This window comes from Durio zibethinus, chromosome 2 (genome assembly GCF_047325235.1).
Source record: "Durio zibethinus cultivar Kanyao isolate XHJ-2024 chromosome 2, ASM4732523v1, whole genome shotgun sequence".
Lineage (NCBI taxonomy): Eukaryota > Viridiplantae > Streptophyta > Magnoliopsida > Malvales > Malvaceae > Durio > Durio zibethinus.
In genome coordinates this window covers 5710713-5837415 of record NC_143163.1, presented here as the reverse complement: position 1 = coordinate 5837415, position 126703 = coordinate 5710713, and the positions used below count along the sequence as shown (strand labels likewise).

At 30.0% G+C, this 126703-nt stretch overlaps 11 protein-coding genes and 1 pseudogene across 22 annotated transcripts; 6 read left to right on the top strand and 6 right to left on the bottom strand.

The window, feature by feature from the left end:
• The first annotated feature begins 35964 nt into the window (after nt 1-35964).
• LOC111309060 (heat shock protein) lies at nt 35965-38503 on the top strand. Its single transcript, XM_022907882.2, has 8 exons — nt 35965-36288; nt 36366-36467; nt 36558-36711; nt 36833-37012; nt 37346-37480; nt 37773-37855; nt 38000-38093; nt 38201-38503. The coding sequence occupies exons 1-8, from the start codon at nt 36038-36040 to the stop codon at nt 38285-38287; spliced, it is 1086 nt and encodes a 361-aa protein (XP_022763617.2). The 5' UTR covers nt 35965-36037; the 3' UTR covers nt 38288-38503.
• LOC111309059 (oligopeptide transporter 4) lies at nt 38473-45913 on the bottom strand. 3 transcript variants are annotated; one of them, XM_089747871.1, is made up of 7 exons: nt 45336-45913; nt 43817-43914; nt 41965-42140; nt 41577-41853; nt 41102-41354; nt 40784-40966; nt 38473-39373 (listed from the first exon to the last, which is right to left on the bottom strand). In XM_089747871.1, the coding sequence occupies exons 1-7, from the start codon at nt 45870-45872 to the stop codon at nt 38759-38761; spliced, it is 2139 nt and encodes a 712-aa protein (XP_089603997.1). In that variant the 5' UTR covers nt 45873-45913; the 3' UTR covers nt 38473-38758. The 3 variants fall into 3 exon arrangements, with proteins under 3 accessions (XP_089603997.1, XP_022763614.2, XP_022763616.2); XM_022907879.2 differs by having other exon boundaries at nt 41577-42140; XM_022907881.2 differs by lacking the exon at nt 45336-45913 and adding an exon at nt 44293-45075 and having other exon boundaries at nt 41577-42140.
• Nucleotides 45914-55660: 9747 nt separating this feature from the next.
• Nucleotides 55661-59163, top strand: LOC149519933 (uncharacterized). 2 transcript variants are annotated; one of them, XM_089747863.1, is made up of 6 exons: nt 55711-55937; nt 56046-56096; nt 56228-57131; nt 57700-57779; nt 58228-58492; nt 58600-59163. In XM_089747863.1, the coding sequence occupies exons 3-6, from the start codon at nt 56375-56377 to the stop codon at nt 58857-58859; spliced, it is 1362 nt and encodes a 453-aa protein (XP_089603989.1). In that variant the 5' UTR covers nt 55711-55937; nt 56046-56096; nt 56228-56374; the 3' UTR covers nt 58860-59163. The 2 variants fall into 2 exon arrangements, with proteins under 2 accessions (XP_089603982.1, XP_089603989.1); XM_089747856.1 differs by having other exon boundaries at nt 55661-55937; nt 56029-57131.
• A 4071-nt stretch (nt 59164-63234) lies between these two features.
• Nucleotides 63235-66876, top strand: LOC111309057 (heat shock 70 kDa protein, mitochondrial). The gene is made up of 6 exons (XM_022907877.2): nt 63235-63418; nt 64222-64283; nt 64366-64444; nt 64551-65117; nt 65196-65816; nt 66030-66876. The coding sequence occupies exons 1-6, from the start codon at nt 63344-63346 to the stop codon at nt 66666-66668; spliced, it is 2043 nt and encodes a 680-aa protein (XP_022763612.1). The 5' UTR covers nt 63235-63343; the 3' UTR covers nt 66669-66876.
• A 4277-nt stretch (nt 66877-71153) lies between these two features.
• LOC149519932 (uncharacterized) lies at nt 71154-72371 on the top strand (annotated as a pseudogene).
• Nucleotides 72372-73916: 1545 nt separating this feature from the next.
• On the top strand, nt 73917-79709 carry LOC111309054 (rRNA processing protein pol5-like). 4 transcript variants are annotated; one of them, XM_022907874.2, is made up of 9 exons: nt 73917-74048; nt 74186-74700; nt 74877-75002; nt 75095-75292; nt 75678-75905; nt 76001-77092; nt 77423-77710; nt 78175-78607; nt 78733-79709. In XM_022907874.2, exons 2-9 carry the CDS (start codon nt 74218-74220, stop codon nt 79569-79571), a joined length of 3687 nt encoding a protein of 1228 aa, XP_022763609.1. In that variant the 5' UTR covers nt 73917-74048; nt 74186-74217; the 3' UTR covers nt 79572-79709. The 4 variants fall into 4 exon arrangements, with proteins under 4 accessions (XP_022763609.1, XP_022763608.1, XP_089603977.1 ...); XM_022907873.2 differs by having other exon boundaries at nt 73937-74048; nt 74156-74700; XM_089747851.1 differs by lacking the exon at nt 74877-75002 and having other exon boundaries at nt 73937-74048; nt 74156-74700.
• A 2762-nt stretch (nt 79710-82471) lies between these two features.
• On the top strand, nt 82472-89195 carry LOC111309052 (uncharacterized). 2 transcript variants are annotated; one of them, XM_022907868.2, is made up of 9 exons: nt 82472-82734; nt 82940-83546; nt 83913-84038; nt 84116-84313; nt 84882-85109; nt 85209-86333; nt 86718-87005; nt 87354-87795; nt 88026-89195. In XM_022907868.2, the coding sequence occupies exons 2-9, from the start codon at nt 82965-82967 to the stop codon at nt 88880-88882; spliced, it is 3846 nt and encodes a 1281-aa protein (XP_022763603.2). In that variant the 5' UTR covers nt 82472-82734; nt 82940-82964; the 3' UTR covers nt 88883-89195. The 2 variants fall into 2 exon arrangements, with proteins under 2 accessions (XP_022763603.2, XP_022763604.2); XM_022907869.2 differs by lacking the exons at nt 83913-84038; nt 84116-84313 and having other exon boundaries at nt 82595-82734.
• Nucleotides 89196-90434: 1239 nt separating this feature from the next.
• On the bottom strand, nt 90435-93037 carry LOC111309053 (transcription factor GTE7-like). Of its 2 annotated transcripts, XR_002692329.2 has the most exons (4): nt 91384-93037; nt 91075-91279; nt 90758-90979; nt 90435-90674 (listed from the first exon to the last, which is right to left on the bottom strand). XR_002692329.2 is itself a non-coding variant. In XM_022907870.2 (3 exons), the coding sequence occupies exons 1-3, from the start codon at nt 92812-92814 to the stop codon at nt 90921-90923; spliced, it is 1695 nt and encodes a 564-aa protein (XP_022763605.2). In that variant the 5' UTR covers nt 92815-93037; the 3' UTR covers nt 90435-90920. The 2 variants fall into 2 exon arrangements, 1 of the variants encoding a protein (XP_022763605.2); XM_022907870.2 differs by having other exon boundaries at nt 90435-90979.
• An 8243-nt stretch (nt 93038-101280) lies between these two features.
• On the bottom strand, nt 101281-102314 carry LOC149519931 (uncharacterized). Its single transcript, XM_089742595.1, has 3 exons — nt 102035-102314; nt 101764-101857; nt 101281-101557 (listed from the first exon to the last, which is right to left on the bottom strand). Exons 1-3 carry the CDS (start codon nt 102288-102290, stop codon nt 101455-101457), a joined length of 453 nt encoding a protein of 150 aa, XP_089598721.1. The 5' UTR covers nt 102291-102314; the 3' UTR covers nt 101281-101454.
• Nucleotides 102315-106669: 4355 nt separating this feature from the next.
• Nucleotides 106670-108856, bottom strand: LOC111309051 (uncharacterized). The gene has a single exon (XM_022907866.2). It carries the CDS (start codon nt 108227-108229, stop codon nt 106802-106804), a length of 1428 nt encoding a protein of 475 aa, XP_022763601.1. The 5' UTR covers nt 108230-108856; the 3' UTR covers nt 106670-106801.
• A 7707-nt stretch (nt 108857-116563) lies between these two features.
• LOC111309050 (phosphoglycerate mutase-like protein 1) lies at nt 116564-121622 on the bottom strand. Of its 3 annotated transcripts, XM_022907865.2 has the most exons (10): nt 121156-121619; nt 120127-120188; nt 119865-119972; nt 119661-119740; nt 118948-119110; nt 118616-118690; nt 118397-118485; nt 117717-117836; nt 116917-116961; nt 116564-116809 (listed from the first exon to the last, which is right to left on the bottom strand). In XM_022907865.2, the coding sequence occupies exons 1-10, from the start codon at nt 121457-121459 to the stop codon at nt 116701-116703; spliced, it is 1155 nt and encodes a 384-aa protein (XP_022763600.2). In that variant the 5' UTR covers nt 121460-121619; the 3' UTR covers nt 116564-116700. The 3 variants fall into 3 exon arrangements, 1 of the variants encoding a protein (XP_022763600.2); XR_016329965.1 differs by lacking the exons at nt 116564-116809; nt 116917-116961 and having other exon boundaries at nt 117700-117836; nt 118335-118690; nt 121156-121622; XR_016329964.1 differs by lacking the exons at nt 116564-116809; nt 116917-116961 and having other exon boundaries at nt 117701-117836; nt 118284-118690; nt 121156-121622.
• A 1383-nt stretch (nt 121623-123005) lies between these two features.
• Nucleotides 123006-125611, bottom strand: LOC111309049 (APO protein 3, mitochondrial-like). 2 transcript variants are annotated; one of them, XM_089747813.1, is made up of 4 exons: nt 125480-125611; nt 124937-125333; nt 123966-124396; nt 123006-123581 (listed from the first exon to the last, which is right to left on the bottom strand). In XM_089747813.1, the coding sequence occupies exons 2-4, from the start codon at nt 125314-125316 to the stop codon at nt 123172-123174; spliced, it is 1221 nt and encodes a 406-aa protein (XP_089603939.1). In that variant the 5' UTR covers nt 125317-125333; nt 125480-125611; the 3' UTR covers nt 123006-123171. The 2 variants fall into 2 exon arrangements, with proteins under 2 accessions (XP_089603939.1, XP_089603934.1); XM_089747808.1 differs by lacking the exon at nt 125480-125611 and having other exon boundaries at nt 124937-125459.
• Between the last annotated feature and the right edge of the window lie 1092 nt (nt 125612-126703).

Here is a 126703-nt window from a genome sequence, read left to right as displayed (position 1 = left end):
AAAAGTAAATTGAAAAAATATTAATTTTTATAAGAATAAACTTACAAAAGTAATAGAATATACCTTGAAAAAAGAAAGATGCAAACTAAAAAAATAAATTGTAATAGTAATAGAATTTTAAAAAACTGCAAATCAAAAAATACAAAAATGATTTAACACATTACATTTATAGTTTTTAATTTTTAGAATAATTTTTGAATGACATTTAGGATTGAATAGATAATTTTCAAATTGATATTTAAAAAAAATTAAAAATATAATAAGTGATAAAAATTAAATCAAATTTCTTACTTATTTTTTAAATATAATTGATAGTCAGAGTTGAGATGGATATAGGTCATATTATTTAGGGATTTAATATAAAAAACTATTTGAATTTTAATATTTCAATATTTTACATAAATTTTTAATAATTTGATTTAATGGGTGCATATCATTTGTCATAATTATAGTACAATTAACTAATCACAATTAAAAATTGTATGGAGATCATCAAAATTTTATATAGAACCTCTACTTATAAGTAGTGGATCTCTGCATAATTTTTCGTTATAATTTGACAATTGTAGTATTATGATAAAAAGAATTATAGGTGAAATACTTTTAAATTTAAATATATGTTGAATTCTTATTAATAATTATGTCAAAATAATAATAATAACATAGACAAAATATACACCATAAATCATATAAAAGAATTCATTTCATATGAAATATTTTTATTCCAAAATGAAGTAAGCAAGTTATATTGTTAGGGGCATTTAGTGATTAAAATGGTATAGTAGTCTTTTTCCCATGTTTGAAACCTTCAACAAACAATTAGGGGTAATTATATCATTTATGTCAACCTAATATGGCACATTCAGTGCCACATCAACTCAGCGCTGTCTTTTTTGTCTCCTAATGGTCTGTGTTGCTTATTTATAAATATGAAGGTCCAAACACCATTAAGGTAAGTCCATACTATTCTTGTTTCTACTTATTACTCTTATTCCAACCTCATTTATTCTGATTTGTGTGTTAAAATGTAAACGAAGAGAACAATCCCTACCTTTACCTCTAACCATTCTTCTTTTCTATCTTTTTAAAAATACCCTAAGATTGGAGCTCGACACAAACATTTGGTACACCAAGTAAGGGACTATTTTCATTTATTAGCTGAACACAAAACAATGCTACTAAGGAAGAGAACTTTAGAGGAAGGAAATATAGTTGTCCCAGTTGAAACAAAAACTTATCATAGCCAACATTTCATTCGACTTGCCCAATCATAGGCGGGACTGACCATCAAACAATTCTAAGCTTTAATTGAATAAATACAGACCCTCAAGTAGATATTACAAACTATAATCTCACCACAAGTTTCAAAAGTGCCTAACGTAATCACCCTTGGTTGAGGAACCACTGTTAGCAACTAAGCTATAAAGATGTAGAAGCCTCCTCGACTTTCAGAGAAAATGAGCATGACACCCTAGCCTACCATTACCTCTGCCACAATTCAACACATGCTACGACTTAAAAATTTAAACAAACAAACTCTGAACCTTAACTGAACAAAGATCTGAAAGCTCAAATGCAGGTTATGGAAAAGAAGTTGAAAATAAATGTGGTAACATTTGAGGACGAGTTGAAATTCCTAGAAACCTTACCCTTCACTAAAGAAATTAATAAAGCTATGCCATCGAAAGGATTTAAAATAGTGACCTTGAAAACCTACGACAAAACTTTTGATCTCTTCGATCATCTAAAACTTTATAGGACTAACATGATGATGTAGGATGCAGATGAAGCTCTAATGTGCAAATGCTTGGCTACCACTCTAAATGGTGCAGCTTGGTCATGGTATAGCAGTTTAGAGCCGAGGTTAATTACAACATTTAAAAAGCTCAACCACTATTTTTTATCTAGATTTACAGGTAGTCGAAGAGTGAAGAAGACAACTCTGAGCTTGATGTCGATCCACCAAGGTCGTAGTGAATTTCAAAAGAGCTATGTCATGCATTTTAACGTGAAAGCTTTACAAGTTAAAGACCTAAAATAGATGGTCATTATAGTCGCCTTGACAAATGGGCTCAACGACAAAGAGTACCACTTGAAGTTAACCTTATCTTTAGAACTACCTCAAACCCTAGTCAATGTCCTACTGATTGCTAAAAAATACATAAATACTGAAGCTACAATGAGAAACAATAAGATAAGAGAGGCTCATCCCTCTTTCTCAGTGAACGAGATGAGAGAGGCTCATTCTTCCTTTTCAATTGTAATAAAAGCAATGATTTCTACTATACTCCCCTAAAAAAAAGACAATATTGGGCTAGAATTCCTAGTGGAGAAAGGAACTACATTGCACTGAATACCTCTTAAAAGAGAATTTTGATATAAATTGAAAGAAATCACGACCTTAAATGGTCGAAGTTACTAAGACAGAATATGAGAAAAAACTCAACCAAAATATATGCTTTTCATAAGGACAAAGGCCATAACACCGAAAATTATGTTGACCTGAAAAATGATATTGAAGCCCTAATTAAAAGAGGTCAACTAAAAAGGTTTGTAGAACAGCAAAGAAAAGGCCAACGTAGAACAAACTATAAACAAGAATGAAAAAAGCCTATCGGGATATAGAAGAAAGGCTAAAAATTGAAAGAATAAAAGTTTGAGGTAACGAACTGATATAAGAATAAGGTCAAAATAATAGCAACAAGTCTATCACCCAAGTAATTAATGTAATCACTTGATGGTAGCTCTAGCTTAGCCAAAAAAAAGTTCAACTTGGGCATAATCATAGTCGTAGGTACCTTAACTAAGAAAAAAAAATTAGAAAGATGAATCAATCTCTGTTTACCTAAAAGACTTATAAAAAATCCAACACCCACATGACAATGCCATGTGATCACAGCCGTGGTATACAACTATTTAGTTAAAAAAGTCTTGTTTGATAATGAGAACTCAACCAACATCATGTACTACAACATTATGAAAAAGATGAGAATTAGTGAAGATCAGTTATAGTCAATCACGACAACACTGATAGAATTTGAAAATGAACAAGTACTAGTGAGAAAAGCAATCAAGCTATTGGTTTCTTTGGGAATAAAACTAAAGACTGTCACTTCACTCATAGAATTTATGGTTATCGATGTCCCATCAACCTACAACATGATACTAGGTCAACCTAGCCAATATATCATGCAAGTTATAGGCTCAACTTCACATTAAAAAATAAAATTCCTAACACCCAATGAGGTCAGAGAGGTCAAGAGAGACCAGTTCATGGCACGATAGTGTTATGTCACCATAATAAAAGGAAAGACTAGGAAGTAGACTAGCTATTCAGTCGAAAATAAAAGCACTAAAAAAGGTTAAATAACGAAAAATGACAAAAAACATGAAGCCATAAGTAAGAACATAAAACGTAACACTAACTTGACAAAAGCGTGATATTAAGATGTTTCGAGCTCTTAAACTCTAACAAAAAAAAACTCTTATTCTATTTTTAAAAATTTTTAAGATAATTTTAAAGACGATGAACAATTACACGTCATTTGGACTGAGCTAATAGGCCAACCAAAATACAATACAGAATTAAAAATACATACCAATTTTATAACATATATATTCAACAAGTCATTAACAATATATTGATTATCTTATCGAGATTTGTTTTCATAATAAATGGTCCCAACCTAATCAAACAAAATTAATTAAAGATTGGACTTAGACGAAAGTTAACCTCAGTCGGCCAAAGATCTGGTACCCATACCATTCTGGGATAGCATCCCTAAAAAGCATATGCAGATCGAAACCAAACTTCCATATATAAATTAGTTAATTCAACTTTTGAAAGATAATGTGTACTTGTTTGCTTAGACACCTTTCGATATACTTGGGATTGATATCGAAGTAATGGTCCATAGGCTATATATTAACCCCATGGTAAAACTAGTTTATTAAAAGAAGAGAACATTTACCCCAAAAAGATAATGAGCTATCGAGGATAAGGTCGACAAATTACTACAAGTAGGCTTTATCATAAAGGTTTACTACATCGAATGGATAGCCAACATGGTCATGATTAAAAAGTACAATAAAAAATAAAAGATGTGTGTCGACTTTATGGACCTAAACAAAACATGCCCAAAAAACAGCTTTCTTCTCCCTAGCACATATCCACTAGTGGATTATAGTACTAAGCATTGCCTCTTCAACTTTATAGATGCCTATTTTGGTTACAATTAAATTAAACTGCTAAAAGAAGGTGAGAAAAAGATATCCTTTATCATTGAGAAAGGCATTTACTGTTACAATATAATGCTCTTCGGATTGAAGAATAAAGAGATAACTTACCAAAGGTTGATAAACAAGGTGTTTAAAAATTCGATCAACTGCAATATAGAAATATATGTAGATAGCATGATAGTTAAAAACAAGAGCTTGACTGAGCACCTAAAGACCTTAGAGAGACCTTTAACACCTTGAAAAAGTATAATATAAGGCTTAGCCTAAGCAAATATGCTTTTGGGGTCACATCAAAAAGTTTTTTAGTTACATAATTAATAAAAAAAAAGATGAGTCCAAAAAAAGTTTAAATGATCATAAACATAAAGACACTGACCTCAGTGAAAGAAATACAGAGGTTAATTGAAAGAATAGCCATCTTAAACCAATTCATGTCCAAGTTGACAAAATAGTATCTGTCATTTTTTAAAATTTTGAAAAATATTTTTAATTTCAGATAGACCTCTCAGTATCAAAAAGCTTTTAAAAAACTTAAAAAGTTCTTATCCTCTTCACTTATTCTATCTAAGTCGAGATTCGATGAGATTTTGTACTTATACATGGTCACCATAAATCAGGCCATTAGTTTAGTTTTAACCCAAGAAAAAAAAAATAAAGACTAGTCTATTTTGTGAGTAAGGTATTGACAAGGCCAGAAATTAACTACAATGACATAAAAAATTAGCTTATATAATTGTCACTTTGATCAAAAAACTCAGGTCATATTTTTAAGCCTATGCGATTCATGTGTTGATCGACCAACTACTGAGACAGGCCTTATAAAAGCTAGAACTATCAAAGATGTTGATTAAATGGGTAATAGAGCTCAGCAAGTTTAATTTACATATATTACCCAAGTTCACATTAAAATCACAGTTGCTAATAAACTTTGTTGTAGAGCTCACATTGGCCTAACTTAAAAGATAACCTAAAGAAAAAAATCTCAAATAAAAAAATTGAAAGCTTTATGTTGATAGATTGACCACGAATCACAGCAGATGAGTTGGCTTATTCTAATAAGCCCGAAGGGATAACAATATCCATATGCCTTGAGATTTAAGTTTCGAGCATCAATAATGAGGTAAAATATAAGGCATTGATAGTAGGTTTAAAGCTAGTGACTAAACTGATTGTTTAATATGTAACCATGTACAGCGACTCTCAACTAGTGGTCGACCAAATTAATTTACAATTTAGAGCTCAGGAAGAAAAAATTTGAAAATATCTAGATAAAGCATTGGCCTTAATGGTCGATTCTAAGAAGACCAAGGTAAAGAAAATATCAAGGTCAAAAAATTTACTAGTGGACTCTTTATCTAAGTTGGCTTTAAGAATAACAACAGAAAGTCCAAACCAAGTCTTAGTAGAAGAGCTGACATACAAAAGCATCAAAGATAAGCTCGTCAGACAGATCACAAAAAAAAACTTGAATAACGTTGATCAAGATGTACCTGACCACTGAAGCACTACTCGAAGAAAGAATTCGAGCTAAGGCATTGATGAGAAAGATTTTCGGTACATGATTAAAGAGAAATTATATAGAAGATCGTTTAATATGCCTTATCTAAGATGTGATGATGATGAAGAAATAGACTATATCTTATGAAAAATCCATGAAAGAATATGCGAAAGTCATCTCAGACCTCGACTATTAACCTACAAAGTGTTTAAGTAAGGCTATTATTAACCTATTTTTAGAAGAGATGCAACTGAACTTGTAAAAAAATGTGATAAATGTTAAAGGTTTGTTTATGTGCAACATCTCCCTTTAATCAAGTGCACCCCTATCATAAACTTGTGGTTCTTCATACAGTGAGGAATTGATGTCTCGAACTGTTCACCCGATCACAATCCAAAAGAGATTTATCTTATTAGCAGTAGATTACTGTATGAAATGACTTGAAGCCAAAGCCTTGACCATTACTATAGGAGCCTAAGTGAAGAAATTTGTGTGAAAGAATATAGTCTGTAAACTTGGCTTACCTCGATTAATAGTAACGGATAAAATAATTTGAAAACTTAAATTTTAAGAAATGGTGTTCAAACTTTCACATCGACTTGAGATTCATGTTGGTCACCCACCCTTTATCCAATAGACAGGCCAAAGCAATGAAAAAAATAATATTAGAAAGCCTGAAGAAGAGACTTAATGCTATAAAGGAGAAGTGAGCTGACAAGCTACTATGGGTGCTATGGGCCCTAATGATAACCATAAAGGTACCGATAGGTGAAACCCCATTTCATTTGGTATTGGGAACAAAGCTCTTAGTACCTATTAAGATTGGCCTTTCAAGTTTGAGAGTTGAATTAGGGTTAAAAGAAGAAAATAAAGAAGAGCTTAAGATCAACATTGACTTTGTCAAAAAATAGAGAGACATAGCCTTAACACGGATAGTGGCTTATCAGTAAAAAGTGTCTAATTTTATAATAAAAGGGTCTAACACAAGCACATCGAAAAGAGCAATCTAGTACTTTGAAAAATTGAAGCTTTAAAAATAAATGACTGAGGTAACAAATTACCTCGATCTAGGAAAGATCGTATATAGTTAAAGAGGTTTTCCATGCCATAACCTATAAACTATATGATACAAATGGCAATGTCATCCCAAGGACATGGAATGTAGATAATTTAAAGGTCTATTATCAATAGCTCGATCTAAATCGAGCTTACACTTGTACTTTATACTTCAATACAAAAATCAAATCACATTCAATGAGCTTACACCTAACTGACCTAATAAAATTCAAGCCGAAACTTAGATGGATTCTTAAGTTAATTTAACTTGAATCATTAAATCCTTAGTTCATTTAATCGGGTTTAAACTTTTTTGATACCTAAACACAAACTTGTATAAATAAAAAAAAAATTATCATAGTTAACCAAGCTCAAACTTTGTGTAGATAAGAAAAAACTATAATAAAATAACTGAACTAAAGTTTAAACTGATCTGAACAAAAATTTGAATTGATTAATTATTACAAAAATTGTTAACAAATGATGTCAGCAGATCATTCCTATCTGAGGTCATTACAAAAACTGACCTCATACATTAACAAAAATTTATAAAAGTTAAAAACAAAAAAGTTAAAAATAAAAAAGAATCATAAATCAGCAACATCAGTAGTAACATTCTCATTAATAAGAACAGAGCGATGACCTCACCCTCCCCAGCCTCTTTCACCTCATGCTCAGGCTCTAGAGTTACTTTTAGCTCGGCATCCATGGCTTCATTTTCATCTTTCTCTTTTTCCTCATCCTCAGTTCAATTTAGAAGAGGCCTCGATCTAATATTGTTGATATCAATATCAAAGAGGTCAAGGTTGAGGTTGAAATATTTAAAGTGTACCTATTCTTTGGCTAGTTAAAAGGTAACGAACACGTTTTTCTTGGAGAACTCCACATTTACCTAAAGGTATTTGTTAGAAGTCTTGAACTCTTCTACAATTTTTTTCTTCAAGTCTTCTTTTTTCTTTTTCCTAGCCTCCAGCTCAGACTTTAGCCTTATTATTTCAGCTTAAGCATAGTTAAACTTGAGCTTAGCCTACTTTCTTATAGAGTCAATAGAGGCTGTATCAATCAAGATAACTTTCAGCTTTGCTGTCAACTTATTATTCTTTTTTCTTTGCTCAATTTTTTTTGTGGGATGTACTTAGGCTGGACTTGACATTACCCAAAGTGTCCGAGCTCTTCTTATATTCTTTTGCTAGGATGACCATATCTTTCTCATCCTTAAGCAGATAGGCCATAGCGAGGTAAGCGTCGTTGATGGCTTGGTTGGTGTTTTCTAGCGACTGAGGTGAAAAGTTTTATTAGATTGCATAGAGCAAACTTAGACTTAACAAAATGAAGAACAATAATTAAATTGAGCTGAAGTTAGGTAATACTTACCAAGAGAAGGGATTATGACCTTGTAGGACCTTCTCATCACATCGAGGTTTTTAATGAGGTCGTTTGTAAAAGCTTACTTTAACCTTGTAGAGATCTTTTCTGAGCTTGGCTTTAACACCTTGGTTTCAAGGTTCTTTAAGGTGGAAAAGAAGACTACCACCTTTGGTTTTTTGACAAAAAAAAAAAGTGTTGGTGTTGGAAGAGATCTTGACCAACCCTAAACTTCGTCTTTCAAACTACCAGGAAATGTTGAACTAAAGGGTTGAAGACATTGTCCCCTCACGAGATAGGGCTTCAAACTAAATTTTCTTTTGGCCTCTTTTAGGCCTGAAAGTAAAGTCAAAGTCATCATTGGTAGACATCTACGCAAAATCAAGCTAATATTAGATAAAAATCAGATTAAAATAAAACCCTACGATGTTACCTTAAACCTACTCTAGTACTTCATCTTATTTATTATTTTTGAAAAAGTCAGCTCGTGGGCATCAATGATGACCTTCCCCTACCGGTATACTTTAAAATTTTATCTCGATCTGATAGATCTAAGACAAAAAGAACCATTAATGCATCTAAAAAAGTATTGGATGTATTTTTTATTTCCTAGGTTGGGCTCACCATTCTTATTTATTTTTTGCTTCTTTAGGAAAAAAAAAGAATAGCTTCTAATTTTTTATTAAGCTCGGGTAATTGGTAAATAATTTTTTATTAAATCAAGCTGTTATATAGTATCACTTACATCATTGGGGTACTTTTTAAAATAAATGAATTTTTTAAATAGAATGAGAGAAGGAATAATGTTTAAATGTTGACAAAGAATTATGAAAGCAACTATATATCATATAGAGTTAGAAATGAGCTGAGTGATAGTTAAATTGTAAGAATTAAAAATTGAAACAAGTAAAAAATGAAGTGAGAACCTTAGATCAGCCATGAATGAATCCTAATATACATACAATCAACATGGATGTAGTCTATCAGTGACCCGTTTGAAGGAGTTTGACATTATTATATTGTACCTTTCTTTAAGAAAAAAGAATGTCATCTCTAAAGCACGGACATAATGAACTAAACATATGTTAGAGTAGTCTTCAAGATTAGCCTTACCCTTTAATTCCTTCATCATGTCTTTGGGAATTATATCAAGGTTATAAGGTGTATATACAAGAACCTTGGTAAGCTTTTCTTGCTCTACAGGATCTCCTCTTCATCGTCACTTTCCCTAATCGAGGCACTTTCCTCCTCATATTCTTTTTCGAAACCCTCCTTATTGTCAGATCTTCACCATCAAAAGACTTTAACTTCTGAGTAAGAGTAAGATTCTAAGGTAGAACTATGACTGAGAGCAACTCGATTTTGAGGGTAAAAAGCAAAGTAGAGACCATTCAGGAGAGAAAAAAAAATCCATAAGAACAAACTAAGGGGAATAAAAGTGACAATATGAGCATTTATAGAAAGAATAGCATAAGTAAAAGAGAACTAATAAGATTGAACTCCAAATAATGGAACAGTAGAGATAAAGAAAGCTAGCCATAGAGATAGATTGACATAAGAGATAGAGAAAGGTAGTGGATTTTATAAATTAAAATCTATTTGAACACACAGTCCTCTGCGCTCATGACCAATTTTTTTTTTACCCGAGCATTTTTTTCATTTTGTTGTTGCCTTTCCTTGGATATTGAGTTGAACTAAAAGGCCATCTTTTCATAATTACGATCCCCGATGTTTTGTGGAATCAAATTGTTCTCATTTTACCCAAGCTAAATTCCCCTAGGTTTTACCTTGAAACTTTCAACCTCTTTAGAACTTACACTAAAAGATATAGTTAGAAATACATACCAAAAAAAGTGTAAAAAAACTTTAAGGTCGAAAAGCTTTTAAAGTCAAAAAATTTAGATCGGATTAAAAGCAAAGAAACCAGAAAGATGGAAAACTAAAGCCCCAATAACACTTTATATGGATGTGCTACAAATCAGATAAATGGCATAGGTTACGCCATGTGTCAGAGCAAAAGTGGAAATATGTCTTTTCGTCTTCCCCCTTTAAATTTTCCTGCTCAAACTGCCTTTTTCCTTATTTAATATCGTTACATAAGTCAAACTAGATAAACCTCAGGTTAGACCAGCCAAATTGAATAACTCTTTTAGGTAGACTAGATGCTTAGTTCATCATCAGAGTTCAAAGTAAAGATTCAAATCCAAACTCTTGAAATAAAAAATAAGTCTTACATCGACCAGACTCACATCCAACACTAACTTTGAACCATTTTGAACAATTATCATCTCAGCAACCTTCAAGCCAATTGTGCACTCAACCTAAAATATACATGCAAGATCAAACAACCACAAGGTCAGACCACGGTTTAAGGCTAGTTGTCCCCTACCACTGATTCCCCTCTATGACATCGATTTCAAAGAATCGTATTTCACATCATTCCCTTTTACCCACTAGTCTTACACTGGACGTGTCGATCATACATTTAGCAGTTTGATACTCAAACTATTTGGTGAGGGAATAGAGTGTTAGAGGCATTTAGTGGTAAAAAAGGTATAGTGATCTTTTTCTTATGTTTGAAGCCTTTAACAGACAATTAAGGGTAATTTTATCATTTATGTTGACCTGACATGTCAAGTTGGCCTGACATGTCCAATGCTACATAAGCTCGGTACTATCGTTGTTGTCCTCTAGTGGTCCCTTATTGTTTATCTATAAATATGAAAATTTAGACATCATTAAGGCAAGTCCATACTACTCTTGTTTTTTCTTATTACTTTCATTTCGACCTCATCTATTCTGACTTATGTGTTAGAGTGCAAACACAGGGAACGTTTTTTACCTTTGCTTCTAACCGTCATTCTTTTTTATTTTTCCAAGAATACCCTAGGATTGGAGCTCGACACAAACACATATCTATTTAATTTCTATTAAAATTTGGTGCAATTACTTTTAAGTCTAATGTTATTGTTAGTGAACCATCAACATTTAATATTTACATTTTACTTTATTTTTTAAAAAAAGAAAAGAAATATACATTTTACTTTATTTTGATAAATAAAATTCTTGGTTTGCCTTACATTATTAATGTAAAGGTTGACCACTAAAGATAACATGCTTTATAAAATCAACTAGAATTTTGTATTCATCTCTTACATAGTTGATTATAACATGTTTAAAGCCTTTTCTTGTTGCAAAAATCTTAGCCAACATATTGTTATGTTTGCCTTATAGTTACCCACCTTCACCTTTATGTCAAAATCAAAAGCTTTACATCAAACATAGAGCTTTAATACATAAGTATTGTTATTCCTATTACTTAAAAACCCTACCAACTATTTTATTTTAACCTAAAATTTCAAATTCTTATTGGTATTTTCTTAGTTGCCATTTCTCTTAATCCATTACTTTTATTCTCATTTAATTTATACAATGCATGTTTGTGAGTACATTCAAATAATACAACAATCTCCTTTACTTTACTTAAATACATAATTTTCTTTCGTTAAATTCTGTTAATCAATTGAAATGCTATTATTCATTATGTTACATAAATATTTATTTTGATTTATTAATTTTTTTATTTTAGAATTAATTAACAAATCTAATTTTTAATGTATTAATAATTTCTCTATCTTATTTTTTTAATAATTTTGTTTCAAGTCTTTTGTGGTATTCATAAATTTAGTTATTCCCCAACATGCCTTTTTTTTATGATGATTATTTTATGTTGGATGCAATTATTTTTTATGCATTTTCTTTTAATCAACTTTTAATTTCAAAATTTTAATAAAAATTCAACTAATAAAAATAATAATAATGGATTTTAAAATTTTAATTTTTAACTCTAATTACATAATTGTAAAAGTACCTCTTATAAGGCATGAGGTTTTGCATTTATTAATATATTTGGGTTTTTTTTAATGAAAAAGAACATAAATTTTAAAGAATAAAAAAGTTTATAAAATTTATGTTTTTCCTAGGACAATTTAATGATAAAACTCTATTTTCTTGTAATTATTTTTTATTAATATATATTTTTTTTCATCGTTACATAGAATTGTTTTAAAGTTGAATTTTATATTAATTTTTTAGTGTGATTGAGTTGTTATTACATTTTAATTTAAAAAATCAATATGCTTAATTTGATTTGATTCATCTATAATGTAAAAAAAGTAAATTTATTTAATTCATATTATTACATTTATTCTCTTTTAAATATTCATTACTCTTACATTATATAAATAAGTTTCAATTCAATTTATAATCAAAGTTAATTGTTTTTTACCTTAAATCACTCTCAATTAAATTTTATTCTTAATTTTTCACACCAACTTCAACATTATAAATAAGAATAAGTTTTTGTCCATTAGAGATAATAGTATTGTAGATACCTAATTTTGTCCAAATATTTGAAATAGTCCACGATAGCTTAAATCGAATTTGATGCAATTTAATTTAAATTGATTGCATTTGAAAGCTTAAAGGTTCAGTTTAAAATTTTGCATGGGTCTAATCCAATTAAATTTGGGCTTGAAGGCCCAAAGTCTAAATGTGATCTAGATTCAATTATGGCTCAAATTTATTTAATTAGAATTTTTTATTTTTTAACTAAAAATTAAAACCTAAAAAATCAGTAACCCTACTAACTTTCCCCTTCCTAGATGCTAAAACACTTACCCCTTCGGTACACTATTTTTAGCTTCCTAATTTTCACCTCACTTTTACCCTACTGACTTAAAACATAATTTCAACAAAAAAACTCTAAACCCTAAACGACAGTAAGCCATTGCTGCCACCATAACTACATTTCAAAATTTTAAATCACCTTTTTAGATGAATTGGAGAATTTCTATTGAAGGCTTTTGATAATAGAGGGATTGGGGATTCACAAGAACAAACACAAAAATGGGGCTCTCATGATAGGGGAGGAGACCAACACACAAATCATAGCACTAATTGAATCTACCCAAAAATTACTAGCCATTAATAACTACAAAACCTATACAATTACAAAATCTCACACACCTCCTAAACACCCCCACCATCAACAATCATATACTGTCACGACAAGCCCAAAAAAAAAAAAAAAAACCACCTAAGACCTATAGCATTTAAAGAAAAACAACAACCACACCAAAATAACAAAAAAAAAAAAAACACATCCCTCATAAAGGAAATTGCAACAATAAAAAAAAACTATAAAATATTTTCATAAAATTATAAAAAAGGGTGTTTTTAGTGTTTTTTAGGAGATTCCAAAAAGATTTGGGAGTTGGTTTTTGGCAATGAGAAAGGTTTTGGTTTAAGAAAGGGCATAGTTTGGGATGGTAGTTGTTTGAGCAACAAAGGGTAGAGACTTTTGTTTCAAACCTATGGGTGTTAGCTTAGATTTGGGGATATTGGGTGGCTTTTAAAGAAATATTGGTAGGGAACGAGAAAAAAGAGGAAGAAAGGAATTTCCTAGCATATTTTGGGAATTTTTGAGAGATGTTAACTAGTGGTGAACGACGGTGCACAACGACACAGATGGTGACCACTTAGCAGATTCTAAGTTTATAGTTTGAAGTTGGCTGACCATTCTTAGTTGTTCAATGAAAAAAAAAAGGCTTTTTTTTTTGTGAAAGTTGTAAAATGACGTAAAAAAAAATGGTTTTGATAGCCAAAAAGGGGTGAAAACAACATCTTTTGGAGGTAAGGAGACTTGCGCGTTGACCCGATCCAACCCGGGGCCTGTGCCACCTGACCTGATGACCTACTTTAGCTAAAGACCAAAACGTTCTAGACCAAACCGGTAGTCAGATCGTTCCTGAACCAACCAAGCCATTAAACTACCATCAATTATTCAAAAATCACTGCTGAATCATAAAAACCTACCTTGAACCGCGTTAAACTAGACAGATTACCTGTAGACCATTGATTGACGTTAACTGAATGGTTTTTGATAACTTTTTTATTTTATTTTTTAATTTTAAATTATTTAAGTTATTTATTAATGTATATTTATATTTTAAATACCTAGAATAAATGTATATATTTTAGAAAATCGAAAAGTTGATGTTTAAAAATTAGTAAATTAAGGAAAATGTGTATAAAAAAATGAAAAAGTATAAACAATAATAAAAAATGATAAATAAATATAGAAATAAAAATTAATACATAATAATAAGAATGAAAATCTTCGAAGAAAAGATATTAAGAAAGTTTGAGTAGTGATTCCTTAAAATCTCTAGGTAAAAATATTTTTCTAAAAATAATAACAAAATAATAGAATATTTAGAAAAGTATCCAATACAAAATATTTTTCATTCATTTAATTCTCTGAAAATATATATAACATAATAATCTTATTAAAAAAAGAAAAAAATGAAAAATGATGAAAAGGAAAATTGACGCTTTTTAGTAATAAAATTAATCTAATGATACATGAATATTACTTGTGATGATTAATCATTTTTATTTTCGAAAAAATAATAAAAATAATAATAAATAAAATTTTAAAAAATAACAATAACAATAAAAAAGGCAGAAACAAAATGAAAATCTTTGATGTAGAGGTGTAATAATACTCGCAAGTTACTTGAGTTCGACTCGAATAAAACTCAAATTTAAATTGATTATTATTGAGTCGAACTCGAGCTTGAGTAGCTCGACTTATCAATCAAGCTGAGTTCGAATATTTTTATTTCTAGCTTGAGTAGCTCATAAGCCTAATCAAGCTTTTATTTTTAATTATTTTAATTGATAAAATATGTCAAACTCAAGTTCAAGCTCGAGCAAATATAATCAAGCTTTTGTCAAATATAAGAATTGAGTTTACTTTCATATATTATCGAGCTTAATCGAGCAAGCTCGAGTAGCTCTATTTCTATCTCAAGTTGAGCTCGAGTTAAAAAATAAAACTCCAATGAGTTCAAACTGAGTTTCAAACCTTGAATTTGGAGTCGAGCTCGAGCTTAATACTGTATCAGCTCAAACTCAATCGATTATACCCCCTACTTTGATGATGAAATTTTAAAGAAGTTCGAGTAATGATTCTCAATAAATCCCTAGGTGAGAATTTTTCTAAATTATTGCCAAAGTATTGGGATATTTAAGACAATTTTCAATAAAAAAATTCTTGTTTACTTTTCCTCATTAAAAAGAAAACTTTTATACAATGCAATAATATCATAAATAAATCCAAGTGCATCATATTTCATCCATACACACCAATTCTAAAAATAAATGAAATCTTTGATGATGAAATCTTAAAGAAGTTCGAGTAATGATTTTTTAGAAATCTTTAAGTGACAAAATTTATCTAAAATGCTGTCGATATATTGGAGCATTTAGAGTAAATTTTTATAAAGATTTCTTGTTTTTCTAATAAATAGAAAAAGAAATGAATTTTTATAAAAAAATTTATTATTTGGATTAAATTATAGACATTATATTTTATTATATGCATAGTAAATATTGATTTTAAAAATAAATATGAATCGCCGAAGATGAAATTCTTGAAAATTTCATAGTGATTCTTAAGAGATCTTTAGGTGAGAAAATTCCTTTTAATATCACCAAAGCATTGAAATATTTTTGGAAAATTTTGAATACATAAGGTTCTTATTTATCTTTCAAACAAAAGTTAAAAAAAAAAGATGTTTTTTTATTACAACAAGAAAAATTACAAAAATTATTTTTTAAATATCAAAATTAAGACCTTTTTGTCAAAAGTAAAGGATAACACATAATTAATTAATATTATTTTTAAAATTACCATTGGTGGAGTGCTAATCATTCCTCATGCGTAACCGTATTCCCGAGTCCAAACTATTTTTACAAATCCAAAAAATATCTTTTTAATAAATTTTAATTAATTTTAAGATTTTTATTAAAAATGTAAGTTTTAATAGGTGACCAATCACACATACCAAAAAAGATTGGTGGCAACTCTCCTTGTTTTTAAAACATTCATCTAATGATCTGCAAAATTGTTATGACAGCTCGATAATTCCATTAGGGACATAATATTTTTAAGAGTTAGGCTAAAATTAATTATATTTTATCTTTAATTTTAATTTAATGGTCTTAAATGATATTTAATCTTAATTCCCTTAATTTTGATTTTGCTTCTAAAAAAGAAAAAAGTATACCAATAATAATAAAAGAAAAAATAAAGGAAAAAGCTTGCATTTCATTTACACCATATCATCTATTTATTATTTGCTCATTCATTTTATGCTTTGTATGTATCATTTTTTTAATTATAAGGCACTTGGGATAAGAATTATGATACTTTGTTCCCTCATACACATAATAGCACATTTATATTATGCATGAACTCTATACCCTGGCTCTAACCCTTTTTAGGAGAGAGTAAAGTACATATGCTTTCTAATGTGATAACCTCTGTAATGACAAACAAAATACTCCTACTCAAATTGAATCATTTTTATTTGTATCATATCATGGGTGATGATCGGAGAGCCTTACTAATCCATCAAAAATGACAACAAGGAATAATCTAAGAACCTTTAAATATGTAACAATCCAAACCAAGTACATAATAAGCCATAAGGAGCCAACCCTAAGTACAGCAATGTGATCATTTGGTAAAAAAAACACCTTAATTAAGATACGTGAAGGAACAATTTTCTTTTCAACAATATTTTTTCTTGGATTAATAAAAAAAATATTTTTATGTTACTTTAAAAAATTAAAGCAAAAATGTTATAAAAAAACATTAAATTTATGTTTATTCAATTTAAATTATTGCGTGTTTGCCTAAATTTTGTATCATCTATGGTTTTTTTCAAAAAAAAAAATTATTGCATTTGAAAATGTTGTAAATTTTTTTCCTAAAAAAAAAAAACAAAATGATACTTTTTTTCTTCTTTTTCTTTAATAAAGATTTTTTTAATTAGATTTTCTTTTAAGACTAAAAGAAAAACTATCATAGTCCGAAAATAAGTAAAAATGTTTTTATCATTTTTGTCTAAAACAATTTTTTAAATGAAAGGAAAATAATCTTGAAAAGAAGGGTAGATTTTAAATTACTAAGAATTTTTTGGACCATCTATATATGAAAATTCATCATTTTGAAATTTTATTCTATTTTTATTCATCTTACACTTTTCATTTTTAAATTCATTGTGGCATTCATGCATAACATGCATAATTATGCATTTGTAAATAAAATTTTCTTTTGAAAAAAAGTTTACATGTGAAAAGGGTTTCCTAAAAAAAAGGATTTTAAGTTCTTTTTAATATTTTTGTTCATAAAAAATACAAAATATATATATATATATATATATTTTTGTCATTGCATGAGTAAATAAATGGTACAAAAGCCTAATCTTGAAATTATGGTATAACGGTTTAAGGATAGTTCAACCCTTTAAGTTTTGAAATCAATATGCTCGTCACTTGTATAATAGAAGCTCAAATATTAGAACTATGAAAAACAAGCAAATAACTAGGATAAAAAAAATGGAAAAAGCCAAAGGAGATTTAGAGGAACAAAAGGCTAAAATGCAATAAAGGATGAGAAAGTAGATGATGGAATTGAAGAAGTTGATGGGGGTATGGCGAAAGAAAAAGGTGTTACTGAAACCTCTATTACAAGAGAAAAAAATCGACCCTAAGAAAGTAATAATGTCATAAAATAGCCTCTTTTTTAATAAGTTTATCCACTACTTATAAGTGGGTGGCCTTACCTTTCATTAATATAAATTTATCAACTAACCAATAATCAAATCATGGATAATTCAAACAGAATCCAAGATGTAGCCTTGTCAATCCAATTTTCATTCCGAACCTAGATAACCTAAAGGAGCAAGAGAAATTAAGATGCATATCAGAGACATGTGAGAAAGAAGAGATTTAACATAAATACGACTTACTAAAAGATAGACTAAAAGCTATGGAAAGAAAAGATACCTTTAGTAATATTGATGCAAATGAATTTAGTTTAGTTCCTAACCTAATGATTCTGCTGAAGTTTAAAACTCTAGATTTTAAAAAGTATAACAGAGTTAAGTACCCATTGGCCCATATCACAATGTTTTGTTGTAAGATGACAGGTCACAGACATAATGATAAGCTTTTAATCCACTATTTTTAGGATAGCCTCACTGGGTCTGTAGCTAAATGGTACATCTAATTGGATAAGAGCTGTATACATTCTTAGAAGAATTTCACTAAAGGTTTTATAACTCAATACATGTATTAAACATGATTTCTGATAGGATGTCACTACAAAACATGAAAAAAGAGCCTATGAAACTTTTAAAGAATACATCGACAGATAGAGGGATCTTGTCATTCAAGTACAACTGTCTTTGACTGAAAAAGAGACAACAGTATTATTCATTAGCACCCTTCGAGCCCTATATTATGATAAAATGATTAGACATAGTAATTTTAAGGGAAATGATAAAAAATACAATTAAGAATAAAAGGCTCGAAGGAGAAGTTGCAAAGAAAGAAAAGGTTTTCAAAGAGAATGAAGAAAATGTTGAAGCCATGATTTATGAAATGTAGCAAGTTAGAAGCTTTGCCCCATATCACCCTTACCTATTCTATCATCTTCATTATGTTTCCATAAATAATGTTTCAGCAAATCCATACCCACACCAACCAATTTTACAAGCACGATCTTAACCAAGTCCTTATCAAACACCTACTCATGCGTTTTCACCCTCCACTCAGGTTAACAACCTCATGTACAATAAAAAAAGATCACGAAATAACCAAAACAAAAATCACCTCAATCCAATTCCAATGTTTTGCACTGAGTTATTTCCTTAACTCGTTGAAAATGATCTTATCATACTTGTATATCTAAACCTATTAAAACTTTCGTACCCTAAGTGGTATAATGCTAATGCTCGATGTGAATATCATTGTGGGAATATGGTCATTCGATAAAAAATTACCATGTTTTTAAACACAAAGTGTAAAGTCTAATCAAGATGGCTTGTTGCATTTTGATGAAAAAGCACGATCGAATGTTAGTAGGGAATCATTTGCTGATCACCTAAGAGCATGAAATGACAATATTGATTGCTTTTTTATTACTCATTTGAAAGTAATGGTTTGTTTAAATGTTTATGCCTACATACATCAAAGAACTTTTTAGACTTTTATTTTGTCTTTATCATTTCAATGAAATGGCAATGATGCATTTTGCATTTCCTCTTTCGTTCAAATTGTTATTTTATGCTTTTGTGTACCTTTTTATATATTTTCTTTCACTCATTATCAAATCTTAAGTAATGAATATTCAAACAATTATGATGATAATTTGATATTCAAATTTGAAAATTCATGAGATTAATGAAGCAAAAAGAGTTAATGTTGGCAAAAAAATAGAGTTGTTTTGCAATGATGTAATCATTCAACAATATCTATCCATAAACACGTTTTTTGTCAATATATGTTCTTCAACGAAAATATTCATATTTGAAATGAGAAATTGCAATCTTTCTTTCACCTTTTATACATGAATGAAATTACCCATTTGTTACTTCTTTTGAGCCTATTATGATTTAAAAAAAAAAAAAAACCCATAAAGGATCATTATTCACATTGGGGTAAATTTTAGAAAAAGACCTTTTCATGAAAAGAAGACAATGGTCACAAAAGATCATAATGGCAAAAAAAAAAAAAACACAAAAAAACATAGAAAATACATTAAAAAAAAAACCTTTTGTGTTTGAGTCTTTTTCATAAAGAAAATTGTTGAAAAAATGAAATGAATGAAACATTAGAAATGAAAAGATGCTTATGAAGAAAGGAGCAAAATTTCATTGTATTCTATTTGATGAAAAATGATCCTATGGTTTGCAACTCTCTAAACATGTATGTCTTGAGCTTATTTTTTTCATAGCCTTTCACCATAACCTAGATTGCATGTCCCAGAAATCCATTTTGATCAAATGTTATTACTTAAGTTGAAGAAACATATGTTGAACTAAATAATGCTTATAGTATCAGTCAAGGATAATTGGATTATAATTCTTTTTAATGTTTGAAGGTTGATTTGATATTTGATAGAAGATTGTGATGAATGAAAACTAAAAAAAAAATGAGAGAAAAAAAAGACTCAAATTGAAAACCTAAAATGGTGATTTGAGTAGAAAAATACTTATGTTAAAAATAAAAATTTTAGCAAGATGGATGAACTCAAAATGAAAGACCAAAAGCATATGAAAATCTTGTGAAACTGGGATAAGGTTGGATGAACTCAGAATGATTTCAGAAGTAAATGAAATGAGTTTTTGAGAAAAAATTTTGAATTAAAATTCAAAATTATCTAAATATTTATTATTTGAATGCTATTATCCTATCCAAACATTTGTCATAGTGAGTTACTTTTGCCTATTTATTCTTGGCTAGATTTATTTTATCATTTTGAGTAATGAACACTTTTTTCTTTAATTTATTTTGGTTTTTGTCACCTTTCATCAAAATGAATAGGAAAATATATGATTGTATTACATTTATCATAAAATTGGGATGATGATGAAGAAGTGAATGATAATGTCCACAAAGATCCATGCATTAATTTGAAAAGCAATATGAAATTATGAGGAATATGAATGGGGATTGGTACCCAAAATGTGCACATTAAAAATGAAACTTTTGAAAAAACACCAACATCACCATGGAAAAAAATCAATTGACTATGAAAATGTGAGTGTTGGAAATTGAAATTGAAGGAACATAATGAAAAAAAAAAAAAAAGAGTCTAGAGTGCATGACATTAACTTTCATTGATAATTGCATTCAAGACATGACATTAATTTATGTTGATACTTGCATTCAAGACATGATATTGATTTTTATTGATACGTGCACTTAGGACATGACACTGACTTTAATTGATACTTGTATTCAAAACATTCATTGCATGTAGGAAAGAAAAAAATATCGACTCTCGGTTGAAAAAGAAAAACTTTAAAAGAAAAATTGAGACTTTTACTTCTCGAACAAAAAAAACTTTTCAAGATGAGATTTTTGACACTTGATTGAGAATTTTTTTTACCTTTAGTTATGGAAAACTCTGTTGAAAGATTGAACAGTTAAAGTAGGAAGAATTATCAAGATATATTAAACATTGGTCAAGAAAAATGAATTTTTTTAAAGGAGTTCTTTTCAAGATAAGATTTTGATCTCTTATTTGAAAATCTTTGAACTCATTTGTAAACCTTGGAACTTAATTGCGTATCTTTGAAATCATTTATGAAAACCTTTGGTTTTAACCCTAAACCTTTTATACAAAACCTTCGATGCAAATCTCGACAATCCTCGATGCAAACTTCAAAAACTTTTCAATGCGAATTCAAACCCTCAATGTGAATCTCAAGAACCAATTGGTGTGAATTCTGAACCTTTGATGTGAATCTCGACAATCTTTCAGTATAAATCTCAATCTTCGATACAAATCTTTAAAACCTTTCAACGTGAATTTTAAACTTTTTATGTGAATCTCGAAAACCTTCAATATGAACCTCGAGTACCTTTCAGTGTGAATTTTGAACCCTTGATGCAAACTTCGAGAACCTTTTAATATAAATCCTAAACTCTTTATACGAATCTCAAGAACCATTCATTGTGAATCCTGAACCTTTTATGTGAATCTCGAAGACTTTTGATGTAAAAATCTCGATGTGAAACTCAACGACCTTTCAATATGACTCCTGAACCTTTTATGTAAAAACCTCAATGCGAATCTTAAACCTTTCAGTGTGAATTTCGAACCTACTATGCAAAACCCTTGATGCGAATCTAAATGATCTTTCATTGTGAATCCTAAACCTTTAATACGAATCTCAAAGACTTTTAATGTAACCCTAGTTATGAAACTCAAGAATCTTTCAACATGATTCTTGAATCTTCTGTACAAAACCTTCAATGTGAATTTATTTTCAAAAAAACATGAAGCTTTTGTTGAGTCAACCTTTAAGTTTATTGTTATTAGTTTTCAAATTACAAAAAAAAAAAAATTAATTAAAAAAATAAAAATATTTTTAAAAAAATGTTTAAGTTAATGAGCCTAGACAAAATAATTGTCTATATCTTTGTCTTATTTTTAATTCTCAGCAATGTGTAAAGAAAGATAATTATAGACATTTAATTTTGTTTGGGTATTTGAAATGGTCCACTATTGTTTAAATCAAATTTAATGCAATTTAATTTAAGTTGATTGCATTTGAATGCTTAAAAGTCCAATTCAAATTACATGGGTCTAATCCAATTAAATTTGGGTTTGAAAACCTAAAGTCTAAATGTGGTCTACATTCAATTATGGCACAAATTTATTTAATTAAATTTTTTTTATTTTTAACTAAATATTAAAACTTAAAAAAGAAAAGTGTCTGCAAGACTCAACAACCCGCCAGCTTTCCTTATCTCAGATGCCAAAACCCATCCCCCTTTGGTATACTATTTTCAGCTTTCTAATTTTCACTTCACTTTTACCTCATTTACTTTTAACATAATTTCATCAAAAAAGCTACAAACCCTAAATGGCAACAAGCCATTGCTGCCATCGTAGCTATACATTTCAAAATTTTCAATCATCTTTTCAAATGAATTGAAAGATAGTTATTGAGGGCTTTAGATAACAGAGAAATGAGGGATTCATAAGAACAAACACAAAAAGGGGTTTTCACGATAAGAGAGAAGACCAGCACCCAAATCGTAGCACCAATTAAATCCACCCAAAACAATACCAACCATCAACCACCACAAAACCCGTACCATTATAAAATCCAACACCGTTCCCAAACACCTTCAACCCCGGCAATCATATACTGCCACAACAAGCCCAAAAATAAAAAAATAAAAAAAACCACTTGAGACCCACAGCACCTAAAGAAAAAAAATAACCTCACCAAAACCAAAAAAAAGAATAACACATCCCTCATAGAGAAAACCACAACAGCAAAAAAAAAAATCACAAAATATTTTCATAAAATCGTAAGAGTTTTTTTAAAAAATTTTTTTAAAGAGATTCCAAGGAGATTTGGGAGTTGGTTTCTAGTAAAGGGAAAGGTTTTGGTTTAAGAAAGGGCATAGTTTGGGATAATAGTTGTCGAAGTAATGAAAGGTACAAATTTTTATTTCAGACCCATGGTTGTTAGCTTAGATTTGGGAATTTTATGTGATTTTTAACGAAATTTAGGTAAGAAACGAGAAAGAGGAAGATAAGAGAAATTTCCTAGCATTTTTTGGGAATTTTTCAGCGACATTGACCAGTGGTAAACGGTGACTCACGGAGGCATGGACAGTGAGCACCTACCGAATTCTGGGTTTTAAGTTTGAAGTTAGCCAACCATACTTGGTTTTTTTTTTTTTTTTTGTGAAAGTTGTAAAATAAACTAGAAAAATTTTGGTTTTTATAGCTAAAAAAAGAATGAAAACGATGTTTTTTAGAGGCAAGGAGACCTACAGATTGACCCAGAGTTCACACCACCCAACCCTTTGACTCGTTTCAGCTAAAGGCTAAAATCGATCCATATCGAACTGGCAATCAAATCATTCCTGAACTAGCCAGACCGCTGAACTACCATAAACTGCTCAAAAACCGCTACTGAACTATAGAAAAACTATCCTGAACCGCACTAAACTTGTCAAACTGCATGTGGACCGTTGACAGGTATTGATCAATCGATTTTTGATAATTTTTTTATATTTTTATTTTTAAATTATTTAAGTTATTTATTAATGCATATTTATATTAAATACCTAGAATAAATATATATATTTTAGAAAATAGGAAAATTGATGTTTAAAAATTAGTAAATTAAGTAAAATGTGTAAGAGCAAATATGAAAAAGTGTAAACAATAATAAAAAATGATAAATAAATATAAAAAAAAAAATAAATAATAATAATAATAAAAATCTCTGAGGATGAGATATTAAGGAAGTCCGAGTAGCAATTCCTTAAAATTTTTAAGTGAAAATATTTTTCTAAAATACTATTAGAAAAGTATTCAAAACAAAAGATTTTCCAATCATTTAATTCTCTTAATATATATATATATATATTTATAACATAGTAATCTTATTTAAAAAAAAAAAGAAGCAAATAAAAGAAATGATGAAAAGGAAAATTGACTCTTTTTAGTAATAAAATTAACCTAATGATACATAAATATTACTTGTGATGATTAATCATTTTTGTTTTCAAACAAATAATAATGAAAATAATAACAATAATAATAATAATTAAAGTTAAAATAACAATAACAAGAACAATAAAAAAGGGAGGAAACAAAATGAAAATCTTTGATGATAGGATTCTAGAGAAATTCAAGTAGTGATTCTCAATAAATCCCTAAATGAGAAAATTTTTCTAAATTATTACCAAAGTATTGGGATATTTAAAATAATTTTCAATAAAAAAATTCTCGTTTACTTTTTCTCATTAAAAAAACTTTTATATAATGTAATAATGTCATAAATAAATCCATGTGCATCATATTTCATCTATACACACTAATTCTAAAAATTAACATAATCTTCGAGGCTAAGATCCTAAAGAAGTCCAAGTAATAATTCTTTAAAAATCTCTAGATAAGAAAATTGATCAAAATACCACCAATTTATTAGAACATTTAGAAAATTTTAGCTAAAAATTTTTCATTTTTCTAATAAATAGACAAAGAAATGAATTTTTATGAAAAAAATATTATTTGGATTAAATTATAGACATCATATTTTATTATACATATAGTAAATATTGATTTAAAATATAAATATGAACTAACGAGGATAGGATTTTTGAGAATTTCAAGTAGTAATTCTTAAAAAATCCTTAGGTTAGAAAATTCCTTCTAAAATCACCAGAGTATTGAAATATTTTGGGGAATTGTTCAATACATAATATTCTTATTTATCTTTCAAATAAAAGTAAAAACAAAAAAAAATTTTGCAACAAGAAAAATTACAAAAATTATTTCTTAAATATTAAAATTAAAACATTTTTGTTAAAAATGAAGCATAACACATGATTAAGTAGTATCATTTTTAAAATAGGTGTTGTGGTAGTGCTAATCTTTCCCCACGCGTAACCACACTCCCAAGCCTAAATTATTTTCGTAGACCCAAAAATTATCTTTTTAATAAATTTTAATTAATTTAAAGATTTTATTAAAAATGAAAGTTTTAATAGGTGGCCAATTACACCTAACCAAAAAAGATTGGTGGTGACTCTCCCTATTTTTAAAACATTCATTTAGCATTCCCTAAAACCGTTATGACAAGTATTTGACATTTGTTCTATAATTCTATTATGTTTCATTTCTCTTTTTTCTTTTTTTTATTTGTTCCATTGATATGTTTCTTTTATTTTCATTTGTTTTATTCCTCTTTATTTCACAGTGTGATTTCTTTTATTATTTTTTAATATTACAATTTGCTTTTTAGCCAAAAAAACTAATCTGCTTTTAGTTTTTGAAACAATATTAGTATAATATTCAAATATTTTGATATGCATTAAAAATTAATCTAAACATTTCATACACAATATAAAATGGCTTGCTTTATATTATGCATGAAAGGTTTAGATTCATTTTTATTTTTTTTTTATGAAGTGATTTATAATTTTTATGTGCAAATGTATATATATGCTATGTGATTAGTATTGACTACAAAGTTTTACTAACTTTTCTAATTGCTAACAAGTTGTTACTAGGAACATGTCAATCTCAAAGACCATAGTGAAGGATTATCGCCATGAAAAAAATAGGATATGGTATACAGGGGAATGTCCAAACAAATATGGATGGCTCACACAAATTAGTCTTGCATGGGTTTAACAATTTCTAAATTTCAATTATTCCATACCAAATGAAATTCAATTATCTTATACATATAAATGAAAACAAAATTTTAATTTATTTTCTAAATTATAAATGTATTGATTTCTTAAATATTATTATATATAATGAGAATTATGCTAATTGATTTGCTTGGTCATTTCTTTTGAAAATTCAAAATAGAATTGAAGTTCACATTAATCACTTAATGTATAATCTCCATCAATTACCTCTAACTAAATTAATTGGTGTCTTTTAAGTTTGAGAAATGCATTAGAAATGTGTTGGCATTCATTGGAGTAAATTGAACAATAGAGATAATAAATTATTGCATTAGTAGGGATTTGTTATTTACCCATAATAAGCCTTCATAGTTTGAAAAAATATATCCAATAATAAGAAATTACGTTAATAGGCACAAAGTTTTTAAGAGTAAATTTTTAAAAAAAAATTAAAGTAAAAATCAAGTTTTGAAATAGTGTTAGCATTGATCAAATCAAGTGTTATTGACAAAGCAAAGTTCAATGAAGATTTAAACCTCTTAAGAGATTAAGAGTTAAAAATCAATTTATCTAAATGATTTATACTATAAATATAATATTACAATAATTTCCTTATAAATAACCAATGTTTTTGCCTTTTATGAATAAGTTACAATTCAAGTTGTAATTGAAATTTAATTTTCATTATTGTTTACCTTAAATTACTAAAAATTAAATTCCATTCTTAACTTTTAACACTCAACATTAATACTACATAAGAATAGGAGTTTGCTTTGATGTATTACTATTCAATAATTAATACTGAAAAAAATTAAATTTAAATTATCATCAAAAGACTAAATTTCAATTTTATATATTGTCTTTCTAATATTACATGTGGATTGTTTTGAACAAATGCCACATATCCTACATTTAATTATTTCAATTTGACTTCATATACATTTATTAATTTAAAAGATATGTATTTGGCTAAATTAAGTTATTTATTTTCTTATAAATATCCAATATTCTTGCCTTTTATAAATGTGTTACAATTAAATTATCTTAAATCATTTTCAACCAAATTCAATTCTTAATTTTAAATATCAAACTTGTATACTATAAATAAGAAATATGTTTTAAAAGCATTGACTATTTAATGGCCGTGATTTTAGTATTTAATTAAGAAATAATTTATGCGTTTATTAACCTAAATGAATATATAAGACATATAATACTAAAAATTCAAACCTAAAATAAAATTCTAATTAGTTGGAAACATGTTTTCATATTTCCTTCTATATAAGTGTTAATTACAATTGGTATAATTTATTATCTTGCAAAAAATTTTCAAAATATTAAGTGTAGACTTTTCAAAATAAAAGAGATATTACATAAATAATTAATAATCTATTATAATTTTTTGCGTAAGTTACTCTTAATTTATAAAAGTCTCTCAAATTCTTATTATAAATAGAGAATCTTATATGCTAAGAGTATTAGGAGGTTACTTTTTAAAACCTCCAAATGTATTGATTTCATTATGATCAAGAAAATTTTGATCACCAAGTTACATGTTTGTTTATGTTCATAAACTTTTTTTCTTTGTCATGTTTGTCGATTGATTTATTTCTCTTTTATTCACTTTTTTATGCATGTTCATACTCCATTTATCCATTCATTTTCAATGTTAGCTTTTTTTTTTAACTTTTAAATAAAATAATTTCATATGTTTCATCAGTTTTTAGTTTTTAGTTTTTCGAGATTTTGGCAAATGTTTCTTTATGACTAATAATGTATTTGAACAAGGTGAGATTTTCTAGTTAAGTTTGAAGTTTGCTAGAATTTGGCATGAGTTATAGGTTCTATCTAATTTGATATACTACCTCATAGCTGAGCCAGTAAGGCTACCTTGGAACACATGCGTCAATAGCTTTTTATCATTGGTGTAGACAGTAATTTTTCGATAGTACATAGTGAAATGAGTTATCAGACACTTTATACTATCATACTTCTCAAAGTTAGGGACATTGAATTTTAATGGGATTATAACATCTGGGACTAGATAGAGGCTGGCTACATCCATAGACCCATAAAAGTCTATACCCTCAATGGCTTGTAATCTCTCTTCTAACAGGTTCATCTTCTATTTAGACTTCGAGTCCTTTAAACTTTCAATTACCTACAGTTTCAACCTTTTTTTTCATTTGGATTGTCCAAATTAAAGACTTAGACTGACTCTAATACCTTTTCAGTGAAGACAGGATTAATATAGTTTTGAACATTTCTTTGATTTGGTGTAGATGGCATTCCTAAGTATGTACCCTATAGAAAATGTGAACTATCATGGTGAAATACCTTGGGTGGACTGGGCCTATAATGGGCCATAGCTATGAGGATACAGAGGGTCCACAAATATCTTACAACAGATGGTTTTTAGGACTAGAATCTTTTTTTATAGCTTTCCCTTTGTTTAGCATGCTTAGTGCTTTGAGAATTTTGCTTAACTCCCATTTGATCTCTTATTAAGCTATTTCTAACTTCTTAACCCAATTTATATTTTCTTGCTCCATTTATCTAACTTAAGTACGGGTGTAATATACTGGTGGTAAGTTGTTCAAGCTATCCTTGAACTTTATGTACCATAATTAGAATGCATATTTAGAGCGATATTTATAAAACTATCCAATTATGCATGATAATGAATGTAGGAATGCATTAATGCAATAAAGAGGATTTATCACATAACAATTGTTAACAAAAACTCTTAGGCTCCTTTTTCAGGCCAGTAAAGAACTTTACTAGGCTCTTTGTAAATGTAACTAAGATTTTTCTTGTTAAAATTATTTTGTGGCAATCACTTCTTATGATAAATCTAATGATGTAAATGGATGCATAATAAAAAAAAGGTTAATATACAAATAATATATAAAAAAAACAATATTTAAATTTACAAGCAGAATGGTGATAAATGTCCCATCATGTAACATATTTAGGTTTTTTAACACAATGAAGGGTAGAACTCTAACTTAGGTTTGAATCTTTAGGGTTTATTTACATCCCACTGAATCTGTTCTACTTTAAAAAAGAGTCCCAAGTTTGATTTAGGGATTTCTTTAAAAGGGAGATTCTAGTCCACATAATTAAATCTAGGTTTGGAAGCATGGTTACGCATAAAGGAAGTTATAGCACCCTCACAACACCTATTCAAAAGATAGTTCTAGTTTAATTTGAAGTTATTCAAGCCCTAAAACATCTTTATAGTTTACCAAATAATTTAATTATTGAAAATTGATCTTAAAATTACTCCAATAATTTAGTAGTAATTTAAAATAATTTTCTTACCTTAAAAGTATTTATAGAGAACAATGTCCTACTCTAAAGAAACTTCATCATCGAATTCATTAATATATTTTATTTAGAAAATAATTAGTAAAATCTTCTAATAGTTTGGTAAAATTTTACATCAATGCACATTTCCCAATTATTTGGTGGGATTTTATTTGAAAACCCATTTATAAAATTAAATTTAAGAAAATTTATTAAATCTTCTAATAGTTTAGTAAGATTTAATTCAAGATTTAGATCTTTTAATAATTTGGTAGGATTTAAAAATGTATTATTTTATTTTTACAAAAAATTCATTAAGTCCTCTAATCATTTAGTAGTACTTAATTCAAGATATTAATCATTCATTAGTATGGTAGGATTGAAATTTTTTATTTTATTAAAAAAACCTATTATGAAATTCTCTAATGGTTTGGTAAAATTCATGATAAAAATAATAAAATAATAATAATAGTAGACCTATGAAATTATTTTAATAATTTGGTAGGATTCATGAATTTATTTAGAAAATATTTTTTTGAAAAATTAATTAAAATAAATAAAAAATGGGTTTTGCGACTCAAAACGGTGCCGTTTAGCACCAGTATAAAAGTCAAAATTCTTTTATTTTTTCTTAAATTTGCCTTAACCTTTCCCTCTCTAAGATCAATATTCTTTAACTTCTCTCTAGGATTCTGTCCTAAAACTCAACTGGCAGACCAAAAATGTAGATTTTAATGATAAAAAATTTAACTAGAGTTAAGAAATTCAAACTTTTTCCAGAAATCTTCAAAACCCAAAATTCGACCGTCATGAAACCCTTTTAGCCATCGTGTGTATCGCCAAAAAACTTAAATTTTCACTAGAAAGTTCAAACAAGAAACCCAGAAATTCAACCTAACCCAAAAATTTAAACAACGTAACTAAAACCTAGAAATAAAAAAAAAATCCAAAAAATTCTCAATAACAGAACCTAGAAATCAACCCCAAATTTCTAAAAACAATTCAACAATTCCAAAGTCTCAAAAACTTTAAAAAAATTTCAAATCAACCCAAAAATCTAGAAATAGACTAGAACTTCACACTAAACAAAACTCTAGCCAAAATCCCAGATAAAGAATGAAGCTTAAAAATTGAAACCTCCAAAAATTTTCCAATCCCAAAAAACACCCAAAAATTAATTCCCAAAAAAAAACTTAAAAATTTTTTATTTGCTATTGATTGCTTGGGTTTTTTTTTTTTACTACTTGTTTTTGCCAATTCCCCCTTCAATTCTTTTTATTACTGGGTTTTTATATAGGGATTCAATCCTTTTTAATTTGGAAAAAGAATTTAACAAAATCTATGATTTGATTGTGATTTAATTTCATGTATTTTTCCTTTTTCATGAAGAATGAAATCAAAGAAACCCCTAAAATCAGTCAATCGTTAAATTCAATAATCTATCATTAATTTTCCCTTGCAAAATTGCATGATTTTCAAACTTTTCATTTCTTTTATTTTTCCTTTTTTTATAACTTTGACCTTGGATTGTTGACCCAAAATAAAATCACAATTAAAATCAAAATCAAAATCCAAAATCAGACTTGAAAACATAATTAAAATTTTAATTTTAATCAAAGTTAAAATTAAAATTAATGTCAACATTAAAATTAATTTTATGGGCTTTTATCGTTTTGGGCCTAAAACTTTCCAATCAAGATCCAATTTATAGTCGAAGGCCCATTTTGATTTCAAAAAAATTTTTAGACAAAATAAGATGTCTACAGTTATATTCAAAACTTGAAGCGACTTAAATTTAAGATAATAAAATATAGTATTAGATATAAATGATAAAAATCCTAGAAAATTTACCCTATTACACCCGGTGCTCGCTTTTTTATTTTAAAATAATATAAATGATTTGAATTTAATTATACTTTTTAATTTATTTATAAAGATCTAAAAATTTTCATCAATAGCAACATTTTCAAAAATTTTATTTTAGAAGTTTTTTTTAAAGATGATTTTTTAAAAAATCCAAAATTTTTTTAGAGATTTTAATTTGTTTTATTTTTTGGTGTTTTACTTTTTAAAAGGAAAATACAAAAAAAAAGTGAAGACCTCATTAAATTAGATTTTCATTTAGCCTAAAATATTATTTGAAAGACTATTTTATATATACAAAATAATGTCATTTTGCTTCTTAATTAGATTAAAAAATTTTTGAAGGTCTAATTGCTTGACAAATGTCAAGCAATGAAGCCGTCAATTAAAGTCAATGAATTGTAAAAATTAAGAGATTTTTAATTATAGCATACTAGAAAAACTACTTGGCTATGTCAGGATTGTAGGAGCATTATAATAATTTTGATCAATTATGGTAAGAGGAGAATAGTAATTAGGTTAAATGAGGACATTATAGTTAGGGGTGAGAAAAAAAATTGAAAAAATAAAAAATTGATTTGAAACCGTCATATTCGATTCGATTTGTAAAGTTTTTTTTCTTATTTAGTTCGAATTAGATTTCGGATCGAGATGTGAAAAAATGAAAAAAAAATCAAACTAAATCAAATTATATATTTTTATTAGTTTTTATATTTTTTAATTTTTATAAAATAAAAATAATTATTTTATATATAAATCTATTTAAATATATTAAAAATCATATTAAAATACTCTATAAAAACAAAAAAAAATTTAAAAATTGATAAACTAAACTAACCGAATCGGTAGAATTTAGTTTAGATCAGATCGGTTTCGAAATAAGGTTAGTTCATATTCGGATCAGATGTTAAAATTTCATAATATTATACATTATCTTAAAAAATTAAATCAAATCTTATCCAATTCGAACCATTATTATTTCTAATTATTGTAATTTTAGTTAATCATAAAAAGATGGGCATTACAGTCAACTTGGATGAGTGTAATTCAATTTTCAAGTAATTAAAAAGATATTATGATAATTTATAAAAAAAATTCATTTCATGTTATTATATGGATATTAAAATTTAATTCGTAATTATATAGCAATCAAAAAGGTATTTTCATAATTATACTTAGAGGGCATTATAATAAGTTTGACCAATTATAATATGAATAGTATTTTGTAATTATGATTGGAAAAGCATTATATGAAGCAAATAAAAAGGATTTTTTTGTAATTCTAGTTAAAGGGTATTATAGTAATTTTAGCAATTATAATATAAAGGATATTTTCATAATTTCGATTAAAGGGTTTTATAGTAATTTCGATAAATTTAATATAAGAGTATTTTTGTAATTATAATAAGAGGGGCAATATAATAATTTTAGTAAATGATGGTAAGAGAACATTTATGTAATTATGATTGTAGGGGCATTGTAGCAACTTTGATCAATTATGGTAAGAGAAGTATTTTAGCAATTATGTTAACAGATAAGGGTGAGAAAAAAATTAAAAAAATCAAAAATTGATTTGAAACCATAATATTCGGTTTAGATTGATTTTTTTCTTATTTAGTTTGGATTAAGTTTGGATATTAAATATATATATATATATATATTAAGTTTAGATTGGATTTCGATTAGGGATGTGAAAAATAGAAAAAAATCGAATTGAATCGAATTATATATTTTTATTAGGTTTTATAAATATTTTAAATTTTTATAAATAAAAATAATTATTTTATATATAAATCTATTTAAACATATTAAAAATTATATTAAAATAATATTTAAAAATTTAAAAACTAATGAATCAAACTGATAGAATTCTGTTCAGATCAGATGGGTTTCAAGAGAAGGTTGTTCGAATTTGGATTGAAATTTTAAAATTTATAATACTATACATTTTCCAAAAAAATCAAACCAAATCTGATTTAACCCGAATCATTATCACCTCTATTAACAGACGCATTATAGTAATTTTAGTTAATCATACAAAAATGGGTATCATAATCAATTTGGTTACATGTAATTCAATTGTCAAGTAATTAAAATGGTATTATGAACATTTTTAAGGGGATTAATTTCATATTATTGTATGAATGTTAAATTTTAAAGCATAATCATGAAGCAATTAAAATGATATTTTAGAAATTATGGTTAGAGAGCATTATAATAATTTCAGTTAATTATAATATGAAGGGCATTTTCATAATTATGGTAGAAAAGATATCATATGAAGTAGAAAAGACATCACATGTTTTTTTTTTTTTTTAATTATGATTAGAGGGTATTGCAATAATTTTAAGCAAATATAATATAAGGGATATTTTTGTAATTATGATAAAAAATGTATTACAATAATTTTGACCAATAATGGAAAAATGAAAACAAAAAACACACACGACATATAATTAGTATCAAGTGAGTTTTATTAAAATATTAATTCAAAAAAATTTTAAAATATTTTTAAATTTTTAATTATGAAAAAAGTTTTAAAAAAAGTTAGAAAAGAGAAAAAAATGGTTATAAATGGGTCACAAATATAAAAAAAATTATAATTTTTAAAGGTATTTATCAAATAAGTTTAAAGATAAGTAAAAAAACAAAAAATATAAAAAATAAAACCCAGAAAATGATACGTGATAGCCAAAAAGAAGCGAAATGCACATCAAGTTTGTTCCAAAAGAATAAAAAAATTTAATTATTTTTTTATTTAAAAATTCACAAAGGATAGAAAGGAAAAGGGGAAAAAATTGGTACAAAGGATCCCACATATAAAAATACAATCTTTACAAATATATATATATATATATATATATATATATTATAATTTTCAAAATTTTATTAATTTTTTAAAGAAAAATGTAAAAAAAAAGGAAAAATGAAATAAAGAAAGACCAATTATGGGTTGACACGTGGCATCCTTATATTTAAAAATAATTTTAAAAATTTTTTATAAGCAAAACAAAAAGAAAAAGTAAAAAAAAAAAAGTGAAACGTGGCTTGGGTTTTAGTCAAAAACTGTTCATCCGTACACGATTAAATTTTAGGTCATGGATAGTAATAGATGTATGTATTTTTATGTATGTAATAAATATGTTTAATTGGTTATTGATATTTTATGTTTTTTTTAATGTTTTCATAAAAATATTTATCAAGAAATTTTATTAATTTTTTGTATTATTATAACAATTTAAAAAAAATTATAAAAAATAAAATAATAATCTCCTAAAGGCACTAATTAAATTAGGAGATTACTTTTAATTATAATATATAGTAATAAATGTATGTATTTATATGTATATATGTATGTATCTATATATGTTTAATTATGTCATTTCTTCAAAAAATAATTTATTACGAAATATTTTTATTAAAAAATTGTAATTATTTTCATAAAATTTTCATATATTTTCAAATAAAAATTTTTTATAAAAAATATAATACTAGTCTCATAAAGGACTAATCTCTTGACACTTAAGAGACTACTATTATCTATAGTTTTAGATTTAATTATATCTAGATAAGTGCTTACAATACCTAAGAAAAAAAAAAACCCAAATTGATGTTGCCAATTGCCATGCACATCTTCCAAAAGCCTATGCACATGCATATTTAACATTATGATTAATTAATTTTATATCTAATTTAACTCTGTCATCAAAGTTTAAGATATTAGTTTTCCATAAATTAACCCTTAATTTTTCAAGAAATAACTTTAATTTATTGTATAGTTTTATATCTAATTTAACCCTCACATCAAAATGTAAGACAAATATTAATTGTCTATAAACCAGCCTTTAATTTTTCAAGGGATAACTTTAATCAATGCGATAGAGCAAATTGCATGAAAGGAGCAAAATGACAAAATTTGACTACTTTGGGCAAAAAGCATAAGTTATTTTTCTTTTTTCTTTTTTTCATTACTGTTGTACTTAGCATTTGCTTAAAGACCCTTCACTACAGTGAATCAATTGAATATGAGAATTAGGAAATTTTAGATGATTAATTCATTCTTAAAAGAGGTTAATTCTTGCAAAATTACAATTCTATCTCAAAACTCACTTTTCTTTTGTCATGAGTTTTGGTTCCTCTTTGTATTAAAATGTAAATCATTCTATTCCAATATCATGAAGCATATTACAACCTTAAAGAATTGTCACTTTTCATAATTCCAATGATTGAAGCAATAACAGCATATTAGTATTTGCTAATTATGAAGCTAGTAATTGTATTATAGGGTGTGATCAAATAATTTTTTTATGATTTTTGATACACCCTTTTTAAGATGAAGGAAAAAAAGGATGAAGCTTTAATAAATCATTATTGAATTGGAAAACATTTTCTTTTATGAAAAAAACTGTAATTTGAAGATAAAAAAAATTATAAATGCTAAGATTTAGATTTTAAATACATTGAATGTCATCTTAAATAACTATATAAATCAATTAGAATATATTTTCGATTCAACAGATAATATACTTTATTTTAGTATACTTGAGGTTATCAAGATTTTAACATTAATCACTAAAATTAAAATTTTAATATTTTATTAATAAATTACGTGACTATTGACTTTTTTTAAATTATATTTTTTCAAGTTACTAATTTATCCTTATTCTATCCTACTACTTAAAATGGAAGACACCAATATAAAAATAAATATTTTCAATTGCGGGCTAAGTTTTTTACATCGAAATGATTACGTTCAAACCCAAAATAATTGGGTCCAAGGATCAGTGACCCAATTACATCATCGGCCCTAGCAACAAGCAGAAAGCAAAATCCAGAAATGGGAAAACCACAAAAGCGCAAGTCGGTCGGTGTTCACCGGACATTGGCTGAGAGATGGCTCGCTGCCTTGGCGGAAAATGGAAGGTAATTTCATTGAAAACTTGGAATTCATGGCATCGAACCTTTCGATCAGACGCGGCGCTAAAAGCAATAGCGAAAGCTTCCGAAGAGAACGTCCCAAATGTGGCTCTATACAACTACCCCTCGTTTTCGGGCGCCTTATCCGCTCTCTTCGCTCACCTTTACCATTCTCGTCTTAATCTCCCTTGCCTTATTTTGCCTTTCTCCTCCGTTGAACCCCTCAGGTTCTTAATCTCAATGTTTCAATTTCAAGAATCAAATTATTTAAATAAATATTCATTTACTTTATTTATTTTTACAGGGTGGAAGATTTTTTTGTTGAAGGATTAGACAAGTGTTATCTTCTTGACTTCGTCGGTCCAAAAGGGTTTGCTACAAAGCTTTCACAGCAATCAATGTGTGAGTAAGTTGAATTCCAATTTTCTTGTTTAATATTTCCATTAATAATTTCATTTTACAAATTAGATGACACTGTAATTATTTAAAATTGTAGAGTAATAGCCTTTGATCATCGAAAATCGGCACTTCCAAAAATTAACTCTTCCGAAGATCTGAGAATCACCTTTAATATCAATCTTGAGAAGAGTAGTTCAATTGCTGTATATGAGTATTTTTCTGATAAGCTTGCGAATATGGTGTCTCCTGATGTAAGTATGAATGCATTATTGTGTTTCTTTGCTGTGCTTTACTAGAGTGATTTGAATGTGTGTGCGAATATATGATCTAAAGATTAGGCCGTTGTTTTTGGTTTTGATTAATTTAAATAAGGTGGAGACTGCCAATTTGCTGAACTCAGAAGTCCGAGGTTGTGTTGAAACGGTTCTAAAGTATATTGAAGATGCAGATCTTTGCAGATGGAGCTTACCGGAAATTAAAGCTTTTAGAATTGGACTTGGTGAATGGCGTGCCAAGTTAAATTGCATCACTAATCCATACTTGTTTGAACAGGTTCAGTGCTCAGAAATTGATCCTTTTCTTTTGTTATTGGTTGGAGTTTAGGACTATGTCTTATTGATTGAATAAAAACCCTGATCACTTATCATATTATGTTTTTTAGATGAAGAAATGGTGTTAAAATTTACAAAATTTCTATAATTATTTACCCCGTAGCTCTTATCTTCTCAGTTGCTAACACTTAGCATGTTTAACTTGCATAATTGGCATTTGAAAGGTGTTTGGATGACTGTGATGCTCCTCCCTTTTTCTTCTCTTTCCCTGATAAGCATTTTGTATCCTCTTCAAATTTTATTTTAATGTTGAAGTCTTTTGTTTTCATTGCAGTTACTTGAGATCAGTTCTGCTGATTTGGTTGCCAAGGGAAATCTGTATATTTCTTCTCGCCAGATAGCTGCAAACAAGTTTCTAGATAAGGCATTTAAAGTTCACTTGGGCAGAGGATTCTATGGGGAGTGCCTGGTAGTAGCATATCAAAATGTTTCAGATAATCATCCCTGAAACAGATATCCTTTCTTTGTCATAAATGGTTTACTTTTGAGATTTAGCATCCCGTTGATCACTTTCCAAGTTACATATATGGTCCTGCGAATTGCATGGAGTCTGTTTTATTTGTTTGACTTATATGGTGTCACATCAAATATGTAGCATGTGTCTCTCCCCCAAATCTCCCTTGGTCATACCTTCTCCCCTTCCCCTTTTTTCATTTCTGTAATATGCTCCGATTAAATTTTGTCTTCTACTCTGGTTTTAGGGAGTTAGAGTAGATGGCAGCTCTGATTTAAGTGACGAAATCGGAAAGCAGCTAAGTCTAAAAAGTGCCACAGCTGGTCTTAGGTAATTTATCTTAGATAAGATCCTTAAGGATGAAGACTCCCTTCTAAACAAACAAATTTCTCTTGTGGTACCATTATCTCTTTTCTAATCAAGCAAGATATGATCATTGTATTCTTCTTACAGTATATTCATTGCTGATGTTAGGCCCATAGGAGCTGTTATATATATGCAAAGGAAAAATCTTAAGATGTGTCTAAGGAGCACAGATACTGCAACTGATACCTCTGAAGTTGCAAAGGTGGGCATCATAACTAATGCAATCATAAGTTCATCTTTGTTGTATATATGACTTGAATATTTGTGATAAAACTTCAAATGATTTTCTTTCCCTTTGTAAACTTGAAGGCATATGGTGGAGGTGGCTGTCCAAGCTCCAGCTCCTTTATAATAAGAATGGATGAGTATAATCAGTGGCTTTCTGGAAACATGTGACTACTACTTCAAGGTGTGGAATATGTCCTTGAGGCACTCACTTGACAAATATGTAATCCAATAAAATTAAATAGGTAGACCATCTCATCTCCTTGATACATTTTCCTTTTTTATTGTTTGCTAGCTGACATTAGAAGATTCAGTTGGAAGTTTCAAATTCTTTTGCTTAATCAACAAAAAAAAAATAATAATAATAATATAACATAATTTCCATTATATTTCATAAAGAATTCCCCTATGGAGGCTTCTGGTACTGATGGTGATTTTCTTTGGACATGAACTTGCTTTTTGGCTAAGGACTGAATCCAAAAAGAATGCACCTGAATGTCAAGGAAAGTTTTCTTTGAACAATATCTTACACATAACACACAAAATTCTATTGATGCCTTTAGTTTTTTCACTATTCTTTTCCGGTCCTCGTAAATTCTATGGTGTGCAAATCTTGAAAGATTTAAAAGAGGAGTGCAGTCATTAGTTCACCGGACAACCTTCAACCACTATTCCCTTTGCTGTTGGACAAGTTGCCAAGTCACAATGTTCACCTTCCGTGCCCCACCATATCACACTTCTATTTTCTATTCCCACTGAAAAATACAATAGTATTGCCATGAAAGCTACCCCAGCGTCTAGAGCTGCTGAAAGGATGTAATTGTACCTTTGCCACCACCTCTTTCGGTAACGGAAGATGAAAAAGTTAAAAATAGTTCCGACTATAATCCATGAATTGTAGTTTACTGGTGTTGCCGGTGGCATCATTCCTGTTGCTCCTAGAAGGACTGGAAGGTTAATTAAGGGAATCCAAGATTGCTTGGGGAATGTCTTGTGCAAGAGCCAAACGATGACAGGTCCTAATGCACCTCCTACGAAGAACCAATTCATTGCCCGATAGTTACCAAGAGAACCAAAGATTCTTTTGGGCCCCACCAAACCCCATATAACAGATGCATCAAAGAAGACTCGGTCACCGGGGCATGTCCAGGGACTGTCAGCAGGGAGGAGATCATCCTGGCATATGTTCTTAATGGAGTTAAGCAACCACCATGCCACTGCAAGATTGATTGTTCCAGCCAGAACTGTTCCTATGAACTATAGATAAGCAGATGAAGTGCAAAAGAAGTAAACTATTCAGCTGCTGTGCTTTTAAAGAAAACAATGTAAAACTAAAAACGGAAGCATGTACAGGATCCTCTCCAGATAAGCTATTTAATTATCGAGCTGAAGGCACAGAGTTTCGATTAAAACACATTATCTGTTGCGTTTGAAAGTTTTCATTCTGTTATCATTTGATTGTGGATCCTGTTTTCTTTTAGGTAGTGTTCGATTTGCAGTAATCATTTCAAAAATAACGATGATTTATATATGGTAATTAGATTATTGTGTTTAGTAAGCATTTGATAATCTTACATGACGGTAATCTTAAACTATTAAAAGTGATCAAATCACTGTTTTAGAGAGTGATATAATTTTCATATAAAAAGATGAAAAACTTTTATCATCAAGATAAAATAATATGTAAAATTAATAATAATTAATTTATTCATTTAATAGTGAATTAAAAACTTATTTTCTCTTAAAATTGTAATTATTTTATATTATAAATTTTTATATTTTTAAATTAATATTCATTATAATAAATTCTAAAATAATTTGTGTATTTTTTTTTTTACTTTTTTTAATATTTTATATATAATATAATTTTTTTGTTTTTCTTTTATTATCAATTTAATAGATTAATTTTATTTTTTAATTCAAATATGTTTTACATAATTTATATTATAAAAATTAATTAATTTATTAATAAATATATTTATTAATTTAATAATTTAATTATATTTTATTATGAAATAAATAAATGTTACTATTATTTTATAAATTATTTTTATATAATTTTAAAAATATTAATTTATGTAACTATTACAATATGCATGGTTATTTTAGTATTTTTAAACAAGATAATGTTTTATTTTTAGTAATACTAAACACAGGAATTTTTAATTTTAAAAAATTAACAATTGTTAACTAAATAAAATGATTTCCAATCAAAAGTGTTAAAATCATTTTGATAATAAGATCACTTTAGTGATTATATTATCATGATGAACTTACCAAAAATACCAAACGTTACCTTAAATAATTATTGATGTTCATATTTCACACGCAGAAAGGGCTCATCTCTATAAATTTTGTGACAGCATAGACATCAAAATCTTTTGAACTCTCCTTAGTGATTAGTTCTTCTTTTTATAAATGTTTGACAACAACTATCACTGGCCTTTTGTCTGATATGATTAAGATTAATTTCTAGTTTGATCAGAACCTGTTGATATAGAGCTATGCAGTGCTTTTATTTTGTTTCATTTTATGTTTTTCTTAATTTAAACCTTGTATGGATACCTTAACAGCTATTCAACAGCATTTTAGTGGTTTTCAAAGATCCTTTTTTCCTTGTTTCATTGAGATATATATTGATACTTTCATAGATAGAAGAAAATGTACCTGAACTAAGAACATCGATCTTGGAGGTATCTTCATATAGTGACCTAGCTTGAAATCATTGAGGAAGGAGACTGCTTGAGCCATGCTCATATAACCATAGGTTTTGAAGCATACATTTGCAATAGGTCTTCCTGGATATATGAGACCCATGACATACTCTGTGATAATGTTCAAGCCTGGTGTCTGTACATGATGAATGAAATCATTAATAGGAAAATCGCTGATTCTTCAATTCCAGATTTCATCATAAACTTGACATTTTTCATTCTGGGGATGGATGGAATCTTATTTTGACTTATTTTATAATAAACTGATTACCTGGTTTGTTGTGGCAGTTATGATGCTAATTGGAAGGGTGAAGACGAAGGCCATGGCACCAGCAAAGAGTAGTCCCCACCATGGCATTTGAACCTGATCATTCAAGAAGATGCAGAGCACCAGTGATACAACAAATGTTGCAGCAAGCAAAATGTAAAACCACCAGGAAGGTATGTCCTTGTATTTTTTCATCAACCTTGTATGAATATCTTCCTTGCCCGTGTAAGAAGCACGATATCGATTATATATCTCCCTGTTGATGATAGATGACAATAGTGATTTTTCTGAAAATTTAAATTCAAGAACTTAAGAACAAAAATTGAATTACTTGGAAAGTGAAATTATTTTGTTGGAAAATTTTGGTTTTCATTTTATTAAATGTGGTCAGGTTTCTTCTTCATTAAGCACAGTTATCTAAATTTAAAAATAAAGTCTCATACGTAGAAACATATAAGAATGATGAGTATAAATTTACCTTCCATAGAAGAGGGCCACATGTGTCAGCGTTGATGCAATGGTGGCAAAACCAAACCCATAGGTGAGAGCGAAGAACATGCTTAGATTAATTCGTCCCTGCTCTTCATACTTAGCTAAATCAATTTCAAACTTGTCATTAACAATTGCTGTTATGTTGTACTTTTGACCCTTGGCTGTAAACAAGTGAGAGGAGAATATGGGAAATCTGCTAGCATTGTACAAGTCTAGGCCCCAATAAGCAACGGGAATTGCTATGTAAACTATCAATACATAGCCTGCAAAAACATTGACAATGGCAAAGAAAGGGCTGATGAGAGGACTGAACAAGAAGGACGCCACAGCAGTCCAATCAAGTGTAAAGGCTCCTAGGCCAAGTCCCCTCAGACCTGAACCGATCTGCTGGGCAGTTACTGACTTGGAGAAGATCCAGCAGACCCACGAGATACTGGTAAGGGTTGTGAAGAGGTACCCTGGGAACGCGTACCATGAGAAGCTGCAAATTAGTACAATGAGGAAGAACTTTGCCCTTGTCATTCGCCGATCATCTTTTTCATGCAAAGCCCTACAGATTTAGATCAAAGACTTTAGTATTCAAGATATATATATTTTTTTTTGGTAAACAAGAGATCACAGCCTCGAAATAAGAGAGAGGCTTTCAGATTAAAGATATTACTATTTTTGCTTAACTTTGTATCTGTATCCAGGATTAACATCCTGACTAATATGCGTATCTGCTTTCCTTTAGAACATCATTGGGTTCAAACATTACGAAAAGGATTCATTGTTAAATTTCTATGATTCACCACATGTGGCCTATGACATCATCAGCATGAAACGATAAGTGCATGACATTGTGAAACTGCTGCAAGTAGGTATAACAGTTGTTTTAATGGATACTCCTGATGTAATTGCTGGAGCTGATGCAGCCAGTAGAGGGTTAGCAATATTAAAGTTTTGCTACTGGACTAGGCAAATATCATCAATGTCGTGCTAGACTAGTACGGACCAACCATTTTTTTCAGTGATTTAATAAATATCCACCAGTAATTCTAGTTGGAAGTTTCTTTCACTGTCCTCCTACCAGAGCTTAATTGGACGTTTACTAACCAATAGTTCGGGCATTTAGGTTTTGTCTTTTTGAATCAGGGCTTGGTTTTTTTTTTTTTTAGCACAACAAAACGCAAATAGCAATAATATCAATCAAACAAAATCTAATAAAGAAAAGAAAGCCGAAAAACACGCCTTGACAAGATATATTTGAGCGTAATTTTATTTCCTCTTTAAAAGATTTCCACTTTTTCAATTATTTTTTCCTTCCATTCATGTGGTTTGAATGGAGAAATTAAACAAATGCGCTGGCTCAGTTGTAACGGTTGACTCAACCCGGCAGCTAGTGTGAGGAGATCCTTTTTTTTGTTTTGTTTCTTTTTTGTTTCTGTGTGCTTTTGCTTTCGTTTTGAGCAATGGTTTGATATGTTAACCACGAACCAGCTTACGATTAGGCACCACAAGAGAGCCCATCTTTAGTGAAATGCGTGTGACTTTGACCCATGACCAACTCCGACGTGCTACTATTGTCTGTTAAATAATGACACAAAACTCTTTTATATTACTAGTCCAATAATTCAGATTAAACCAAACAAAATAAAGGCCCCCATCCTGTTCATATCCTCAGTTTTTTCTTTCTTGTGGTGCTATGTTCTCTGGTTGATTTGCACACCACATGAAACAAAAGGACAAAGGCAGGCAAGCGGACACTAAAGGGTGATACTATTGGAAAATGCCTCGAGTATTGGACCTTACTCAATTGGGATTCCCCACGAATATTTTGGCCTCTGGCCCTGTATTCTGCACTTATCTACGGATTATATATCTATAATATTTGGTTTTATTTTCAAAACCAGGGTTCAAGTTCTGTCTTCAAAAGACAGAGGACAAGACATTAACTATGGTGCTATTATTTTACGAATATATGGTATTTGCAAAAATATTGTTTGATTCCAACTGACCCAAAACTTTAATATGTGAAAGGAAGAATAAATGACGTGAGTGAGTCATAATCAGATAACAGTTGGAAGACATTAAAGTTAAACTCATTTTATATGGGAAGAACCAGATTTGGTGCGAAATTAACCAACTCAGAATCTGTTTTAAATTTCTTACCTCAAATTACAAAAAAAAAAAGAAAGTGACACAGTGAGTTTCCGATGCCAAGAGGATGAGAATTTAAAAAGTTACCTGAAAAGTGAGACTTGCACCAAGGTGCCAGGCCACCACATGTGAGCCGGCTCCACCACATATTTTCTCAGCAGCCCAGCCCAACCATATCCCAACACCTGCACCCAAAACCAAAGATTGACATATCACTTTCTTTCCTGGTAGGAGATTGACATTAGCACTACCACTAACAGTGGCACAAGTAATAAACAATCATTTCAGTTATAGACTTACAGCTAAAGAAATATCTTTCTTTTGATCAATGATATATCCAATATCCCGATTATTATCTAGCTTAATTAATAATTAACAAGCCAAGCAACAACAATCTAACCATCAACTAATAGTAATTACAAAGTGTAGTAACTTTTTTCGCCAGAGACTTGGAAATTGGAATCACTTTTCTTGCAATTGAAACCATTAAAAGTAAACAGAAGAATCAAATTTTAACTTTTTTCTCCAACAAATTAGAAACTAGTTAACTTTATTTTAATTACCTGAGTGGTGATAATGAGAAGCCAACTGGCCAAGAACGATATGCTCCTACCGTAAAAGGCTTTGATAATATTAACTATACCAACCGCATAAGCAGAACCACTTCCAAAAGCACTTCCAGCGTTTGCAAAGATGCAAATGAGAACATGCTCTTTCATGTTAAATGCACCAGGGTTTAAAGAAAATCGTTTAGACCCAAACCCAGGAATCGCGAACTGGGTCTTAGGCAAAACAGAAGCCATGAAGTGGCCGATGGGAAGTGTGGCCACTTGGACTGTGATTTGGGTTATGATAAGAGGCTCTGTCCTGTAAGAGAAGAATTGGTTGAGAAAAGAGAGAAGGGCGCATGATAACAGGCCCAAGAACCACATACGGAAGGTCCATACTGGCAGGGTCGGGTCGTCGGTGTTGGTCACCGTCAGTCTGACTTCTTCTATAGGGGAGATATCCTCGTCGTCGTAGTTTCTTCCGTTGGCTACATGTTTTTCAGGGTCTGAAGGTTTGGCGCTGGAATGAGGGGCTTGTATTTCCATAGATCTCACGGCGGAGATTGGAATAATTGAGACTAGAGAGAGAAGGGCTAAAGCCTGACGGGATTCTATTTATCGAACATGTGAACGGTAACAACATACGGCATAATAAATTAGTGACTGAATATATATACAATGTACTATATCTTATTTTATAAGGTATTGTATCATTTCTTTTAAATTATTAGAGGAGGAGGAGATAAAAAGACAATCAAAATGAAAAATTGGGGTACCTTGAACTTGGGAAAGATAATCATTCTGATTCTCAATTATTGGGTGATAAAATGAAAAAAAAAAGTGTGTGTGCCAAATGCCAAATCATATGCATGTCGGCCATTGCCGTGTGATATTACAAGACGGGGAAAGGTCCTCGAATTTTTACTTTGTACTTCTTGTTCTGCTCTCATACTTAAAATATACATAAATTGTTTTTAAGGCTTTCTCTTAGAAATAAGAAAAACTTTAAAAAGAAACTTCACCCAAACAGATTTTAAAGTATTTTGAGGATTGATTACCTGAGTGGTGACGATAAGCAGCCAACCAGCCAAGAATGATATACTCCGACCATAAAATGCTTTAATGATAGTAACAATACCAACTGCATAGGCAGAGCCACTCCCAAATGCACTTCCAGCATTTGCGAAGATAGAAATAAGTACATGTTCCTTCATGTTGAAAGGACCCGGATTCAAAGAAAACTTTCTGGACCCTAGACCAGGCAGCTTGAACTGTGTCCTGGGAAGCACCGCAGCCATGAACTGGCCTATAGGAAGTGTGGCTACTTGGACTGTGATTTGGGTTATGATAAGTGGCTCTGTCCTGTAGGCAAAGAATTGGTTTAGAAAAGAGAGGAGAGCACATGATAACAGCCCCAAAAACCACATTCTGAAGGTCCATACTGGGAGGGACGGATCATCAGTGTTGGTAACGGTTAGCCGGACTTCTTCTATAGGGGAAAGCTCATCGTCGTCGGCGTTTTCACCGTTGATGACATGTTTTTCAGGGTCTAAGGTGGTGGGATTAGGGGGCGCTTGCACCTCTAGAGATCCCATGGTGAATTGGTGTAAGTTGGTGGTTGGGAGATAGGTTGAGTGAAGAACTTAGAAGCTAGGAAGCTATTTATTGCATATGACAGAATGGATTTTCCACGAGAATGGTCCAAGAGAAATAGTATGAATAGATTTTTGGTTTTTTTTATGACCAATGAGAGTCTAAAGTGATGTAAGGTATTTGATTTAAGTTCATTGGCGATAGGCAACAGCCCCGTCTATTAATCTATTAATAGAATAAAAAGAGAGCCCCATCTATTAATCGAGCGTTGGATTTTTGTTTTGTTTGGTAGCAAAGATAAAAAGATGTGAAATCGAAAATTTTGTTAATTCAATTCTTAAAATTTATAATAAACTTTTAATTTATAACTTAATCATTAAATTAATAAATTATTTATCTTTTTTTTTTTTTCATTTTAGTTTCAATGATAAGAGTTTAAATTATTATGAAGCCTCAAATATAACAAAAAAAAAATAAATTCATCAACTATAAACTCAATTAGGATAGTCAATCAATATAAGGGAAAAGAAAAAAAATAAGGGAAAAGAAATAAGAGAAAAGGGTAATAAGATTTGAAGGGCTAAGATTTAATATTACGTTTTAACTTTGTTTGGAAATCAATATCAAGATCCTTTGAATTGCCATAGAAACACTAGAAACAAATTGCAATCTGAACTTTCTTTAGCCTAGAGGCTTCATGACAAAATTTGGAGTTCCATAGTTCATGCTTTATGTCCATGTCCAACCCATTTCACCGTTAGTGGTAGCAAAAGGTTTTCTATTTTGTCTGCTCTTAAGTATTGTTTCTAGTCCAAGTCTTTAATAATGAAGTTGACTTCTGCTATCAAATTTATTACCTTGAAAATAGTAGGATCATGATTTTTTTTTTGTTTTTTATAAAAAAGAATTTATATAGGTATCAAAATTTAAATTTTAAATCAATTGAATATTAATTTTTAAAAAAATAATTATACAAATCAATTGAATTAAATTTTTTGAATTAAAAAAAAGTATTATATAATATAAAATCATAATTTAAGATTACGTTAAAATAATTACTTGAATCAATTGAATTAAAAAAATTTTTAATTAAAAAAAATTTAGACATTATAGAATCATGATTCATGACCACATTGTTGTTTAATAAGTAGTAATCAATTTTCATTAGTAAGTTTACTTGTTAGACAAAGACAAATTATCAACAATCTTAATTAGCGGCGTTGAGGATGGAAGAAGTTATTATCCTTTACATTGATATGTGTAAACTAAATATGTACCTTATAAAAATCATAAATTTGTTTGTAATTTATCCTATTTATAAGTAAAGATATGAATTTTTTAGGGCTTCCATATATATTATATATAAAAAAAATTATCAAATATATTATCAATATAATTTTTTAATTTTATAAGCGAAATTAATAAAATGATATATGTTTTTTAAAAAAATAAAAAAAAATTAATTAAAAAAATGAGACATGTATCATTATATTAATCTATTAATAAAGTTAAAAAATACCACCATGAAATTAAAATAGTGACATGTGTCTCATTTTTTTTAAATTAATCTTTTTCAGTTAAAAAAACTTTATAATCAATATATTTAATAATTTATATATATATATATATCGGTTCTTCTAATTGGATTATGACTTTATTGATTGTATATTAGTGATAATAATTCAAACACGACTCCATTTTGTGTATAATTGGTGGTAATAATTTAAGGCAAACAAGTGGTATATATCGATATTATTCCTTCAATCCGCAGCACATTCAAGAGCAAGCAACAGCTGATAGCAGCAAAACATTGACTGGAATGACCATAAACCAAGGAAAGATGCCTTGGGGGCTGCCCCGCTTGTCTTTCATTTCTATCTTTGTTTGTTTTCAACTTTTTGAAAATTACTTATTGCAATGACAACATTACTATAGCTCAAATTTAAATTAGTTTATATAAAAAATTTCACCTTCAAACACATTGAATAATGTTTGTTTCAGAGAATTTCGCTATCCATCACTGAACTTTGCTCAAAATTCCATCTAAATTATTAAATTTTAATTTATACCAATAAATTATTAAATTTTATTAACTATATCAAATCCATAATCATCCTATATAAGATCAATCACCTATAATGAAATTTATTCGATCCTTAATGTATCTAGTCAATTGACTTCTCGTGTTTCAAAATAAAATTTTTCTTGCGCAATCAAAAGATCTTAATTTCATTGACTGTATATATATTACTCGTATATTTTATTATAAAATCTAACGAAGTTTGACATGTATTAATTTTTATACACAAACTATTAGGTAAAGCAAGTCTGGCAATATGATAGCAGATAGAAAGCAAGCTAGGTTATAATTAGAACCACAAATAATTAAAAAAATCAAAAGATTTGTTGAATGGAGGCAGTGATAATAAATTTTTTTTTATTTTTACATTAAAACAATTGATTATTCTAAAATCCAACTGTCCAAGGAACACTCTCTCTTCAATCATAAATGAAAAGGTAATGGAGAAAAACTATACCGCGTGATATGTATAAATGCACTTGGCAATGCAATTAATCGATGCGATAGAATCCAAGAATCTTTACTGATGGCAAACAACGAAAAAAGAAAACAAGCAAAAGGCTAGCGATGTCACGGAATAATTACATTTTTAATTAAGAAATTATGATAAGGATTCCTTTGGCCTTTTGGGTCTGATTGAAAGACAGAATCAAGTGGCAGCAGATTCCATGGACTAAATATTATATGTCTATATACATTCAAACTTCAGTGGTGGTATCATTCTCAAATATCACGCGGTACAGCTGTTTTTTTTTTTTTTTTTGTCCAATTATCCGAAACCTTTGGGATCCACTCATATTTCCCATCATTTTTCTAAATACAAAGTCGACATTTGAACGTGAAAGTCACGAGTCACAAAGTCAACCGATAAGCTTGCGGTTATTGGTTCGAATTCCCATCTCTTCTTCCAGCATGCCCATACTGTACCACTAACTAAACTTCTTCGACGTTGCGTAGAAGTTATTCCTTCTAGATAAATGATAATCGAATCCAAAGCCCTTTTCATACGATAATTATTAGGACTATATTTTGATTTTCAAAAGATATTGTGAGCATTTGATTTGATTTTTTTTGTTTACATGTAAGTCGAAAGCTTTCTTTTTTTCTCTATTTGAATAATCGTTACGCATATTTTACGAGTGTTATACGTTTACTAAGCTCAACTAAAGATTACACCAATTATATATTTTCAAAGCATTTCTATAATTCAAATCAAATTTGGGGAGAAATCTCTTGCCATTAACAATTGATTTATCTGAAAGTACGGTGGGAAAGACTTTCATTGCGCTGTTATGTTATTTTATGATTAAATTTTTAAAGATTTTATTATAAAATGTAACTGTAACGTGATGAGAAACTATCTCATCCTATAGCTAAGTGAATTCTACATACATAAAAAATATATTAAAAGATATAAAAAGTCCTTGAATTATAATTAAAAAATTATTTAAAGTCTTTTTTAGTTGTAATCAATTAATCCTTTCACTATTTATTTATATTTAATTAACCTTATTTGGATAAAAAAGTTAAAATCATTAATTTTTTTATTAATTAAAATAAAATTTTATGTGAAAGTTTATCATGTGAGTTAATTAATATATGTAAAAATTAAATAAAATAAATTTTTCTTTTTTTTTTCTCTATTTCCTCTATCCCTCTCTCTTTCTCTAAGATCCTTATAAGGATTTAATTGACTATGGTTCAAGAATTAATTGATTAAATTTTGTTACATGACTAGATTTCTTTCATTTACGGATTCAATCGAGTCAAAATAAAAAATTAAAAATTTGATTGATTGCAATTAAATGTTAAGAATTTAAATAATTATTGAATTATACTTTAAAAAAAAATTTAACCTTTTAACCAAAAAATATGGATAATTTTTTATGTGAGTACTTTTTTAAAAAATAAAAACACATATGTAACTATAATTTTATTAATTTTTAATAAATACCTTCAGTTAAATTAATTTTATTATTATAACAGTTTTGAGAACTGCTAAACGAAAATTTTAAAAATCAAATCAAAATCAATGTAGTCACTATCAATATTTTTTAGTGAGATGTGATTAGGCATATAAAAAGTTTATCTCTTAATAAAATCTTAAAGTTAACTAAAACCTATTAAAAAGACCATTTTTTATATATAAAAAATATAATCTGGTTCGAAAATACGGTTACACGTAAAAAATAATTAGTATTCTCATAATACTCATTTTAAAAATGATACTAATTAATCACATATTATCCCTTAATTTTGATAAAAGTGCTGCTACTTTTGATATTTTGAAAAAATTCTTTAATTTTTTTATTTTATCATAATTTTGATTCTTTTTCATTTCCTTTTTTTTTTACGAAATTTTCTTTTTTTTTCTTTTTTTAAAAAATGTTTTTTTAATTTTATTTAAAAAATATATTGAAACCTTATTTTTGAAAAATTCTCAAAATATTTCGATAAGTTAATAATATTAGGAGAAAATTTTCACTTAGAGATCTTTTAAAGAATCATTACCTAGACTTCTCAAAAATCTCATTTTCGATGGTGCATATTTATTTTCAAAATCAATATTTATAATACATATAATAAAATATGATATTCATAATTTAATTTAAAACAATGTTTTTATTTTCATCTTTTATAAAATTTAATTTTTATTTTTATAAAGAAAATGTAATAATAATAATAATAAATAAATAATATTAAAAATTATTCTAAATATTTCAATACTTTGACAATATTTTAAAAAAATTTTATCACATAGAGATTTTTTGTGAAATTATTATCCAGACTTCCTAAGAATCTCATCCTAAAAAATTTTCATTTTCGTTTCTTCCCCTTTCTTTGTTTTTAAAATAAAATTAATAAATGTAAATAATATTCATACATTATTATGTATAACTTTGTCACCAAAAAATTAGAATTTCCTTTCATCATCATTTTTTATTTTTTTATTATATTATTATATTATTATTATTTTTTAGAAAAATAAGTAAATAAAAATATTTGTATTGAATATTTTTCTAAATATTCTATTACTTTAGTAGTGTTTTAAAAAAAATACTATCACCTATAAATTTTAAAAAATCACTACTTGAAATTTCTTAATATCACATCATTGAAAAATTTTTCGTTGTTATTTTTATTTTAATTTTTTGTCATGTATATAAACACTTGTTAAGAGTTAGGTAATTCTTTAATTTAAAACTTTTTAAAACTATTTTTTTATTTTTTTTAAATGTTTATTTTAGGGATTTAGAAAATAAACATGCATTAATAAATTAATTAATTAAAAAAAAACCCAAAATGAGCCGATCAACGTCGATTAACAATCTAAGAGGTTGTTCAGCGCGTTTCAAAGGTGATTTTTCACGGTTTAAATTAGTTTATTAGTGGTTTGGGTAGTTCAAACTGATTTAAATTTATCTAAGTGGGTTTGCCTCAATTTAGGCAAATTGGATAGGTCGCATGGGTTTCGAATCCAAATCAGGTTGACGCACGGGTCTCCAACCTCTAAAACGCATTGTTTTTTTTACTTTTTTTAACTAAAAAAATCATTTTTTTTAACCATTCTAAACCTTTCTTTAAAAAATTATCAATTTTCTCTTAATTTTTTTTAAAAAAAAGCCTTCCTTTTTTCTAGATACCTACGGTTGGCTGCCAATCATCTCTTGTTGGTGTCAACATATTCCTTAAAAATACAAAATTATCCTTTTGACCCCTCTTTCACCCTACTTAATTAGATTTTTCTAAAAGCCACTAGACTTCCTTAAATCTAAGACGAAGGTCATGACTTCACACCTTAAAACACTTCATTTCGCTGCTCCGTTTACCTCTATTTTAGACTATGTTTTTTACCTTGTTATAGACTACCTATACCCAAAAAATCCTAGCCTAAAACTTCTTAGAACCCCCTTAAAGCAAAAGCTCTAATCTTGACGTTTGTAAAAACTTCTTAGAACCCCTTAAAGCAAAAGCTCTAATCTTGACGTTTGTAATGTTTTTTGCTATTCTTCAAAGGGGATGTGATTCTTTTTGCGTTATGTTTTGGTTACCCTTTTTTTTTTTTGGGCTTAAGGTTTGTCTTGGCTTAGTCAATTTTTTTGTTTGAGTTTTTGTGGTTATAGATAAGAGTGTAATCGATCGAATTTGAGTTAGATATATTATTAAGCTCAAGCTCGAGTTTAACTTTAAATTTGAAGCTTAAAATTTGACTTGAACTCAATCACATTTTTTTTTTTAGTTCAAACTCAACTCGAAAGAGAAATCGAGTTACTCAAGCTTGCTCGATTGAGCTTGATTGGGCTTAATTAACATATAAAAATAAATTTGATTCTTGTATTCGATGAAAATTCAATTATTTGTACTTGAGTTCAAATTCGAGTTCGATATATTTTTTCAATGAAAATAATTAAAATATATTAAAATATAAAAATTTCATTAAGCTCATGAGTTGCTCAATTCGATTATAAGAATGCTCGAACTTGACTCGTTCGATAAATATTTCAATCGAACTACTCAAGTTTGATTCGATAATAACTGAGTTAAATTCGAACTTTATTTAAATTGAATTTTCGTACTTTATGAGTATCAATATATCATTTACATCTCTAAATGTAAAAAATTTCAATTAGGCTTGTTTTAGGTGTTCGATTTTGATTGTTGGGGAAATTTGAGTGCTAGAGATTGTAAGAGATAGGGCTGTGATGGTTAGTTTAGGTGCTTTGGAAGGGGCAGAGGTGGTGGAGATTTGGTTCTGTATTGAGGTTTTGTTTGGAGGGCTCTGGTGGTGTAACAGTTGGTGTTGTAGGTGATGGAAGGGCTCTAGTCAAGGCTTGGGGAAAGGCTTTTTGGACTCCAAAAAAATTTGTTTCTCCCTCGTGTTGATCTCCCCTCACTGTGTGTCTCCTCCTTTGCTCTCTCTTTTTCATTCTTGTAGCACCCCGTATAGGATTCAAATTTTGGTAGAAAAAAAATCTAAAAACTCGTTTTTTAGAGGGTTGCTGGCATGGGGCAGACGAGTGTGCTACTCTTGGGGTGAGAGCTTGTTTTGGGATAATTGGTTGTTTGATAAATTTGTGTTTAAAGTCAGTGAGTTAAAATTGAAGGTGAAAATTTCAAAGTTGAAAATGAGGGGATAAATCGGGGGGAAAAGTGGATTTGGTAAAGGTAGTTCCATGGCAGACAAGCTTCTGTCTTTTTTATTTTTATTTTTTTGTAATTCTTTCAATTAATTAAAGTAATTAATTTTCAATAAATTAAAATTGAGCTTTTAAAATTGAATTTGAGCTCAAAAAATAAAACTTGAACTTTATTAGGCTTTGAAATTCTTATGACATTGGCCGAAGTTCGAATTAGATTGAGCTTTAATTGCTTAAGAATAATTGATCTTAAAACAAAATTTATTTAAATTTAAACGTGAAATAAATCTGATTAAAATATTCAAATAGACGCAAACAAGATAGAATGTACAATCAAATTTTAGAATCAATCAAAATTCACTTATCTAAAAAAAAAAAAAAAGATATTTATAGTTACCTAATTAGTGACAGTATTAGTTCAATCAAGAGTTATAATAATAGTATGGATACTAGATTCATACATTCTTCAAGCTCCTGTATGATATTGATGGATCAACTTTGGCGATGCCTCTTACATTACATCTCTTTCAACTTTGGTCTTGCGGCAACACATTATTTTAAATTCCTTCCATTAAAAACAAAAGAAAAACAAACGTAAAAAACCCATTAACCTACTTTCATGATTCTAGAAATAACTTTTTTTTCTATTTTCCAATATATTATTTTTGTATTTCATCAACTATTGTTATCTACTTGATGTAAATAATATGTACTAATTCAACGTGATACGCTCGTGAGTCGTGACTGCGTCTTCAAGCATGAGCCAGGCCAGGAATCCCATCCCAAGTTGGCCCATCATACGGACTTTGACATGCACTCAAAGTCTACTAAAACTTTTGGCCTGGTTCAATATTTATACATTGCATGAATGGGGTCACGAAAACAAGCTTGGGCTCGGCTTAAGCCTATCATGTTGCATAGGACCATAATATCCTATTGGGCTTGATCTATGAACTGACCCATATGTTATTAGGCTTCTCGTTGAGTTCCTTGGATTAGTTTCTTTTATCATTGATCACTCCAATCTTGTGAGAACCGCCAAGTAACCAACGCCCGTAGTATCTAAAGTTATAAAATAAAGAGATATAAAATTGTTGGCTAAGGGATAAAAAAGTTTTTAAATAAAAATTCAATAATTATCTAAATTTTTATTATTTTATTGCAATTAATTAAGTTTTCAAATATTTATTTTCATCAATTGAACTTTTATTAGATAAAAATTAATTAATCATCAACACCCATTTTCATTTTATTGAGGTCTCAATTGAGATAAAAAAAGATATTTAAGGGATTAATTAGATGAATATAAATGTTTAAGTGTTCAACTTATCCAAAATAAAAAAATTAAGACTTGATTAAGTACAATAAAACATTCAGAAGTTAAATGATTATTATTTTTTTTGTTTGAGGGGGGTTTTTTACCCTTTGATCAAAATTATTCAACTAAAATAAGATACAACTATTCATAATTAGTACCATAAATATTGGTTTAAGTAATAAGAGAATTTGCTCTTATATTAACTACTTTGAATTAAAATTTATTAAAAGATAATAAGAAAATAATTTTTAATACGTAGATAAACCTCTTAATCAATTCATCCAAAATATATTGTATAAAACTTTAAAACCCTTACAACTCAATAAAAAGCAATTCACAATTAGAAAAAGAATGACTGCATCAGTTGTAAATAATCCGATCACTTAAGCAAATACGTAGTTAGAATCAAAGGTTTGAGGATTAAATAAATGGTTTTAAATCGATTTTAAAAAACCAATAAAGAGTTTCACATTTATTTATTTGTTTATCCCGTTAAAAATCATCCCCACCATGCTTTCCACCAATGATTAGCTTCTTTAAGAAAAGACTTCATATTAAACAGTTATGCTTAAAAGGAAAAAAAAAAAAAAAAAAAAGGGTTTGGGTTGTTTTGACTTGGAAGGGTCAAAAGACTCAGAAAGTATAGAATCTGGAAGCCAAATGGTTGACGGAGATCAACGCTGTCCTGTCGTAGCGAGCAGCAGATACCGTTAACTGATCTGATCCATTCAAATACGTTGACAAACTACAGTCTCTAGCAGTTGTACTTTTCTATACTTAATGGATATGATAATATGATTTACCTGTTCTCTCTTCTACCAAAAAAAAGAAAGGCAAATTTAGACCAAAAAAGAAAAATGGAAATACAAATAGAAAGGCACATAAGACATCCGAAACTCCACAAACAATTCAGTACAATCTTTCAGTTTCTACCAAATCTGGTGGGTTTTCTTTTCGGCCAATAATCTTAAGGTTTCATTCACACAATCAACTTTCAGGTCAAAATCAAATCGACTGCACACCTAAAACTAGAATAATAAAAGCTAAAATTCATTCAATGGCCTTTATGTATATTTATATATTAAACAAAAAATATATTTTTTATTTTTTATTATTTTCGTACTACGTCTTGAAGTAGTAAGGATGACTGAGCCAATAACGTGATTAGTATTGGTTGACCTTTTTTAAAAAAATTTTTAAAATTTGGTGGGAGTTTGATTATTGTAAATAGGAAGCTTCTGAGAAACTACTACCACAACAACGCACGTCTACCTTTTCCTTTAATCGAATACTGTAATCTACTTGATTTCTCCCGCAGTTTCCTTTTTTCCAAAATATTCTTAATTGGAATTATTCAATATCGTGTTATGTCTGGTTGTTGTTAAACTACTTTGAATAAAGCCACACAGAAGACTTTTGGATCTTTTTCTTGATGTTTTTATGGGTAGGTTTCAACCGCCGTTGGTTATTCTGATCTGGGTTTTCTTGTTTATGCCAAGATATTCCTCATTTTCAAGATTCTTTTATTGAGGTAAGCAAATTATCTTGGAGTTTCTGGCAATGGAAATGTTTCAAAATTGCATGATATTGTGTTAATGGGATTTGTAAATGGTAAAATTCAGATTTTTTGGGCTTGCAGGAGAACGCCAATTGGTTTTGTTGCAAGTTTTGTTGAATAATCCTGATCTCGGTGTGTATCTATTGGATCTCAAGAGTGGCTTCTGCTTTGTTTTTGAAGCCATTCATTTTATCACCCCTTTTCATGTATATAATTGAATTTGGATTGATAAAAGATGTGATGTTGCTGTTGAAATTTTACAGTTTAGCTTCAAGGAGCAGCTTTTCTTTGAATAATCTGAAACCCCATTGGATTGAATAGAAGAATTAGAAATTTCTGAGTTGTACAATCTGATCAAACTCATTGTATTTTGTTAACTTTATTGGTCAAAGGTAGTTGAATAAAAAGTTATGGATTTAGCTCAGGAAGAACCTGCTGGAGATGGAGATATGGAGGAATTGGTTAGAGTATACTCTGGTAATATTCCAATCGGGGAAAATCATCTTCACAGAACACATTTTCCTGGTATGGTGAAACAGAAAGCATATATTTTTGATGGTCTTGGAAATTATTATAATAAGGAGTGGGATCTTGCTGAAGGTGGTGGCAAGGAGTTTTGTTGGTACCATGTAGAACTTCCGAAAGGGAAACAGAAACTCTCTCAATCTGCACAATACCTTATAGATGTTCTTTGTCCACCTTTAAAGCTTCAAGGCATTCTCTCACTTGTTAGCAATGGGCCATTTTGCGGACATGTTGATGGAGCGCTTGTCTTTAGGGTTAATTCACCTGGCCCTCCCTCCAGTAACTTTACATTTAGACTAGCTGCAAGGGTTACTGAGAGTTCAGTGATTACCGTGTCTTTGGGACGTGTTCCCAGATTAGGTTTCTCACCAGTCGGTCAATCTCTTCTTTCAGAGATTCCTAGTGTTGAAAGTCCATCTTCTTATAGAGGAGAGAGGAAGGAAGGAAGTGGGATTGTTATTAAAGAACATGTTCTCGAGTTCTTGTTGACAATGAATCACTCTGAGGAGGCTGATAATCCTGTTCCTAAGTCCGTCTCCAACCTTGTAGTTCACATCCTTGACACGCATGTGGATCACCTTCAAGATGTTGTTACTAAACTTGAGATGGAGCTGGATTCGGTAGAGCTTGAATTGGATAGAGGTACATTTCATGCAACAGAATTTATTCACCCCGTCTGAATAAACACTTGCCTAATTCTTTGTATGTTAAATTAGTTTATAGCTTTCCGTCCTTCGGACTGAAACAGTTTTGAATTCCATATTTCAAGTTCATATGGGCATAAGTGGTTTTAAGACTTTCATTGACACAAAATGAGATTGTGAACGTAGATCCAATTTAAACTGTAAATGTGAACATTTTGCTATGAACTTTAGGGCATTATACTGTCTGAATACTTAGGATCAATACCATTTATTTACATTTTCCTTCAAACCATCCTTGGAACTTCCTGTAACCTCTTTGAGCAAAAGTTAGGACTTTAGAGGCATTAATGCATTTAGTACTTATTTATAATTGCATTGGCAAGTAAGCTTTTCCGTATATATGCTCTCCACTTGAGATATGAGAAGCATGGTATTTCTCATTTTTGTTTTCTTGTGCCTTCTTAGCTCATTCCTAAGTTTATATTTCAAACTTTTAAACGTTGCATGCTTTATTTTGGTAATGAAGTTATCATTAGATAAAGTCGTAATTATCTGCTTTATCTCAGGTGGATTTGCTTTAAAGAAAGAGATGCTAGATGATAGAAGATTCCCCAAAATGCACCTAAATTTGCAACGTCTCCTGCAGGTACTTTCCCTTTCATGCTGGTTTTCTAAATTGCCAAGAGTGCAGAAAACACACAAGTTGCTTGGTGGTCAATTCATTAACTTAGGTATTGCCTTTGAGGAATCCATTGACGAGACATAGTTAAAAAAGCAGCAAGGCACGAAGACATGCTGGGCAGGGCTCAATGAGGTCCCTTCAGCGTGGAAGTTTAACCCCTTTCTGGTGATGTGATGGATGTCATCTCCTTGTCAAACCACATATTATTGGGTTGAAATTGCTTTAGTTTTTTCATAGCCATTAAGGATTTCACTTTTGAGGGTTATTGAAAATCCAATGATTGGCTGTGCTTGACACATTTTCTGAGTCATCCACAGGGATGTGATTTGGTTGAAACTCCCATTTATTTTGAGTTTTGGTTTATTGGGTGTGCAATGATAGGTTGTGCTTATGTCTCTTCTCCAAAATGCAGGTGATTGCCCATGGGGAGCAAGTATTTCCCCGAGTCAAGGAAAAATGTTCTTCCAAACATTGGTTTGCTAGTGAAGACATTAACTCCCTTGAAGAGCTGATTGGACGCTTGAGGAGGCTGAAAGAGAATGTAGGGTTTTTAGCAAATCGTGTAACTGCAATTCAGGCTGGTTTGGATAGCTGGCAGTCTGAGCAAATTAACAGAAAACTCTATTATCTCTCTTTCCTTTCTATAATATTCCTTCCTTTATCTGTCATCACTGGAGGTAATACTTTTATTTTTGTCTACCTTTCCCTTATTATACGATCTCTGATTTATTTATAGATCTTAGGTGGCAACACTGAACTCTTTGCCTTTTGTTGAACATTTTAGTGTTTGGTATGAATGTGGGTGGAGTTCCATGGACTGTGCAAAAGGACCCGGCACTAAAAGATGGTTTCCGCAATGTCATGGTTATCTGTGTAGCAATGCTGCTTCTAGTGTTGCTATGCTTTATTTTCCCTTCTCTTTATACCCGATTGACTGCCTGGCATAGGAGGAGGTCTTTGAGAAAAAGTTGGTCTCATAACAGAAGATCATTTCTCAAGAGAACCATTGGAATTCAAGAGAGAGGTGGTTTCCTCAGGATTTGACAGAGTTAAAGAAAGTCATTATCATAGTATTTTCATTAAATTAACCTTAATTGATTTTTGCTGCTTCATCAATCACATGTAGTGTACCATTGTATGCACATTTAGAGTTGTCATTTGTCAATATTATTATTTGGCTGGGGTGAAAATGGGAATACTCTGTTCATCACTTAGTCATATTTCATTAGAGGTGAATCTTAATCTTTGCCCTTTGTGTTGTATATTTTATCATTTTTGTTTTGAAGGTTTACTGTACAGGTTATTCTTTTAAAGTTAGACTGAACAAAAACACACATTTTGAATTTTATTGCGATCTCAATTTGATGGTAATTGTGACTTACTTTTTAAGTTCTCCTTTGTATATTTGATGGCTTCTCAATGTATTATCCTGTGAAAGCAGGAATTTGACTTCAACTTTTGAAGTTTGAAACCCAATGTACTAACAATTGCTTGAGAAGTGTTAAAAACGAAATGAAAGGGTGTAGTTGGCGTCCATCCTGGGTTCAGTTTCAGTATAATTAAGTGGATTAATCACCATCCACTACCTGTTCAAATGTCTTAATAGTAACATAGAACATTGTTTATTTCTCTAGTTTCATGTTTTACCTGGTCCATTAGGAGTCGTGTGCCCAAGGCAACTACCAAACCATATAGCTCAGGCTCAGAGGAAGCTTTCAAGGCATATTTTTAGTTCTTGAAAACAGCACATTTTCAGCACCATATTCTATTAGTTCTGTTGATTAGAAGCCATTGTCTGTTTCTTCCTCTAAAAAGCATCAACTATTGATAAGAGCTCTAAACAAAGGGAATTAAGAAATGGAATGCAAAGGAAAAACACCCAATAAATTTTCCTGTGAGCAGACAGACTGGATGGCATAGAAATTGCCATGCCAGCAGTTTACTTTAACTTTGAAAAGTATTAGCTATTATATGAGGAAAAACATTTATGGATCATTTGAATTATGAAATCTTAAATTTCGAGAGAAAGTATGATTTAAAGGGAATATGTGATTTTTTATAGCATTTTATTTTTAAATTCTTGTATTTGGTTGGGGGAATATGAGATTAGGGAATTCTATTTACCCCTCATTTATTACTATATACATCTTACTTCTAAATACATCACAAATTCAAAACTTAATTTTCTATATTTACTAAATACACTATATCTTTCACTTTCTACTATCCATTCCTACCTTTTTTTTTTTTTTTCTCTTTTCACTTTCTGAAGTCGAGTTTCTTAAAAAGGTTTATCGGATAATTATTTTTGAGAAACCTCAAATTTTTCGGATGTTTATTTCCAAGCAAACTAAAAGGTTCTCGAATATTTATTCTTGATAAGTTTTAAATCTTCTTGGATATCCATTTTTGAGAAGTCTTGAGTCTTCTTCAAAATGAATATCCAAAAAGCTTTCAATCTTCTCGGATATTTATTTTCAAAAAGTTCGATTTCATTTTTAATCACTGAAAATTTTTAATCATACACTTATGAACTCATTTACTTAATTATGCAGGCAAATGAAACTGAAATCAATATTCTCAACATGTATGGCATAAACTTATTCTTTCTCTTGAGCTTTTAGCATATCGAGAGTACTATTTTTTGGTTTTCTAGTTTTTTGGTTTTGCATGAACAAAATGAAGTTCTTAGTTTTCTAAGTCAGGACAAAAACATTTTTATGTTCATGTATGCTTGAGAACTAACACGTCTCTTCTATTTACGTGTATGATCAAGTAAGAATAGGCACATCAATCACTCATGTTTATACATGTATGCTAATCCAAGTTTAAACACTCTATAGAACATTGATGCTGCCAATGTCGTCAGCAGACTAATAAGTCCAACAATATTTAATCTTCTAATCATCAGTCCTAACTGTTGAATTTGTCAATCTGCTAATAACATTTTTTAGTGGTTCAAAGATTAGATATCCTGCTTTTCTTTTTATCAAGAGTTTATAATTAAATATATATTTTAAAAAATTATGTATTCTTGGAAATGAATTTCCAAAAATACAGGATGGCTATCAAAATTTTATTTTTTGAAACCTAAAAAATTCTCAAAAATTGATTTTCGAAAGTTGTATTTTATTCTTAATAATTCATTTTTAATAATTATATTGCTTTCTCCAAAATAGATTTTCAAAAACACAATATAACTATCGAAAATCTATTTTTAATATTTATGAGGTGGTTTTGAAGTGTATAAACTACTAAGGTTATTTTTATCATTTATTAAAGGTTAAAATTGATATTTATTATTTCGGTATTTTTGAAAGAAAATTTTGGTGGTATATTTATAAGACACTTATGAGATTACTTAATCATATATTTTTACTATAATCTCTTTCATTACAAAATAAATACAATAATTTATCAAATAAAATAATCAACAAATAATACATTTCAAATCGTTTGAAATGTAATATTTGATTAATTAATTATTAAAAAAATAGTCAATAATTATTGTGTTAATTTCATGTAGTAATTGATTACAATGAAAAATTACTACGTTGAGCTTAAAACATGCATTAATTAATTAATTTAAAATAATTATAATGTATAATTATTGTGTTTATATTTTAAAAAGGTAATAATTGATTATTTAAAAAAATTATAATGAACAATTATTACGTTTTTTTAAATAAAATAATAATTGATTATTTTAATAAAATTATAATGTGTAATTATTACATTTATGATCAAATAACTTCAATAATTGATTATTTCAAAAAATTACAATAAATAATTATTATGTTTATTTTTAAAAATTACAATATTTGATTATTTTAAATAAATTATAATGATCAATTGCTGTATTTATTAAAAATAAAAACACAATAATTGAATTTTTTACATATTTTAAAAAAATTACAAAAATAATTAGTGCGTTTATCTACATTAAAACTGATCTAGCGGTCGATGACTGGCCTCAAGCGAGCTTCACTTGCCAGCAGTGGTTGCCCCACTTAGGCCACCTTTTTTTTGAACCAAAAATAATTTTTCATTAAAACGCGGTAATTATTCATTTTACAAACACTGTATATATTACAAGTAGATAACTAAAAAACTTTTTAGATCCATCGCATGGGTCCCATTTCCAATTGTTTTTTGTACATTTTATTTGGTCCCCTTCAGTTCATAGTGTTGGATCCCATTAATGCAACGAAGGAGCCAGTGCCAGTGATGCAGATTCTCATAATTGTATATCAACTACTTCGAAAAACTAAAATGACACGTGGAAAATCGAGAGGAAACAAATACTGTATTTTTAGTTAACACAATAAATAAATATAATTATTATGTTTTAAAGTTTTTAAAAGTAATATTCAAATGAGAAAATACAAAAAAAATTACGAGTAGTCAAATATTATTTTTTATTCACAAAATACAATAAATAATTACAATTATTTTGCTTTAAAAGTTATAAACATAATGTTTGAGTAGAAAAATAAAAAATTTTCAGATAAAAAATTATAATTACTGCATTTTGTTTCTTATAAATATAGTATATAATATTAAAAAAAAAAACTCAAATATTATCCAATAACTTTCAAAAAATACAATATTTATGATTTTTTTTTCAATGCGACGTTTGTTAAAGAAAAATTTTAATTTCATTATTATATGTTGATTTTTAAAAAAGTAAAATAAAAAATAATTTTTATTCAAAATAAATGTGTGACAAGAGTAAATTTTTCTTAAAATTTTAAAATATCACATAAACGGTTAGATTTTTAATTTTAAAATTTTTGGGTATCGTTTAAAATCTGAAATTTTTTTAAAAAATCAATACCTCAAATCAAAGAATTTTGAATACCCAATAATAATATTTTTTAAAAAAATTTTAATTTCTCTTCAACCAGATACCCCTTAAGATTATGAATACTTTGCGACAAATCATGCATCTAATAAAAGTAAAAAATTTGAGTTCATAAAGTTTAGAGCTTAATTTGCTTTATTTATGTGATGATTTTTATAAAATAATATTTAATAGATATATAATTTAAATTTTAAAGTGTAAATTCAAATCTTATCCTATGTAATATTATGGCAACACTCAAAATTAGTCTTCCCAATTTAAAAAAGAAAAAAACCAGTAACCATATTTCTGGAAATCAAGCCTAATAAAAACCAAAATTGGTAAGAGTATTAGAAAATGACGTGTCTCTCAGATTTGGTAAGACCAAATTTGATAAAAATATTAGAAAATGATGTGGCTTTATACTGAGCATCACATTTGGATTCATAAACGTAGCATAGCACTAACCGTGGGGATAGGAAAGGCTAAAAAGCGGGCCGTCGAGCCCGTTCAGTTGTTAATCCAGAACGTTCTATCTCTTATCATAAAATCTCAACAATCCTATTTCCCCCCTTCATAAAATAAACTCAACAAAACCCTAAACCCTAGAAACCTCTTCTCCTCACATTTTATATTAACCCACAGACCACCCTCAGATTCTCCCTGTGTTTTGTAATTATTACCGATGGCAACGGCAGCTCTGTTCCGTTCATTTCGACGACGTGACGTCGCATCTGCTTCTCTCTTCGCCCATAGATGCGTAAGTTTCTAACACTTTTATATCTACTTTAAAACTTTTCATGTTCGGTTTTAGTGATTTGTTTGATTGATCTGTGCTTCCTGGTGTTTTCTTCTGTTTGGTTGTTAGAGAAAGTCCAGGAAAACGGAAATTTATCTAGATATTCTCGTATCTTTTGATCTGTTTGGGGTTTTTTTTTGTATTCATTAAATTGGAACCGATTAGATATAAATAAGTTGATAATTTAGCCTTTCCAGCTTTAAAACTTTTCATGTTCAGTTTTGGTGATTTGTTTCCTGCTGTTTTCTTCTAGTTGTTGAGAAAGTTCATGAAAACAGAGATATTCTCGGTTACTAAAATTAGATATGTTTGGGTTTTTCTTTTCATTCATTTAAATTGAACTTCTGCATATATTATTTGTTTAATTGGAACTGATTATATATAAATAAGTTGATAATTTAGCCTCTTTATATAGTTACAGGTGGATGGTACTGTTCTTAATCTGTTTGGAATTTAATTGGAACCGATTATATATAAGTTGATAATTTAGCCTCTTTAGATAGTTAGTATTGCCCCTTAATCTATGACCATATACATATTTGTTTGATTGATTTTGTGTCTCTGATAGCTTAATTCTCTTAACTTGTTAGCCAAGTGTCTCTTTGGATCAAGTTGGTTTAAGCTTTAGTTACTGGGATTTCTTGAATTTTGCTTGAGATTTGGTTACGTGAAACTGGTTATTTCGGTTCTTTGGCTAAGTATTTGAATGATATACCCAGTGAATGAAATGGATGGTGCCTCATGTTTAATTGGTTGTTGTGCAGCTTACTAGTAATGGCAAGACCTCAGCGGGAATTAATTGGACAAGTTTTTCTAGAGCTTTCAGGTAACCATGGTTTGGGTTATTCTTATTATTGTTTATTTTTTGTAAATATGTGATTGCTCTTTCTTGATTTCCTTTAATGCAGTTCAAAACCTGCTGGAAATGATGTCATTGGTATTGATTTGGGTACAACCAACTCCTGTGTTGCTGTCATGGAGGGAAAAGTAAGAATTAGACTAGTGTGTGGATGTTCTTAACGATTTTGTTGTTGGCTTTGGAAGGTAAGGTTATGCTGTGATTACCTTTGATTGAGTCTGTTACTGATGTCAGAATCCCAAAGTTATTGAGAACTCTGAAGGTGCGCGGACCACGCCATCTGTTGTTGCCTTCAACCAGAAGGGGGAGTTGCTTGTGGGTACCCCTGCAAAACGTCAGGCTGTGACCAATCCAACTAATACGCTTTTTGGAACAAAGCGACTGATTGGCAGACGATATGATGATCCCCAGACACAAAAAGAAATGGGAATGGTTCCTTTCAAGATTGTCAAGGCTCCCAATGGAGATGCTTGGGTTGAAGCAAATGGGCAGCAATATTCTCCTAGCCAAATTGGGGCCTTTGTTTTGACCAAGATGAAGGAAACTGCAGAGGCTTACCTTGGAAAGGGTGTTTCCAAAGCAGTTATCACTGTTCCAGCTTATTTCAATGATGCTCAGAGGCAAGCAACTAAGGATGCTGGTAGAATTGCGGGCCTTGATGTACAGAGAATAATTAATGAGCCTACTGCCGCTGCCCTTTCTTATGGAATGAACAACAAAGAGGGTCTCATTGCAGTCTTTGATCTTGGTGGTGGCACATTTGATATTTCAATTTTGGAGATTTCTAATGGTGTCTTTGAGGTACACATCTTTTTCTATTCTAAGAGTGTTTGTTTTAGGGATGGTTAGGCCAATTATACTGATGACTATCATATCCAGGTCAAAGCAACAAATGGTGATACTTTCTTGGGAGGAGAGGATTTTGACAATGCCTTGCTGGATTTCTTGGTAAGTGAATTCAAGAAAACTGAGGGAATTGATCTTTCAAAGGACAGGCTTGCACTTCAGAGGCTTCGGGAAGCTGCTGAGAAGGCTAAAATCGAACTTTCATCAACATCGCAGACTGAAATTAATCTGCCATTTATAACAGCCGATGCTTCTGGAGCAAAACACTTGAATATCACATTGACCAGATCAAAGTTTGAATCTTTGGTAAATCACTTGATTGAGAGGACCAAGGCTCCTTGTAAGAATTGTTTGAAGGATGCTAGCATTTCTACAAAAGACGTTGATGAGGTTCTTCTTGTTGGAGGGATGACACGTGTACCTAAAGTACAAGAAGTAGTTTCAGGGATCTTTGGGAAAAGTCCAAGCAAAGGAGTGAATCCTGATGAGGCAGTTGCTATGGGAGCAGCAATTCAGGGTGGTATACTTCGTGGGGATGTTAAAGAGTTGCTTCTGCTTGATGTCACTCCTTTGTCGCTTGGTATTGAGACACTAGGTGGTATATTCACAAGGCTAATCAACCGCAATACAACCATTCCAACAAAGAAGAGTCAGGTTTGTATTTGGTGCAAATTGTTTGCATTTTCCTTTAGTAGATGTTCAATATTGAATAAGCTTTGATACTCCTTGGGACACAATAAGCTGACAACATGTTTGGTGGTTTTATTTCATCCATGCATATAAGCATACTCTAATTGCTAAGAATCATATTTTCTATGAATATAATTTATCTTTTTTCATGTTTGATGGGGGTTTCTTGATTTTCAGGTGTTCTCTACTGCAGCTGATAACCAGACTCAAGTAGGTATCAAGGTACTTCAAGGTGAGCGTGAAATGGCTGCTGACAACAAGCTCTTGGGTGAGTTTGACTTGGTAGGCATCCCTCCTGCTCCTAGAGGCATGCCTCAGATTGAGGTGACATTTGACATCGATGCCAATGGTATTGTCACCGTTTCTGCCAAGGATAAGGCCACTGCAAAAGAACAGCAGATCACAATCCGTTCATCTGGTGGTCTCTCAGATGATGAGATTGAGAAGATGGTCAAGGAAGCTGAGTTGCATGCCCAGAAGGATCAACAAAGAAAAGCTCTAATTGACATAAAAAACAATGCAGACACCACTATTTATAGTGTAGAGAAGAGCTTGAATGAGTATAGGGAAAAAATTCCTAATGAAATTGCCAAAGAAATTGAGGATGTTGTTGCAGATTTGAGGAAGTCAATGGAAGGAGAGAATGTTGATGAGATCAAGGCCAAGATTGATGCAGCGAATAAAGCTGTCTCAAAGATTGGGGAGCACATGGCTGGTGGTTCTGGTGGGTCCGGTGGTGTGCAAGGAGGTTCTTCAGGAGGTGCACAAGGTGGTGATCAGGCTCAAGAAGCAGAATACGAGGAGGTTAAAAAGTGAGTGATGAGGCAGTGATTGTTGTTTCTTTTTTTCGGGTGGTATTAAACGCCACTAAGGATGATCCTTTTGTTTGATGATACATAAGGTGTTTAGCAGTTTTGTATCTAACTGAAGAAGGTTGAATGCCTTAGGGATTTGAGTTTAGAGACCTTTCAACATGATATAAATTGTTCTAAAATTAGAAAAATAACGAGGTTTCCTTGAATTAGTATTGCTTCTGGGTTATTAGTACAATTTTTGGCCGCATATACTATATATGATACGACATGCAATGCTTTGTGCGATTAATAGTTTTGCCGGGCTGAGATTCTATAGGCGGGGGTGGATCAGGTTTCTGTAACTCTTTGAGGGAAGGCAACGGAGCGGAAAAGTACAAGAAAGAACTACGACAACTTCAAGCCTCTGGCTTTCTTAGGGCAATCCTGGGACACGAAAATACTTGGTGGAGGGTCAATGTGGCTGTTAATAAATATCAAGCTTTTTCACCTTTGAGATTTACTAAGCAAGGTTTAAAAATATGGAAGTTGCTTCGATAAATAAACCAATAAAAGTTTAAAAAGGAGCGAGTCTCGAATGCTGTCTTCTGGCTACTGAGCTTGGACTTTGGACATTTTTATCTCTATATGGAAGGACCCCAAAGCACGTGGAATTCGCTAAACAACGCTAAATTTTTTAACATTAGAAAAGAATATAGTTAACGTTTATCGAAAATTAATAACTGCAAAAAAAAAATCTCTTGTGATTCTTTCTTTGCATAGCATTGTTTGATACTATAATTTGTCTTGGAATCACATAATGTTAAGGTGTTGGCACCTAAAATAACTTATAGAATTTGGGTTAAGGAAATTACCCACAAATTTCAAATTATGCTTAAGTAATTAATCTTAAATTAGATTAAAATTAATTAGTTAGTACTAATAATTAATCAATTACAGGTAATGCTTCAGGTTAGAAGTCCAAAGCATTAAGGGTTCGACGTAATCATGTAGGCTGAACCCAATATACGAAAGCCTTAAAGAATTCAAATCGAATGAGACTACTAGTATTTACTTGAAAAAATTCAACATAAAGTGGCAGTGGCCGTTATCAGCAGTTGTATGTTTTGCACTATAATAATATTTAACACAAAAATCAAGATAAAAGCTAAAATTAAGGAATCAAGAAAAATTCAACTTATTAAGGAACAGTTTTCACCCGTTATTGAGTATGCAATGAAAAAGGAGTTAATGACAATGGTTAACTTAGGATTTTTTTATAATTTTGTTTATTTTTCATCTATAAATATGAGTTTCAAAAATACAAAACGGATTTCATAAATTACAAACAGAGATAAACCAAAGGGGGGCTGATAGGTGCCATGGTCCCCAAAAAAATTTAGATAATAAAATATTATTAAAATTTGACCCTTACTCCACATAAAATTTGTTCCCTTTAATCGGTATATAAATTATGAAAATTTGACTTTTTTTATATTATTTTATTATATTTTTTACTTCATTAGTTATTATTTATTTATTTATTTATGTAATTCAATTTAAAAATTTAAGTCAAATTGAAGCTTATTTTATTGTTTAAACCTAATTGAAATTTAAGTCAACTATTTTATTATCATGCCTGTGCGCCTTATTAACATAATTAGTCGACGTCACTTAACAGTTTTTATTAAAATAAATTTTTTTCATTCAATTCTCAATTTGATCATCTTTTTATTTGAATAAAAATAAAATTTTCATCACGATTGATATTGAATAATTGAAATACTCTCTTGACTTTTGAGAAGATAAGTAGATAATCAAATTAGGTTTTTTTATTCTTTTTTATTAGTTTACAACTATAGTAAAATATGTTTTTTTTATTTTTTATTAGATTATATTGATTTGTTAGATTGTTTTAATTTAATATGCATCTTTTTTTTATATATATTTACATTAATTTATTATATTATTTTAATTTAATATATTAATTTTTTATTTGTTTATATTAGTATATTAGATTATTTTAATTTAATACTAGAATTTATACCCGTATAAATGAAAATATTTTAATGATGGATTATCAATTAGTAAATTAAAGAAATAGTTATTTAAATTAAAGAAGAGTAACACAAATAAATAATGCATAAAGAGCACAACTATTAGTACAGTTACGTTGCTTAAGAAATATTAAACAATATAAAAAGATGATGCAGGGCTTGAAGGAGAATTATTTAATCGTACCATTAACATTTTATATTGTGAACAAAATAATATTTTAATTCAAAACTATTAGCAAATACATTAACTAAAATGGACAATAAGAAATTTACATGATAAAACCCAATGAAAATCCAACTCTTATCTTTTTTAGAAAGCCCATATGTCAAACTCCATTCTCATAATAAAAATTCTAAACTCCACTTTAAAGACTCATTTATTTCTAATTATCTAATTATATAAATATTTTTATTTTATTTTATAGTTTATAACTAAAAAATAATTCTAATCCGATGAATAAAATTAAAAATCAATCTTAATTTTTTTTTGTTATATTAAAAAGATAAAATCTTAATATAAATAAAAAAATGAAAGAAGTCAAATTCAAAATCAAATTCTTAATGCTTTTAGCCACTAGATCAAAAATTTGGGACAATCAATCTTCACTTAACACATTATATACAAACCTTTGTTGCAAAGCTCGTGGTTTAATATAAACATGTCTTGCAAAATCCAAATTTGAAACATTTTTTCCCAAAGTCAATTAATTATCTAATAAATATCTAGCTTGTAACTTGTTTAATTGGCTCAACAAATACCCAATTGATTTTCCATTAATCTTTTATTACATTCATACAAACCAACCAATTACTTTAACTCATTTGTTAATCATTTAAATTTTATTGGGTGTCAAACAAAAAGTCCTACAAGGACTCTTTTCATATCTAGATAAATATCCAGTTTCTTGTTTAGCCCGCTCAACAAATATCCAATTCGTCAACTTCTCCTGAGTTCACACAAACTAATTAATTAGTTTAAGTCATTTCTCAAACAAAAAGTCTTAATATCCCGCTTGTAACTTGTTTAGTCCGCCCAACAAATATCCAACAAGCCTTTTCATTAATTTTTTTCTAATAGGGACTCTTTTAATATGTAGGAATAGATTATGTTTGTGTTTTTATTTATTTGGATTGATTTATTATATTATTTTTTTATAAATAGATATAAAATTTTTATTCTATTATATTTATATAGTAATTAGTAATTTTATTCAAATTTTTAGGAATATTATTATTGAAGTAAAAAAAACAATGGATTCCTTTTTTTTTTTTAAGAAAAATAATTAAAATATAGAGTTAGAGATAACATTTTCTTGCCTAAAAACCAAAGAAAAGACTTAGATGAAGTTTTTTATGTGAAGTTCTTGAAGTTCCCTACTAAAAATGATTCAATAAAAACTAAAATTGAAAAAACAAAATTGATATATTGAAAGATCTTTTTACATAGATTAAGTGTGTAAAATTTGAAAAAAAAATTTTAATAAATTTATATTTTTTTTATATAGACATTTTTATTAAAAATATCGATAAAATTTTTATCATTAAATAAGTATCGATTAAATTTGAATTATAAATAATTTTTTAATAATTTTTTTACATATTATTAATCTTCATATTAAATTCTATCAATCTATATATGGTTTGAATTTTTTATTAAAATTTTATTAAATCATTTTTAAAAAGGAATGCCATAAATTTCACCAAAAATTTTTCATATAAGTTTTGCTCTAGAAACCAATGCTACGCTTTCTAATTCTATCTCACAAAATGAAGCACTACCGCCACCACCATCATCTACTTCAAACTATGAAATTAATGCTTCTAAAATTCCTAGAATTAAAGTTGAGACAATTGATTTGTTTAATTTAAAACATGATCCAAGATTGCATAAACAAATATATGAGTATCCGGTTAGTCTACGTGATGAATTCAGAGAGCTTACATCAAGGCTAGACCATATCAACTTAATTTTTTAGAATATCTTGCTTTTAGTTCAAAAAACATCCTTGTTACTTTCAAACATCATGGTTCAAACAATTTTCTTGGTTAGAATATTTACGTTCTAAGGATGTAGCATTTTGTTTACTTTGTTTTCTCTTTAATAACAAGCCAAATGGATATTTTGGATCAACTGCATTTAGTCATAATGGCTTTAAAAATTGAAAAAAGGTACACAAAGGATGCATTTGTGCTTTTTTAACTCATATGAGACAATGTCTAAATTCATCATATAATAATGCATAAAGAGCTTGTGTAGATTTAATAAATCAAACTCAACATATTAGAGTATCACTTGATAGGCAAACAACAAAATAAATTACAGTTAATCATCTACATTTGAAAATTAGTATAGATGTTGTTCGATGGTTGACATATCAAGATTGTGCCTTTAAAAGTCATAATGAAAGTTTAGAATAAAAAAATTGTGAAAACTTTCTTAAATTGGTAAACTGATGACATCTTATGGTAAAAAGGTTAAAGATATTATGAAAAATGCTCCATAAAATGCCACGTATACTTATTCAACAACACAAAAAAAAAATTTGCACATTAATACTAAAAGAATTTGTCATGTAATTTGTAAAGAAATTGGTAATAGAAACTTTTGCATTATTAATGATGAAGCCGAAAATGAGTCAAAATAAGAAGTAAATGACAATTGTTTTAAGATTTGTTGATAAAGAAGAGTTTGTGAAGAACATTTTTTTGATCTAGCACATGTTAAAGATATTTTAGCATTAACTTTGAAAAATGAGACTTTTAATGTTCTTTCTTATCATAGTTTTGACATACAAAATCTTCGAAGATATAGATATGATAGAGCGAGTAATATACGTGGGAAGTTAAATGGCTTGTAAGCTCTGATTTTGAAGTAGTGTCTATATGCTTATTATGTTCATTTTTTTGTTCATCAACTTCAATTAGCATTGGTTGTAGCATCTAAAGAAGTGGTTGAAGTGCATCAATTTTTTAAAGACTTGGTTGATATTGTTAATGTGGTTTGTGTTTCGTTCAAACATTATGATGAATTACAAAAAGCTTAAGCAATTAAAATTGCTCACTTAATTTCATTGTTGAGTTAGAAACTGAAATTGGTATAAACTAATTCCGCACTTTTATAACGTCCAGGTGATACTTGATGGAGTTTTCATTTGAATTCAATTATCAGTTTAATAAAAATATTTCGTGCAACATGCACTATTCTTGAAAATATATAAAATATTGTACTTAATTATTCTCAACGAGGAAATGTACATTTTGCATGTAATAAGTTGAGATCTTTTGAATTTGTTTTTATTTTACATTTGATGAAGGAAATTATGAGAATTACTAACAATCTTTGTCAAGCTTTGCAATGTTGTTCTTAAGGCATATTGAATGCTATAAATCTTGTGTCAACAATCAAAGAATTGATTCAAAAGTTCAAAAAAAGATGATGAAATGAATTATTGAATAATGTGATGTCATATTGTGAAACTTGTGAGCTAGATATTCCAAACGTGAATGTGTCATACATGGTAGGTCATGGTCATAACAAGAAAGAAGATGTTACAATGGATTATTATTATCGAGTAGATATACTTTTTGTTACAATAAATACTCAATTGCAAGAATTGAATCATAGATTTAATGACTATGTTTTGAGTTGCTTACTTTTACTTCATCATTAGATCCGAGAGAGTTTCAAATTATTTGATGTCGAAAAAATTTATAGCTTTGTTAACAAATTTTATCTAAAAGATTTTACTCACTAAAAAAATGAATGCCTTTCATATGAGTTGAGACATTATGAAGTTGATATGTGTCAACATTCTAATATAAGAAAAATATCAATACTTTCTGAACTTGTAAAAGATTAGTTAAAAGTAAAAAGTAAGAGGTATATAATTTTTCTTATATTGACTCTTTTAGTTTCAATTACATCTACCCAACGCGTTTTTTCAATTATGAATATTATGAAAAGTTGATTTTGAAGTAAGATGGACAATGATTTTTTGAGAATTTCTTTGGTTGTTTACGTTGAGAAAGAAATTGTAAAAAAGTTTAGTACTAATGTAATAATTGATGATTTTAATATAAAGAAAAAATGAAAAGAGTAATTTAAATAATATTTTTATTTTTCTAGTCGATTTGTGTTTCATAGTATAATTTTTTAAAATTTTTTAAAAAATTAAAATTAATATTATTCATTATTTCGACCTCTCTTCATCCTAATACTAACTTCGTCCTTGATCACAAACACAATACGATTTTACTTATGTTACAACATAATTTATTTTACCTTTCAACACATTTACTTTATCTTTTTATATATTATATTTATCTTTCACGCATTTAAACATAATTTTAATTTAGAAAAATATTCGAACTTTATTTTTTTATCACTTATGCCCACTCTTACCACAAATATAAAGGGTGAGAACTTCCCATAAGTAATCATCTTAAAAAATCAACATAGGAAGGAAAAGTAAATTATCTTTTTACACTTATTTTATAAGTGACTTAAACGAGAATAAAATTTTATTCATCTATTATTTTTAATTTGAGAATGAAAATTTTTTTTTAACTTTACAAGTTTAATAAAGTAATTTGAACTTATTTTATAAGTGCCTTAAATGAGAATAAAAATTTATTGATATATTACTTTTAATTTGAGAATGATTTTTTTTTTAACTTTACAAGGTTAATAAAGCAACACATGTTTTATTTATTTTTTAAATTAATTTTTTTATTTTTTAAATATACATTAAGATATTTGTTACTTTATTAATTATACTAATAGAGTTAAAAAAATTTTATTATTAGTAATTTAATAATATGTCTTTTAATTTTAAAATACTATCATTGCACAAAATCTAAAGAGAATGCCTTGTATCCTTGGTACGTTTTAGACATTTTTAATAAATAAAAATAAGTAGGGCAAAATTTTTTGGCTAGGAAAATGAGAAGACCCAACCAAGCTTAAACAACCGTAAGATACACTCAAGATTTTATTATTAATATATACAAGATTTTTTTTGAAATAATATATATAAAAGAAATTAAGAATAGGTATCTCATAATAATAATAAAAAAAGAATTAAGTATCACATTATTGTTAAAAGAATAAGGTTTCAAATTTTTTTAATAAAAAACTCTAAAATTAAGGACGTCCAATATTAAAAAAAAAAAAAAAGGCGATTTTACAAAATCCAAAAACTATATAAAGTCACCATGCAAGTTTGCAAACCCTCTCGCTTGCTCGACGGCGGCCATTCTATCACGGGTTACCATCGTCTTATTGTTAGCTTTATTTCGTCAGGTTCTTCATCAACACCCTGAAATTAAAAGTATTAGAAATAATTAAGGTAGCTTTTCTTAATTTTAATGTCTAGATACAGTTTTTATTAGTATTACTTCAATGAATTTAAAGTCCTTTTTAATTTCATAAAAGATTATTCTGTTTTGATTCAAGGGTATATACTATATTCTGTTTGGCTGGAAGTTGTTTTATCAGCAGTAGAAATTTGGGTTTCAATGGCTGGCAAGAAAAGAAGCTTCCATTCTATTGGTACGGCCAATAATGTGTTTACAATGCTTTGGAATGATAAGAAATTAAAGGATACAGCATCCGCCATGCCCATGGAGAGAAAAAAGATGAGAAAAGCACTAGAAAAGGAGAGGCGGTTTCATGCTTTACGAGATAAAGATTTGCATCCTAAACAAAAAAGTATAACACCCTTATCAACCTGCAGTGGTCGGCCTCTGCCTGAGTTCCATTATAGAGTTTTTAATGACTTATGTCTGGCTGATGCTTCTGTAAGAGAAGCAGCAGTGGAAAAATTGGTGGAAGAGTTGGAAGAAATTCAGAAGGTATATGAGAGGCTTGAGAATAAGGACTTGCTTGATCAGGATGGATTTAAAGTGGATGCTGAAAAGGATGATGGCTTGAAAAACTGTGCACCATCTTTGAGGTATGCTGTGCATAGGCTAATCAAAGGAGTTTCTTCACCCAGAGAGGTTTGATAAATTTTCTCTGTTTTAAAATGCCTTCCATGTAATCATCCTTCATTTTATGTTCACTGAAATTATGCATTTAACTTTCTTGTATATGCCATCCATATTTATACTTGTAAATTGAACATGGTGTGACATCAAACATCTGAAATAAGCATATTATTCTGCTGCTTTTGCAGCATGCTAGACAAGGTTTTGCTTTGGGTTTGACTATCTTGATTGCTACAATTCCTAGCATTAGAGTGGGCTCTTTATTAAAACTTATAGTTGATTTGTTGGAAGTTTCTTCATCAATGGAGGGTCAGGTAAGCTTTTGGTTTTATCTTGTATATCAAGTTGCAATCCACTAACATGATAATTCTATAATTAGCTTCTTAATTATTTACTGGTGGTACAGGAAGAAAGGGATCGTCTCCTGGGTCAGTTGTTTGCTTACGGCGCTCTTGCTCGATCTGACAGACTTATTAAAGAGTGGAATTGTGATAACAACACTCCTCATGTCAAGGAATTCATCAGTGCTCTTATCTCCCTTTCCTCAAAAAAACTATACCTGAAGGAGGGAGCTGTCTCAGTTATATTAGAAATGGTTGAAAAGGTAGTTTTTCTAGATAAAGCAGATAGGCTTCTTCTTCCAAATGCCCTTACTTTTATCTGTCAGAATGTTGGGAATAGTGGACTATGTTAAACCTAATGCTAACTAGAAATCAATACTTATAACTTATCAAAGTCAAGAGTCTCTTGATATAATTTTTCCAGGTGAATTATGAATTATTCCAATAATTTTGATGGCTCAAGTGTGGATGTGTATATCATTAATATATGCTTAATGTTGGAAGTTGTCTCAGAAATGGATAGAGCAGGAGAACCCTTTTTTAAGTTGTTAAGTGTTGCCTTTCCTCTTCATCTTGCAAGTTGGATAGATATAAATGTGGTTAATGCCTTGTTGTTTCATTTTTTAATTAATACTTCTAATCATGCAGTTGCCTGTCAAAGCCTTGTTGAATCACTGCCTTGAAGCTCCCGGTGTCATTGAGTGGTTTGAAGAAGCAAGTGACCTGGGAAATCCTGATGCTTTGCTTTTAGCTTTGAGAATTCGTGAAAGAACATCAATTGACAGTGCAGTTCTTGACAAACTTTTGCCAAATCCATTCAGCCCAAGCAATCTTTTCTCTGCCAATTATCTATATTCCCTTACTAACTGCTTTAAGGTAACTTTAAAAGTATCCATAAAATGTAGGGGTAATTATGAGGAATCAGCTATAAATATTTTCTAGAACTTCTTGACCTTTTTGAAACATGGCAGAAATCAACATTTTGTGGGCCACGAGTTCATGGTGTGTGGTCTGTTGTCACAGATATTCTTCTACCGGATTCCAATTTTCAGGCCGAAGATGCAGCATCAGTTTTGAATTTCTCAAAGAAGCATAAAAAGGGTCGGAAATCTAGCTCTTTTGAGGAAGAAACTGCAAAGAACGTTCAGTGTTTTTGTGAGGTTGTTGTTGAAGGATCCCTTCTTCTGTCATCTCATGATTGCAAAAACTTAGCACTTGATATTCTGCTTCTTCTCCTCCCTAGGTTGCCGGTGTCTTTAACTCCAATCATTTTGTCCAACAAACTTGTCCAATGCTTGATGGATATACTTTCCTCCAAGAACTCCTGGTTGTACAAAGTTGCACAGGATTTTCTTAATAAATTATTAGATTGGGTTGAAAATGACAATGTCAGAAGAGTAGCTGTTATTGTGGCTTTACAGAAGCACAGTAATGGAAAATTTGATTGCATTACAAAGACAAAAACAGTTAAGAATTTGATGGAAGAGTTTGAAACAGAAGCAGAATGCATGTTGTTTGTCCAGAATATGATGAACATGTTTCTGGATGAAGGTCATGCTTCTGATGGATTTTCAGATGAGACTTCTGAGATAGGCTCCGTTGAGGACAAGAATTCTGCTCGAATGTTGGGGAACTCTGATTTATTGAAAAGCTGGATCATAGAATCCCTGCCTACTGTTTTGAAATATTTAAAGAAGGATCCTGTAGCAAAATTCCGGGTCCAAAAAGAAATTTTGAAATTTCTAGCTGTTCAGGGTCTATTTTTTCCTTCTCTTGGCAATGAAGTTACTTCATTTGAGTTGCAAGAGAAATTCAGGTGGCCAAAAGCAGCCACCTCAAGTGCCCTTTATAGGATGTGCATTGAACAACTCCAATCATTGCTGGCAAACACAGAAAAGGTTGAGGAGCATGCTCTTGAGATAAATGATCTTGGTTGCTACTTTATGCAGATCTTTAGTACATTGCACAACATTCCTTCAATTGTTCTCTTCCAAACTTTGAACAATGAGGATGAAAAGGCTATCATAAAATTGAAAGAAATGGAAAGTAGACTTTATAAAGAGGTAATTTGATATCTCCGTTGTTGGTGCAACACTATCATCCATTCTTTTGATTATTTCTCTGATTGTTGGTGATTTTCCATCTCTTGAATTTAAGTCAAGCTGGTCTGTAATTAAAAGATTGGGGTTGGTGGGTTTCTTCTTGCCTCGGAATGTTTTCAAACGACATTATCAATCTTTGAACTATTTTGAATAGATGATAGAAATTAGGAGTGTTTACCTTCTATGTTTATGGTGCACTTTGGAACCGTTTTTTATGTTATGATCTTGTTAACCTTTCATCATACAAGTCAGTGAAACAATACTCAGCTTTTGACTGTTTAATAATGGCAGGGAGTGAACCTTGGCTTTAGCAGTGATGGAAATAAACTGCATGCATTAAGGTACTTAGTCATCCTACTGCTACTAGAAGTGCTCCTTCGACCTGGGGAATACTCTGAAGCAGCCTCTGAACTTGTCATATGCTGTGAGAAAGCTCTTGCAGCTTCTGGTATTCGCATCTCATCTGGAGAAGATAAGTTGGACAGTGATTCAATAACAGAATTAATGGATGTCCTTGTGGATACATTGCTTTCCTTGCTGTCACAGTCATCAGCTTCTATGCAGTCAGTTATTGAGAAGGTTTGTGAAGTATACTTTAAGACCGGTCTGGTCTTATTCCTTAATTCTGGTTTTACAGCTATACTTTTGTGTTGTTGACCCCCTTTCAGTATTCTGTCTCGCTTGTTGCTGATACACAATTCAGAATGTTCCACACTAGCTATATTTTTCCTCCATGTCTATTATTAGTATTTTCAGCTGGGGTGGTCCTGGTAAATCTCTGCATTTTAATTTAAATGTTATTCTTTGATGTTGCTCATTGATTGATAGGATATTCTCAGCTGCTTTGTATGTATGGTTAGGCATGTCTCTTGTGTTCTGTGTTTATCTCATGGAGGAAAATAAAAGAATGAAATGGAGTTTTGATTGTGCTAACAACAAAATTCCAATTATCTAACAGGCTAAAGCAATATCTTGTAGATTGTAACTTTTCAGTCATTTTTCTTATATATGTTTTTTGATTTGGCATCTACTGTTATCTGTAGGTTTTTAGATATTTCTGTGTTGATGTAACGGATGATGGACTTTTCCACATGTTGCAAATAATTAAGAAAGAGCTAAAACCTGCCAGACGCCCGGACTCAGATGGTAAAGATAATGATGATGACGATGATGACCTTTTTTATATTGAAGAAGATGAGAGTATAGATGATGCTGAGACTGAAGAAACATCTGATAATGATGAGCAGGCAGATGACTCTGAGGAAGTAGCTGGAGGTGAGGATCTTGCTATAGAACTTCCTGAGGATTCTGATGGAGACATGGATGATGACGCAATGTTCCGCATGGACACTCATCTTGCCCACATCTTTAAAGAGAAAGAGAGGATGGCTGGCAGTGAAACTGTTCAGTCCCAGCTCGTCCGTTTCAAACTCCGTGTTCTTTCATTGCTGGAAATTTACTTGCATGAACATCGAGGCAAGTGTTTATTGTTTCTTATAGGAGTAGTTAAGATCAGCTGGGAACTATAAATAATTAAGATATTTACTTTCTATATTCTATATTCAATATCCTGATATATGCCCTTTGTTTTTTTTCCACAGGCAAGCCCCAGGTACTATCAGTTTACTCAAACTTGGCTCTGGCATTTGTCAATCCACATACTACAGAATGCAGTGAGCAACTTAGACAGCGTATATGGGGAATACTTCAGAAGAAGATACTCAAAGAAAAGAAGTTGCCTGAATATGAAGCCATGCAATTATCTACACTTGAATCCTTACTGGAGAGAAACTTAGAGTTGGCCTCCAAACCATTCAAGCTAAAGAAATCTGCTAGTTTCCTATCCAAGAAGAAGCTGTCAGCCTCTTCAAACCGACGCAAAATGCATGTTTCCCTTGCTCAAGACTCAACCTACTGGATACTTAAGATCATTGCTTTCAGAAACTTTTCAGATGTTGTATTGCAGAGAGTTTTTGATATCTTGTGGGCTGCGTTGGTCGGGTATTTTGACAAAAAAAGTTCCCAACTAAAATCCGGGTTTCTGAAAGAAATATTTCGAAGACATCCAAGGATTGGCCACAAACTCTTAGGCTTGCTTTTAGAAAAATGTGGCAGCGCCAAGTTAGAGTTTCGACGAGTTGAAGGGCTTGATTTGGTTATTGAAGTATTGAAGTCACCAGCTCCTATGAAATATGGTGAAACCAGGAAGGGAGCAGCAAAGAGAATGTTGAAAAGCCATTTGTGGAGTCTGAGTCGTCTAATAAAGGAAGTGGTGAGAAGAATGCCAGAAAAGCAGGCAAGGCGAGCTGATGTGCGTAAACATTGTCAAAGGATCTTCCAGATGATATCAAGGCTTGGTTTATCAAAGTCTTTTCTTCAATGTTTGGGACCAGATCATGGCTGTGAATCTCAACTTGGTGACCTGTTCCTTAGGCTGTAAAGTTTTGGGAGTACTCTTCTATTTTAATATTCTCAAATCAAAATATTTCTACTTGACTGGTGCATTCAAACATGAAAAGTTTTTTTTTTTTTTTTTAATAAATAGATTTCATCAGGTTCACATTGAAATCATTTTTCATAGGCTTGGGATATGGTCCACCTTTTCTTTTATCACATGGGCTTTGTTGATGAAAGTCATGTTTGGGTTTTTTAGGAGTTCGCCGAATGTTGACAAGATGGTGAATGTGGTTTGTCGCAAACAACAAAGTGGCGGAAATGATATTTAGGAAATAATTAAGGCATAGAGAGTAGAGTTGTAAATGAATTATTTGATTAATCTGGTTCTATTTTTCATATCTTACTAGGCGAGTGTCCGCTCGTTATTGTTGGTAAATTATTTTATTATATATATTTATCGATTTTATTGTTAAAAATTTTAAAAAATGATATGACGTTAAAAAAAAAAATCAAGTAAGAGTGACATATAAATATTTAAATTAATCTTTTAATTTTGAACTAATTTGATATTGGTTTTTATAAAAATGCCCATATCCAAGTAAGACATAGTTGATTATCTCTTGGATCAATTGATATGTCATTGAAATTAGTATTTAAAAATTATCAATTTGAAATAATTTAAATACGTAATATTCTTTTCAGTTAAATATGTAATAAGGTAAAAAATTTAAGGATAGATTAAGAATTTTAAAAAATAAGAAATTAAGGGTAAGAGATTTAAGATAGATTAAAAATTTTTAAAAATAAAAAATTAAGACGGATAGAAAATATTTGATATTGATTATTTTATCATCTTATTAATTAATTCATTTTGTTACAAAATTGATTTAATTAAAAAAAAACAAAAAATAATATCAAATTTGAATGTATTATCAACACATTTGCTAATATTTTTTTCTTTAAAAACTATCAAATTAAAAAATAAAAAATATATATTTAAATAATTATATCAAATGGCCCGTATTAAGGAAAAGTTTAAATATATATTTTTTTAAATATGAGATATTTAAAAAAAACAAATATCGAAAAAAAAAAAGCAAAAGAAAAAGAAAGAATCAAGTGATTTAACATGTGGCATTCTAACGTATTATTGATATCGAGTGGATCTTTAAAAGTATAAAAAATTATTTGTTAAATATATTTAAAAAGAAGAAAAAAAAGGAAAAAGGAACAAAAATAGGTAACATATATTGGTGTTAGGTAGATCTAACATAAAATTAAAATCTTAAAAAAACTTTTTTAAATATTTTTTAAATATTTTTTAAAATTTAAAAAAGAAAAACCAAAAATGTGCAAGAAAGAAAAATCAAAAAAGAAAGTTTTGTATAAGTAGGTCTTAATTATAAAAAATAAAATCTTTTAAAAATATATTTTATAATTTAAAAAATAATTTATTAAATAATTTAAAGGGAAAATTTAAAAACTAAAAAAAAAAAAAAAACTTAAAAATGACACAGAAAAGTCCAATGAAACGAAACTGTTGACCATGCATTACTCAATTGGGTCATAAAATAAGTTAAAAAAATCCTTATTAAATATTTTTTAAAAGGGAAGGAGTAAAATGCTTAAAAAGAAAAAGTGAAAAAGAATTGATATAAGTGGGTTTTAGTTCTACACATAAAAAATATAATATTTTAAAAAATTATATGTTATTTATAATTTTAAAAATAAAAAATTAAATACATGACATTTAATGAAATCAAATGAGTCTTACCAAAAAAATAAAATCTAAAATTTTTTTATTAAATATTTTTAATTTAAAAACAAAAATAAATTAAAAAAGGGCCAAAAGGGAAAAACAAAAAAAAAGTTTGATATAAGTGGTTCTCAAACATAAAAAAAAAAAAAAAATCTTTAAAAATATATATTTATAATTTTTAAAATATTTATTAAATAATTTTAAAGAAAATGTAAAAAAAAAAAAGGAAAGAAGGAAATACCTTGAAAATGCCACTCGATAGCCAAAGAAAACAGAACTGTTGACCGCACGTCACTCAAATATGTCTAAAAAAACAAAAAAATTTAATTACTTTTTTTATTAAAAAAGAGAAAAATCGAAAAGAGTTAAAAAAAATGGTATAAATAGATTCCATCCACACATAAAAATATAAATTTTAAAAAATATATTTTTATAATTAAAAAAATAATTATTAATTTTTTTTAAAAGAAAAAGCTATAAAAACAAAAAAAATATACCAATTGACGTTTGACACAATACACCTAAAAGAACAATATACTGCACATTACCAAAATTTAAGTAGCAAATAATAATGATATGGTTGATTGAATAATTTTTTTTTTTTAAGTTTGTTAATGTGACATTCAAAATCATAAAGTTATTATAATAGACTTTTTTATAAAGTTAAGGGATTAATTTACATAAAAGATTTATATTTATTTTAATAATTGATTTTAATAAATTTAAGAAATGAGATTAAATAAATTTTTTTCACATTTTCTGCATTTATTAAAATTAATAATTAATAATTTTTTATTTTTTATTTTTTTATTCAGGAAGGATATAATCTTTACAAAGGAGAAATGAGAAGGATCTTGGCAGTCCTTTTATAAATATTAAGATTTTTAATTATGAGCTAATAAATTTTTAATTTTTATTTAACGTTAATTATATTTTGTTGCCCTGAAACTAAAAAGATTTTTTAAAAAAACTTTGAAACCATAAAGTTAAATTGGCAAATTGGGGACTAAGAAGAATTGAAAGAAAGGAAGGGCAATTTGGTCATTTTCATAATATTAGGGTTTCAAAGGCAAATATGCAAAAACTATCTAGAAACTTCCTGCCTTGTTAGAAATATGAGCTAACAAAAGGGTTCTTTCATAAAATACGCCAAATATAAATCTTCCATTGCAATATTTCCAATCGGCTGCCTTCTCTTCTCTTCTCTTGCAATTTGCAAACGGCGGCCGCCCACTCTCCTGAACAAAAACAATTTTACGTATTTACAATTACCACCCTCTCATTAAACCCTAAAAAATCCCGGACTAACTGTTCTAACTGAGTCCTAAAAAACGTCTCAATCGCCAACTCTCTCTCTCTTACCCTAAAATCTCATAACCCTAAACCTGCACAAGATATATTCTTGAGGCTCAACATTGCTTTAATAAGCAGCTTCAAAAGCTGAAGGGTAACTCCTTTCATTTATTTGTCCATATGGACTTGTGATCACTTTTACAAGTAGTTTAGAGTTTTGAATTTCATGCTTTTATTGTTGAAATTTAATCCATTTTACTTATAGCATTGTTAGTTATAAAGAGTATACCTTTGCTTATTTATGTTTGAATTCTTTTTTGCTTGGGAAGTTGATTTTGATGCACAGTTATTTATTGCAGACGATTTTCAGAAATTGGGTGTTTAATGGGTAGCAAGAAAAGAGTCACCAACTCTGAGGTGGAAGTGGTAGAGGGTCAAACTGATTTAGCTACAGATAATACGGTTTCAATGCCTTCCAATAAGAAAATTAAGATGGATAAAAAAAAGGATGTAGGGATGGGAGATGGGGTTGCTGCCCCTTCCTCTGTTCCTAGCTCCATTAAACCAATGGAGAGAAAAAAGAAGCGAAAACAAATAGACAAGGAGAGGCGGCGTTCGGTTTTAGAAAATGAGGAATCTCAGCCAAAACAAATGAATGTTCAATCAACGGGAAACGATGCCCGGGAGCCTGTGGCATCTTCATCAACTGGTGGTTTGCCTGAGTTCCATATTAGTGTTTTTAAGGACTTGGCTTCAGCAGATTCTTCCGTGAGAGAAGCAGCAGTAAAAACAATGGTGACAGAGTTGCAGGAGGTGCAGAAGGCATATGATAGGCTGGAGAATAAGGACTTGGTTGAGGGTTGTTTGAAACTGGAAGCTCAAAAGGATGATGGCTTGGATAACTGTGCATCTTCTCTGAGATATGCTGTGCGTAGGTTGATACGTGGTGTTTCTTCCTCAAGAGAGGTTTGATATGCTATCTACATTCTTTGTCTCACACAAATTCATGCATTTTCTTTTTGAGGTTTTAGAACTTTGAATCTTGCATTTTGCTGTGGCATTCATATTCTCTCCTATTTTTTAATGTGCTTTCCGATGCTATGCTTTACACTTGTATGAAAAATAAATTAGTCTGAAACTTCCTTCTCTAGGACGCTTGGAGTGATCAACTTACATAGGCTTTCTATATGTAACCTATGTTATCATTTGAATCTAGTCTGACATCTAGCACCTGAAGTGCACTTGCGATCTTGCACGATATACTTGGCTATCCATAAGATAACCTAAATGGGCTAATTGTTGCTGATATATGTTTTGCCACTTGTTTTGCAGTGTGCTAGACAGGGTTTTGCATTGGGTTTGACTGCTTTGGTGGCTACTCTTCCTAGCATTAAAGTAGACTCCTTGTTGAAACTTATAGTTAATTTGTTGGAAGTCTCATCATCAATGAAGGGTCAGGTAGGTATCTTTCCCCCCTGTATATCAGATTGCCATCTAATCACGTAATGTTCAATATCTAGCTTCTTATACTGCAGGAAGTGAGAGATTGCCTCCTGGGTCGTTTATTTGCTTATGGTGCTCTTGCCCGATCTGACAGACTTACTAAAGAGTGGTTTTCTGATAAAGATACTCCTTACATCAAGGAATTTATGAGTGCTCTTCTCTCCCTTGCAGCAAAAAAACGATATTTACAGGAGCCTGCAGTTTTAATCATTTTAGAATTTGTTGAAAAGGTAATTTCTGATAAAGTAATAGGCTTTTTTCTTCAAAATGTTCTTCCTTTAGCTGCTAGAATGTGGGGGAAATTGTAATAATTCTAAGCCCATTCTAACTTAAAATCAATATTTGGACTAATTAGATTTCAACAGTTTTAATGTATTTTTAGTCATGTCAATATTAATACTAGGTAATGGTTGCAGTGGCTTCTATGTGTATCATTATAAAGAATTTTTTCAATATTCTTTTAATTGGATGGTGTAACGAGGTAACTGCTTCATATGTAGTTAATTTGCTCTTGTTTAATATTCTTTTGATTGGATGGTGTAACAAGTGCTTTTAATAGCCTTGCTTCTTTTTTTTTTTCACTTGTTTCTCTCAATTATTTTATCTTTGTGACTTCCAATAACTTTATACATCTCTTGGTTGGCAATCATCATGCTGGCAGTTCAAGTATTCTCATATGTATATATGTCTTGGCAAGATTCATGTCGGTAGTGAAAGTGTTCTGATTGCATATTATGAATGCGTTTAACATGTTAAGTACATGTTTCAGTCCTTATGTAACGCTTCTATATGTTGCAGCTGCCTGCTGAAGCATTGTCGGATCATATTCTTGAAGCTCCAGGAAGTCCTCAGTGGTTTCAAGAAGCCATTGATGTTGGAAATCCTGATGCTTTGCTTTTAGCTTTAAAAATTTGTGAAAAAACGTCCATTAACAGCAAACCATTCAGCAAACTTTTGCCAAATCCGTTCAGCCCAAGCAAACTTTTCTCTGCTGATTATCTATCCTCTATTGATAACTGCTTGAAGGTAACTTTGAATGCATCTATACACTGCAGGGGTAATTATTGAGAAAAGTAAAGTTTAAATATGTTATAAAAGTTTTTTTTTTTGTCTGTAATATGGCAGGAATCAACATTTTGTCAACCCCGGGTTCATAGTTTGTGGCCTGTTCTGGTAAATATTCTCCTACCTGATACTATTTTGCAGGCCGAAGATGCAGTATCAGTTTCTAATTCCTTAAAGAAGCACAAAAAGGGTCGTAAGTCTAGCTCTTCTGAAGAAGAAATTGCAAAGAACATCCAGTGTTTCTGTGAAGTTGTTATTGAAGGGTCCCTCCTTCTGTCATCTCATGATCGTAAACACCTAGCACTTGATGTTCTGCTTCTTCTCCTGCCAAGGTTACCTTCATCTTTTATACCAATTGTTTTGTCATACAAACTTGTTCAGTGCTTGATAGATATACTTTCCACGAAAGATTCCTGGTTGTATAAAGTTGCACAGCGTTTTCTTAAAGAATTGTTAGACTGGATTAGGAATGATGATGTGAGAAGAGTAGCTGTTATTGTGGCCTTTCAGAAGCACAGCAATGGAAAGTTTGATTGCATTACGAAGACAAAAACGGTTAAAGATTTGATGGCAGAGTTCAAAACAGAAACCGGTTGCATGTTGTTTGTTCAGAACTTGATTAACTTGTTTCTGGATGAAGGTCATGCTTCTGAGGAACCTTCAGATCAGAGTCAAACAACTGATGAGAATTCTGAGATAGGCTCAATCGAGGACAAGGATTCTATTGGAATTGTGGGGAATGCTGATTTTTTGAAAGGCTGGGTCATAGAATCCCTTCCTAGTGTTCTGAAACATTTAAAGTTGGACCCTGAAGCAAAATTTCGAGTGCAAAAGGAAATATTGAAGTTTCTAGCTGTTCAAGGTCTATTCTCTGCATCTCTTGGCAATGAAGTTACTTCATTTGAATTACAGGAGAAATTTAGATGGCCAAAAGCAACCACCTCGAGTGCTCTTTGTAGAATGTGCATAGAACAGGTCCAATCACTGCTGGCAAATGCTCAAAAGGTTGAGGAGCCACGATCTTTGGCTAATGGACTTGAGCCAAATGACCTTGGTTGCTACTTTATGCGGTTCTTTAGCACATTACGCAACATTCCTTCAGTTTCACTCTTTCGAACTTTGAGTGATGAGGACGAACAGGCAGTCAAAAAATTGCAAGAAATGGAGAGTAAACTCTATAAAGAGGTAAGCTTGATCTCTTTCTTTACTAACAATAATCAATGATATTTATATGTTTCTTATTTTGGGTTGATCTTCTATAATGAATCTAAAGTTCTCGAACAATTTATGTTGTACATGCTTGTGAGGTGGCTTTCAATTGAGTGGTTGGGGTAAGTTTGGTCTTACTGACTTGTAAATATTTTTTAACACTTATCTATGAGTTCATGGTTTATTGATGTGGGGACAATGGCTTTATCTATGGTGACCAAAAATAGAAATGTTTCCTTGTGTTGAACTATCAATCTTGTGTTTGGGAACTTGTAACTTAAGTAATAATCTTGTCTTTATCCTTCTTTACTATTTACTCTTGCAACAATATACAGCTTTTGAATGCTTAAATAATGGCAGGAAAGGAACTGTGGGCTCAGCAGTGATGCAAATAAATTGCATGGATTTAGGAACTTGCTTATCCTATTGCTACTCCAAGTGCTCCTCCGACCTGGGGAATTTTGTGATGCAGCCTCTGAGCTTATCATATGTTGTAAGAAAGCTTTTGCAGCTCCTGATGATCTCGATTCATCTGGAGAAGATGAGTTGGACAGTGATGCAGCGCCAGAATTAATGGATGTTCTTGTGGATACTTTGCTTTCCCTGCTGCCACAGTCATCAGTCCCTATGCGGTTTGCTATTGAGCAGGTGTGCAACAATGACTTGTTCAAGTGATTTTTATGTTGTGTTCAAGATCATCCATGTCTTATTTCCCCTACCTTTTTTCTGGCATTGCAATTCCTTTATTTTTTCAGTGTTACCCTTTAATATTTATAGCTGCCACTTATTGATACTATTCAGAATTTTCTTTCTTAATTAAATGTTTTCTTGATTATATTTATTTCTCTTCACAGTGAAGCTGTAGTTTTCCTGATTCATTTTATTAGCAGAACTTGGAGTTGTTTTGATTCTTAGCTAAGATACTTTCATTTTTCCTAGTATAGGTGTCTTTCCGAAATCATATATGATATTTTTTTTGGCATGTATGATTTATAGGTTTTCAGATATTTCTGTGGTGATGTCACTGATGATGGACTGCTGCGTATGTTGCGGATAATTAAGAGGGACTTGAAACCTGCTAGACATCAGGAAGCAGGCAGTGAAGATGATGATGATGATGATGATGACCTTCTTGGTATTGAAGAAGATGAGGTTATAGATGAAGCTGAGACTGGTGAAACAGGTGAGAGTGACGAACAATCAGAGGACTCTGAGGCAGTAGTTGGCGGTGAGGAGGCTGATAAAGAACTTCCTGAAGATTCTGATGATTCTGATGGAGGAATGGATGATGATGCAATGTTCCGCATGGACACTTATCTTGCCCGGATCTTTAAAGAGAAAAAGAATCAGGCTGGTGGTGAAACTGCACAGTCCCAGCTTGTCCTGTTCAAACTCCGAGTTCTTTCACTTGTGGAAATTTACTTACATGAAAATCGAGGCAAGTTTTATAGCTTTGAGTTATCTTTCACAAAATGTCAAATGCCACCTGTGATGATTATTTCTTCCAATTTAAATGTGGCATTTAAAATTGATTTTCTCTTTGTTAGTATTATGGAAGTTTAGAAAATTTGATTTTTGTGATCTAGACAATTTCATTTAAGAAGTGCTACCATCCAACTTATGTACGGCATTCTAAGAATTGTGTATTTTATGATCTTTCTAATTCAGGCAAGCCCCAAGTCCTCACAGTATACTCAAACTTGGCTCAGGCATTTGTCAATCCACATACTACAGAAGGCAGTGAACAACTTGGACAGCGTATATGGGGAATTCTTCAAAGGAAGGTATTCAAAGAAAAGAAGTTGCCCAAGAATGAATCTATGCAACTGTCTACTCTTGAATCTCTATTGGAGAAAAACCTAAAGCTGGCATCTAAACCATTCAAGAGAAAGAAATCTGCTAGCACCCTATCCCAGAAGAAGCTGTCAGCCTCTTTGAACAGATACAAAATGATTGTTTCGCTTGCTCAGAATTCAACATACTGGATATTGAAGATCATTGAGGCGGCAAACTTCTCAGACACTGAATTGCAGGGAATTTTTGATCTCTTACAGTCTATGTTAGTGGGGTATTTTGACAGTAAAAAGTCCCAAATAAAATCTGGATTTTTGAAAGAAATATTTAGAAGAAATCCTAGGATTAGCCGTCAACTCTTTAGTGTGCTGTTGGACAAATGTGGCAGTGCAAAATCAGACTTTCGACGGGTTGAGGCTCTTGATTTGGTGATTGAAGTATTGAAGTCTCAGGTTCCCATGAATTCTAATGAAAGCAACCGGGATGCATCAAAGGAAATCTTGAAAAGCCATCTGCAGAGTCTGAGTCATCTAATAGAGACGTTGGTAACAAGGATGCCTGAAAAGAAGTCTAGAAAAACTGAAGTGCATAAATTTTGTGATAAGATCTTCCAGATGATATCAACACTAGACCTATCCAAGGCTTTTTTGAGGTGTTTGGGACAAGATGCTCATAATGCTTGTGAATCTCAACTTGGTCCCGTTTTTCTCAAGTTGAAGAAGCTTGAATGAGAACTGAAAACAGATATTTGTGGAAACAACTGACGAAGGGCAACTGATTTTGGCTTGCCTTGCCTACGCTGCTTGCACGCAGTCTCGTGACTCTCCTTGCTACAACCAGCATGGCTTCAAAAAGAAGACTTTATTTGAGGAACTTTAGTGGTCTCTTCTGATTGTTGCTCAAGTCTCCCTTGTTGAGAATCAAAAACTGTTGTCAGTTATATTCTAGTTCCTTTGCTTTCTTCAAAGTGACGTCTCTGTGGGTTGAGAAATTGTTGACTTCCAGGCTTAAATTTATCCAAAAAATTATCAGTAATTTTGTTTAGCAGCCTGCTTTTATTTGTCATCTAGCTGGTTTCTCTCGCTAACGTTATAGACAATGAATTACCTGTTGTGCAAATGTTGCTTCCTGATAAAATTTTATATATATTTATATAATCTGCAGGTCACTATCGATGTTCCAGAATTGTGAGTCTTGGTAGTTATCCCGGTGTGCTGCTTTTGGTCACTGAAGATGCTGCGTTTTTACATGGAAATTAATGAATAACGATTTTATTTCTTTTATCAGGAGTATTATTATTTTGAATGATGAAATATGAAGCTTCCTCCCTCCAACCACTGTACCCACTCCACATTGCTGTCTGTTGTTGTCAGCTTCTAAAACCTTTTTGTGTGTATTTGTTGACCATGTCAACAAGGTGGTCGTGCCACCCAATACCGACTGCAAATCCTTCCGTTTCTTTTGTGCTTCTAAGTAGATATTTTCAATTTTTTATTGAATTATCAAATTGGTCATATGTTACTAAATTTTTTAATGTTATAGAGACGTCTACATACGTAAAACGCAAGAAACTCGCAAATATACAACAAAACAAGGGACTTGAAGATATTATGTCTCATCGATTAAAAGGTCGAAAAGATAGATGCAACTTTTGTTGGCCAAAAAGAACAACGGTAAATTAGTTCTAAATTGTCACTTCGAACAATTTCCAGTTTTGCAGTCAATTTTTCATCAACTCACAAGCAGCTAGGCCTGAGCACAAAGAAAGGCAGGGAAAGTAACATCGGTTCCTGATGACAAAGAGGGATTTACCATTGTTGAAATAAGTTGAATGCAATATCTTCTCGAGTCAGATGGCGACATAGTGACTGATAAGCAGATTAAAGCCTACCAGTTTTGGTATAGTAAGTTGGCCCTAGCAATTACGAAAGGCAAACCTTGAGCTAGTTTGGCGCACAGGTACCCTGTCCCATAGGCAAAAGAGCTGATAGAAATGGCAATACCTTTTTGCTTAGAGTCCGCACCATTCTGGCGTTTGTCATGTTCCCATCCTCTCGAATCTAAGGCCAGGCAGTTGCCGCCTCTCATCAATTCCTTTCCAAACTTATAATCAAAATTTGTACAGGGTTACTTTTTATTGTTAGTCTTCTCCATCTTTTCCCCTTAAAGGCTACAACAACCATTCCAGTTATAATCTCTCCTTGTTTACCAAGGAAAGATATGCACTCTTAAAAAATTGCATTTGACCCATTCCATTCCTACCAACAACCAACTAAGAAGAAGTAAAGACTAAATTGTAAATGCCTCTATTAATGCTGATTGCTTAAAATCAAGTATTAGGGTTAATACGTACAAAGTATTTTCCAACCCCACTATTTTTCCCTTCTACCTGTCTTCTACCAAATCTCAATTCTGTTCACTACATTTTCTCTACCCACTAAAATCCACATTCATTCTTCTGGCCGAGGGTGCCCCCGTTTCCAACTTCTTTCATAAATTTCTGTCCTCCAAAGAGAGCAACCACTACAATTCACACAACACACTTTAAGAAACCACCCTGTACAGCAACAAAAACAAGAAAAAAAGGGGGAAAAAAAGGTTCATACCTTGAGCATTTAATCCTACTGAAGTCCACAGCTAATTTTCAATTTGTTAGCAATGTTAGCAAAATCTACCTCATCTATATCCCCACCCAACTCATCCTGGATGCCCCAAAATCTGAGCTCACAAACTTCAAAAAACAAATAACCCATCCTTTATGCCAAAGGCTTATGACCGCGCATCATCAGCATCGGAATCACTTCCTGAAGAACTCCCAGAATCTGAATCTGCAACAATAACCTTACGAAATAAGAATTTTCCCAAAAGATTTTTTTGCTTTAGGAATCATCGTTCTAAACTTCAGAATTGAGTTGAGTAATACCGCTTGAAGATGATGAATCACTGCTGGAACTGCTTGAGCTGCTAGAACTGCTACTAGCACGATCATTATCCTTCTCAATCTCCACAGGTGGAAAACTGCTCATTGGCATTTCATCCCCAATATCTACATCTTCCTCACCAGCATCCCCTTTCTTAGGCTTCTTCAACTCCATTGGAACCTCAATCTTCTCCACAGCTACCTCTTCCTGTATTTTCCATCATTTTCCAATCAGTACAAATAAAAATTCATCAAATTCGTACAATAAAGTAAAATTAACAATTACCCATCAAGCAATCACAATGTGCTTACCCTATTGCAGTCATTAGATACCGCATTGTTTGCCATCAATGCTTGCCGCTTAATCTTGCTGACCATCTTCTTGTAATTAGTGACAAACCGATCCAACTCCCACAGCGTCTCTGTATCCATTGCCTCAATATCAAGTTCAATCTCATCCCCATCCTGCCTCAAATGCCCATTCCTCTTTTTTATAATCAGAACCACATGATCCATCTTCTCCTGTGGCAAGCTCTGCAATCCAATCCCCAACTTGTGCTTTTCTTCCATACTCATTTCCCTCTTGTTCGGATCCTTTGCCTTTGGCTTCGGTTGCTTCAATGGCTTCACTGGCTGTGCCCTTAGTGGAGAAGCCACTCTTGCCGGAGCCTGCAACTGCATCTGAGGCGGTGGTACATTTGGGTTTGAAGCAAAGCCCGAAAACCCCCCAATTTTATCAGATCTTGCCACAATTGAATCATCCCTATCAACAATAATCCTCCGCCCATCTCTTTCCCTATCTTTCTTCAACCTATCAGCTTCGCCATGATCCCAAGAACTCGCCTGCAACTCTTCCTCATAATAACCCCTTTCTTGTGGCTCTTCTTGCTCCAATTTCAAACTCAGCGGCCGGAAAAACTCCTCAAATCTCGCGAGCAACTGCTCAGCCAACACATAGACCTCATGCCCCTTAGGGTTATACAACATGGCGTTATTGAAAGTCAGCCTTATATCAGCCGCAAAATCAAACGGAGACCCATAAAAATTCTTTGCCATCCTCGATTTAACAGTGCCCAGATCCATCGGAATCTTGATTATATCATAATAATCATGAAGCCCCAATCCAACGACATCCACCGGCGAATTGAAGATGTACCCATGCTTATGCTTCATCAATTTGTTCAAGATTTGGGAACAATTTTTCATCAAATGAGCCGTTGATGCTTTTCCGTTCTCTTGAGGGTTCAATCTCTTCGATTCTTTGCTGGAATTTGAGGGCAAAGGCCGTTTGTTGCCGGAAATGTTTTTTTTGGGTACCGGTTTCCTGTTGGTGCTGGATCTAATGTGAAAATCATTCGACTCGATTCGATTCTTCAATTCACGAATCTGCTCCAACTCGGCAATTAACTGATTCTTCAGATCAATCAACGCCTTCCTCGAATAAGAGCTGATGTGGAAGCTGACGTAAGAGCCAGAGCTAAAATCATTTAGTTTCCGATTAATCGATGACGCATCGTCAGAAGCCGCGGATTGGGTCACGCCGGGAAAATCATCAACGACGTGGCCGGCAACATCGTCAGGTGGCGCCAAATGATGGTGGAATTGGCGTTTCTTGTTGAATTTAGGGTTAGGGTTTGGCTTTGTTGCTGTGAATGGAACTTTGCCCATGAATTTAGAAACACTGCTTTTCGGCTGTGGTGGCCAATTTGACTCACTTCGATTCGCTAAAACAGCCGACGCCATTAATTATCGGGAGCCGGTATGGTTCCGGCTATGGTTTCCCGATTCGAATTGACAGATTAAGACCATGAAAGAGAAGTGTGGTCAACACGCGCCACTTGAACAATCAGCACGCGCCGCCCTAACCAATGCAACCAAGAATTTAAATGCCTAAAAATTATTTTGTTTTTGAAAAAAAAAAATTTATACGTGGAAACTACGGTTTGGGATCTAACCCTTGATGAGCGAGGAACAAGAGAAGGCTAGGCTCACTTCTTAAAGGAGATGAGATCTGCCCGAAGGAGTTTCGGGCAGTAGTATGACCGTTAGATGGAGTCCTCTTCTTGATCGAAGGGTTTTAGAGATTTGGAAGGTGCCCAAAAGTGTGGCCAGCTGATCTGCAATAGACGGTTGGGATGGGAAAGTTTAGACAAGTGTAAATTGAATAGACCGTGGATTGGGATCGTAGATTTGGGTTTAGATTTGGGGTGAATTTGGCGTGCATGTGGAGTGAATTTAGGGTTTATATGGGGGTACGGCCAACTGCGTGATGACGTGGACGGGAAGCCAACTGGGTGGTCCGACTTAAGCCGGAGGCCGCACGGCATGTGTGTTCCAAACGTATAGGTGCCGATCGTGTCAACATGAAGGGTAATATCGTAATAATGTACAAATGATTAAGTATTTAATTACTAAATCACCCTCGGTTCCCAGAAAATAATATCATCATCGTGCTACAATTATTCCTTTGTCAGGTTTCAGGTAGTGCTGTTTATTATACCATAATTAAAATTATGGGAACCAAACTAATGTCGTAATTAGTGGATTATCCATCCTCAGGGTAAAAGTAGTTTTTACTTTTGATTAAATTCGGTAATTCATATATATCTATTTTATCTGGTTTTATGTTAAATATATATAATTATTATGATATAATTCATGTCACATATCAAAAATAAAATATTTTTATTTTTATTTTTATTAAATTTATATATTATTTTCATTAAAATTTAAAAAAAAAAGTTTGTATTATATTTAAAATTAACAAATTTACTTTTAACAGTGAATATCTAATCTTCAGCTTTAAATCAAATTCTGTTGGAATTTTCAGATTCATTTCCGAATATATCTATCCACATTTTTCTACATAGAATCCACTTAGTTAGCTCATTTCTAGAATGTCAACCGTTGACGAAATTATTGGAATGGTTAAAAAATGGCAGCATTTTATCTAATACAATCATTAAAAAAATGAATTTTTCTTGACACTGATTCTATTAATTTGACTGTAATTTTATATCTAATTAGTTTTTTATCTGTGCATATGCACTAAATTTTTATATTCATAATAATATTAATTTAATTTATTAAAAATTTGCATAAAATTTTTATAGATTCAAAATTTTATTTTTTATCATTTAATATTTGTATCTTTTCTCTTTTTTATTTTTAATTTAATTTATACATTTAATGTTAACATTTTTTATTTGATTTTTAATTTCATAAATTAAAAGTATAATTTTTCAAAATAAAAAATATAATTTATCAACAAAATTTTCAAATAACATTTTGACCTTCATCTTACTTTAGAAAAGTATATTAGTAAATATTTAAAATATTAAAATTTTTAATTAATTTCATTTCATAAATTCGATTGCTTAATTGGTAAAAAATAAAAATTTGCTATATAAAAAAAAGATTTACATAAAATCTAAGTATAGTAAGTATTTATAAATCTCAAAAAATTATTAAAAAAAATTGATAATTAAGATAAAATGTAATTGAAATTTAATAATGAAGCCGATCAAATGAATAAAAACAATTTAAATTGAAGACAAAAATATGATTTAAGAAGTTGAACTAAAAAAATTTTGTTAGATTTTGATCAAAAATTTTCATTCATTATATTAAGATATCAATTTATAATCACTTGTCCTCTTTTTCTTGTTTAGAGTTATATTGGGTAATTTTTTGACAAAAATAATATAATAAATTTTACCATTTTACCATTTTACTTTAAGAATCAATTTTATCACATATATTTAAACGAATGTAATTTTAACATTGCAATTTTTTTATTTGTAGGTTAATCAAGTTAAAAAATCTAATTAAACTCGACTAAGCCTTGAATATAATTTTTAAGCTTTGCTTCAACTTTATAATAATTTATTTGGAAAAATAAAATATTTTCATTAAACTTTAATTATAAAATATATTTAATAATATATGTCTTTCCTTCTTCTTACCTTACTAAAAAAGAATGGTTGGAAAGCCCTTATGCATATTAAAGGAACGTTCTTCCCAACTTACGTTTTTGGTTTGTACAATGTCTAATTAATCTGACAGCTTTAGACCAAAAAATAACAACTAATTGAATTTTGGAATATTACTTGTAAAATGGACCTCATCATTTTTCTTTAATTAAAATGGTTAATGTCATGAATTTTATTAAATTATAATAAAATATTTAATATAATAACTCAATTTAAAAAAATTTTAAAGTTTTACTTAAATTATAAATTTATTAATTAATATAATACTTACAAAAATTTTTATTTATCACGTGTTATTATTTAAATAATAAATTAATTAATAGTTTCAATATTTTATTAAAAATTCTTAAAATTTAAATATTACATTAAATATTTTACTATAAATAAAAAATCAATCATGAGATTAATCCTAATTGAAATATACATCATTTATGGCAAAAAAAAATGTATATCATTTTATCTTTTAAATAAATATTTATTACAATTAAACACCAACATTAAATCCTAAGTATATTATTTATTTATTATTTATTATTTTCAGGCACCCTTATTTCATTTCACTTTTTTTTACCATCACTTTTTTTTTACCAATTCATTATAAATATTTATTTATTTATAAAATTCGTTTCTATATATTTCTAATAATTTTTTTTAATTTTACAAATAAAACAAAAAAATTGATGCGCATTTTTTAGTTATTTTAATACATTTTAGAATGTATGTTTCGTTTCATTTGTAAAATTTAAAAATCCGTCGACAATGAATAAATATTTTTTTATTTATATTTTCGCATGTATGAAGCGTTGGTACAATCATTGGGTTTTTTTTTTTTTTTTTTGTAATTCTATCATTGGTCCTCACTCCCACAATTTTTATTCTTTTGATTTTTTTTTTTTTGGCAAATGCTAATTTGGTTCGGTCCGTCCAGTACAGTTCAGAAGGCATTTAAATTTAGTGGATGATACTATGCTTACCCACATTAAATAGAAAACAGTATGCTTTCTTTATCTTTGTTTTTTTGTCTTCCATTTTTTTTTTGTTTTTTTATGAAGGCATCTAATAATGAAAGCATTGATTATTCTAATTATTTCAGTGACCGAAAAACTTTTTTTATAAAAATAAATTAAGAATTATAAAAAAATACATAAATATATATTTTAATCAGTGACTGTTCTATGTAGCCTTATAGTGTTTAAAATGCAGGGAATCTGTTTCATGAATTTCTTTTGAGGCTTGCCTTTTCTTTATAATTGGAGATTAGAGAAGAATCATCATAATTCTTTATTTATTTATTTATTTGTTTTTAATAGATTTAATTATACTTTTGATAGTCAAATTTTGAGAAAATTTAAAATTTGATACTTAAAAAAATAAAATTTACATTTTGCACCATAAACTCTCAAATAACATATCATTTTAATTTAAATTATAATATTATTAAGTTAACTCATTTATATGATATCTAATCTATATAATTTTATTATATACATGTCATTTATTAAATTAAAAGTATTAAATATTTTGTAAACAACTTTAGGTGAATGTTACACGATAAAAAATAATTAATTGATCTTAAATAATTTTTATGATTCAGATAAAATATATATTTTTTTTAATTTTTATTGAAAAAATATATCGATAGTCTATGTGATAAACACGTAATTTAATAATATTAATCAAACATTACATATATAAATTGATATGATTGTTATAATTATAGTTTGGATTAATATGATACATAATTTGAAAGTTTATAATATAAAATTACACATTTTATTTCTATAAGTATCAATTTGTATAATTTTTAAAATTTGAAATAAAAAAAATTAACTCTTTTTAATATGGTTAGAGATTGGAATATTTGTAGTCAATGAATGTAATTTTATTTGAAAAGCACAAACTAAAGCAAAGCACCTCTAAGAAACTTAATTAAAAATAATAGTTTTCTCATTTAAGTATAAATAGACATTTTGAAAATATTATCCCATAATACACTTAAAACATGAAACAAAAATGAAAATGAGAGAATCAAATTACTATTGAGAGATCGAATGTAAAGGTGTGTTAAATGAATGTTAATGGAAGTATTTATAATTCTCAATCGGTGCTAAAAGTTTTTTTTTTTATTAATAAATATTTCTTTAGTGAAGAATCAACATTTTGAAATAAAGTATCATATCCACTTTAAGGCATTTTGGTACCCTATGCAAATTTTTAATAACTTCTTTTTAAACTTAATCATTCAAATTTCCTTTAAATAACATTAGAATCTTTTTACTTGTTTTTTTATTTCAAAAATTATTTGTCAACTTTCAAACATCACTTTCTTTAATCAAATGCAAATTATATGATTTTCAAACCTTTATATTTTATAAAAGACACCTAAAACAATTTTACAAAACATATATTTTGATGACATATACAACAAAGATGCCTTCAAATTTTGTTTGAGCCTAATTCATTTTCCAAACAAGTTGGAAAATGAAACCCCTTTTTTTCAATAAAAAGCAGTTGCTATAACAAAAATGAAATAATATATACAATTTTTTTTATTCAAAAGAGGTTAACGCTCTATTATATATGAAAATGAAGAATGATGATTTGATTTGAATTCAAATTTTAATATTTTTTTTAAAATTTTTTTTATTATTAAATCAAGAAGCGAAAGATAATATATACATACTTTAATCTCAACAAATTAGTTACTTAGAGTACATGTGAATAAGATGCCAATAGATAGGTGTTAAATATGTGTGAAAACCATATTGAAGTTACCTTCATTAATTTCCTATAGGTTTTTGTCTAAAGAAGAAACTTTAATTAATTATTCAGTAAAAGATTTGGCCGACAAATGTTTTTAAAAGTAATGTAAATATTATTTACTATAAATAATATTTTATATTAAATGCAATGATTAATTTTTAATTTGATGAATTTAATGTATTAAAAATAAAATTTTATTTAATATGATAACTTTAAAAGAAAGTACTAGGAATAAAATTTGAAACACTTTGATTAAGTGAAGAAAAAGGCAAAGCGACATAAAATTGGCGTGGCGGGATCCAAGGTTTAACTTGGCGGGATGGAACATTTCTAAGGGTAAATCAGTCATTTCGCGTACATTTCCTGGTACAGTGAGTTAATTTGGAGGTAATACCAATAATGAGTGTTACAGCGCGTCCCATCATGGGAAATGGCTAATTTGGAGGTAATGGAATGGAAAGTAGAGTTTGCGTGGGGAATACTATGTCAATCCGAGGGCAATTATGACATTACAAGACTAAAATGATAAAAAAAAAAAAACTCTTAATCATTTTAATTTTTTAAATAAATCTTTATATTTTAAATTTAGTTAAATAAATACATATTTGTCTTCAAATATGTTTTTGTTTCAAATAAGAAATTAATATATATTAAATATTTATTTAGTTATAAATTAAAATTTTATTTAAATATAAATTAAAGGATAATGATATATTTTGATGTAAATTAAATAAAAAAATTTATTTAAATGCGATTAAAATATAAAAATTTATTTAAATAAATGGATAAAATTTAAATATTATTTTGTTATTTTAGTTTTTTTTTTAATTTTTCTACACTTTTCTTTGATTAAGAATTTATTCGTATTATAATAAAAAAATCACATTCATATAATTAATTAAATAATTAATTATTATATTATAATTAAATAACAAATTAAAAAATAACCAAATAATTAAACTCACATATAATAAAATTTAAACTTAAAAACTTAAGATTTTAAAAAGTCATCTTTATCACTAAATAAAAAATAAAAAATTTATGTAAGGCTCATACAGACTTACACTAAGCTATTGCTTTTTTCAAATTTGAGTTTTTTTTCTTTTTGTTTTTTCTTAAAGGTGATTTAGAATACATGCAATTGAATAAATAACTTTAAGAACCCAAAAAAAAAAAACCATTTGTACAAGTTATTCTTTGTCACTACTTTATGAAAAACCTATAAATATATTAAATATATGCAACTCAATTGATGAAAGGTATAAACAAGATATTCTAAAATTATCAATATGTAAAATCATAATTATTAATATGGATATTTTTCACATAAAAAGGATATAGTTTGTTATTGTAAAAATATAAGTGATGTGGATTACCGAGCAAAATTAGGTATTTCAAATAAAAAATATTTAAAAAAATTTATATTGAAAATTAACCTCCATAAATCATCTTAAGATTTTGAAATGATATTTTGTCCTTACCAAAAAAATTAAAATCAATACAAGTTATTACTAGTACTCGGTAAATAGGGCAATGCCTAAAGAACTTGAATAATAACTTGTAATAGTAATATTTTTGTTTAGATGAGTGGTTTTAAATGAAAATCATAATTGAAGTATCATTTTTCAGTAGTCATGATTTTTTTGTACGGATACTGCTTTTATAAAGTTTTGGACATCACTAATTTGCTTGTTGAATTTTATTAATTCAAAATTTTTTTCAAAATCATATATATTTTTTTACATACTCATTTTCTTGAATTCTTTGAAGTATTAAATTTTTAATTTTAATAACAAGGTTAATTTCTAAAACTTTAAATATAAAATATATATATTTCGGCAAAAAATTTCGAAGAAGTTTTTCAACTTGTGTCAACCGTCCAAGTGTACCGATATTGAACAACAAGTTAACAACTTGATGTATTTAGTTTAATAAATAATTTACTTAGATAGTAGTAGTAAAAAAAAAAAAAACAATGTCGAAGGCTGAATTGAACACATTAATAGAATAAAAGAAACCTTGTTGCTTTCCTATTGTTCTTTGCTTATGCAGCCAACTTGGCACTTTATTCTCGTCTTGGTATTTAATTTTGTTCCTACATAAATCGATTTTTTTGTAAAATTTGTAAATTATGTGAAAGTGAAGGACTATATATATAAATTCACCAATAAAATTTTATAGATATAGTCTTTAACAATTTATAGCAGACTGCCTTGGACTTGGACCATTTCATTTTTCATCTTCTTGTCTTTTCATCACCACCAAGGAAAGGGTTTATCACAAATTCTTGGGAATGAAACCGCTTCTTTTTACCCTATAAATTCTTGAATATGATATTTAATTTTAAAATTTGTTAATTAAACTAACCAGAACCTGGCATTATAGCTTTAGGGTACGTGAGTATTAGTTATATAAGATTTTACGTCTGTCAAATTTATTATGATTTTAACAGTTTCTGTGTTTTATCTACTATAAAAAAATAAAAATATTTACTAAATTATATTTTTATTGTATTAATAATTTCGTGATTTATTAATAAAATATTAAAATTTTAATTTTATCGAGTTGGGTGAGGGAATAGCAGTAAGGGGAGGTGGGTATGCGTTTCTTTCTGCTACATAATTTTAGAACCTTCTGGATCAACAGTTCAACACTGCCATTAGCATTGTTATGCGACGAGAAAAGGACCCTTTTTGTGTGCATCTTTCTTTGAATAGACAGGGCAATTTAAAAAACAAAACATATAGCTAATTATACTTTTATTCCAAAAAGTACATCCACGATTTGATCAATTCCTTTCTGAATTTTCATTTATTGTGAACATTTCTTTGATGTCATTAATTCATCTTTAAGTTCATTATTACTCTTGTTCTCTCTAATCTTTCGACAGGCTAAAAAAATCCAGCTATCATCTATCGCTATAAATTAAGCTCTTAACAATTGAATATGGAACAGAATTCAGTAGATAAAGGACACAACACTGATGAGAAAGTTGATTAAACATGTGCATGTTTTACTTGAATCCTTTCGTGCTATCTCCAACAAACAAAAAGCTGAATAATTACAGGGCAATATTTTGTATGTCGGCATGCTAAAAAGAGGAGAGTCTTTTGTGGGACTTCTTGTCGCTGCAGTTTGCTTCAATTATAAGAGATTTAGAGTCATCCATATTCATGGAGCCACCTACTCTTAAGCCATCAATCCAATTTGGTACATGTTTAGAGCCTAATGATTGAATGCTAGCTGTGGATGCGGATCTTAAGTTAGGGATATTAGATGCCAACAAATGTTTCTTTTTTGTTGTCTTTTTATCATGATCAGAGGTCGTTCCACATGATCTATAGCTTTGTTGATATAACTAAGGAAGACATAATCATGTGACAGTTTGTTTTAAGGTATATACATAAATGCTACATCTCCATCAAAATAACTGCAAAATCATACGCCAGAACCGTCAAAGTATGGGGATTCCTGTTAAAAACTTTCATCTATTACAGCATATATATCAAATACAATATAGATTTCTTAATTTGCATCAGCTATCAAACTGCTATCAACGCTAGCTGGATAAATTCTTGCCGATTTAGGATCCTAGTCCACAATTATCACGGAGGGGTCGCAGCAGCAGTCATCCAAGAGACAACAACAACACAAAGCCGCAAGGCTGCAAATTATGACAAACAAGACAAGAACAACCTTCAGATTCGATGTCCCCAACAGGATTTTCAGCTCTGGATTGGAAGAATGATTAGTCTAACAGGACATGGTTGGAGATAAACTAGAAAGTAAAACATAAAAATTTTGGGGAAAAGCTATACATCTAGGCCAACAAGATTATCTATATTGTATGCATTTAAATGTAAATTTGAAGTATGTGGTATTTTTTTAATGTTATTATTATATATATAGGACAAAAACAAGGCTGCAGAGCACATACAATCCCTCCAAAAAACCTGGTTCTCTCCTGGGTGGTGGTGCGGGTGCATAATACTGAGGAGGTGCCATAACTGGAGGTGGCCCTTGATAAGCACCTGCACCATATTTTATACACAGGTAAAATTAACCAAAATCTGTATAAATTCCTCAAACTTTCAAAATGGTTGTCCCAGAAAATGAAAATCAAGAAACACTCAAAAACACTAGTGTGGGAAAAACAAGATTTCCAAGATCATTTAAGAACTCAGGATCGATGCAAGGATTTGATATACCTGGAGGACGATAGGGATATCCGTACTTGTAGTCAGTCATGTTGGCAAAACACCAGAGAAAGAGTGAAATGGAGGATAAGAATATGTAGATTTGGGATTGAGGCAGGCAGGCATGTGCATTTAATTTATACATGGAAAAAGAGAGAATTAGCAAGGATTGGACATCGGTTGAGGAAGAGAATATATTGTGTGGAAAGGAAAAGAAGGATCCTGAAACAAACTGCTTAATAAAGTGCATCAACAACGAGTAGAGCATATAAATTGTTGCTTTTTTGAGTTTGGTAGGCGTAAAACCAAAAGCAATGAGATAATATAATTTTAAGACGAGCACGAAATGTCAGATTTTAGATTTATTTCAGCCCACAATTTATGGTATGCAAGAAACAAATAAAACAGCTATAAGATAAAATGAATCTTTGAAGTTTATTTCACATGAAATTTGAATCCTTATTTATGAGCATTTGAAATTAAGATACTCTATATGGTGAGTTTCTCTAATCTAATTTTTTGGTTTGAAACATTTTCAAAGGTATTGTATAATTTCTTAATCACTAAAACTTTATTCCATTGATTAATATATCGAATTTAATCAATTAACAATATTTTTGGAATATTTTAAAAATATTCAAAAATAAATTTTTAAGACGATTATATTGTGCTGCTTTGAAGCATTAACTAGTTGAAATCTTTTTTCAAGTCATAAAATGTCGTTATCCGTCAGCTGATTCCTGAGGAATAAAATACCGCAAAGGCGTGGCCAAAAGCAGCTCAATGCTTTTATTTTGCACTTTTTTTTTTTTTTCCATTCGGAGTTTCCTAAGGAGGGTCTCAAACATTTGTTCAGATTCGAACAGGTCCTTTGTCTGATAAACCAATATTCCTTACACACCATGCATAGGATTAGGATTAGTTTCGCTTAAATGGTTTATATATATATATATATAGTTCTCTTAATATAAAGTAATTCAATCCTTTTAAAGTAAAAATAATTATTTTTAATTCATGAGATTAAATTTATGTCTTATTATAAATTTAAAAATTATATCAATAATTTAAATTATATAAATTTTTTAAAAAATAATTTTGATCAATAAATAAATTATCATATTTTAATCATTACATATATCAAATATAAAATAAAATAATATTATTTAATTTAATCTTATTCATAATATCATTTTATTTTATCGTATTACAATTTTATATATCAAATGTAACCTATATATATATATATAAATTTAATTTAATTATCCTTCCTTTCTTTTGAATCAAATTGATGAGGGATCTTGAAACTTCATAAAAAATAAAACAATTAACCATTTTTGGAAGATAGTATTTGACGCAAGTAAAAGGAAGCATTGAACAATGGAAAATTAGACTTGTTATTTTCATTTGTTTTCAATTACCATGTGGTGGTGTTTGGATTCCGGGAAAATTGAAGAAGAAAAATTAAAAAGAACGTCGTCTTGATTAATTATTTGAAAAAAATTTTTGGCAACAGCCTTGTTGGGGAAAAGGAAGAAGAAAATCAAATATTGAAGTGCACCTTTTACCGTACGCAAGCAGGCATTGTTTCAGATCTCAATTATGCTCTCATAACTTAAGCGAGTAATTCCATTCTTGCTTTATTGTTTATTTGTTTTTCTTCTTGTCCCTTTCTTCCTTTATCCTAATTCCATTTTTCTTTTTTCTTTTTTTATTTTATAAATTGTTCTTCCTTTTGTTTGAGTCTGTTTGGGCACCTCAAATAATTCAATGTTGTATTGATTGACAACTAACCTCACTACTTATCCTAAGGGAATCCCTTTAGACTCCCTTTTCATTATTTCAATCAAATTCTTGCATATTCTTTTACTTATTTGTGGACTAAATAAAAATTTACAGTGACCTCTGATAATCACACGATTTATTAATAAAATATTAAAAATTTAATTTTAATAATTAAAATTTAATAGTTTATAACTTTGAATATTTTAAAAAATTATACTGACTTAAAAAAGGTAAAAAGCTTTCAATTGGGATCATTGCTTCGTTAAAATGATGGTTATTCAATGCTTCTCTCCCAAAAAAAAAAAAAAGTTTCTTTATATAATATAACAATATTTGAAAATTAGTGCAAAGATTTAGTTTGAAATGACAAAATGCATTTGGTCTTAGCAAAATTTAATAAATGTTGATTTAATGATTTTTAATAATGGCTTAAATTAAAATTCTTAATTCTCACCTGGGATTTTGATTTAACAAAAGAAAGTTTGTTCTGACAAAAAGCAACAAAAAAGGGCAAAATTATCCTAATTACTTTTACATAATTTGGGCCTAGCCAAGCCCAAATCCCTTTTACAAAATATTGTTCTATGCAACTTTAATTCGCTCTGTCTGATATATATCGACTTTAAAGCCATAACAATGTTGAGCCCGAAGTCAGCATGAACCAAGCTAACTAATGGGCCTAAAGATGTAATTCCATTTTTTAATTAAAAAATTAATTGAATTAAATTATAATTTTATTTTATCCGTGAGATTATCAATTTTTTTTTTTGGAACATAAAAAAAAGTACTGAGAAGGGCAGCTTAGTTTCACCTGTAAGGATTAATGTAATTAACAAGAAAATTTACATTTTCTTTCATTATTAATCAAGGTTCGTTGTTATGGATAATATTTTAAAAATAAAATATTAAATGCGCCAAATTTAACAATAGTGAAAAACCATTTAAATTCCATTTTTGTTTTCTAAATTAACAATTTAAATTAAAAAAAATATTTGTCTTAATTACACAAGGGTAATCAAGATTAAACCACCTTGACCCTTGCTAAACCAACTCTAATGTACCCAATATTTTGTTAAATACGAAAACTTTTTAAACTTTTCTTTCTTATACTTCATGTTTAAATTAAATTAAAATTAAAATTTAATTTATTAATTCTTTTGCCTGAGATGTAATATGTTTTTTTTTTTCCCTTGCGTTCTTCCATAAAAAAATCGGATCGCAATAATGGCCGAATTAAATTTTAAAATATTTGTTGCCAAAAAACTGTCCAAACCCCACCTAAAACCAAACAGATAAACCTTTTAAATTGGACAATGATATAATAATAATGACAATAATAGTATTGCTTAAACGAAATTACAAAAATCTAGTCAAACAGAGGGGCATCTTAAGTCAAAAACCAAAACAGCACACCGCACAAATTGGCGCCACGTATTGTCTTAAGATAATGTCAGCAAACAAGGGCCAGTCCAATGTTCGCATAGAGATGGCGATATCTGTGTAATTATAATGGGAATTGGGATAAGAAAATGATTTTCTTGCTCTCCCTTTTGCTTCAATTCAAAGAAAATTAGCGGTGGTGGGCTCATTTCTTCCTGTTATTACATGATTGCTGTGTGTTTGGTCACTCAGAAAATGCTTACGATACTGTATAAGAAGAAGAAGTCTCTTTCATGCTTTCTTTGTCAGGCTTTTTGGAGTTTTATTCAATGAGTATAACAGGTAACCAACCCTTCATATTCGTCGACAGAATAAAATGGCTGTGCGAAGAGAAAAAAAAAAAAACCTTTAGTTTTCAAAGGTGAAACGCTATCAACAAATTTGATGGTTACATTTCTGCTTTTAAAATTGGGTTCCTTTGGTTTTGGTGTGAATTCAAGAGCTGGCTGGATTAGACATATGCTCAGACGAAGGACAAATTCCCTTCAATTAATTTCGAATTATCAGCAATTGCCGTGATCAGTCTGCAATAATTTTGAAGATTGCTTGTCGAAAAAGGAATAGCTAAAGCAATTATACTTAGATATTTTAGATTTTTGTACATGCCAACTTGATTTAAAATCTCACGTAGGCCCAGTTTTAGCAAAACATATGAACTTTGTTGACAAAAATAAATTCAATTTCAATCACAGCCAAAACCCCAAACTCCATTTGCCTCCCTTCTATACGCTGTCTCTAATATCACTAACATAATGGGTTTTCTCTAATGTGCAATTGCTTTGTGGAAGTCACTTCTTGAAGAGTAGTCATCAGGGAAATTCTTAGATTCTAATTTCAACCTTTTTTCCCCCTTAGCTTACCTAATAGGCTACGAGACCATTCAGGAAAAGAAGAAATGGAGATGATTAAGTGATGATCGAATCAGATCTCGAATCTTTGATTTATTCATCTTACTAAAGCATTCACTTAGGCTCCATTAATATACCATAAAACAAATAGAGACAAGACAAAAGTTATATATTCCTTACCAAAAAAGCCAATCAACCTCGACGGTCACTGTTAAGTAGAACAAAGTGGGAAAAGGAAGTTCCATCAAGCATCACCAAGTCACTATGAAAAGGGGTGCTCAAGATACTGGGAGAGGGGCAGGATAAGAAAAGAGGAGAACTGTTGAAAAAATTTTGATGTCAAGCAGCCAATTTTGAAAAAAGATTTTTTTTGCCCTTAGAAAAAAGATTTTTTTTTCTAAACCAAATCCTCTTTCAAACAATCTCTCATGCAATGAAAATGGCCAGAGATTTTCTGCCACGAACACAACCAAACAGACGATTGTGAGAAAATTTGGATAATTCCATCAAAATTCAGAAAGCAGAGAAAACGCCTAAAAAGGGTAACCCAAAGCATAATTTCAACAGCTAAACAAAATTAAGCAAATAATATTCACATACTTATTATCTCATATAGCATCAAAAACACAATAAAATATACTGACTCGACACAGTAATACGTATTACCGATTAAAGCTAACAAATACATCACAAATTCTTTCATAATTAATTAAACTGAACCTTGGGAAACTTTGTTTACCACTTTACCCTCGGCGCCGCCTCTCATTTCACCACTAACAGCAACGCCAACGCCTTGATATTGAGGTGGCACCACAACACCCCCCGGCGCAGTATAGTAAACCTGCCTGTCGTACGCTGCCATGTGTGCGTATGCAGTATCTGTTACTCCTCCACTCTGCGGCCTCATCACCTGCTGCTGCATGGCCGATATTGGCGGGTGTTGAGTCGGCGGAGGTTGGGCCATCATGTTGTAAACAGGTTGCTCCCGGTAGACTTCGGGTGACATTCTTTGAACGTTGGCGTAGTAGCCTTGACCGGCTTGTCCGGTTACTGGTCTAACCATTTGTGGTGCTGGTGCTGCAGCTGGAATTGGTGGAGGTGCATGGTAGACCGTGACCGGAGCCTGTCCTGGTGCTTGAATCATGTAAACAGGATGTTCCGCCGGCGGTGGTGGGCCTGGGGTTGTAGTTACGGTTGCAGGGAAACCTCCGCCAGAAATTTGTTTTTCCGGCCAATATCCAGCTGTAGGCGGCACATGTTGTTGTAAAGTTACCGGTAAATTCACCGGCGGCGCTTTTTCAGGTAATTTATGGGCGTAGTACTCCCCTGTATAAGGCAAAGAAGCAGCGTCTTCAGTCTTCTTTCTATACATAGCGAGCTGTTCTTGATCCCGAATTTGAAGCCTCTGAAATTCTTGTAACTGTCTTTGAATTTCAACCGGATTCAAAACATGATCCGACCCCACGACTTCCGGTACAGGAGGCGGAGGCGTGGTCACCGGTTCCGCCACGGGTTCGCGGATTTTCACAGGCGGAGGCGGAGCCATCCCTTTTTCAAGTCCAAACAAGAAATCCACGTTGTTTGGTGGAATAGCAGCGTTTTTTTCTCCTCCCGGAGTCGGACCAGAATTTAGAGCCTCCATGAACCGGTCCCGGTCCGATTTCGCCCCTTCGCTCCCAAAATTCGCAGAGCCAGTTGCCGGAAATATGAAAAGCCGCATCCTAGCAGGCTTAGCGGAGGCTCGATAAAGCCGATCGTACTCGTGCATCATGTGCTCGAGATCATCATCGTTAGTGACGGAAATAAGGGCGTCAAGGTCTTCGCCGGGGAGCTGGTACTTGAAGGAAACTTCGGCGTCGCCGCCGCAACAGAGGGCGGAGAGCTTGGAGATCATGGAGGAGAATTTGATGGTGCGTTCAACGGCTAGGATCTTAGTCTCTCCGCCGTTATAAGATAGCTGGTTGTCATGAGGGCGAGGGTGGATCTTGCCGCCGTAGCTGCACATGAACTTGGCCTTGTAATTTTGTGCATGCTGCGGTTGGTCCTCCCATGGCGGTGGATTTTCGAAATCGATTTCTCGGGATCGTGGCGAAGAGTCGCCGGAGTCAGGATATGAGTTATAAGAGTAATTCTCCATTATTTAAAAAGTAAAAGAAAAATGAAAATTCTACAGAGAGGTTCTGAGTGGAGAGTGTTTTATGGTTTGGAGAGAGTCAGTCCACGATGAAAAGCAAACTAAAATCTTGTGCCGTTTGTTAGGGGTTATTTGGAGGGGAGAGAGTGGGATATGGTGACCAACAAGTGCATGGAACTTGGGTGCTACGAGCAATAGTGTGGGCTGATTCAAGGTTAGATCAGCAAGAGACTTCGAGGTAAAGAGAGCGGGTTGGGGTCGAGCGTGGGAAGCGAGAAGTGGGGACAGAGGGAGGAATTGAGGGAGTGTTGGTGGGGCCGAGGGGTGCGTTTGTATTGATTGAGAGAGAAGCGATAAGAGAGTGATGTGTTGACTGGGATTGGACAATCAACGTTCACGGTTCACTCACGCGACACAACTCTCTCTCTCTCTCTCTCTCTCTCTCTCTCTGAAGCTGTAAGTGGCAAACACTTCACTTTTGGCCTCGGGTAATAGGATTCTCGCCTACACCTACGAGCGTTCCACCATTTCCCCACATGTGACTTACATTTGAGTATCTATACGTATTTGTTTTGTGTGTGTCCTTGTCATTAAAATTTATTCTAAATACATAACTACTCTTGAAATTTGCCATCAAAATTTCTCAAAACTTTAAATCAAACAGTTGTTAGAGTCTTCACACTGTTTTTTTACTTCCTTATTGGGGTGGTAATGTCAACTACGACTTTCGTCTGCCGATAGGGAATGAGATTTGCGACGGACTTGGACTTGGTCCAAGATGAAAATTTTTACAGTTTTTATAATACAAATAATATTCAGGAAATCGGTAAATTTAAATTAAGTTTAGTTGATTTATGTCAATTTTTTAAAAAATAAAATTTTAAGTTTTAAATTTTAAAATCAGTAATTATTTCATTTATTGATAAAATCTCATAATTTCATTTATCTCGTACTATAATTTTTTCTTTTTATAAAAAAAATCGTGAATTACGCGCAATGGGCTAATCGTGAGAAATGCACAAGATGGCCCGCGTGCAAAGCGTGGGAAAGCGAAAAAGTGCAGATATCGCGTAGCTCCTAAGACTTTATCGTCTGATCCTTCGTCTTCCACATTTGTTTCATCCTTTCGCTACCTCTTTTTTGGACTTTGCTAATTAAGTGTCATTATTGTACCAATTAAGATTAATTAAAGTATTGTTTATAATAATATTTATATCAGGTACAAATATTAATGGTTAATTTTATGAGTTTTAATTATTATAAATTATAGCTTATTTAATATAATAATTATAAAAAACACTCAAACATTTGTTACTATTTTTTTTTTGTTTATAAATGAATGTAATTTTATTCATCCTAAACTAGTATAAAAATTTAATTTATATAATCATGACTTCTAAAAAATAAGTCAATGAAATATCGATTTATCAATATTTTAATTATTATAAAAAATTTAATATATTATATTATATTATATTATATAAAATTACTTGATAAGATTTGTTGATATAAACATCTATGTAACTAGTCTCTTTTTATGATACGTAGAATAATATTTACATTATATTATTTATCAAATAACTTTATTTAATAAATTATTTAAATTTAATATGTTTGGATAATTATGTAAATTTAATGTGTTTGGATAATTATTTAAATTCAAATCAAAATCTATAAAATATTAAAAATTTTACATAAATTTTAAATTCAAATATATTAAATTATAATTTATAAATTATCTTTCTTTTTTAACTTAATCATAATCCTAAATACATATAGGCTTAATAAAATTTTATTTATTGTCAAATAATTATTTAATAAATTATACAAATTAAATATTTTTTTGTAACATTTAAATTCAAATCAAAATTTATCAAAAATTAAAAATTGTACATAAATTTTGAATTTAAATATACTAAATCATAATTTATCTTTTCTTTTCAAATTTAATCATAGTTTTACATATATATATATATGTGTGTGTGTGTGTGTAAACTTAATAAAATTTAATTTGCTGAAATCAAAATCTCAAAATAAAAATAAAAAAGCTCATAAAATGAGAGCCTTATCTTTTAAACAATGTTATTTTATTCGTTATTATTATAATTAAAAATTTAATAATACAATTTTTTTATTTGACAATTATGGTTTATGAATTTTGATAGGAATTGATAAAAATTAGAAAGAATAATAATCACATCATACTCATGAGCAAGTAAATTCATTTTATGCCTTTATTATTCTTTAATTTTTTTATTATTATTTTTTTAGTTTTAAAAATAAGTTTGTGATAATGTTGGGTTGTTTTTTCTTTGATTTATAATATATATATATATATATTTTTAGATTTCAATAATGAAAGAAAAATGAGCACACATTTAGATTGGTTTCAACTAGGTAATAAGTATAGTTCATTGGTTTTTTCATATTCTATTTCTTTTTTTTAATTTTTTTCTCCATTTATTTGTTTCTTCCAACCTTTTATTTGGTTTTATTTACATTATATGATATATACATTTAGATTTGATTTATTAAAAAAAAATCAGTTCATATGTTTATATATATATATATATAGTTAAATTGAATATTTACTATGCATAAGTATAAGATATTTAAATTATATATACGTTCTCAATTTATATATTTTATCAAATCAAAATTTATAAAATATTAAAAATTTTACATAAATTTTAAATTTAAATATATTAATTTATAAATTACCTTTCTTTTTAAATTAATCATAATTCCAAATATATATAGGCTTAATAAACTTTTATCTTGTGTCAAATAATTTTATTGAATAAACTATATAAATTTAATATTTTTGGTAACCATTTAAATTAAAATCAAACTCTATCAAAAATTAAAAATTTTACATAAATTTTGAATTTAAATATATTAAATTATAATTTATCTTTATCTTTTTAAATTTAATCACAACGTTACATATATATATATATATATTTATTTATGTGTGTGTGAGAGAGCTTAATAAATTTTTATTTACTAAAATCTAAATCTCAAAATAAAAGTAAATAACTCATAAAGTGAGTGCATTACTGTCTAACCAATATTATTTTATATGTTATTATTAGAATTAGAAATTGAAGAATACAATCTATTTTTTTTTATTTGATGATTATGGTTTATGGGTTTTAATAAAAATGGACAATAGCTATAAATAATAATAATTACATCATACATGAATAAGTAAATTTATTTTATGCCTTTATTATTATTTTTTATTATTTTTTAGTTTTAAAAATAAGTTTGTGATGGTGTTGGATTGTTGTTCTTCTTTATAATATTGATTTTTGCTTCTTTTTTTTTTTTAGATTTCAATAATGAAAAGAAAATGAGCGCATATTTGGTTGGGTTTCAACTTAATAGGTATAGTTCATTATTTTTTTATATTATATTATATATTTTTAATTATTTTCTTCTATTTGTTTGTTTCTTCAGACTTATTATTTGGTTTTATTTGCATTATATGATATATACATCTAGATTTGATTTATTCTAAAATAAATTAGTCCATATGTTTATATATTTATATATATATATATATATTGTTAAACTAGATATTTACTATGTATAAGTACAAGAGATCTAAATTATATATAATTCTCAATATGTATGTTTGATTTATGTTCTAATAACTATGTATGTTAAAGAATATATGTAAAAAAATAAGAACTAATAAAAAGCAAATGGTTATGAGAAAATTAATAATTATGTTTTGTAGTTCAATCATATATTATTATTATTATTATTATTATTTTTGGTTTAGCTTTATAAGATTTAATAGTTTAAGAATTCTTTGCTAATATAAATGACTTTTACAATTTAATCAAATGATATATTTTTTTAATATATATTCATATCAACATATAAATAATTATTAATCTTGATTATTTTCTTTTTAATAACTCAAATTAAAATTTTATTAAAAGTGGTGAAATTGTTATAAATATCCAATCATAATTGAGAGTACAATCAAATACAGAAAGAATATAAACCCTAAGAAATTATACCAATTTCATGTGAGAAATCTAAAAGCGTAGATAACAATATCTCTAACACTAAATATATATATATATATATATATATAAACCAATAATAAAAATCTTGATTATTTAAAATTGAATTTTGTTTTTTTGATCAAACAAGAAAAAGCGAGTAGTAAAATTTTAATTGTTTAGTAAATGAATTAAAAAAAAAATTTTATGAAAAAGAAAAAAAAATTATAATTTTTTAAAAGTTTACAAAAGCTTTGACTTTGAAAAAATATTACAATATGTATAAATTCTTATTTAATTATATCTTAACATTTATAAATGTATGATTATATATAATAAATCAATAAATATTTACATATTTTTTATTAAAATAATATAAAAATTTATGGTTAATAAATTTTTTTAATTATTAAAAATAATAAAAAAATCCCATACGTGACACGGGTTAAAAAACTAGTTGATTAATAGAATTATCAAGGGGTTGAATTTTGTGAAGTCTGCGTTCCAAATACGCTTTTATTTTTATCCATCCAAACTTCATAAATAGAAGCATTCCAGGCATGTTTAAGAATACTAATAAAAGGGATTTATCTTTTAATCTAGTTTTGATAAAAAAAAAATTATAATACTAAATAATTTTATCTAAATCATGCCTTTAATTAAATAATTGAAGGATATCTTCACAAATTATTTGACATTATTTTTTTATTCTAATTTCCTTACCCTGAAATGATGAAAAACCCAATTACTTATTTGCAATATACCACTATTAAACCTTTTGAAATTGAAGCAAGCCACATGCCTTCTGTCATTATCTTTAAACGTGTGCTCTCACAGCGATGACAATGAGTACGAATTTTACTATAATGTCACCCTTTTCCCTAATGGTGTGAAAAAAAAAAAAATTGCAGTCTCTAAAGTCAGACACATCCAAATTGCGATGGTGGACTAATGATTTCCGTCAATAATCATTCATTTGTAGAGGAAAGACATGGGAGTAATGAATTCGAAAGCAGTAATATTTACTTCAACAATAATGGGAATGGGCAACAAAAGAAAAAAATCGTAGAAAGTGTGATTAGAGTTAGCAAAATGGAGGAATTTTATGAGTGTATTTGGTTTATAAGAATTTATAAATTTATTTTGAAATATTGATGATGGATATTTAATTTTTATATTTAATTTAGGATAATTCAATTACAGGGTAAAATGTTAAATTCTTAACGGTGCTCAAAAATTTCGAAAGTAAAATTTTATTTTTCATTGTGATATTTTAAGATTTCGAAAGAAAAGTTATCTTATTTTTAAATTTGACATGAATAAAAAATGATGAAATAGTTGTTATTTTTTTGAAAAATATGTTTGGAAGTGACTAGAACTTAATTGTCGGTTTTTATACAAAATTTTTTTAATATTGCAATTAAGGCATTTGATAGGAAGAAAATTTTTAAATAATCATCTTATATTTTTATAAATTGATTATTTAAGGCATTTTGTATAGAAAACGTCTAAAATAATATTTTTATATTTTAAAGTTTAGGGTTAATCTTTTTATAAAAGGATTATTTAATGTGTTTCAATATAGAAAATGTCTTAAATAATCATTTATATTTTAGGATTTAGGGTTTTTATTTTTATAAGAGATTATTTAAGGTATTTTTTACATAAAATGCCTTAAATAATCATTTTTATTTTTAATAAAATGATTATTTAAGGTGTCTATATTTAATAAAAAAATAATTTAAGATGTTTTATGTATAAAAATATCTTAAATGATCATTTTATAAATAAATTAAATGAATATTTTTAATTTTTTTTCATGATAAAAAAAGGCAAACGCACTAATTGACTTTTTATCTAATAATTTTTCTTATCAATTTCTGTTACTAAAAAAAGTATCAGATGCCTCAATTGATGATATTTTATAAATAAAAATAATAATTCTTTTATTGCTAAAGGCATCATTTATCGTTTAGATATTTATTATTAATAAAATAAAATAAAAAATTACCATCATATATGTCAAAAAGATTATGATAATTATATAATAATTAATATAAATGGATTCTTCAAACCAAATAAGTGAATTTGAAGGATGCTCTGAAAATGAAAAAAACTTCAAGTATTGCACTTTTTCGAAAATCACATTTTTTTCGAAATTTAAGATTCTATGAATCAAACACCTCCTATAAATTATTTAAAAATATTTTAGATTAAATTTTAATTAATATTGACATTCATTATACTACTATAAAAATATATCGTAATTACAATAAATAGTGATTTTATGAATTTAAAATTTAATTTAATTAAGGTTTCATTTCGATGGAAGGTGAAATTGATTGCGGTGAGATTGAAAACAATAATAAAATTTATTATAACTGTGATTGACAGAAAAAGTTACTGTAATTACGATTGAAAAAAAATTTAATGAAAAATTTATATTGACTTGATCTTATTAAAATTGGTATTTAAATTCAATTGAAAGTGTGATAGTTTAATCCAATATAGTGAGATTCAAACGGCTACTAAATATGTTGGTGGTCTAAGAATCCATTTATAAAGTGGCTTCACATGTGGTAGTCATTTTGCTTATAGCTTATTTGGGATTGCGGCTAATACCAGCCAACAGTCAAAAAGTAAGGCAGCTTTGACAACTATTTGCCTAATTTGCTACATCTTTGAGGCATTTAGAATGTGGCCTGGTCAGTGGTCACTAAACACAAGAAGTTGCAATCTACTACGTTTCCATTTACGACATTGAAATTTAGTTAACTACTCCCAAAAGGGGGATTCAGATTTCAATTCATTTTTGCATGTAAAGCTGTGAAGATCATTGGAAAATGTAAAAATATCAACAAAAACAATCTCTGTCATTAATGGAATCTCCTGCACGACAAATAGATTTTGGTAATGTGACATTCACATTTCCTTTTTTGCTGTCCTCAAATAACCCACAATTTTCAAGAATTAAAAAAAAAAAAAGTTTGACCCTTGACAGTTAAGAGCTGTGATACAGAAAACCTGAACGACTTACAACTGTTTTTGGGGATTTAATAGTATTGTTCTTTCAGATTCTGTAATTTTTTACAGCTTTTTGCCTCTGATTCATTTTGAACTTTTGAGGTTTGATTAGACTGATGAAATGAAATTCATATATAAAATTTTTCTTCACATGGAAATGTGATGAATAAAAATGAGCCACTTATTCCCTATTGGACCTGGGTTTAACTTGTTTGGGCAAGTTCAAATAGGTTTGTCTTAGCTAACTGGGACCAAGCTATGGCTATTAATTTTAGACTTTTAATGGGAATCCAGGCAAATCGTAGCCCATCGCTTGGAACCAGCTATTGTAATAGGCCCAATTGTTACTTGCTAGACTAAATTACTAGTGTCTAATACTACTATAATTTCATAGAAAATTTGGAATAAGTTTAATGGTAGTTCAAGAGGCTAAAGAATTCATCTGACACTCTTTTGTTACTGGGTTTCGAGTGTTTATCTGGGGCACATAAATTGTTCTTTTTTTGTTTTTCTTGGTTTTTCACATTTAAGCAAGAGATTTGACGTAACGTGTAAACCTTAACCAAGGTGATAAACATTGCCGAATAGCATTGGTTCCATCCAATAATGATTGAAAAAAGCTCAACAACTCTTCAATCATTTCGGCAAGTTGGTAAAACACGTTAAAAATTAATACCTATATCTATGGTACTAGTGCTTCTTTATTTGTCTCTTATATATGGTCCCATCATTCCTTATTTCTCCAGTTGGCGTCCTTGAGGCCTTGACTTCGAGCAAAGGTTTGCACTTTTCATTTATGTATTTCAAAACTACTCCCAACTGCCAACCTACCATTTTATCTACTCAAAGTCTCAAAACAAATTTTGACAAACCTTCTCCTTGCCACTTTATTCACTGCCCTTCTCTCCCAACCCCATTAGAGTAGAGGGTGAGAATGGGAAAGGAGTTGCGGTTGCTTTGAATCCCAAATTGATATGTTGAGTTACTAGTGTAAGGAAGCGGTAGAGAGACTGAGAAAGAGGAGGTCAAGACTGCTGATAGACAATCAATCTGCCATTACAATAAAATAAATTCAGAAAAGATAGGTTATAATTGATCAGTAACAGATAAAGGTAAAACTGATAGGAATGTCCACATAAAAAATTTTGTAGTAAAACATATAGATGGTTGCAATCTGAGGCTTCTGTAGCCTCTTCTGTCTTTGAAAACCATTGGAATTTCAACAACTCGTTCTCAAAAGATCTCTTACAATCTAGTGCATCTCAATTAACACAGTTGAATTTCCTCATACACATGCTGAAATCACCATAGGTGAGGAGCATCTTTAAATTATAATAACATAAGCCATATCTAACTATGAGTTCCCAAAAATGGTGTTGTTAAATCACAAGCATTAATTAAACATAATGTTCAGACAAAGGAATTTTTGTATCAGATACTCCTTTCTTCAGTCTTCTCATCCACGACATCACTCCGGAGATCCAGTCCCGGTGGAATCTTTCCTGGATAATTAGTTGTTGGGGGGTCTAATCCCATCATACTAGAGAAAAAAAGAGTCAATAAGAAGTATGAACAAGCCAAATTCAGTATTCATAAGAATTTAAAACAAGCTGAAACAGTAAAGTTTTGTGTTTTACATCAGCTTACCTTCTGTCGACAATGACCATGGAGCGAAGCTCGCAATTTGTAAAGCTGTGAGTACTAGGTAGAAGAGTTATTTCTATTGGAAACAGGTAACATCTCAACGTAATTCTAAAATTGTCAATGAGATTCCAAGTTAAGGCCCTTTTTTATTGTCATTTTAAGGTAGTATTTTCTGATAAACAACTTCATCACAGAACAATACTAGACTAAAGAGGTAAACTGTGTTTGGTTGTCAAACTTTTTTAACTCATTAACTATCTTTATGCACTTTCTTTCCGGGAACACCAGCACTCTAGTTTTGTTTGAAAATGCATTTCTGTCAAGAAAATTTTCCTGCCTTAAAATGCTTACATTACAAGTCTAACCGGAATTGGTCAAACGCTAGAACCATAAAAAGTACTCTAAGATTAAATGGCATTCTTGCATCAAATGTGACCTAGGTGCAAAATTAGGTTGTTTTGCCAGGTTGAAAGGCCAAAACTTCAATGCAACTAATAGCTGTATAATGAAAAGAGATGTGCATGAAAAAAGTAATTTGCAAATGAAAAATGCAGGCACAAGCATGTGGAAAAAGTATAAACCATATATATGCAAAAGAAGAGAACATATTAAAAATTGAAAATTGCATTATATAGCAGGTTTTGAGCTCAACTGGAACTGCCAGGACATCAATTTGAAAGGATCGGATATAGAGAATAAACTGCATTGACTGCACCAGAAGCTACCAAGCTAAAAGTCTTGTTTAAAATAGTCTAGAGTCACAGGATTGAACAGCTAAAGTGAAGGCAGTTAAGGATACTTACTGTTTGCATATTTCTTTCTGCACCAATGGATGACAATCATTTCCAAATGCATTTAATGTATGAAACAAGAACCCACTATGAGTAACAATCGCTATCTCCTTCTCTTTCCATGTCCACAACCTGCAAAGTGAATATAAAGAAGCCTAAGAATTTTTTGTATGTCTACCAAATTAAAGATCTAAATGCTCATTGTAGCTTTCCATGGGTGGTATTGTCACCTGGAAAGACACAAGGAAAGATACAGAAAAAAGAAAAAAGAAAAAGGTTCTTGCAAAGAATAAGAACTTCAAAGACCTATCTTTGTTAGAAGTTGTAAATGTCAAGAAAGAGTAAATCAAGTAGAACAACAGAGGATGGGATCAATTAGAAAGATTTCCTTGACGCAAAAGTTCTGAAATTTATTTTTGATGACAGTACTTGAATAAGCCGTATCAGAAACTTAAGTTGCAACAGAATTCTGATATAATGCAACAGCCATATTGTTTAACTTTAGTCCCCTTGCCTTCCAAAATAAGATACATTAATTCTGGATTTTCTATTCTGATATCTAATGATTTCAAACAGTACCTGAATTATATGCATTAGTTTCTATGTACCATCCAATAAGGTTCCCCTTACGCTCATTTTGAAGATCTAATAAAGAAGTGGTCCAGCCAATGAAGAGTTAATAAGGTTTGCACCAGTTTAGGAACTTTAGCCCCCTGGCTGCAACTTCTTCTTTTGTCTCCCTAATGTAAGCCTGCCACCATGTGTCCTCATCACTTTCTATCTGAATAGGAATTCAAAAGACATTCAACGTATGCCTTTGAAAATGACCAGAATCTAGCAACATTTGGTTCAGATATAAAAAATTGAAACAGTAACTTGTTTAGGGGCATCTTAGAGACTGAATAACTTGCCAGTGAGAAATCAATTGCAGGAAAAAGAAACTGATAGTCACTGATATTTCTCCTCTTATCACAAGGATGGACTCCCTGCAAACCAAAAAAAAAATTACCCGATGTCTGCAATATGTTTAAAGGAGCAAATCATAAAGAGAGAAAACAAAAATGCCCTCTGGTTTGAAATCGGGCAATAAAAAAACTAGTGCATTTTGAGAACCAAATATGTTTAAACCAATTGAATTTCCTGTTAACCATCTTATATTCCAGCAATATTAAGGTTAATACTGTGTCCACTGATAATACATTTAGAGGGAACTGTTACTGGATAAAATTGAAATGAGACTAACCAAATGTTCTCGACAAAGTTCTACCACAACAATTGGTGGGCAATTTAGACTTGATATTGCAGCACGGCCACTATTTCCTGTATTTGCCACCATAAGTGGCACTATATCCATCCTAACGGTGTAACCTTCACCACCAAATACACCCACAGCTGTTTGCAATGTCCTCCAACATAAAGTGAGCATTGTCAATTAATACATGTCTAATAAATTCAATGGGTTTTTTATAATCCAAATTTAAATTTCCAAGGGGACTGATACTAAAATATATGATTCAACATTCAATAAAATTTGTTCACAAAACTAATATGGAACTTTATTGATACCAAGTTTTTACCAACTCGAATTATAATAGATAACTTCAAAGCCTAGTTGAGACAATTAATAGCAGACAACGCCCTCTTTAATACAAAAAGCAACAGCTTCATTGAAGACCAAATGACTGACAAAATGAAATTTAGTCACGTGTACTGGGCCAGAGTAATAATCCCAGCATCACCCTCAAGTGTGAAGAACAATAAAAGAATTTGGAATTAAATTTTCTGTCCACAATTACCACTGATTAATACCAGATCTTAATATGAAACTCTTTAGCTAACACATAATGGAGAATTCAGCAAATCAGAAACCTGCATGATTCATAAGAGGTCTCAACTTCATGCCCACTGAATTACTAAATTCAAAAGACTGGGAGTATGAAATGCTGGCACTGCTACCTTAGCAAAGGGGATGCAATGACTAAATCAATCCTCTTAGCAAGGCCACATTCATGGACATGCTTACACAAAATATCAACCTGCAACATTACCAATAATAACTTCATTCAAGATTCCTGCTTTGGATTACAAATAAGCATATGGCCTGAATGAGGTTAGATTTAAAACATGCCTATATATGAAAACATAATGATCACTACTTACCTGTTGCCAGCCGGGAGGATTAATGTGTGCATCAAAATATTCCGGAGACATGTATGCTTTATAGTTCTTATCTCCCTCTACATTGTGGATCCCCTGAGCATGCCTCACCTGGATGTATCGTTTTATAAGACCACAATGCCTTGATTTGCAAGCAAAAGCCAAGAAAGAAGGCAGTCTTGAATATCCTTCAAACCAAATATATAGCAGCTTCATATCTGCAGTGGATGTAGCATATGAATTGAAAAATAAATTTGATACCAACCAGGTGAAGAGTTTTGCAGCGGTGCAAAGGGAACAAACTTGGGCGAGCACTTGTATCCATATCTGCAACCAATAAAATAAGGCAAAAAAAGAGCGTAAAAGAAAAATTAAATACCGTGAGAAGTTCAATCAGAACAAGGATTTCAAAACTGAATACAGTCAATAGTATAACTATGTCTCAGGTACAATAGCAAAGAAACAAGCAAGTTTAACAGCAGAAATAACTCAACAATCATGCATGGTGTAAGGCAGAAACCCGTGCAATGCACCATAACAACAGGAACTTGCATTGTGACTACCAATATCACTATATTAGGGGCTCAACTGATTCTCTATTAATGTTTTACAATAACCAAGCTTGAAAACACTTAGTCAAATCTAGCTTTTAGGTTTCCTATTGACGTTATTTCCATCGAAACTCATTGTTCTCTTTTCTTAGACTCCAAATTGGTACCTTACTATGCATGTGGTGTGTATTATACTTTGTCAGAAAAATTTAACAGTAACTAGGCCTATTCCATGCTGAAAAAACCCAAATGTCTTAGATTTGCTTATTGTTATGAATGTTATAAAATGACAGCCAAACAGTCAAAAACTTGAGATCCCATCTTCTAAAAAGTCCAATGACTAATGCATCATTCAAAAAGCTAATGAATTTACACCAGAATCAACAAACCCAGAAGCCAAAATCCATCAAAAGTAATTCAAGCTCGTATCTTTCGGAGAAAGACCACTGATTTCCACCAACTCACAAACCATCGTCTCCTCACAGCCTCGCAATAAAAAAGTAATCAAATCTGCACCTTCAGTCAAACCTATAGACTAAATCGAAGGTATCCACACTGAATCAAACAAGAAAAATCATAAACTAAACCCCAAAACAGAAATATTTTTGGGTACTAATCTAAACCGTAAAACCCCACATTATAACTAACATCAAGATAATCCATCTGGGAAAAAGATGCATCAGCAAAGTTAGCAAACATTCAAAAAGAAAATGCTCGTAGTTTTGAGGCATCTAATGACTAACCAGATCCGGATAGAGAGAGAAGGTGATGAGGTGAGCAACGGAGTGGGGATGAGGTTGACTGGGATCTAACTGCAATAATAGAGGAAAAGGAGGAAGAAGAAGAAGAAGAAGAAGAAGATGATGATGATGATGATGAAGAGGAGAGGAATGCCAGAGAATTTGGTTGATAACGTGTAAGCCTTGGACTGTAGCTTATGCCAATAGACATGGTGCTGGTATTATTTATTCGTACTAACATTTTTTGTGTTGTCTGTTCACTTTGGAGTTTGAGTTTTGCTGTCTGTCCTGTCAGGGCCGCTATCATCTATCATCTTTCCCTCTGTTTGTTTTGTCTCAAAGACAATGACAGTTACAATTACCTTTTTTTTTTACCAAGAATTACAGTTAGTAACAATCTGTCAAATCTACAATTACAATTTACAAATATGCTTTCTTTCATTAAAAAAAAAAGAATTTTGGAGGAAAAGGATTTCGATTTTTTGTAATTGAAGGGAAATTTTTACTATCAAGAAAATATTTAAAAGAATTTTACATCAGGCAATTTCGAAAGATATCAGATGATGATGATGATGATGATGATTGATGACCAAACAGCTGGATATTGGCTGTCGACAACCATGGAAAAACAAACAATCAAATAATTCAGCGATTCTTAGCCACAAGCCAAAAGGGGAAAAGAATTTCCTCTTAATTGGTGATATAGTAGGAATAATTGTTGCAGGATTGACCATTTCAATGGCAGATAATGGTTGGTAAGAAACCGTTATAGTTAAAAGAATAAATATGCTGCCTCCATTTGTCTCATAATAATCAAAAGGAAAATGGTTTCTTTCATACAAAACATTTTCGAATGAAATGTTAACTAATGCCAATTGAATAATCCCTCAAACTAAAAGGACGCCAGTTCAATTTGTACGTGAAGTCTCATATGAGTGCCTTCTTCAGACTAGTAAAGAATGAAGATCCTTTGATGTATGTACAGCTTGAAATTTCCTAAGCCCAGTCAGTTCACTTGTTTCAGGTCAAACTAAAATGGAACAACATCTCTATCCATTAGGATATATTAGGTAAACAAAATTATAATAAAATAAAATAAAATAATATTATGAATAAAATTAAAATAAATAATTTATCTTATTTTATATTTAATGTATACAAAAATTAAGATAGAATAATTTATTTCTTGATCAAAATTATCTTTAATTAAAGTTTATATAATTTAAATTATTAATATAATTTTTAAAAATATAATAAAACATAAAAGTTCAATCTCATAAATAAAAAATAATATTCTTTACTTTAAGAGAGTGAGTTATCCTAAACCAAGAAGATGATTAATATCAAATATAATATAAAATGATTATTATCCTATCTTATCTATCATTTTATGTACCAAACATAACTTTAATGAATTGATTATAGAAATTCCCAAGCCACTCCTCTGTTTCTGCACCATTTGTACTCTTCCCATGGAGCAAGAATGAAGACTTGAAGAGCCTGAAGCATAAAATAATTATTGGGCAACAACTTAATGTTCTGAGCTTTCCACAAGAAAGAACCCAAATCAAACTAAGACTATCCAGGGCAAGGGCTAGAGGAACCAGACTTCTGAGAGAAAAATTAAGCATAGAAGCATGACAGAATGGCATGGATATCTAGTTTTCCTCAATTTAGAGTAAGAGATAAGATTTATAGCCATCGAAGCCAGCATCCAACAAGAACTTGGAGAACTTTCTCAATCTGCGGCCAAGAGATCTTTCACATATGAGCCATACCTGTATGAACGCTCTAAAAGTACAATGAGTTTCCTACCCACTCATTAACTGATCACTGCTGTGAGAAAACTCTGATAAACTCAAAGAAGCAGGATCATTTTACCATTTCTTTGCAACCACTAGTTATAGTCTTTCCCAGACATGCCAATTCCAAATATAATTCCCAAGAAACATCTTTCTTTGTCAAAGAATAATCACTCCAGAAAGTTTCAGTTAGCCAGCACTTAAGCAAAAAAATGCTTCAAACAACCAACATTTCTTCATCCCTTTCAGGCACCACAACATCTTCCCTCATTGTACCAGCATAATTGTCAGGCACGTTGGCACCTGCCTGTGCAAACAGCTCCACCACTGCAGGCAGCATACCATAGTACCTCTTCAAATCATTTACTAGTGGTTTCTCACTTTGATGATCTCGTATGTGCCACACATACACAGGAGGAATTACATCATCAATAGTTGCCTCCTGCCATGCATGCTGCCCATCCCTCATCTGATGCTTGTAAGCTTGACAATTTCGAACCCTGTGACCTTTAGGCCCCACCTGGACCTCTGAACAGTATCCACAAGTTTGGACAGCATATTTTTGCATAAGTCTTGATGCTCCGGAGCGCATTCTCTCCCATACATCCATCCCACGAACAGCAATACCTATTCCAGATATCAAACAACTTTGATCAAGCCTAACAGCCAAATAATAAAACTATAAGGTTATCGAGTATTGCTTATGGTATTAGAGATCAAATTTGAAAGTACTTTGTCAATGTTTTCATCTAAAATTTCTTGAATAATGATATACAACAATTAATTGGAGAATTTTTTTGATAGTTGGGATTACCAAGGATTGAATTGTAATCACTAGAACTAAAAGTCCAGTACTCTACCAACAGACTTCATGGCTGTTGGCAACAATTAATTGGAGAATTATTCAAAGAGACATAAGCATATTTGACAATATGAGGCAGAGTTGCTCAGATCAAGAAGAAATCAATCATAAGTTAAGAAACAAAAAATATAATAACAACAATATCGCACCTTGCAGATCAGCAGGCTGCAGGTCTATAAACTTGTTATAATCACTGGTCTTGTTTCTCTTCGACCAAAACCCACATGCATTTATTTCTTTGCCGGGTGCATCTTCTTTAGGAAATCTCCTCTCAAAGTCTATTATCCTACCAGAAATACTGTAAGCAGGGAAGACTCTTCTCCTAGTTGGATACTCAGATAAATTGATGCCTGCTTGGACACATAATTCCAGAATTGCTGGAATTCGATCCACTTGGAGCCGTTCATTATGAGAAACAGCTCTTCCTAGCCTGTCATATAGATGAAAAGATTCCACGAGAGGCAAGACATGTTCAACATCACCTCTTTTCCAACTGTGCTCTTTGCTTGCTGCACTTCCCATAACATTGCAGGTTCTGATCTTATGCGGTGGATGGCCAATGTGAACTTCTCCACACACACTGCACCATGAGCAAAATATATAAACTTTATGAAAACCTATATGACCAAATCAAAGATAATAAACCAAAATATTTAAGCAAGCTACTTTTGGGTTTAATAAGTTAGCCACATTGCACCAAGTGATAGTTCACTTTTAATTTGGGATTTCTGAACTAGTAATATCATATTCTATCAAAACCTCGTTACTCGGAGACTATGACGTCTAAGTCTAATCTAAAATAAGCTAGGATCTAGGACAAGCCATTGTCAGCATTACAATCATGAACGGTGAAAACTAATTCTAGTTATTAAGCTTAAGCATTTAGATTACATAAGAGCTATGCTGCTCTCACTCTTCAACTTATATCCATACTTTGAAGCTAAAGTTCTAACATCCCAAACATAAGAAAAACCATAGACAAACAGCATACTGTAGTACTATAAAAAAGGGTTCTTCCTTAATAATTTCAAAGCAACATGGAATAAAAGATGCCTAGAATAAATGCTCATAAATAATTGTCAACTCAGATGACGTGAAAAAAGCTCTTTTCTGTTTTTACCTGCATGAATATATTGCAATACTCTGGGCAACCTTTGAAACACAAGAGCATAGTTCGGTTCGGGCAGCATAAACTTGATGAGCAACAGGAATCAATTCTTTAACCAATAACCCATTTTCAGGAGGTTGTAGAACCCTTTCACGCACCATCTGTCTTTCTTTCCTTTCCGCTCTACCAATACGCTTCAGTTCATTAATATTTGTTACCCATGGCTTCCGCTCCGTTTTCTTGAGCTTCCTTGGAAGGTCTGTGCAAGTCTGCCCAGTAGAGCATAAGCCACGCTGATGATTCAACTCTTTTCCAACAATTGAGTTTGTCGAAGAATTTCGCAAAGCTATGTCCCGCAGCTTCATTATGATTCGGGTTTGTCTTGACAACATTGCTGTTAATAGGGATTCTTTTTCCCATTTCATTTAGACATTTTCACAAACATTTTACAATCAATGTCAGAAAAGAAATGCCGAATGCCCCAAAATAATGAAAACAATAGCATGAAAGAATCAATCAAAAAGAACGCCATCTAACAAGGAGCAAAGGCCTAACCTTAGACTTCAGAGCGTTAAAGTCACCGCCAATTTTTGGTGCTGGGAGACACTACTAATACTATTCGTCTCTTCCAACCAACGTCGGCTAATGGCTTCATACATCTTATAGCACGCTACAGTTATGCCACGTTCTTTAAATAGAACAACGATTAATTGGGTTTTAAATCTTAGCAAGCAAAAAGAATGAGCAATTTGGCGGCCCTTTCAAAGAGTTTATTTTTTTTTAATACATGAGGTTATTAAAATTTAATTTTAATTATGAAATTAAAATTTTAATATTTTATCAAATAAAATTATCTTATTATGGGTAGTAATATCACATTCAATTCTTGTTATGATTATGAATACAAATTAATGAAATTTATAACAAAACAAAATGATATGCTTAATATATAGTTATAAGCAAAATCACTTCAATAATGATTTTTTTAAAAATATTTAAAATTCTTAAAAATTAAATTTTAATTATTAAAAATTCAAAATTCAACATTATATAATCAGACTACATAATTATATTTATTTTATTTTATTTTATTTTATATTTCCTTTTATCTTTGGACACTTTAAAATGGTTCAGATATGCACATTGATATAAAATTTTATATTATGTTTTCAACATACCAAAATTCAATAATTAACCTATGGGTAGGAAAAAAAATTAAATAAAAAGAACTCACTGTAATTTGTAGCAGTAATTAATAAATTTTGAGAAAGAATGGGCCTCCGAGCTGGTCCAACTATCCAATATAGAAGAATTCGGCCTTTTGCAAATGGAAACTTAAAAGTAAAAACCCATGGGCCGGGGTGTAACCCAAAAACAAAGTCATCTGCTGCAACTGCTGGTCGCCCTCCGTAGAGACGTAAATAAATAGAGTTGAATATATTCGATTTTTATTTATTTATTAATTTTAATAAATAGATTTAATTAATATTTTTATGTTTATTTATTAAACGAATTAAATATGAATAAAATTTTATTTAATTTATTTATAATCATGAATAAATTATTTAAAATTTGTTTAAAATTTAGTTTTTATTATTCATTTATAATAATATTAATATATATTTTTATTTTTTATTTTAATTTTATTTTAAGATTTATTTAATTTTATTTAAATTCATTTAGTTATTATTTATAAATATATTTATATATATTTTCATAAATATTTTTATTTAATATTTATAAATAAATTCATTTAACTTAATTTTGTTTATCGCTATT

Bases quoted from the DNA above. Each gene is read 5' to 3' on its own strand.
- LOC111309051 (XM_022907866.2), bottom strand. From the start codon at position 108,229: ATGGAGAATTACTCTTATAACTCATATCCTGACTCCGGCGACTCTTCG.
- LOC111309057 (XM_022907877.2), top strand. From the start codon at position 63,344: ATGGCAACGGCAGCTCTGTTCCGTTCATTTCGACGACGTGACGTCGCA. The intron at 63,419-64,221 runs GTAAGTTTCTAA...GTTGTTGTGCAG, and splicing joins CTCTCTTCGCCCATAGATGC to CTTACTAGTAATGGCAAGAC. The intron at 64,445-64,550 runs GTAAGAATTAGA...TACTGATGTCAG, and splicing joins TTGCTGTCATGGAGGGAAAA to AATCCCAAAGTTATTGAGAA.
- LOC149519933 (XM_089747856.1), top strand. From the start codon at position 56,375: ATGGATTTAGCTCAGGAAGAACCTGCTGGAGATGGAGATATGGAGGAA. The intron at 57,132-57,699 runs GTACATTTCATG...GCTTTATCTCAG, and splicing joins AGAGCTTGAATTGGATAGAG to GTGGATTTGCTTTAAAGAAA. The intron at 57,780-58,227 runs GTACTTTCCCTT...TCCAAAATGCAG, and splicing joins ATTTGCAACGTCTCCTGCAG to GTGATTGCCCATGGGGAGCA.
- LOC111309054 (XM_022907874.2), top strand. From the start codon at position 74,218: ATGGCTGGCAAGAAAAGAAGCTTCCATTCTATTGGTACGGCCAATAAT. The intron at 74,701-74,876 runs GTTTGATAAATT...CTGCTTTTGCAG, and splicing joins GAGTTTCTTCACCCAGAGAG to CATGCTAGACAAGGTTTTGC. The intron at 77,711-78,174 runs GTTTGTGAAGTA...TGTTATCTGTAG, and splicing joins TGCAGTCAGTTATTGAGAAG to GTTTTTAGATATTTCTGTGT.
- LOC111309050 (XM_022907865.2), bottom strand. From the start codon at position 121,459: ATGATAGCGGCCCTGACAGGACAGACAGCAAAACTCAAACTCCAAAGT. The intron at 118,486-118,615 runs GCAAGTTATTCA...ATTCCTATTCAG, and splicing joins CTGCAATTGATTTCTCACTG to ATAGAAAGTGATGAGGACAC. The intron at 116,962-117,716 runs GTAAGTATCCTT...TAGTACTCACAG, and splicing joins CAGAAAGAAATATGCAAACA to CTTTACAAATTGCGAGCTTC.
- LOC111309060 (XM_022907882.2), top strand. From the start codon at position 36,038: ATGGCTCGCTGCCTTGGCGGAAAATGGAAGGTAATTTCATTGAAAACT. The intron at 37,856-37,999 runs GTAATTTATCTT...TGCTGATGTTAG, and splicing joins AGTGCCACAGCTGGTCTTAG to GCCCATAGGAGCTGTTATAT. The intron at 38,094-38,200 runs GTGGGCATCATA...GTAAACTTGAAG, and splicing joins ATACCTCTGAAGTTGCAAAG to GCATATGGTGGAGGTGGCTG.
- LOC149519931 (XM_089742595.1), bottom strand. From the start codon at position 102,290: ATGCTCTACTCGTTGTTGATGCACTTTATTAAGCAGTTTGTTTCAGGA. The intron at 101,858-102,034 runs GTATATCAAATC...AATATGGTGCAG, and splicing joins ATATCCCTATCGTCCTCCAG to GTGCTTATCAAGGGCCACCT. The intron at 101,558-101,763 runs GTATGTGCTCTG...CTTCCAATCCAG, and splicing joins CCAGGTTTTTTGGAGGGATT to AGCTGAAAATCCTGTTGGGG.
- LOC111309052 (XM_022907868.2), top strand. From the start codon at position 82,965: ATGGGTAGCAAGAAAAGAGTCACCAACTCTGAGGTGGAAGTGGTAGAG. The intron at 86,334-86,717 runs GTAAGCTTGATC...AAATAATGGCAG, and splicing joins AGAGTAAACTCTATAAAGAG to GAAAGGAACTGTGGGCTCAG. The intron at 87,796-88,025 runs GCAAGTTTTATA...TTTCTAATTCAG, and splicing joins TTACTTACATGAAAATCGAG to GCAAGCCCCAAGTCCTCACA.
- LOC111309053 (XM_022907870.2), bottom strand. From the start codon at position 92,814: ATGGCGTCGGCTGTTTTAGCGAATCGAAGTGAGTCAAATTGGCCACCA. The intron at 91,280-91,383 runs GTAAGCACATTG...TGGAAAATACAG, and splicing joins TATCTAATGACTGCAATAGG to GAAGAGGTAGCTGTGGAGAA. The intron at 90,980-91,074 runs GTATTACTCAAC...TTATTGTTGCAG, and splicing joins TGATTCATCATCTTCAAGCG to ATTCAGATTCTGGGAGTTCT.
- LOC111309049 (XM_089747808.1), bottom strand. From the start codon at position 125,349: ATGAAATGGGAAAAAGAATCCCTATTAACAGCAATGTTGTCAAGACAA. The intron at 124,397-124,936 runs GTAAAAACAGAA...CTCATGGTGCAG, and splicing joins ATTGCAATATATTCATGCAG to TGTGTGTGGAGAAGTTCACA. The intron at 123,582-123,965 runs GTGCGATATTGT...TATCTGGAATAG, and splicing joins GCAGCCTGCTGATCTGCAAG to GTATTGCTGTTCGTGGGATG.
- LOC111309059 (XM_022907879.2), bottom strand. From the start codon at position 45,872: ATGGGATCTCTAGAGGTGCAAGCGCCCCCTAATCCCACCACCTTAGAC. The intron at 43,915-45,335 runs GTAATCAATCCT...TTTTGGGTGCAG, and splicing joins TGCTTATCGTCACCACTCAG to GTGTTGGGATATGGTTGGGC. The intron at 42,141-43,816 runs GTAACTTTTTAA...CTAAATCTGTAG, and splicing joins GTGCAAGTCTCACTTTTCAG to GGCTTTGCATGAAAAAGATG.